The 144,179-nt window shown below is 39.6% G+C and overlaps 1 protein-coding gene and 1 long non-coding RNA gene across 3 annotated transcripts; one reads left to right on the forward strand and one right to left on the reverse strand.

Moving 5' to 3' along the window:
- The first annotated feature begins 27,702 nt into the window (after positions 1–27,702).
- LOC120534281 lies at positions 27,703–100,121 on the forward strand. The gene is made up of 3 exons (XR_005634716.1): positions 27,703–27,850; positions 97,292–97,354; positions 99,991–100,121. It is a non-coding gene; the product is annotated as an uncharacterized LOC120534281 (long non-coding RNA).
- A 28,269-nt stretch (positions 100,122–128,390) lies between these two features.
- On the reverse strand, positions 128,391–131,159 carry LOC120518588 (probable G-protein coupled receptor 148). Of its 2 annotated transcripts, none has more exons than XM_039741470.1 (2): positions 130,928–131,159; positions 128,391–129,694 (listed from the first exon to the last, which is right to left on the reverse strand). In XM_039741470.1, the coding sequence occupies exon 2, from the start codon at positions 129,643–129,645 to the stop codon at positions 128,581–128,583; it is 1,065 nt and encodes a 354-aa protein (XP_039597404.1). In that variant the 5' UTR covers positions 129,646–129,694; positions 130,928–131,159; the 3' UTR covers positions 128,391–128,580. The 2 variants fall into 2 exon arrangements, with proteins under 2 accessions (XP_039597404.1, XP_039597397.1); XM_039741463.1 differs by lacking the exon at positions 130,928–131,159 and adding an exon at positions 130,865–130,900.
- Between the last annotated feature and the right edge of the window lie 13,020 nt (positions 131,160–144,179).

Below are 144,179 nucleotides of genomic sequence, written 5' to 3' on the forward strand. Positions count from 1 at the left end.
GTCAGTTAACATGATCTATTTAGAAAACATGCTGACAGAAAACGGATATTCACATTAACGAACATTAGCGTATCTGGCGTAATAGTGTATCTTCTATTTTTAGTTTGGTCCAAGAAGTTTGACTAAGTATCAGACTTTATAACCACCTACGGCCTGTCAACCGCCGGCAAGAATGGCGACAACACTGTTGATAATCATCAATACCATATTGATAGCCATTTAAAATGTGCTTTATATATACATACAGAAACAGCTTCTCAAACTAAACGCTTTCAGCCGTATCTCTCTGTTGCTTTCTTTCGGCCTAGGTTCATGGTCACTGGTGATCCTCTGGTTTTGACCCTAACCTTGGGTCAGAGAGCTGGGAGAAATTGTGCCAGATGAGTTGCCTATGACCTTTGGCGAGCACAGTGGCATCACTAGCTTCAGCATGTATTATGGGCTAAGGCCTACCTCTCTGATAATTCTGTATTACTTTGGCATATGTGTTAGATGGAAAAGCTGGGTCCCCTACTTCACTCAGTCAAAGAGAGAGTTTTGGGTTCTCAAAGATCAGGGGGTGCTCTAAAGTCCCATAACCCCCTCTCTTAAATGATACCACTATGTGTTCAGTGTGAGGAGATCAGAGCAGCATGGAAGGAGTATCTGAGAAAGGACGTACAGGTCCAGCCACAGAAGAAAGCAATGGTACTTGCTAAGAGGGCTAAGTCCATTCCTCTGTCTCTTGCACATCCGGGTCTTTACAATATATTGCTCACTTGCTTTATCGCTACACTCATGGTTGTAATGGCCCAGGGGGGTGCAAGAGACGGAGGAATGGTGTAGCTCTAAAAAGTACCTTTGGCTTCTTTAGCAATACCTCCACCACGCCACTAGGTCTTCTAGGTTCCAACATGCTCCAAGCTTCTTTGTCCTCCTGCATACTTAGCACTGGCCATCTCTGCGCCTCACTCTGCTTACCTGAGATCAGAGGCAACTCAACAGCCACACTATCCCTTGATTCTGTGAAATGAAAGTCCAGCATCCATGTCTGACACATGGTGGTGACTATGTGCACAGGCCATCAGTCCCCAACAGCAGGACGACAATGTGGAATAAAGGAAATATTTAAATAGCCAGCTTCACGGGTATTCCCGCCCTCCTGTACAGATCCAGGGTCTATATATATATACTATGGCCGCGTAGTATCACCCGTGACGTAACTATATCGAAATCACATGAGTATTTGTGTTTGAACATGTTTGAACTAATATTTGTGTAAATTGCAAGCTGATAGAGCCAGTTGTTATTTAGATATTGGGAAGGTGATAGATATCTGTATGTATGCTTTTAGACATTGTGAGCCTGTGTCTTTCTCTGTGGTATGGGCTGGCATTAACTTCACTATATATATATATATATATGGGTCACTGGGGTCTGCTGGAGCCAATCCCAGCCAACACAAGGCACACGGCAGGAACCAATCCTGGACAGGGTTCCAACCCACCGCAGGACACACCCAAACACCAAGCACACACTAGGGCCAATTTAGAATCGCCAATCCACCTAACCTGCATGTCTTTGGACTGTGGGAAGAAACCGGAGCACCTGGAGGAAACCCACTCAGACATGGGGAGAACATGCAAACTCCACGCTAATAGGATATTTATAGTGATTGAGTGGAGCAGCTGTAAGTCACCACTGGAAACTGTAGGGGTAGCAACCCAGTCAACCCCATTTAATCCCAACAAAAATATTCTGTTTATGTCAAACAAAATAATTACACTTGGTGGCATAATCAAGTCCTAAAGTCCCTTGATTCAGCCCAAAAGAGTTAACATTAATTATCTGACCCCAAGAACAACTAAATCCTAGAAAATAATGGCCTTCATCTTTGAAAAAAAGTCATTAATGTTTCGTCACCCAAACAACTAGACCAGTTACACTCTGCCCATGACAGGAAGATAAAGGCAGACATTGGAAAACACTTCACCTTTCCATCATACATTGCCGTTACCTCTCTAAGGCCTGACCTAGTACTCTGGTCTGCTTCAGTACAAACAGTTTATGTCAGTCAGCTCAGTGTACACTAGGAAGAGTGAGTGGATGAGGTATTTGAGTATAAGAAGCTGCAGCTATGTGGAGCTTGCTACTGAAGCACAACATCAGGGGCTGAGGCACTAAAGTCTGCCCAATGAAAATGGGATGTATAGGTTTCGTGTCAACTTCTACCACCTGGCTGCTCAAATATCTGGAGATCTTGGGCCAGGCTTTAAAATAAACTATCAAATCTATATCAGAAGCAAAAGAACAGAGTGACCAGTGGCTTTTGTTGAAGAAGCATGACCTCAGTTGGGCTACAAAATAGTGATGCTAAAGATTTGGGTAGACACAGGAGGGAAGCAATTGAACTCTCAGAGATATAGTGGGCTAATTAACAAAACATAAAGGAAGGCAGATGCCCACTTGAAGACCCCTCTGTGTTAATCAGCCTTCACTATTAATTTTTTGTAAGTGCTCGCACAATGGATCTTATCCTGCACTTAGTGAACCATGCATGTTAATGTTATATGCAAACACAGATATGGTTTAAAATAATTAATTTAATACCTTCGTATTTTTAATTTTTTTCTTATGTAATGTAAAAAAATAAATCAGAAAGTGTTAAAAGGGCTGGGTTATAAAATTAAATTCTCACTTAATAGCTGAAATTCAGTGGTTATGTGGCGTTCCATAAAGGAAGTAGATTTTTATGATGGTATTTTAAATATCTGTCACAAGCTTTTGTCAACTGTTGGTGTTGTGTTTCAGCCAGGTTTCCCTCCCTGCTGAAGTTCGTTTTCCATCTTGATTTCCTCTTTTGTTTATGTAATTAATTAATTATTTGCATTATTCTGTGTTTCTTGTTGTGTTTATTATTTAATTTTTATGTATCTATGCTTGTTCTTTTATGTTCCCTGTGTCTCATTAGTGGTTCACCTAGGGATAGAGCCACCTGCCCTTCACTGTCAGGGAATTAAACTGAGAGTCCCTGGCAGTTCTTTAAATGTGTTGGCGTTGGTGAGCTTGTAGGGTAAACATTATGTGCTTTTTGTGAATTTCTTGATTTTTTACCCCTGTGCTGTGTCTTTTGACAATTCTTTGGACGCCATATTTTTACAGTATTTTCTTTTGGGATTGCCAATTTTAATTATATTGCCCTTTGTGCCTTTGTGCTATTTGGAGATTATTTTGTGCCTCAGTGCATTATTTGTTCATAATTGTGGTCATTGCTTGTTTGCTTAAGGTTGGACATGGAAGCTATGCTAATGGCTGTGTCATAAATGTTTCTAATAAAACTTCTTTTTCTTTTTTATCATACAACTTACTGGCATATGATGGTAACATTAGATGACAGTTATTGTCAGTCATTCTTGTGATAGTTATGATTTACAACTCAACAGTATTTAGATCTAATATAGTTCAGTATATCCCAGTTATGGATTTTATTTAAGTATTCACATTTCTTTCCACATCTTACAGACATAATGATTAACAAAGTATATCAAATCAAATAAATCAAAATAATGATATGTTGACTAAACACTCCAAATTTGATAAGTATAAGCAAAAGTCTATATGATGGAAGGACTGAGGGAGAGACAGAGTCCAGGATATTATCTCACAAGCCCATCAGGTAGCCTAAATACTTAGCCTCTGTTAACTCAAAATAACATTACTTAGGTATTATCTGGAGGTCAGCCTTACCTAATGTCTGGAGCACAGCTCAGATGTGCTGCAAGTGTTCTTTCCAGGTGCTGGAAATGTCATCGGGTAAGCAGCACTGTATGCATTGTGAGGGCATTGCACTCTCTCCACCAGATGTTGGAATGTCACCAGTGCTCTGTGCAACATAAATGGAAGGATAAAATACTCTATCATTGTGTCAACAGTGGTCAGATACTCTGTTTTACTGAGTTGCTCAAGGAGGTCATCCATTCTGCGGCATCGGATAAGTGTCAATTTGGGAGACTTGATTAAGTCGTCAGAAGTCATTGCAAAACCTGCAACTCCCATCTGGCTTTGGGAATAAAACAACGGGAATAGACCAGGGACTCTAACATTCCTCAGTCACACCAAGGTCTAGAATTCACCCAATCCCAAGTTCCACTTCTGCACATTTTCCTGGATGATCACCCCCAGTTCTGTCACAATGTCATGCACAATCAGAAAGGACCTACAGGGTTTCTCACTCATCACCTCCAGGACAGACAGGATAATCAGAATCAGAAAACTTTATTAATCCCAAATGATTAATTGGAGACAGAGTTAATGACTGGTTTGTGAGCAAAGTAACAACAGGGCTGACCAGACTGGGACTTGGGTCCTGATCCTTCCACAGTTTCAACAAATTAATGTAGGAACAATCAAATGAGTGCAGAAGGAGTCTCAGCCCATCATCTCAGAATTCCAGAGCTCAAAAAATGAGAACAACTCAGCTCAATTCAGCGAAGAAGAACAAATGGAATCTTGGAAAACACAAATAAACATAATTTTTAAAATACTGAAATAATGAGAGAGGTTTGTGAGTCACAGTGGAGAAGTCAGACACCCAAAGATATTACTGCAACACATGGTGAAAAGCCTGCTCACCAAAGTCACTTATGCTACCTATAGTGTGTTTCCCCCTTTAATGAGGTTTTGTCAATTAAAAACCCAGGAAATGTATATTGTCACACACATGCACATGTGAGACAACTTCAGGGCTCATCAAACTCCAACTCCAATGGAGCCCTGCGAGAGTTCGAGGAACTGCTGTAAACCATGGGGGCTTCCACCTAGCTCTTCGGGGGAGGTAATGCTAAAGGTACACTCTCTTCCCCAGTCCTTCTAGCATAGAGGCATTTCGGCTGGACAAGGGCCCCGGCCGTATGCCACAATAGATAGATAGATAGATAGATAGATAGATAGATAGATAGATAGATAGATAGATAGATAGATAGATAGATAGATAGATAGATAGATAGATAGATAGATAGAAAAGTTATATAATTAAGACAACTATTAAAAACTTTATATAGTGTATTTTACACAAGTCTCTGGCAAAAACCCCTAGAAAAAAAAAATTAAGACCCACATTATAATCAGTCCTTTTCCCACAGTTTTCCTTTCATTGTGAGAAATATCAATAATCACTTCCCTTGATTTCAAGAGTAATGTAGGGTCAAAAGAAAAGGTGAGACTGAATTCGTCATTTTGCCTCCAACACATCCATTGTCGTATGAGTGCAATGATATGTCCTACATTCCAAAGTTCTCTTTGACCTTCATTTTTTAATTGATACGTAAAGGACCAATTCTGTTAATGTTTATGATAGACATAAACAAAGAAGAGTGTACAAATGTATATTGCAGCATCTATTGACTTAAAGTTAAAGTACAATTTATATAAGTATAAAATTAGAACTTCCAGGTCTAAAAAGTAATCAATTTTATAGTATCTTTTCATACACAGTGAGAATTCAATATCCTACTGCTGTTTAATTTCCTGGCAAGATCTTCATATGGCAAAATGTAAGAGAAGAAGAGATTAAAAAGTAAGAGCAGTAAGAGATAGTCACAATATGAATGATTCCTAAATACATGTGATTGTGAACTTTCAATGCGGCAAATGCATAAATATTTGCATCAAAATTAACATTTAAGCATAGTTAAGCTACCGTCTCAAGAATGCACATTTACTATCAAGTAAAGAAATACCTAAGAAGCAATTTCTAAATCTGAATAACAATCAGCCATTATATTTACTAATAAACAAGAGAATGTCCAAACATTTCCAAATACTGTGCTGATTCCTGTCATTTAAAGTTCAGAATTTCTATTGGAAACTTCCAATGCTTTTAAAACTTCCTATAGGAAAATTTTACTGCTACAAGGTTTATTTTTGATGGCTGACTCTTAAATGAGACTTAAAAAAGATTTCTATTTATGTTTCACTAGCAAAATACCCGCACTTCGCAGCAGAGAAGTAGTGTGTTAAAGAAGTCATGAAAAAGAAAAGGAAACATTTTAAAAATAACATAACCTGATTGTCAATGTAATTGTTTTGTGACTGTTATGAGTGTTGCTGTCATCAAGGATTTGATTATCATTATTTCTTTCAATCAGGTTCGTATTTGGAAGACGTGTTGTTATGAAGTTACATTCCGTGTTTGTCAACCATTGTAAAGATAACAGGTTTCATTCATCGAAGTGTTCGCCACTTAAATAGCTACTCGTGAATGTAAGATGTTTAACAGGCATTCCTGGTATTACCTTGTGCTAAACGTACCATGGTGTGACGTAAGGGGAGCTGACTGAAAAAAGGCAAGGAGGTGCGTATTTTGAACAAAAAGGGAGAAGACATCGAAGGAGTGGAAAAGTGAAAAGGAAAAGTGTTTAAATAAAGAGCTAGGAAGGTGAATGGAAAAAAGCAGCCAGCGGTAAAGCAAGGAAGACTTCGTAATAAGGACAGTTCGGTGCATGTAGAAGGTGTAACAATAAGATTGTTAAGCCATATGCTAATGTTCTCACACGGAGGATTTAGAGATACGCACTGGGAGAAGTATAATGTGAACCTCTGTACAGTTTTGTTTATTTTCGGGATGTAATTTTCATCAAATTTACGTATCATCTGGTTCATTGGCGGACCGTGCACCTCACACCTAGGCCTTCAGTAGTGCTCCGTCTGAATCACCCCGCCCCTCAAAAACGAATTTATCGTTATAAAAACCATCTTAATATGCAGAAATACAATATAAAGAGCCGCTGCATCGCAGATGCCTTTACTGAATAGACAAACCAGGGGTGAACAAGTTCCTTTCTACTGCAGCCAAAGCCGCAACACACATAAAAAACATCAATAATAACTCATAAACTTGCAATATTATTTAGGAAAATCGCAACATTTTACTCACCAAAAATTCGGATTATTTGTAAACAAAATCCATCCTCCTCTCTTTCCTCAAAAACAGTTAAATTACTCTGTCGTACGGATTATCCGTGCGCTTCAGTTCCATCAAAAAGTCCCTTTCTATCGCCATCAAAACTAATGCTGAAAGTCAAACCTGCCCTGTCGTATTTCTGGCATAAGTTTTAATTTGCTTTAGGGCTGAAAATGTCCGCGCGACAGAAGCAGTGTACACGGGAATGGTCACTGCCAAATATACCAATGTGAACAGCTGCCCCATGCTCTCATTCAAATTTTTCTGATGAAAGAAGTCAAGGAGATCAGTGGGAGATTTTCCTTCAAAATCATCCATGGCATACATTACAGACAGCTCTGTTTTTAGCTGAGACAGATCAAAAACCGTTCCGTGGCTCTTGTGTTAAACTGGAGAAGGCTGCATGCCTGAAATGTTTCTTGTTTTCCCGAAACTTCTGGGGCTTGAGGAGCATGACAAACATCAGGTTTTCGTGGTCTTGAAATCTGGTCTGTGTCTGGCAAATAATTTTGTCCAGAATCCTGCCATGGAGTTGGACGTAGTGCACACGAGGATCTTGCGCTCGGAGCGCTTGCGGTGAGTTCAGTGGCCTTGTAGAGTTCCTCATATCGGCTTCTATTCAATCAATGGGTCTGAATACGGTGACGTTGCCGTACGCCTGCTAGAGGGCCCTACTGACACCAACTCAAAATCTGATTGGTTGAAGCAACAGGTTAATCGACATTTATTCTATGTTAGAGTGCCTGCACAACGGATTGTGAAGGCCTCTCTGCCAGGCAACAAATGATGGCTGAAATGTGATTGGCTAAATGGTTTAATATGAAAATAGGTGCATGGAAGCAGCACAACCATCGGAAAAGTTATGAAAGGATGCGGACAGACTATTTGGAATTATTTAATAAGTATTCATGGACAAAATATAATTAACATCAGTTTGTGATTCAGATATTTTTACTTATTAATATATGCTAAGCACAGTCCTTCACCTGCGAATATTTACCTTATATGGACAGTGCGCTGAATTACGTGGGAGGCGTGATGATGCGAGATGCAACTCCACCTCCCACGGCCATCGAGCTGCAGTCTATTACAGTATATGGACAAAAAAATAGGTTCCAGTTATGACCATTACACGTAGAATTTCGAAATGAAACCTGCCCAACTTTTGTAAGTAAGCTGTAAGGAATGAGCCTGCCAAATTTCAGCCTTCTATCTACACAGGGAGTTGGAGAATTAGTGATGAGTCAGTGAGTCAGTGAGCCAGTCAGTCAGTCAGTCAGTCAGTCAGTGAGGGCTTTGCCTTTTATTAGTATAGATTTAAGAATCAAATTTGTCACAAATGTTTCTCCTAAAATTCCTTAAGAGAAATAGCTTTAGACAAAAAATAGATGAGCTACAACTGAGGTAGGAGTCAAATTAAAAATTTGGTTTAAAAAGCATGTTATATTTTGGAAGATCTCTTTTTAGTCTTGTTTTAATCTCTTTCAAGACTTCAGGTTTTAGTTATTACTGGACTCATGCCTTGTAACATTTGAGATATAATTAATTATATTTCTTTTGTTTTTCCAATTGGAGCACAGGTAGTTGAAGTGACTTGCTCCTAGATACACAGTGGAGTCAGTAGCAGAACCTGAACCCAGAACCTCAGGGTTTGTAGTCCATCTTAACCACTACATTACACCATGCTGCCTGCCTTTTCTTCCAGAACGAGTATGATCTAATTAGTATGATCTAATTGGAACACAGCCATATAAATCAGAGCAACTAATAGTATTAATCAGAAGTAAGAACTCTAATTATGTAATCAGTGTTTTATTACCACAAGCAACCATCCATACATTTCACCACATATTACTGAGCCTACAATGCAAAATCGTTTAATTTGCAAAACAAATGTCAAGCCACTAGTTGGAAAAGCTGAGCCCATTGTATGACTTTGGTGAGATCTCAGCTGAAACCCAAGAGGGGACACTTGTGATAATACTGGCATTTTACTTTCAGGAGTAAAATATGAGAAGCATGAGGCCAAAGAAATTGTCTCCATTTTATTTCTTTCTCATCTCATTGTTGTCTAGGAGAAACCAAAAAGATATTAAGGAGATTGTTTTTTTGATTTTTCATTTCTATGAGATTATAATATTTAAGGTTTAACTTTAATGCTACTTTTAAATATTATCTGTCTTGATTTTTGACCTTTCTTTTTAGATCAAGACGCTTTGCTTTTGGAACCAGTCCTTGTATTTAGGTTACAAAATATAAAGTATTTTGGCCCAGTGTGCTAGAGCAATATTAACTATTTACATTTCAAAGTTTTTTGAGGCTGCAAAGGTGTAATCTTCTTGAAAACGAGTAGAAAGGTAAGAACCAAGAGCACATGTAATATCATTTGAAGCATGACATTTGAAAAGCAAATGTTCCTAATGCATACTAGGATTAAGACTTTAGATGTTGTGAGACTTGCCCGGACACCACCAATCGGAAACCACATCTTTATAAAAGTCACACGTTTATTTAACATAAATAAACACAATCCCAAAACACCACACAATGCACATAGCAATAATCACCTCAGTTCAGTCCTTTCTCAGTCCTTAGATGCCTTTACTCTCCTCCTGGGAGCTTCGTCCTGCTCCCACTCCCGACTCTGGCTCCCAGATTACTGGAAGGCGGCGCCTTTTATTCCTGCTCGGATGTGCTCCAGGTGTCTGATGATGTCCTTCTGGCAGCACTTCCTGGTGTGGCGGAAGTGCTGCCCTTTGCCCCGGAAGCACTCCGGGCGTCCCTGGCAGGTACCTCCGCCATCTTGTTGAGTGTGGCAGAAGTAAAGTTCTCCCGGGATCTAGGAGGCTTAAGGCACCCCCTGGCGGTGGCCACGGGTCCCAACAAGTTGGAATGTCTCTCCTCCTCTCCCGTGGTCCTCTCCTGCTCCAGGGCCATTGTGACCTCCTGACCCGGAAGCTTTTAATGTCTCTATCCGGTCCCTCCAGGCAACCCGGCCAGGTAAGAACCCCAGACATCTGTGACAATGTACTGTATATTTCACATAATTTTTCTACAATCTTCAAAATTGTGCTTTACTGTCCACACTGTTGAAGTGGCAATTCTTTGGGTAACATATTGCAGCAACTAGAGTTTACACTTTACACTGTAGTATGTGACACTTGTGTTAATAACCTTTTGCTATGTCTCAGTTGTTGAATATTTAAACACACTGGTAAGTTACGATAAAAACTGATGTTGTTCCTTCTAGTTTTGCATGTGGTACTAAAAGTCATTTAGGGCATGTAATGCAATATGTTTGCTTTCATGCTATAGTTCATGTTATAATTATTCAGATGTTGCATAACCAAAATTGTAGCAGCTGTATGTTTTTATAAGCCTAACAGCTGTTTTTTCAACAGTGTAGTGTATTTTAAAGACTACCTTCATAATGGATGTAGTAAGCATGAATTGCAAAAATACACACCTTAACAATTGCAGTAATGGAGAAATGAAAGCTGAGAAGGATTATGATTATATAATTATGACAGCTCAAACATGTATGATCTGGGTAGGGCATTAAACTGCATCCGGCAGTTGGGGGTTGGTGGCAGGATTGGCACTTTAGCCACCGTAACAAAAAACTTCACACAGCTTTTAAGATGACAGACAGGACTCCTTTCTGCTCTCTGTGGGAGTGTCATGCTGCAGTTGCCCATAGGAAAGCTGCTCGTATTATGAAGAGGATGGGAGGAAGCCCCGGAGAGCCTCATCCCCAGAAGAGTCAAAACCATCGGAGACCCAATGGGATCAGGCCCTTTGGGGATTAGAACTGGTGTACAGAAGCACTTGGGTCCCAATTTGAGGCGGCCCTTCTGGGTAGGCACATGGAATGTCTTGTCTCTCCAGCATGACAATCACCTTCCTCTGCTGTCGGAGGAACTTTGTAAACTCCACATTTCAGTGGTGGCACTCTCTGAGGTACGCGATCTCTGTGGGTGGGTACGACTTTTATTGGTCTGGTTGCTCAGATGACTGTCATACTCAGAAAGTAGCAGTTGCTATGGCAGGTCGGCTTCTTCTGATAGTGTCCAACATCACTCCTTTCAATGAGTGTATTATGAGACTCAGATTAATGCACTCTCTGGGTGTCTTGTCTGTTGTCTCAATGTATGATCCGACTGCTGTGAGTGATGTCTCAGTGAGGGAGACATTTTATTCGGAACTTCACTTGGTGGTTGATGAGTGCTCACCAGGTGAGACTCCTCTGGTCAAGGGTGACTTCAATGCGACCACTGGCACTGATAGGGCTGGGCTATGAGGATTGTGTTGGACCCCATGAGTCTGGCGACCGTGTTTAAAGTGGTGCCATGTTACTTGACTTTGCAAAATTTCAGGGGCTACAGATCACTGGATCCTGGTTCCAGCACCCTGAGACGCATGGTTGGACTTGGCTGTCCTCCTGGCATTGGAAGCAATCTTTGTTTCTTATATGGGAGACAGGGGTCATCCCAACTGACTGGATAATGGGACTTGTTGTCCCTATCTGGAAAGGGAAGTATGATCGCCTATATTGCTGCAATTATGCAGGGTAACACTGATCTCCATGGTTCTTGCTAGGGTCATCCTCAATAGGATCCATGATCACTTGCTCACCTATCTGTGACCGGAGCAGTCTGGTTTTACTCCTATGAAGTCTACCATTGACTGTATCTTGGTACTGAGGGTTTTTCATGGAGTGCAAATGTGAATATCGTCAGAGTTTCTTTGCAGCCTTTGTCGATTATTGTAAAGCATTTGTCTCAGTTGATCAAGCTGCCCTGTGGGACATCCTCAGACTTCGCAGGATCCTCTCAAAGTTGCTGAGAGAAGATGCAGAACCTCTATGTTTTTCCCAGTTGTTTATGGGGTATGTCAGGGGTGTGTTCTTGCTCCTACTCTGTTCAGTCCTTGCATGGACTGGCTGTTGGGCAAGGTCGTGGGGTTCAGTGGCTGTGGAGCATCTGTTGGTGAAAAAGAATTCACTGATTGTGACTTCACTGATCGTGCTGACAATGCTGTAATCTACGTGGAGTTAATGGAGGCTCTGATCGGGGCTCTCGAGAGACTGACTGAGAAGTCTGAGTGTCAGGACTTACCAAGATCCAGGCCTTTAAAGACTTCTTGGGCATCGCCTTCAGCAGTGTGTCTGGCTTTAGAGAGAGTGTCGACTTCGCCATTAGTTTTACTTACGTCGGCAGCAACTTTCATGTCTCTGGTGGGTCTTCCTATGAAGGCAATAGATGGACTGAGAGAACATGGGGGATCATGAGGTCACTGGAAAGGAGTAGGGGGGTGCTCCCGTTATCTTTAAAAAAGGATGAAGGTCCAAGTCTTTAAAGTCCTGGTATTTCCATTCTTGCTATATGGTTGTGAGACATGAACGTTATCCAGTAAGCTGATTTGAAGACTGGACTCCTTTGGTACTGTGTCTCTTTAGAGAATCGAATGAGCAGTTGCTCACAGAGTCCTGAATTAGGCACATTACCTGCATTGAGAGGGAGCGTCAGTTACAGCACTACAGCCATGTGGTGCAATTCCCCATGGGAGATCTGGCTCGCAGGATCCTCATTGTTAATGGCACAAGTGGCTGGACCAGGCCAAGGGGACGTCCATGTAACAGCTGACTGTGGCAGATAGATGGTCATTTCCAGTGGGTGGGAATGGACCGCGTGTCTGCCTGGGAAGTGCCAACTGGGACCCTGAGCTGTTCCATAGATTGGTGGGTGCGGCAACACGCTGTACCAGTTCATGCTCCCCAACCTCACCTGAACTTGAAACATACCGAAGCCACCCTTTTTTTACATAGCAGCTTTATATGATGTACACCATCTCAAAGCAGTTCATACTGTAAGTACTACACAAAGCAACCAGTTGAGTTGAAAGGTTAATTAACTTGCTCAGGGCTACACAGAGAGTCAGTTGTGTGGACTGAACAAACAGCATTATACTTGCCAACCCAGCCCTTAGCTGTTAGGCCACAATGCCTATTGAAAAGTGATCACACTGAGCGCTCAAGTAGGAAGTCGTTTTGTTTTATTTTGGCATCTCTTTGTTGCAAAGGTGTCTGCATACAGGATTTCTTCCTAAGTACTAGAACATTATAACTCACTCAAGTATACTTTTTGTAATCATGCATAGTTTGATTCTTCACAATAGGATTATGTAAGATCTTTTATAATCTCAAGCATTATTTTTCTCATGTTTTTCATAATATTGTACATTTGTAGTGTGCAGCACTACAACAATGACTATATTGGAATTACTGTATGTTTTTAATTAGTGATATAAAAAATATACAAATAGCATTTTTGCCCTTTGTCACTGACTTTACAATCAAAGGTGTATTGCATTTTTTTAAATCTTTATTTTTATGTTGTTAGTGGAGTGGTGGCTCTGAGGCTAGGGATCTGTGCCAGCAATCAGAAGGTTGCTGGTTTGAATTCTGTAAATGCCCTTGAGAAAGGCCCTTAACCTCCAGTTGCTTCATCCTGGGTATGATGTTAATCTGCATCCAGCCCTGCAAGCAGGTCCTCCAACTTTAAGGGAAAACTTGGGGGTTGGTGGCAGGATAGGCACTCCATCCGCTGTAAAAAAAACTCACACTGTTCTGTGTGGTGCTGAGATGTCATTCATTGCATGGCTGCACTTGGGTCACAATCTGGGTGGTTCATTGTGTGGTGGGTGCGGCAATGCCCTGTATCAGCTCATGCTCCTAACCTCTTTATGTTGTTGCTTTAAATAATGCCTCATCTATTTTCTGAACCTGCCTTTTCTAACTCACTGTTTTGTGAAGCTGACAGCATTGGTTGAAAGGGAGGAACCAGCAATGCACAGGATGTCAATCCATTAATATCAATTAAACTCACAGAAAGGTTTTAGAAGAACTTAGTGACACAGGATAAACATAATGAGAACATGCACATTCCATACATGAAAGCAAGTTCTCATAGCTACGTGGAAGCAAAGCACTACTCCACCATGCCACACTCAAACAAATTATTTGCTTTAGGTGCAATGATGCTCCAGCTAAAAAATTAGTTTTTTGTATTATTTAAGGCAAATTGTAATAAAGAAGCATAGCAAACCATTTTCAAACCACTTGGAGGGATCATGGAAGTCGGCAAACAGGGACCAACCCTGGAGTGCCAGCCCATTACAGGTTTTCACTAATGCACACAGTCATACTCACTCACACTTAGTAATACAGATATCAATTAAATAATATGTACTGTATGTCATCAGAATGTGAGAGAAAAAAATGCAGTATCGAAAGAAAAATTCTTGCAGATATGGATCAATGAGGTAGTATCATTAACTACACCACTGTGCTACTTTAATAAAGAAATATGACTTCAGAAATATGAGAAACATTATTTTAATTTTTATGAGTCTACTAAATAATTTAATTAGATTGAGCTGGTAGTAAATGACCTCAGTTGGCGATGAAGTTACCTGCAGTCTTAATAAACCAACACATGACATAAGTGTAATTTTTAAAGGAGTTTAATAACAGCTTGTACAAATAGTAGAACTCACAACTTTAGACCGATGGCAGACCTTTAAGGCTTCCTAAGCCTTCTAGGAAATCCTGCCATAGACCAAAGTACAAATAAATTATATCAAAGCTAAAGGATCACAAAAAACTTGGAGTCCTGCTTAAACCTTCAGTAGCTGGATGAAAGGCCTTTAACTTTAAAGTTTGTTTTTACAGTAATAAATGGATTAGCTAAACATTGTTCAATGTACTACGAGAAATGACAGCTTTTGCCAATTTCTATAAATGACAAGATAACTTTGATTTGTTGTCAGTATTGGTGGAACATTTCTAAAACCTATTAGCTTTGTTTTTAGCTTCACTTTGCATGCAGTCTTTACAGTCTCTAAACTAATGAACCCAATTAAGATGAGTTCATGTGAAATACACAATTTTTTTTTTGCTTGGTCTATGGCCTTTGATATAGTATTAATGACTGGACTGAGAATAGTTGTGAATAGATTGATGCCTTTGTATAAGTCTTAAATTGTTTATATATATATATATATATATATATATATATATATATATATATATATATATATATATATATATATATATATATATATACTGTATATACAGTGGTACCTCAGTATACGTCCTTAATCAATTTCAGATCCTTTGACTTATACCACACAGGACGTATACCAAATGAATTTTTTCCATAGGAAATAATGGGAAAATTATTAATTGGTTCCCATTAAAAAAAAATCCTATTTTTATTGGCATATTATAAAATATAAAATAAAAAATAAAATAATTTAAACACTGCTTAATACTAAAATACATAAATACAAAAGCAATTAGATGAAATAAATGAAAATTTAACCTCAATTTACTTTTTAATAACGTCTTTGTTTTTCACAATCGTAGATACCGTTGTTCTTGGCAGACGGTATGCAGCAGCCAAGTCCCAGATACGCATGCCACCTTCATACTTTTCAACAATCAATTCAAATTTACGCGAAAAAACACAAAATCACGTGAAAATTCACAGAGAGTTATAGCACCAGTTGTTCACTGAATGCTAGCAACTGGTGTACTGACGCTTGTGGGCAGTCGTGGCTTTGCCTCGAGAGAGGTAAACAAGGGTAGCACGCGGGTTGTTCACTGAATGCTAGCAACTGCCATACTGACACTCATGGGCAGTCGTGGCTTTGTCTCGAGAGAGTTAAACAAGGGTAGTTTAGTGTTCTCTAGATTGAAGTAGCAATACAATCAGAATAACGTTTCGAATGCTGTTTTTTTTAATCATGTTTATCCAGCTCTCCATACAGCGTGCCTTCTAAACCACACCCCTCCCTCTGGCAATCTTACGTCTCAAAAGACGCAGGCCATAGCAATCAACACCCGAACATAAAGCAATGGACAAAAGCATCATTGAACAATCATATACAACTAGTAGCACGCGGGTTGTTCACTGAATGCTAGCAACTGTCGTACTGTTGCTCGTAGGCAGTCGTGGCTTTGTCTCGAGAGAGAGGTAATCAAGGGTAACACACGAGTCGTATTCCAAACAAAGGTGGTATACCAGGCAAAATTTTTTCAAACAGGACGTATACCAAGTTGAGCTAATTCCAAAGCGGACATATACCAAGGTATCACTATATATATATGTAAAAGAGTGAGGAGGAGACAGCAAAAAGGTTTGGGGTTTGCTGGCCCCATATATTGTCGACAATCCACAATAAAAAACTGGTCAAATTTATAAACAAAAACTGTTCATAAGCGCGACACCGAATCATGGTGTCGGCGGCCATTTTATGGAGGAGGAGCCGGAAGTGGAGGAATGCTGGGAAGGAACCGTGAGGGAGGATGGGATCGATGACGTCAGGGAAAGATGGAGGAGGAAGGGCGGAAGTAAGCGTAGTGCGGGCAAACCCAGCTTATGGTGGTGGAGCGTCTTTTTTCCTGTAAGGAAGCATAGGGAGAAAGTTAGTACCCGCCATTCCCTGCCGGCGAATGTCTTCCCAGTGTGTCAAGATCCTTCCGCGGTCTCCCACTCGCTTAACGTGAAAATATATATATATATATATATATATATATATATACAGTATATATATATATATATACAGTGGAACCTCGGTTCACGACCATAATTCGTTCCAAACCTCTGGTCGTAAACCGATTTGGTTGTGAACCGAAGCAATTTCCCCCCATAGGATTGTATGTCTCTTCTCCAAGAGAGCATAGTAAGCCCCTTTTATCTCCCCTCTCTGAAGCAGCCCACCTCTGTGAGCCCCTCCCGCACACTCCCTGGCCTCTCTAGGTTGCCTGGTTAAGCATGCCGGGAGCGGAGCCCGTACCGGGTCTCGCCGAACCATGGGACACCCTCCCCGCCTGAAAACATGGCCCTGGTACGATCCCACCTGGGTATAATGCAGGTCCTGTCCCCTTCTCCTCTGGGACTTCTCCATCCTGCCGACTATGCCAGTGTCACAAAGCACACAATGAGACATATCAAGGTTTGGGGCAGCCACCCGTATAATGTGGTATCCTGGCTGCAAATCGTCTTTTTTAAATGGTAACACTGTTGTGCTCAAAACCGAGTCCAATACAGAACTGAGGGGAAAGGGAAAAGGGGCAGGCTTTTAAAGGAGAAGACAGGAAGTGAGGTCATAAGGATCAGGCACGTGGTCTTCAATCATTGGATCACACCTGGACGTGACATCAGAGGGGCCGGATCTGGTAAGGTCTACTTCCATTGGTTCAGTCCCAGAAGTGACGTCAAGAGAGCCAGGTGGAATCTCCTGGGGATGGTCTACAGGAAAGGGAGACAAAGAGTCAGTGTACTCTGCCACATCCCAGCATGCCTCAGAACTGCCTTCACTCAAGCCCTTTAGCTGCCTCCCATGCGCACGTGTGTAACAATATATATATGTCCTGATGACATCATTCCTGGTTCTTGCCTCATTGGCGTTACTTCCAGGTGCAAGCCTATGGATGAAGACCCTTCCGGTTCCTGCCCCTTTGATGTCACTTCTTATACCTTTAAAGTTGCCACCTTTCCTCTATCCCCTCAGTTCTTTTCTGGTCCCCAATCTTTACACATCAGCACAAATCTTTAAACCATTTTGCAGCCAGGGAATAATATACGGGTGGCTGCCCCAATCCTTTCTGTGGCTTTTTTTGATTTTTGTGACAAAATATATAATGTAATCTATACTAATAAAAAGCAAAGCCCCCACTGACTCACTCACTCACTCACTGACTGACTGACTCACCCATCACTAATTCTCCAACTTCCTGTGTAGGTAGAAGGCTGAAATTTGGCAGGCTCATTCCTTACAGCTTACTTACAAAAGTTGGGCAGGTTTCATTTCGAAATTCTACGTGAAACGGTCATAACTGGTACCTAATTTTTCGTCCATATACTGTAATAGACTGCAGCTCGATGGCCATGGGAGGCGGAGTCATCACGCCTCCCACATAATTGAGTGCGTGCCCATATAAGGTAAATATTCACGGGTGAAGGACTGTGCTTAGCATATTCATAAGTAAAAATATCTGAATCACAAACTGATGTTAATTATATTTTGTCCATGAATATTTATTAAATAATTCCAAATAGTCTGTCCGCTTCCTTTCATAGCTTTTCCTATGGTTGTGCTGCTTCCAGGCATGTATTTTCGTATTAAAGCATTTAATCAATCACATTTCAGCCATCATTTGTTGCCAGGCAGAGAGGACTTTACAATCCATTGTGCAGGCACTCTAACACAGAATAAATGTCGATTAACCTGTTGCTTCAACCAATCAGATTTTGAGTTGGTGTCAGTATGGCCCTCTAGCAGGCGTACGGCGACGTCTCCATGTTCAGACCCATTGATTGGATAGAAGCCGCAGGTTCAATTTTCAGCATTAGCTTCGATGGCGATAGAAAGGGACTTTTTGATGGAACTGAGGCACACGGATAATTCGTACGACAGAGTGATTGAACTGTTTTTGAGGAAATAGAGGAGGATGGATTTTGTTTACAAATAATCTGAATTTTTGGTGAATAAAATGTTGCGATTCTATCTGCAATGCAGCGGCTCTTTGTACTGTATTTCTGCATATTAAGATGGTTTTTATAACCATAAATTAGTTTTTGAGGGGCGGGTTGATTCAGACGGAGCAGTACTGGATGCCTAGGTGTGAAATGCACAGTCTGCCAATGGACCAGATAATACGTAAATTTAATGAACATTACAACCTGAAAATAAACAAAACTGTAGAGAGGCCCATGATTAAATGAACAGTAAAAAAGTAAGAGCTGGGTTTAACGGTGACTTATTGAGGCAGGCAGGCCAGAGCTCAATAGCACGGAGCTCGATGTAGTGCACGTTAAGTCTATCTAAAATGCGCGCCTAGATTCAAGATTTTCAAGTTTTATTTGGATATAAGTAGGTTCTATTTAGTCGACAGAAATATCTTTGGTAGGAATGTAAGTTGAATTTAGTCTTTACATTTCTATGGTGAAGAAAAATTTATGCAATGATGACTAAATTCAATTTACATTCCTACCAAAGATATTTCTGTCGACTAAATAAAAATTACTTATATTTAAAATTTAAATAGAACTTGAACAGATACGATAGTTCATAATGCCCACGCAACACTACGTGCACATAAGAGCGGAAGTCATCCGTTTTAACAAGCAGCGTATTGCACTGATACGAAATAGCCTGCCCATTGGGGGAACGGTGCAAGAGGCACTGGGGAGTGCACTGTAAATAATTGACTTGTAAATAAAGGGTGTGTGGTGAACGTAAGATGTCTGTCTGCCTGTGTCAGGGTTCAAGTTCACAATATACACATATATATATACACACACACTTATATACATATATATATATATATACATATATACAAATACATCCACATATATACATATATATATATATATATACATATCTACATATACACACACACATACTGTATATACACACAAATATATAAATATATATATACATACACATATATAAACATAAATATACATATACATTGTCACACACGTGCGCATGGGAGGCAGCTAAAGGGCTTGAGTGAAGGCAGTTCGGAGGCATGCCGGGGGGTGGCAGAGTGCACTGACTCTTTTCTCTCCTTGCCTGTAGACCATCCCCGGGGGATTTCACCTGGATCTCCTGACATCACTTCCGGGACTGAGCCAATGGAACTCGGCCACACCAGCTCCAGTCCCTCTGATGTCACCTCCGGCTCCGAGCCAATGGTGGAAGACCACGTGCCAGATCCATACGACCTCACTTCCTGTCTCCCCCTTTAAAACCTGCCCCTTTTCCTTTGTTTCCTCAGTCTTGTTTTGGACTCGGTTGTATGCACTTCAGTGCTCTGTATTTTTACAAGAAAAACGACTTTGCAGCCAGGATACCACAATATACGGGTGGCTGCCCCAACTCTTTATCTGTCCATGTCTCGTTCTTGTGACAGTGGCGTAGTCGGCAGGATGGAGAAGTCCCAGAGGAGAAGGGGACAGGACCTGCAATATACCCAGGTGGGAGCGTACGGGCCGAGTCTTCAGGCGGGAGGGTGCCCGTGGTCGGCGTGACCGGTGCGGGCTCCGCTCCCAGCACTCATAACTAGGCCATCTGAGAGGCCAGGGGTGTGCGGGTGGGGCTCACAGAATGGGCTGCCCTGGAGGGAGGCAAAGGGACTCAGTATGCTCTCTTGGGGAGAGTGCCTGCCTCCCTCGAAACCAAAGCCCCATTTACCACCTAGGGGTGCCCCAGACTGGCAGGTGAATAAAATAAAAATGGAGGTTGGACCCTGAGCGCCACCAACAACAAGCCTGGTCCTTATGGGCAATGGTAGGGCATTGGCTACGGCCATTTGAAAACACGCCCTACCAAATAATAGAGCAGGTAGCTTGCTATCTGCTCCTGGAAGCGCTTCCCCGTGGCTTCACCCAGCCGGTTTGGGGCGAGCAGTTTAAGAACATGTCTGAGCTCATAGAGCTTATGGAGACGCAGAGGCGGCCTCACACTCTGGGGAGCAGAACCGTCCTCATGTCAAACCAGCCGGGTGCGTTCCAAGACCTAGCCCCTCCCTGTACAATCCGGAGCTATCAGAGGCGTCCGCGGTGCGCGGGCGCAAACCGCTTGGGGCAAGGAGGAATGCAGGTGGAGGCGAGGAGGGTTGGTGTGCTCTGCTAATCCGTTGGCGGTCCCACATACTGGCGTGGTGATGCGCCAGCGGACACAAGACCACAGGTTTGTTCGACTCCGGCAGCAACATTTCCATTGTTGCCCGCCGCTTTGTGCAACCGCAACAGTGGCTAAAATTTAAGACCGGTATAACCTGTGTCCACGGAGACATCCGCTGGTACAGGTCCGCCGCATGTGTCATCAGTTACGGAGGGTCAGTTCGTAAACTCACCGTAGCGGTCCTACCTGATCCTCCACACCCGGTGATACTAGGGCGGACTGGTCTAAAATCAAAAGCGGTGAGACACATACCACTCCGGGGTTAATTTGGGCCTCGTTATGGGCGGAGATAACCCGTCTCAAGCTGCCTCCACGCCGTGTAATCAGCCGGCAGAGAGACGGCGTCGCCCTGACTGGCGTGGCAACTCCGGCCGTCGCGGGCTAACACGTCATCCACCAAGCGCCGGCGGAGCGGAAGAAACCACGCCCATTGAGGTCGACGCTGACCCTCTCTCCGTGTTGCGGTTCCAATTTAAAAAACGCCGGCTTCTTTTAGAAGGGAGCAATGGAATGATGACTCCCTGAAGTTTGTAAAAAATGCAGTGGTCCTTGTCAATGGCCAGCGCACTAATCAGTCGATGCCACAGGGCCCCTACTTTGTGCTAGATAATGACCTCCTTTACCGTGTAGCAATGCATGACGGGCAGGAGGCGAGGCTGCTGCTGGTGCAGCGTACCTTCCGGCGGCAGGTCTGCGAGCTAGCACACGCCCACCTCCTAGGTGGCCACCTGGGCACCGAAAAAACTCTGGAGCGGATCAAGCTCCGTTTCTACTGGCCAGGAATTAATGAGGAGGTTCCGCTTTGGCGCTTCCTGCCCGGAGTGTCAACTGCGACAAATTCCTAGGAGGGACCGTGCTCCTCTGTTCCTATTCCACTGATTGGCGTTCCCTTCCACAGAATCGGGTCGACCTGGTGGGACCCTGGAGCCCTCAGCCCGAGGACACAAGTACATTTTAGTCCTCGTGGATTACGCTACACGATACCCGAAGCTGTTCCGTTGCGCTCAGCTACCTCTAAAGCCATCGCACGGGAATTACTAGGGGTATTGGCGTGGGGATCCCCAAAGAAGTCTTGACAGACCAGGGGACCCCCTTCACCTCGGAAACGTTCAAGGAGACTGCCAGATTACTGAAAATAAAGCATTTAAAGACCTCGGTGTATCATCCTCAAACCGGCGGATTAGTAGAGAGGTTTAATCAAACTCTCAAGCAAATGCTGCGTAAGGTGGTCAGCGAGGATGGAAGGAACTGGGATCAGCTCCTCCCCTCGTCCTTTTGCCTATCGGAAGTCCCACAAGCCTCCACGGGGTTCTCCCCTTTGAACTACTGTACGGGCGACAACCTCGGGGCATATTAGATATTTTGAAAGAAGGCTGGGAAGAAGAGGCTCTTCCCTCCACAAACATACTGGAGTATATCGCGAGTTCTGCGATAGATTTGGAAAGATTCGCCTGTCCTTAAAAGTCACATGGAGGAGGCTCAAGCAGCACAGGCCGGTACTACAACCGCGCACGTCTCTTGGGAGTTCCGCCCGGAGATCGGGTCATGGTCCTAGTGCCTACCTCCCACTCTAAATTGCTTGCCCACTGGCAGGGCCCCTCTGAAGTTAAGGAGAGGAAGGGACTGGTCGACTATTTGGTGAGTCAACCCAATCGTCGGCCAAAGGAGCGGTTTATCATGTGAACCTGCTGAAACCGTGGAAGGACAGGGACCCGATCCCTCCTCCGGCCAGCCCGCTCACTCTTCGCTCACACACACGACCTTAACCGCACGGACTTAAGTCCCAGACAGCGGCAGGAGCTGGAAACAGTTATCCGGACCGTCGGGAGGTAGTCAGTGAGAACCCGGAAGGACCTCTCTGATTGAGCACAACATCGTGACAGAGCCTGGGGTTGTTGTCCGAGAACGCCCGTATCGTCTTCCCGAGGCAAAAAAGGCTGAAGTGGAGCTTGAGATCAAGCGCATGCTGGAGCTAGGTGTGATTGAGGAAAGTTATAGTCCCTGGTCCAGCCCCATTGTGCTCGTCGGTAAGCCTGGCGGAAGTTGGAGGTTCTGCAATGACTTCCGTCGGCTTAATCAAGTCTCCCAATTTGATGCTTATCCAATGCCGCGTGGGCGACCTCCTCGAGAGGCTTGGACAGGCTCAATACCTGACCACACTTGACATGACGAAAGGGTACTGGCAGGTTCCTTTAACGGACTCCGAAGGTAAAACCGCGTTTAGTACCCCTAGCGGACACTGGCAGTATCGTGTCCTTCCATTTGGGTTACACGGGCTCCAGCAACCTTTCAGCGTCTGGTGGACAAAGTGCTTCGCCTCATAACTCATACAGTGCTGCCTACCTGGATGGCGTGGTCATCTATTCCAGCACATGGAAGGAACACCTACAGCATGTCCAAGCGGTATTACGGACACTTGGTGAGGCGGGCTCGGATTAATCCCAGAAATGCTTCTTGGATTAAGCGAGGCCAAATATTTAGGCTACCTGGTGGGTGGGTACCGTAAGGCCACAGTGCTCCAAAATTGATGCCATTCTGAAATGGCCCGTCCATGAACCAAGCGGCAGGTCCAAGCCTTTCGGGTTAGCGGGTACTACCGCCGGTTTGTACCCGGTTTTGGAGAGAGCGGCGCCTTGACTGATTTAACAAAGAAGAGGGCCCGAACATTGTGGTATGGACTGAAAAACAGCGCTGCATTTGGTGACTTAAAGCAGGCCCTTACGTCCACACCTGTTTTGATGGCACCTAACTTTTCTTTGCCTTTCATCCTCCAGGCGGACGCCGGACACAGGCCTGGGCGCCGTGCTGAGCCAAAGCGTCGATGGTGTGGAGCACCCCATCATGTTCCTGAGCGGAAACTGTTGGACCGGGAGACCAGGTATGCTGCGGTGGAGAGGGAGGCTCTGGCGATTAAATGGGCGATTACTCAGCTGAGGTACTACCTGTTGGGCCGGGAATTCACCCTTGTCACGGACCATGCACCCCTACAGTGGATGGCCCTCCACAAGGAGTCGAATCCGCGGGTCACCCGGTGGTTTCTTGACCTGCAGCCGTACAAGTTTTCGCTCGTTCATCGTCGGGGCTCTCCACGCCAACGCTGATGCCCTTTCTCGGGTTCACGACCTCTCGGTTAGGGTCGCCCGACCCGTCGGGTCTGGGCTAAGGGGGCCTTGTCCCACACGCGCGCATGGGAGGCAGCTAAAGGGCCTGAGTGAAGGCAGTTCGAGGCATGCGGGGTGTGGCAGAGTGCACTGACTCTTTTCTCCTTGCCTGTAGACCATCCCCGGGGGATTTCACCTGGATCTCCTGACATCACTTCGGGACTGAGCCAATGGAACTCGGCCACACCAGCTCCAGTCCCTCTGATGTCACCTCCGGCTACTGAGCCAATGGTGGAAGACCACGTGCCAGATCCATCGACCTCACTTCCTGTCTCCCCTTTAAAACCTGCCCCTTTCCTTTGTTTCCTCAGTCTTGTTTTGGACTCGGTTGTATGCACTTCAGTGCTCTGTATTTTTACAAGAAAAACGACGTTGCAGCCAGGATACCACAATATACGGGTGGCTGCCCCAACTCTTTATCTGTACAACATACATATCTACATATATACATATACACACACACACACATATATATATATACACACTCTTTGGGGTGCGAGCAACTGTTGCTGGGGGTGCCAGAATCCATCAAGGAAGAAAAATGAAAAACATTATTTGTACAAAATCTTAATTTATTTATCCATTCCTAAATAATTAAATGGTCAGGCTATTTCGTATCAGTGCAATACGCTATTTGTTAAAACGGATGACTCCCGCTCTTACGTGCAAGTCTGCGTGGCTATTATGAACTATCGTATCTGTTCAAGTTGTATTTAAATTTTAAATTGAAGGAATTTTTATTTAGTCGACAGAAATATCTTTGGTAGGAATGTAAGTTAAATGTAGGCATCATTGAAAAGATATATTTTTTCGAATGTGATCGCGCAATTCTGATTGAGTTGACGCGCACCGACGCATCGAGGCCCGCGTGCTATTGTGGTTTTGCCTGCGTGCCTCAATGAGTCACCCTCCCCTCGCTCTTACTTTTTTACCGCTCATCTAATGAATACACTGAGTATGGCTTTACCAAAACAATCATTGATGGTGAATAAAGTATCCATTATTCATAAAGCTTCAATTGGTGATCTGTCTTTCTGCGTTAACCGCATATTTTTTCATACGTCTCAAACCAAGGGGATGCGAGGGTAAAATGAATCGGGAAGCGCGCATATATACTCAGTGCACCCCCTCTCAGGAATCGAACCTCGGGCGTCGGCACTAGAGGCAAAGCCTCTACTATTGCACTACGGCGTGTGGTTTGTCTATTTGAGAGTATGTAGATGGGGGTATATATATATACATATATATATATACCCGCGCTTCGCAGCGGAGAAGTAGTGTGTTAAAGAAGTTATAAAAAAGAAAAGGGAACATTTTAAAAATAACGTAACATGATTGTCAATATACAGTAATTGTTTTGTGAGTGTTATGAGTGTTGCTGTCATCAAGGATTTGATTATCATTATTTCTTTCAATCAGGTTCGTATTTGTAGGATGTGTTGTGTTCAAGTTACATTCCGTGTTTGTCAATCGTTGTAAAGATGACAGGTTTCATTCATCAATTCCTTTCTTACTGCATCAATAAATAGCTCATCTTCCTCTTTATCTGAGACGTGACACACTGCATGCACGGGTTTTTTTTTACACTGTCTTCCTTTAGCGGGACATTGACTTTTTCCACTGTGTGCTTTGTTTCTGCAGTAGCTGCACTTATGAATATGCTTGTATGTATCACACGCTTCATATTTTTTGCTGCCTTCTCAATTGTGTAATTCGGTTTTTGTTCAGCACTCTTTGGAACTGTTACTTTTGTCTGTGCACTGCGTCATTTCACGTGAGCCGCTCGGTGTACATGCATCGAAGGTTCCCAGCTGTGCTGGTGCTATCTCGTGCGATGTCCACGGCTGTATTTAATGTTAGCTAAGACCCGGCACTTAAAAGTTTCTCTCGCAGTTTCGTCGAGTTTGTGCCAAACACCACCCTGACCATCTCATCTTCCTCTGCATAAGGACAGTCCTTCACCCGTGAATATTTAGTTGCAGTGTTTCTATTGGATTGCCGCTGATGGACAGCCTTATATGGGCAGGCACTAAATTATGTGGGAGGCGTAACTTTGCCTCCCACGGGCATCGAGTAGAAGTCTATTATAGTATATGGACGAAAAAATAGGTTCCAGTTATAACCATTACGCGTAGAATTTCGAAATGAAACCTGCCCAACTTTTGTAAGTAAGCTGTAAGGAATGAGCCTGCCAAATTTCAGCCTTCTACCTACACAGTAAGTTGGAGAATTAATGATGAGTAAGTTAGTGAGTGAGTGAGTGAGTCAGTGAGTGAGTGAGTGAGTGAGTCAGTGAGGGCTTTGCTTTTTTTTTAGTATAGATATGTTTATATGTGTGTGTGTGTGTATATATATATATATATGACAGCAACACTCATAACAGTGACAAAACAATTACATTGACAATCATGTTACGTTATTTTCAAAATGTTTCCTTTTCGGGCGGCACGGTGGCGCAGTGGTAGCGCTGCTGCCTCGCAGTAAGGAGACCTGGGTTCGCTTCCCGGGTCCTCCCTGCGTGGAGTTTGCATGTTCTCCCCGTGTCTGCGTGGGTTTCCTCCGGGCGCTCCGGTTTTCTCCCACAATCCAAAGACATGCAGGTTAGGTGGATTGGCAATTCTAAATTGGCCTTGGTGTGTGGGTGTGTTTGTGTGTGTCCTGCGGTGGGTTGGCACCCTGCCCAGGATTGTTTCCTGCCTTGTGCCCTGTGTTGGCTGGGATTGGCTCCAGCAGACCCCCGTGACCCTATTCGGATTCAGCGGGTTAGATAATGGATGGATGGATGGATGTTTCCTTTTCTTTTTCATTACTTCTTTAACACACTACTTCTCCGCTGCAAAGCGCGGGTATTTTGCTAGTCTAAGATAATACCACTGCAAGTTTGCAGTGGCTGAAAAGAGGCTTAAATAGACCCAGGCGCAGAAAAGAGCCTGATTAAAAAAGATGAGTTTCACCCCTCTAGTGTCAAATACAAATATAATAATCAACAAAGTAATCAAAGACTGTGAAGGCATAATTAACCTAACACTGGATACTACCAACATACAATAGGATTAGCAATGATGGTATCATTATATAAAATAAAGGTAAAAAAGAAACATTCAATAACAAAAATACAATACAAATGAAACAAGAAAAAAACTTCAGGACAAGACCCATAGCAAAACATGACAATGGTCAACACAATCCGAAATGGCGCTCCTGGGTAACGCCTTTCTGCAGTTTTGTAAATAACTCATCCATGCTCTTATCTTAGTTTTCTCAGTGCATGCATTTAAAAATGCTATTTAAGGGAATGCAGGACATCCTGAAAAAATAACTATAATCCCAATTATAATTGAAAACTTTATAATTAAACATTTTAAACAAAGAGTGAATGTGATTTGACTCGCTTACTTAACATAATTGCCAATTTTTTGATTGTCTAATAGAAATGATAATTTTTCTTGTTATGTGATAAGCTAGAAGAGTATGTATAATGTGATCCTTGGAAATGAGTTAAGATCCGTGTTTGTATGCAGCAGAAAGACACCTGAGTCAGAATGCTCAGATCATATTTTCAAAAATGCAAAAAAAATGTTTTTCATATAACTTTCTGGGCAGCTAACCTCATCAGTAACATCAAAGGGAAACTAAAGGGAGCAAAGTGAAAAAAAAATAAATAATACAGATGAATAAAAGTTGGTAGCATATCTGATTTCAAAGGGAGGTGGTGTTTACTGAATAAAAGCTTATTTGAAGGGAACTGATCTACCTGTGGGCAGTGCCCTCCAGGTAGTTTAAAAGAGAGAAAATAAATATTATATTTTTGAGCTGTTTCACCTAATGGTAGAATATATAGAAAGAAAATGTTTTCAGTTGCAGTAGTGGCCTTTGAGGCACACACTATTTAGATGAATACTAATTGTGTTGGAGTCTTTCTCAGTTTTTTTTTTCTCACAAGGTTTCAGGAAATGGATCATAAACATGAACATGAGCAGGAGTGCAACAGGTACGTCAGTTAATTTGTGTTTTCTAAAGCAATTGAATATGTGCCGGTTTGTCATGGCTCCAGAGAGTGGTGATGTATTGCAAGTTAGTCAGACATGCAAGTAAGAATTTCACTGTGTTCTATACTACTACTACTACTACTATTCTTCTTTTTTACTGCTATTCTATACTACTACTACTATTGCTACTGCTACTATTAATAAGTTATCTTAGCAGTTCAAATTTTACATTTTGTATAAAAACAAGTACACTAACAATTACAGGCTCCAGTTGCAACTTTAACATGTGCCTCCACATAATGTGTGAGCTAATTGAATATGAATATTTTGACCCCATCATTTCTTCTGCCCTATTTTGGATTTTGCTTTGTATTTCATGTGATGTATTATGTTATCATTATAATGGTAACATCGTCACACTGCTGTTTTTCTGGTTTTGTTTCATTAAGGTTTGGCACTATTTTGTGTCGATCCTGACATGACCACATCTGTGCTGTTTTCAGTTATTCTCCCTGTAGTTAGTTACATTATTAGTTGACTTGTCATTGCACCTATTAGTACTATTAATAACAACAGTTGGCAACTTAGCATTAAGACCTTTGCACTGAACTTTTGACAATTATGATATCCCACTCATAAAATTCAGAAGTGTGGACCTGCATTTATAGAAATCAGGTCTGAATAACACAAAGTAGGCCACAGCAGCACTGGGTTCCAAAAATTCAAGAAGCAGGCTTTTCAGCTTCTTCATCAAAAAAGATCCAAGCTTATAAAGTAGAACATGGCTACACAGAACAAAATAATTTATTTTAATAATAAGAATAATAAAGATTATTTAACCAAATATTAAAAAGCAAATATCTAAAACACTCCCCCAAAGATGAAAGTAGAAAAAAGAAAAAATCTAAATTCAAAAACTGATTTTAGCAAAGTTGAGAAGTCCATTAACTAGGATATACAATGAGATATTTACAAACTTCAAAAGACAAAAGTAACTGAAGAAAGGGTGTTGAGGAACACATGTGGGAAAACTGATGTTTGAGCATTAATAATGAAGTCGTGATTGATGACCAGCTGTTCTTTAGGAACCAAGTTGCTATTGTCTCCCGGCCCTGCAGATTCACTTTATACAACATTGTCTGGGCTACTGTAACTTTCTGCTGGCAGGAGTACCGGCATGTGTCACCAAGCTGCTACAGATGATACAAAATGTAGTAGCAAATCTAGCGTTCCACCAGTGGAGGTGGGAACATGTCACTCCTCTTTTCAGATCATTACAGTGGCTTCCTGTAGTGGTTCAGTACATATTAACTTAAAATCCTTGATGCTTTCCTACAGAGTAGTCACTGGTCAACACCTATATATGTGGAGACACGTGTGTGGGCTTATGCTCTTTCTCAGCCATTCAGGTCTACTGTTGAACAGTATCTGGTGATGCCACCCCATGTGGTATCAAATCTCAGTCCAAACTTTTTTAATGTGTAGCTCCTGACTGGTGAAACAGGCTGCCCACCTACATTTCACATTCTGACTTCCTCAATATGTTTAAAATGCATCTGAAGACTCTCTTGTTCGGTGAATTTAGTGCACTTATATTATCTGCTAGAGTTTTTACCTAGAATTCGTAACCAGCTTTTATTTTGTTCTGAGCTCTACAATTGTGATGATCAATTTTATTCCCTCGTCCTGTAACACTTGTTTCCCAAATAGTCCTCCAGACTGATGATAACTTAATCATGTTGACCTCTTTTGTAAGTCGCTTTGGATAAAAGTGTATGCTAGGCAAATAAATGTAAATGAAAAGAGCTGAGAGCAGTCACTCAGCTGCAGCATCATGGACCCCACCCCTAAGGTTCAACATATAAAGCACAAGGATAATAATAAACAGAATTAGTATAAAATACAGAATAATTAATTCAAAAGAAAGTACTAATTAAAGAATAATACAGTGCCAAAAGAAACAAAAAACATATTCAATCACATAAAAGACAGACGAATTCACAAAAGACTTTAAAATAAATAAAAAGAAGAAGAACTAAAGTCAGAGAGGGACCCCATAACATACCTTTGTTGTAAAATTGGAGTTCCAATGCACATAATTCTACAATTCTCCAAAATGCCCATTAGGGGGAAATTTACCTTCAAGCTAACTGTAAGGGCCAACAGGAAATTTTATTTAATGAAAGTTTACTTTCATAAAAATGCTCTGAACCACATAGAAAGCACAAAGGATAAATTCATTGCCCAAAAAGGCAAAGGCAATCCAAGGTGAACAAAGTCCCAACACAGAATCCAAAAATGTAGTTAAAAATAAAGCATGAAACATAAAGCATAAAAAATCCAAAAATCACAATAGAAACACAAACAAACTTACTGACTCCCTTGGACATTTGAATGAACTACCAGGAAGTGTGGGAATCCATCACCTCTATAGAGCTAAGGGCAGTCTCTGGTGGTGATGGGCAGGTGGCCCTGCCTCTTGGAGAACCACCCAGAAGACAAAAGATGAATAACACAGGCACTGAATTCAAAGCAGATAATTAACAAAAGTACAATTAACATAAATAAATGACACCACAATGAACAAAAAGGACATTAAACAAGGCATTGAACCCCAAACAAGGCAAGTCCTGGCTGAAACAGAATTCCCTCATTGCTGACTTTAATTTTTGGTTAGTGAATCTGTTTTTGGCAATTCATTTCTAGTTTTTTACCCCAGCCTTTAATACCACTACCTGTTTAACATTTATAATTGTGTGTGCTCTTTTAATACTTCCATTCTCCAGTTTTTTTTTTATTCCATTCTGTCTTAGAATGATTGTTCTTTCTCTTTGAGAGCCCATAATACTGAATTAAAGAATTAAAGACTCCTCCTCATACCCAAAAATCCTAGATATGAAAATGTTCAGCAGTTCTTTTCCATCATTTCTGCATCCTCCCCAATGACATTGTTCTTGCTACCAAAGATAAAGTGACCTTAGGCTTGTGTAGTAAAATCTGTAAGTGTGGTCTGCATAGTAAACATCCCAGTTACCAGTTACTATGATTGACCACAGAGGACTTTCTTGGTTCTATGTTTTAACTTACATTTAGTTTACAATATTTTTAAACAAATTATGTTACAATGTTAGGTTATCATTTAGTTGCACAGGTTAGAATAAATGTAGTGATTAGATATAGTCTGAACTCATATTTTAAGTCAGAAAGCATCAACATTTTTGTAATAATTTTGTTTGGGTTGGCTGCACAGCTTTCCTGTGGATACATGCTGTGTCTGTAGCCAAAATGGTAAAATTTTGACCTTGATCAGTCAGATTCTTTTGTTGTTTATGAGAAGTAAACATGGCTGATTTGCTCACCATTTACACCAAAGAAGAGCTGCAAAGCAGTGATCCACATCTTAGGGACTGAAGGTGTACCCGGGGTGAAAACCATAGAAGGCTTTCTGCACAATTTGGAGAAAGTGTTTTACCACAGTGAAATATTTATGAATAGACTGAGGAGTTCAAAAATGGTTAGATACGTGTTGAGCACAAAAAAGATGTGAGACACACATCCACTTCCAATTCTGACAACAAACCTGTATTATGATTCTGATGTGCCGATGAAGATTTTGGCCACTGGTATACCTTTAGTCCTTATTAAACAGATCACTTCTCACTGCAGAGCTACCATGTTTATTCCTAGAAAATAACAAAAGAAACTAATTGATCAAGGTTGAAACTTTACCAGTGTGACCATGGACACACTATGTTTCCATATGTTCGTGGTGAAAGCTGTACAGCCAACCCAAATAAAATTATCACGAAAGTGTGGATAATTATTGACTTACCCTTGTAATAAATTAAAGGGATAGGTCTAAAAAAAATGCTGTGTTGTGTGTTGTTGGCATGGATTCTAAAATGTGTATCATTTTACCTTTGGCTTAACAGGGGAATTGCACAGCACACATGGAACTGAAGCATGAAATACATGAATTTATGCATAGAAATTGTTTCCTTTGATTTTATGAGTCCATCCTCAGTTCACACCTTGTGCATAAACTAAGCTGTCTCAGTCCAGGAATTCACTCTGTGATTAGCAGTGTTAAATGACACAACAAACACGGATTAAGATTTGGGTTACCACTTTAGTAACCCCATATAATTTGACAGTTTGAGTAGATTAAAGTTGTAGTTGCATCTTTACTGAGGTGAGTCCAAAAAGAACCAAAGTAGTTAATTGATTTGCTGGTTTTTGAAGAAAGATGGTAGGAAAGGGCAGATCCAGGAGAACAGACACCAGAGATGACATCAGTGATTGTAGGGTTGTCAATGCCTCGGTCTGGGAGAAATGAGAAAGGATTAGAGAACAGTGCCAGTACCTGGCTTGGCAAGTAATTATATTTACTAGAGCCCGTAAACTGTCTGCCATGTGCACGTGTGTGACACCAGCTGAATGTAAACTGGAGGCATTCACATTACAAAGAAGCTCTCTCATCTGGATGAACACTAAAGAGTAAACTCCTCCCATTCTGCAGATGAGACAGCTTCTAAGTTGCAATGACATGCTTATGTTGGTGTGACATTATTCCTCCTACAACAACTTGAGACTGGATTGTTACATTTGTTCCCCTCACAGAGCAAAATCCTGTCACATTACCATTTGTGTCAGTCCAGGAATTCGCTCTGTAATGGGCTAAACCTGCAGCTTAAGAAGCTGTCCCATTTGCAATGTGTGTAAGGCTCCTCTCCTTATTGCTCACCAAGATGAGACAGTGTCTATGCAAGACGATCCAGTTTGTGGCTGATAGGAAGTGTTTAGCAGTGACACACAGAATAACATTCATTTTTTTACAGTATAAATATGAGGAAGCTAAAATGAAATATAAAATATCACACAATAAAATGCAAAATCAGTAACAAATACACACATGCAATATACCTGATATGTATAAACTCATGCATAGGCTGATAATTAGACCATTGTTTCACAACAGGACATGTACTTTGAATATATAAGTAAGCAATGTTTCCTAAAGCAAAGAAACATAATTGGTCCAGAATGGGGGCTTCCTGAAAGGGTCACTATAGAGCAGAAAATCTCTGTATATAATGGCAATACCATTAACCACATGATGTTTAATGGACCGCAAGTGCTGCGACCAACATCTGGCCTTTCAAAAGACCAACGATCTGATCAGTATTAGAGCTGCTTGAGTTGATTGTGTGACAACGCATTCTTGGTATGCAGCAAAAAAAGCAACTACTAGTCATTAATAATAATAATAATAATAGTATATTTTACTAAATCACTTAATGAAAAGTCTGATGTCTGACCAATGACACATCACCATGGTTTCCATGCTAATTTTCATACTGCTGAGAGCACTGCATTTTTATTTATCAATTTGATTCTATATGAGAATATAGCAACTCAAAGGGAACTACTGTATAGTAAATGGGGGACAGGAAACAAAATCCCAGTATACACTGATGATGGAAAAAAAAGCTTTCTATGGTTCACCGTCCTTACCAAAAGTCAAATCTAACTAACCTACATCCATTAATCTCCTAGGGTAACATAATGGTGCGGTGGTAGTAGTCTATACCTCACAGTCATAAGACCAGTGTTTGTGGCTCGGGTCCTTCTTGTGTGGAGTTTGCATATTCTCTGTGTCTGTCTGGGTCTCCTCTGGTTTCACCCATCTGTCCAAAGACATGCAGGTTAATTAGCGATGCTAAATTGGCTTTGGTGGGTGTATGTGTGTGTTTGGCCTGTGATGGACTGGTGCCCAGTCCAGGGTTTGTTTGTGCCTTGTACCTTTAATTAGTTGTGATAGGCACCAGCTCCTTTGTTTCACAGGTCTGGATTAAGCAGGTTAGAAAATGACACGAGAAAGATCTCATCCCTGGACTCGGACATTGCTTTTTAGTTGAAGATAAATCAACTCCTTTAATTGTAAGCATAGCATGCTGAAGGTACTGGAATACAGAAAAGCCAATAAAGATTTTGACTAGTCCCAGTTCAGCCTTTACTCCCTCTATTGTGGTGCTTTGCATAAAAAATCCAGTTGGGAAATGTCAGAGTCAGTAATGAGGCAATAATTTGTTTTATAATCTTCTGAAAAGGCAAGCAGAAACAAGTACACCTTACTATAATGATGTGATGTTTTCATGTGTGTCACAAATATAACATAATCAAAGGTCATTGTAATAAAAATAAATATCTTTAAAATGCTTACTATGAAAAACACTTTCAATCATAATATACCTTAACTCATATGAACAAAATAAAGCAAAACATGCTGCAACATGGGCGGCACGGTAGCACAGTGGGTAGCGCTGCTGTCTCGCAGTTAGGAGACCCAGGTTCCTCTGGGTGCTCTGGTTTCCTCCCACAGTCCAAAGACATACAGGTTAGGTGCATTGGCGATCCTAGATTGTCCCTAGTGTGTGCTTGGTGCGTGTGCGTGCCCTGAGGTGGGCTGGCGCCCTGCCCGGGGTTTGTTTCCTGCCTTGCACCCTGTGTTGGCTGGGATTGGCTCCAGAAGACCCCTGTGAACCTGTAGTTAGGATATAGCGGGATGGATGGATGTTGTAACATGTTTGAATACTCTCTAAAACTACCTTTTACTTTGATTTTTTTATTGTTCCAGCTGCAAAGCACTTAATTGAGATTCACAGCTTAATCAGTTAAATTAAAGTTTAACATTAGTTAAGCCACAGTACCACAATGCAACAGGTTCACTCCTTAAACTGGTCATAGTCTCCTCCACTTAAAATAAAAGTTCCTCTACTTCTGACCCTACTTTAACAGCCCAGTAATAGGTTAACTGATGTGAGCCAATGGTGGGACTGACCTGATATAGGCATATTGCACGCCAATTAATTAATACAGTATGTAGTAAACATTTAACAGACCAACCATCCAGTATCCATTCAATTCTGTGGTCATGAGGGCTGTGGCCTATACCATCAGATTCTGCTACAGGTAGAAATTAAACATGAATGGGATAGCAATTCATCTCAAGATGTCATTCTCAATCAGATGGGCCTAATTTAGTGAATCCAATTATACTAACTTTTTTAATAAGGAAGGAAAAGGGAATAGTGAAAGCTAGGGGGGGCCACTGAGCCCTAAACCCCAAACACAATACACAAAACAAGTCCTGGATTCAACTAAAAGGGGAGATTTATTACAAAATACCTTTTATAATAATCACACAGGTTGTCTCTTTTTTTTCTCTTTGACCGCACTTCTACTCTTCCAAGGTGAGTGTTGCCTATCTCCACTCCCAGCTCCGACTCGCCTGGATAAGGCAGAGCAGGCTCTTTTATTGGAGTCCCAGGAGACTCCAGTAAATGTAGACATTGGAAGCAAGTCCCCAAATATAGGGCATGTAACTCCCTGTAGCATCCCCTTGTGGCACGTATAGACTCCAGCTTGGCTGCACTCCCTGACTACAATTCCTGGCATTCCCTGCAGGTGTCCTACTGGGTACTGCAGTCCATGGATGCTGCCATCTAGAGTGTGGGGGAGGACAATAAGCTGAATATACTGCCTTCACCTGTCCTTCCTTAATAATGGTGCTCTAGCCAGTTAAGGTTCCCAGGTTAAGTCTGGCTGAGACACCGGCCCTCACATGTCATCCCTCACACAATACACAGAGAACAACTTCATAAGTTGCTCAGAGGACATTACATGTAGATGGCTTAGCATGCATGGCAGCTTGTTACCTTTGTAGTGACGTATGAAAGGCTGTCTGCCTCTCTAAATCAGTGGAGAGCCAGTTTGTGTTTCTTTATTTCTTTATTTACATACAGGCTATTTAGATAGCGCCATTCAGTTCATATTTAGAAAATGTGTGGTGCTTAGTCATTTATAACTGATGATCTTTACTTAAAGAAAGAAAGAATACCAATATTTTTAAATATTCGCAAAAGCAAAACCTAAACCTTCAAAAGTTTTGACTTATCATAATAACAATGTAATCATTGCAATTCAAGTCAGCATAGGGTCACTCTATAACAAAACTGTAATTTCCTTCTATTTAACCATTTAACAGAAGTAAGGTGAATTCTGTTATACCAGTATTGTCATTATGATAAAACTGAATTTGTTTATTGGCTGATAAGGGATAAGCTAATGTTCTTAAACTTGCTGATCCATTACTGTGCTAAGTTGACTAGTAACTAAAATGATCATCTCCCCAGTATAGCCTTTTTTACCAGTAACAGTCAAAACTTCTGTTTGTCTGAAACAAACTGCCTTTATTTTACTTATTTTTTTAAATTAATTTTATTGTAATCATTCCATACAAATCGATCAATTTTTACAAAAAATAGGATTGGGAACAAGTCGACCCCTACCCCTGAGAAAGAGAGCAAGGCCAACGGAGTAAAACTTAAGGTTTGTAAACATACCTAAATTGATGAGTTTGACAGGCCAATAGAGATGAATAGAGAAGAAAAGGAAATGTGGAGATAATTGCTTCCTCGGTGCTTCAAGTGCGTATTCTAAAATATTATTGATTAGATCCTGCAATGTTTTGAAAAAAATCTGCACAGATCCTCTAACTGGGTATTTGATTTTTTCCAGTTTCAAATAGTATAACACATCGTTTTCCCACTGACTTAAAAGAGGAGAATTACGATTCTTCCAGTTTAGCAAAAAAAGTCTGTGTGCCAAAAGTGTAGCGAATGCAATCACAGTTTGTTTGTCCTTCTCCACTTTAAACCCATCTGGAAGAACACCAAACACAGCTGTTAATGGGTTAGAAGGGATTGTCACACCAATGCTGTCTGAAAGGCACTTAAAAATTTTGGTCCAAAATGATGTTAATTTGGTGCAGGCCCAAAACATGTGACCCAGTGAGGCTGGGACTTGATTGCAGCGTTCCCAGGTTGGATCTTGCCCTGGAAACATTTTGGAGAGTTTTAGGTGAGACAGATGTGCTCGATATATAATTTTCAGTTGAATAATTGTATGTTTTGCACATATGGAACTCAAGTGAATTCTCTGCATTGCTATTTTCCACTCCTTTTCTGATATATTGATTTTGAGGTCTTTTTCCCAGTGTCCTCTTGGATCTTTTAAAGGAAGGGACTGTAAAATAATTTTATATATTGCAGAGATGGTGTCTAAGTCCTTGAAATTGAGCAATATTTTTTCCAGCATGGATGAGGGTACAAGATGAGAAAAATCGGGCAGGTTCTGTTTAACAAAGTTCCTAATTTGTAGATAGTGAAAGAAATGTGTAGCTGGAAAGTTAAATTTGGAATGTAATTGTTCATAGGATGCAAAGATGTTGTGTATATAAAGATCTCTAAGCAAGTTAATCCCACATTTTTTCCAGATATTAAAAACTGTATATATTTGCGAGGGTTCTCTTGCAGAGGTGCCACAGATAAAAGCTTCTCCATCTTAAAATGCTTAAAATGGTTCCATATTCTGAGTGAGTGAAGCACAATTGGGTTATTAGTATATTGCCTATAATTTGCATTTATTGGGGCACAAAGCAGGGTATATAAAGAAGTACTGCAGGATTTTACTTCTATTGCGGACCAGGCCTGTGTATGTTCATCTATTTGTGTCCAGGTTTTTATAGTTTGTATGTTTGCTGCCCAGTAATAAAACTAAAGGTTGGGTAAAGCCATGCCACCTTCTGTCTTGGGTCTTTGTAGGGTCGCTCTTTGGATACGTGGATCTTTTGAGTTCCAAATAAATGAGGTTATTGTTGAATCTAATTGCTTAAAAAATTATTTATTGATGTATATAGGAATGTTGACTCAGCCTTTCTGTTGTGTGTCTGAGTGAGCCACACTAAGCATGGAGAACAGAAAGAAGAGCAGAGAATTGTCTGAGGACTTAGGAACAAAAATTGTGGAAAAATATCAACAATCTCAAGGCTACAAGTCCATTTCCAGAGATCTTCATGTTCCTTTGTCCACTGTGCACAACATAATCAAGAAGTTCACAACACATGGCACTGTAGCTAATCTCCCTGGGCATGGATGGAAGAGAAAAATTGATAAAAGACTGCAACGAAGGATAGTCTGAATGTTGGATAAACAACTCCAATCAACTTCAAAACATATTCAAGCTGTTCTGCAGACTCAGGGTGCAACAGTGTCAGTTTGAATTATCCGTCAACATCTGAACGAAATGAAACACTATGGCAGGAGAGCCAGGAGGACACTACTGCAGACACAGAAACATAAAAAAGCCAGGCTGGAGTTTGCCAAAATGTACTTGAGGAAGCCAAAATCCTTCTGGGCGAACGTCTTGTGGACAGATGAGACCAAGGTAGAGTTTTTTGGTAAAGCTCATCATTCTACTGTTTACAGAAAATGGAATGAGGCCTACGAAGAAAAGAACACAGTACCTCTACAGTCAAACATGGTGGAGGTTCTAAGATGTTTTTGGGATGTTTTGCTGCATCTGGCACTGGATGCCTTGACTGTGTGCAAGGCATCATGAAATCTGAAGACTACCAAAATATATTGGGACGCAATGTAGGGCCCAGTGTCAGAAAGCTGGGTCTGTGTCAGAGGTCATGGGTGTTCCAGCAGGACAATGACCCCAAACATACCTCTAAAAGCACCCAGAAATGAATAAAGACAAAGCGCTGGAGAATTCTGAAGTGGCCAGCAATGAGTCCAGATCTAAATCCGATTGAACACTTATGGAGAGATCTCAAAATTGCTGTTGGGAGAAGGCGCCCTTCAAATCTGAGAGACCTTGGGCAGTTTGCAAAAGAAGAGTGGTCAGAAATTCCAGTTGAGAGGTGTAACAAGCTTGTTGATGGTTATAGGAAGCGCTTGATTTCAGTTATTTTTTCCAAACAGCGTGCAACCAAATATTAAGTTGAGGGTGCCAATAATTTTGTCCAGCCCGGTTTTTGAGTTTTGTGTGAAATGATGTCAGATTTGGCTTTTTTCCCCTGTTTTTTTGTGTTGTTCCAATGCACATAAAGGAAATAAACATGTGTATACCAAAACATTTGCAATTGCAACAATTTTCTGGTAGAAATGGTGCATTTTCTGAGAAAATTCCAGGGGTGCCGATAATTTCGGCCATGACTGTATATACAGTACTATATCATCTGCATATAGAGAAAGTTCCAGTCCTTCTCTGATAATCCCCTTTATCTGATCAGCATTTCGACAGTGAACCGCCAGTGGTTCAATGGCAATTGCAAATAGCAGTGGTGACAAGGGGCATCCTTGTCTGGTACCACATTCTAGTTTAAAGTAGTCTGAACAAATGTTGTTAATACAAACTGAAGCTCCTGGATTGGTATACAGTAGTTTGATCCATGCACAAATGTTCGGGCCAAACCCAAATTTCTCTAATGTAGCGAAAAGGTATTTCCGTTCAATCATGTCAAATGCATTTTCTGCATCCAATGATAATAGTATTTCTGGGGTGATTGACTGTGTTGGTGAGTATATTACATTAAACAGGCATCGAAGATTGGAAGATAAGTGTCGACCCTTGATAAATCCAGTTTGATCTTGTGGTATTACCGAAGGCAGCACTTTCTCCATCCTAGCTATGATTTTTGAGAGTATCTTAACATCATTATTCAGAAGTGAAATTGGTCTGTATGATGCACATTGTAATAAGTCCTTATTTTGTTTAGGAAAGACAGTGATTAATGCTTGGCGAAAAGTTTGAGGTAGAATTTGATTGTCTCTAGCTTCTGTAAATGTTGCTAATAGGAGGGGAGCTAGCTGAGCGGAGAATTTCTTATAAAATTCTGCAGGGTAGCCATCAGGGCCTGCTGCTCTTCCGCATTGAAGGGACTTTAAAGCATCTAGTAATTCTGACAGTGCCAGAGGTTTATCCAGTTCCTCCACACTAAAAGTATCTATTTGTGGTATCTGTAATATATACAGAAATGTATTAGATTGTGTGTTGTCTTCTTTAAACTCAGTAGAATATAAGGATTTATAGTAGTCTGTAAATGTGTGCATTATATTTTTATGGTCGATGATTTTGTCTCAGTTCGTGTTGGTGATTACTGGGATTACGTTGTGAATTTCTTGCTTGTGGATTTGTTGAGCTAAAAGCTTATTAGCGTTCTCTCTGTGTTCATAGTAATGATGTCTGGATTTATAAATTAGTTGTTCGGTTTCTTTAGTTGTCAAGAGGTTGAGTTCTGAATGCAGAGCCTGCCTTTATTTTAAGTATCACCTTAAACATATAGATTTCATGCTAAGGTGCTTTACAAGCACAAGACCAAAGCAGCATTATTTATTTTGTTGATATGAAATATAGTCTTAATTTCCTCTTGGGCTCAGATAAAGTATTTTTTATCTCTTTATAGTTTTACAATCTGATCACAGGCAGGCTAAGTGAATGGCTCAGAGTCATATAGTGGGTCAATGGTGGATCTTGAACCAGCATCCTTGTTGTTTGTAGTCTATCATATACAGTGCATCCGGAAAGTATTTACAGTGCATCACTTTTTCCACATTTTGTTATGTTACAGCCTTATTCCAAAATGGATTAAATTAATTTTTTTCCCTCAAAATTCTACACACAACACCCCATAATGACAACGTGAAAAAAGTTTACTTGAGGTTTTTGCAAATTTATTAAAAATAAAAAAACTGAGAAATCACATGTACATAAGTATTCACCGCCTTTGCTCAATACTTTGTCGATGCACCTTTGGCAGCAATTACAGTCTCAAGTCTTTTTGAATATGATGCCACAAGCTTGGCACACCTATCCTTGGTCAGTTTCGTCTATTCCTCTTTGCAGCACCTCTCAAGCTCCATTAGGTTGGATGGGAAGCGTCGGTGCACAGCCATTTTAAGATCTCTCCAGAGATGTTCAATCGGATTCAAGTCTGGGCTCTGGCTGGGCCACTTAAGGACATTCACAGAGTTGTCCTGAAGCCACTCCTTTGATATCTTGGCTGTGTGCTTAGGGTCGTTGTCCTGCTGAAAGATGAACCGTTGCCCCAGTCTGAGGTCAAGAGTGCTCTGGAGCAGGTTTTCATCCAGGATGTCTCTGTACATTGCTGCAGTCATCTTTCCCTTTATCCTGACTAGTCTCCCAGTTCCTGCCGCTGAAAAACATCCCCACAGCATGATGCTGCCACCATCATGCTTCACTGTAGGGATGGTATTGGCCTGGTGATTAACGGTGCCTGGTTTCCACCAAATGTGACACCTGGCATTCACACCAAAGAGTTCAACCTTTGTCTCATCAGACCAGAGAATTTTGTTTCTCATGGTCTGAGAGTCCTTCAGGTTCCTTTTGGCAAACTCCAGGCGGGCTGCCATGTGCCTTTTAATAAGGAGTGGCTTCCATCTGGCTACTCTACCATACAGGCCTAATTCTGGACCTTCTGGAAGGTTCTCCTCTCTCCACAGAGGACCTCTGGAGCTCTGACAGAGTGACCATCAGGTTCTTGGTCACCTCCCTGACTATGGCCCTTCTCCCCGATCGCTCAGTTTAGATGGCCAGCCAGCTCTAGGAAGAGTCCTGTTGGTTTCGAACTTATTCCACTTATGGATGATGGAGGCCACTGTGCTCATTGGGACCTTCAAAGCAGCAGAAATTTTTCTGTAACCTTCCCCAGATTTGTGCCTCGAAACAATCCTGTCTTGGAGGTCTACAGACAATTCCTTTGACTTCATGCTTGGTTTGTGCTCTGACACGAACTGTCAACTGTGGGACCTTATATACACAGGTCTGTGCTTTTCCAAATCATGTCCAATCAACTGTATTTACCACAGGTGGACTCCAATTAAGCTGCAGAAACATCTCAAGGATGACCAGGGGAAACAGGATGCACCAGAGCTCAATTTTGAGCTTCATGGCAAAGGCTGTGAATACTTACAATATGTACATGTGCTTTTTTAATTTTTTTTATTTTTAATAAATTTGCAAAAATCTCAAGTAAACTTTTTTCATGTTGTCATTATGGGGTGTTGTGTGTAGAATTCTGAGGAAAAAATTAATTTAATTCATTTTGGAATAAGGCTGTAACATAACAAAATGTGGAAAAAATGATGCGCTGTGAATACTTTCCGGATGCACTGTAAGTCAGCTGGCCTTAAGTAAATAAAACGTAACATTGATATTAGTAACCCTTACAAATTTTGCATAATTAAATATTTGGTTATGAGGCTGTACAGGGACAGCTATTTCCGTGCTGTATACAGTCTGACTAAAACATTTCGTGGGCACTGCCTATGTAGAACCGACATGTTCTCCTCACATCTGTGGATTCTTTTTTGAGTACATCTCAGAGATGTACTTGATAACTCTAAATTGGTGCCATTATGAGAGTGGCTCTGCTTGTGAGTGTGTTTTGTTCATAGTTATTTCCTGAGAAGACCAAGTTGATCAGAAAACAGATGAGCAGATTGACAGATTTTAGCAATTTCTGTTTTCATTATTGTGATTCAGAGATGTAATACCCTCAGCTGGGATACTAACACCACTTCCATCACTAAGAAGGCTTAGTATTTTCTTTGCTAGCAAAATAAATTATGCACTTCCCAGCCCATTCTAATATAATTCTACCACGACATATTTCAAAGTGTGATCACATTTTCAATTGTTGTCTGGTTTGATTCAGCAATGGTCTACTCTCCAAAAATAAATGACAGCATGTTGTGTTATAACCTGTTATAATTGCACGACCTACAACTGTTTATAAATCATGTTATTTTACTTATGCTATTTTTGTTATTTGTATGTGATGTTTTTTCTGCTATAAAAATACTGTGCATTGCATAACATATGATTTGTGTAGTGGATGATGTACAGAAAATGTTATAATGACATATCTGGAATCATCCATCCATCAGTTTTCTGATCCCACTTATGTATTACTGGGTTACAAGCAATTGCAGCAGCCTTAGGCAAAAAAAGAAAAAAAACAAGAACCAAACCCAGCTGGAATACTTACCTGTTGCTGATCAAACTCACTCATTCACCCACACTCTCATACATTCCAGTATTTAAACTAACAAGCACCATCTCTGGGATGTGGAGGGAAACCACAAAACTTGGAAGATAACCCATAAACAAATTGTTTCTGGGTCATGGCTGTTTTTGGGTCTGTGATGACATGGACTGGCATCCTGTCCAGAGCTGGTTGCTGCTTTGCACTTGATGCTCTCAGGATAGGTTTTGGTTCTGCTTCTTCATAATCATGACCTATATATTTTTTTAAATCTTTCATACACTTGACTGAACAATATCGTTTACATTAATGTTCTTAAAAAGAGAAGGTGCATTATTCTTCTGTTCTTTCTGCCTTTGAAACATAGCTATTTTGTTGTTGAGTCAATGCTGTCTAATGTACACGTATACCTTACTGTGTCTTCATGTGCTTGTTGACTAAAACTGAGAGCCATTACAGATAACAAGTAATTAGCAGTAACTACAAATCTTATTCTATTACATTAATATATGATAAACTTATTTATTAGCAGTTACGTTTTTGTCTGTAGATTTTTAAAATGTATTTACTCAGAAACATCTTTAATAACATTTGTTTTCCTGTTAGTCAGGATTTTATCATAATTAACATTTTTCTGTTGTGTTGTAATATAGTCAATGATTCATATTTACATTTAAAAAGGAGCAGCTCAGCAACTTTAATATGTATTTTAATTAATAATTGTTAACAAAGACTGATGAAACTGTGACTCATATGCTTCACCTGCCTGCGGGTGTAACTTGTGCAATGGGGATGTGGTTATGGAATCAAGTGTATTTCCTTTTCACAAGCTATGTATACTCACCCTTGGGATGTTCTAGGCATCTCTGATAGGCTATCTTGACAATAATTTTCTTGGATTTCCTTATTCTGTCCTTTTCCTGGTAAACCTGTAAGTCGACCCACATCCTCGCTGCCTGCCATCCTTTCTTTGACAGGCTTCTCCTCTAATTAATATTTATTTTAAAATTGGTATATTATTCATATAAGCTTAGCATGACAACAAATATTTGTTATTCTAGAAAGTTGATTCTGTTCATCTGGACATAGATTTCTTCCGATACATTTCATCACTCATCCAAGTGACTTCCTCAGTCTCAGTTGACTGAAGGTTTCTCCAACCTTATAAACAGTACCTTGGCCTAATGACCGAACTAGCACCATTGACTAACAATGGGCCGTGTGATCAATGATATGCAAATTGTCCATTGATCAATGGCCATGAGTACCATTCCATGTCCAGATGAACATAATGTACTTTCTAGAATTTCCTTACCTGAATTATTGAGCATGCATCGAGACAAATATATGTTAGTTAAAAGAAAAAATAACTTAAGTGACAAAAAAAGAAAAAATGGAAATTCATAAGAAAATGTGAGTGGAAGACAAGCAAGCACACACAGAGATGATATAAATAACTCATTTCTAGTTTAGATGCACAATTAGCAAGAATACAGAAATGTGTATTATGAGCCTTGCATGCATTCTGTTATAGGTATTACCTTTAATATACTGTGTGGCACGCGACTGGGGCGACCGCCCTGATTGTGTTGGAGGCCATTTGTAGGGGTCTTGGAAGCCCAACCCTGTAGGGGCCCGTGGTCACCGCCATGGGGCGCCCCAATGCCTTGGGAGCCCTGGACCTCAGAACTTCCGCCACACCAGAAAGTGCTGGGGGGAAGAGAAGCAGGGACACCCAGAGTGCTTCCAGGGGTACAGCCGGCACTTCCGCCACACTGGGGTGTGTCGGCGGGAGATTGCCGGGAAGCACCTGGAGCACATCCGGATGTGGATTAAAGAGGCCGCCTCCCTTCATTCGAGGCTGGAGTCGGGGGGAAGTAGGACTAAGCAGGAGACAAGAGTGGAGGCGGTCTGAAGAAGTGGAAATGCAGAGTGTGTGAGAGGCCTGGACTTTGGGGACTTGTGGGGTTTTGTGTGCACTGTTGCCTTTGTATATATCGTAAATAAACGTGTGGTGGTGGATTTACAACATGTCTGCCTGTCTGTGTCCGGGGCTTAGTTCACAACTGTATTAACCATTTCATAATACTCTATTTAGTAAATGTAGACATATTTTGACATTATTTGAGATTCAAGTTATAAATAAGCTTCAAGGGCATGCACTTTTTCTTTTATGATTTTAACAATCTGATCACAGACATGAACGAATCTGAACTTGCATGTTTAGAAGGCACAGAACAACAATGTAGCCTGCATAGATCAGACAGTCAGGCTTTCTGATCAGAATACATTATCTAAATTTCCTAAGATATGCAATTCATTTTTCTCTTTTAATAACAAATATACCTATTAACAGCAATTTAAAGTTGAATTTCCATATTTTTTAAACCTAACTTATCTGTTTCAGAGTTGTACAGACCCAGTACTAGTTCTGGACAAAATTCTGTCCATTACATGACACCCTCATCACACACCCATACTCAATTATATGATGTTAATTTACTGTCATCAACCTGTATTATTTGGAAATTAATAGAAATTAAATTTGTGTTGTTTTATGCTGTCAGAGTCTTTTTGAAAAAAGATTTCAAATGTCAGGTTTCCAAAGTGGACGGCATGGTGGCGAAGTGGTAGCGCTGCTGCCTCGCAGTTAGGAGACCCGAGTTCGCTTCCCGGGTCCTACCTGCGTGGAGTTTGCATGTTCTCCCCATGTCTGTGTGGGTTTCCTCTGGTTTCCTCCCAAAGGCATGCAGGTTAGGTAGATTGGCGATTCTAAATTGGCCCGCTTGTGTGTGTCCTGCCCAGGCTTGGTTCCTGCCTTGTGCCCTTTGTTGGCTGGGATTGGCTCCAGCAGACCCCCATGACCCTGTGTTTGGATTCAGTGGGTTAGAAAATGGATGGATGTTTCCAAAGTTGTATGATATGAATTACTGAAATGCTTTTATCATATTTATTAACTGAGAATTTTGATTTATTATATTATGTTTTTTATCATTATTTCTATTACCTTATTGTGTCACCATTTTTTATATTCATTTTCTGTGTCTGATCACTATACTAGGTGTGTGATGCATTAAAAACTATGTAAAGTATAACATGTAGCATGTTTGCATACACTTTAATAACCCAGTTATTAACAGAAATCCAGTTTCTAAAATGCCATGTAAGCCCTGTGGTGGTCCAAGAAAATAACAGGCTCGAAAGAAAGACAATTTTTGGGGTGCCAACCTGACCATCCAAACAAAAACAAATGCACAATGGCATACAAGTAATAAAGTAGCTGGAATCAATCAGTCTGACTTTGGAAAGTCACAGAGCTCCTGAGCTCTGGTCGTTCTGGGTAGAAGTGACCCCTCCTTCTGGGTGGTCTAGTTCTTATACCCCAGGGACCAGAAGGGGTGGAGTCAGTTGCCTTCACTCGGTGGTTTCTCTGTACTGTGGAGGAAGAACAGGACAAGATAGTTAGTGGCAGCGCCCCCTCTTGGCCCAGGGTCATATCACATACCTGGGAAGAACATTGGTTAGAGAAACCATACTTTGCATAATAACAATGAAATGACCTTGTGACTGTCTGCCACAAAAAATAACAGCAAAATAGTCATTAAGGTTAAGTTTGATATTAAGTAGTTTTTGAAGACTGAGTATAAGTGTTGATTTATGTTTAGGTTTAAGCTACATAGTGCGCTTGATGTCTGTGTTTCTACCTTTAGTCAGTTTACTCATCATGCTTTCGGATTCCCACTGAAAACAATATTTTTCTGCCTCTATTATTATTCATTTAAGTCATTTTGGACATTCCACACTCAATAGCATATACTTAATCTTATTGTTTTATGTAATCTTTTGTACACTTTCACACATGTGTATAATATTCTAATTCAATATCCATCCATCCATCCATTTTCTAACCCGCTGAATCCGAACACAGGGTCACGGGGGTCTGCTGGAGCCAATCCCAGCCAACACAGGGCACAAGGCAGGAAACAAACCCCGGGCAGGGTGCCAGCCCACTGCAGTCCATAGCTTTGTTCTCTTATGTAACTAGGGACACCGCAGGACACACACAAACACCAAGCACACACGCGGGCCAATTTAGAATCACCAATCCACCTAACCTGCATGTCTTTGGATTGTGGGAGGAAACCCACGCAGACACGGGGAGAACATGCAAACTCCACGCAGGGAGGACCCGGGAAGCGAACCCGGGTCTCCTAACTACGAGGCAATATTCAATATTTTAAATTTTATATTTTAAAGAAGGATGTTGTCTAAGGAAAATGTATTACAGTCATCTCTGAAGTGTTAAACTTTACTGTTATTTTACTGATCCAGAAATTTAAATGGGGATTTAAAAGGTTTCTTCATTTTGAATAACTTGTTTGACTTGTTTCACTAATGTGTACCACTTAAAGAAACAGCCATTTTTCTTTCATGACATTCTCAGCAATAAAATGTAACATGATTCCTCTGTTTCTCACTTATCTCACCATCACTGAAGTTTATGCTAATAATGCACACATTTCTCTGTTCTCACAGCACATATCACTAGTAATTGTAAACTGAGTCAGCAAGTAGTGATATTCAGTTGATTTGCTCATTTTAATATGAAATTTACCAAACAGATTATTGCATATTTGATCATACCAGGCATGCAGCTTACTCCTAGGTGGATAGGTCATAGGATGCCTTAAAGCCCCTAGGACATGCATTCAAATCCTAGTATAGTCAATGTTTGTTTGGAGTCTGCACATTGTCCTTGTGTCTAAGTTGCTTTGGTCTGATTTTACATGTTAAAGATGTGCGGGTTAAGTTAATGATTTGGTTTGGTATGGAGTGGACCTTGGTATACTACGGTGTACTGTATATATCCAGTTCTGATAAGAAGGATTAAGGCTCTGTCATAAAATATTCTCAGAGGATCAGGAGTTAATCTAATTTATTTAACATGCAGTTTACCATGTTTGTGTTGTCTTTAACTACGTTTACATCAGAAGTTTGCATGTTCTTCCAGTGTCTGCGTGGATTTCCTCCGGGCGCTCCGGTTTCCTCCCACAGTCCAAAGACATGCATGTTAGTTGGATTGATGTCACTAAATTGACCGTAGAGTGTGTGCAATGTGTGTGTGCGTTCACCCTACGATGGACTGGTCCCATTCCTAATGGTTGTTCTTACCTTGCAACCTATGCTAGCTGGGATAAGCTCCAGCTCCCCCTGTGACCCGCTCAGGATTAAGCGATTTAGAAAGTGACATGATGCTTACATCATTGCAATGCCATCTTAGTGGGAGTTTCACCATTTTGTGTTGTTTTTCTATGGATGTTTCCATCCTGTTTATACAGTAGTTATAACAGCTGATTACAGGTCTTGTTTTTTTAATATGAAATTACTAAGCAGATTATTTCATATTTCATCATATCAGGTATGCAGTATATGCTGCCATGGCACAGTCATAATTGTGACAATGTTTAAAATGCTGGCTCACAGCAAACAACATCCAAGTTGTAGGTTACAGAGCAATTATTATGATGCGTACAGTGAAATTGTTACTTGCATGTGCAATTGAACATGCAACATGTCACCACTCTCTGGTGTCACAATTAGTGACATTATTAATAATTTACCTTACCTTAAAAGTTCTGTTTTTGTTATCTGAAATAGCTACCTTACCTTGAAACTTTGACTTCTTCACCTGAAAAGTCTCAGAACATATTTGTCATTAACAGAGAAACAACTAATAAATTCAAAGAATAGCATGTATACATTGCTACTCATTGCTTTGCACGTAGGTCTTGAAAGTCAACACACTACAGTAAAACAATTACAAATAATTAAATACAGTGGCTGAGCAAATTGTGTTGCTAGATTTGTTTTAAAAAATATACAGGTTTAAAATTAATAGCTTTCTCATAACAGTTAATGTGTTTGAAAGTTACAATTACAAGAAAAAAAAATTTGTAAATTTGAAGCTTCAACAGACATCCATCCGTCCATTATCCAACCCGCTATATCCTAACCATAGCGTCACGGGGGTCTGCTGGAGCCAATCCCAGCCAACATAGGGTGCAAGGCAGGAAACAAACCCTGGGCAGGGCGCCAGCCCACCGCAGGGCACACACACACACAAACTAGGGACAATTTAGAATGGCCAATTCACCTAACTTGCATGTCTTTGGACTGTGGGAGGAAACCGGAGCACCCGGAGGAAACTAACGCAGACATGGGCAGAAAATGCAAAGTCCACGCAAGGAGGACCCGGAAAGCAAATCCGGGTCTCCTAACTGTGAGGAGGCAGCACTACCCACTGCGCCACCATGCTGCCCTTCAAGAGACATGACTTTAGTAATGAGCCTTGAAGCACACTAATTTTATATGTCAATAAATTTACTTTTAATATTTTCTGAGACCAAACACAAAACTGAGATCTGTCATAAAGCCAGTACCAGGCATTCTCCTTAAAACTGATCACTGACAGTCTTCTTAACAGACACTGATGGTCAAATGTATCAAACACTTTAGGTAAATCAGAAAAAAACACTATTCTTTCTTACTCATATTGGGGTTTGCTTATGAGAAGTATTAGAAGGCCATGAATTATAGCCCTGCTCTAATGTAGACTGATTGGTCAGAATTCAAGGCTTAGGCACTCAACATCTGCCATTGTTTTTGGCAGCAAAGATAACATGATGTCTTCTCAAGTATGTCTGCATGAGAGTTGCATATTTGCACTTGGTTATGCTTGTGAATTCTTTGTTACAGATTTTATCAGTATTGTCAAGTTCATTAAGTTTTGCTTTCTGTTCCACAAATGCAGTAATATTTTTGCTATTATCTTTAGTAACAGGTAGGGTAAGGTAGGGTAACTAAAGCAATAAAATACAGAACAAGGTATAAGGGAAGTGTAGATGTATAATATACATGCACCCATTATTACTGTATATAACCACAGTATAAAACAATGTGCAGCTTCCTATTTTCATTATGACAATGAAGGAGCAATCTGCAAACCAAAATGCCAGTTTACAGTTTTAAATTCACACAGGCTTAAACAGGTTCTTTAAAGTATTCTACAAAGAGTCAGGGTTCTTGCCATTGTCAGAACAAGAATCACTAAAGTTGTAAATTACATCCCAACAAGGCACGAGTATTTGAGAGTAAATCTGGAGAAGAGTGAATCAAAATCCATCAAATTATTCACCAAAAAACAACTCAGGAGGACAAAAATCATAGTCTAAAGTTTGCACCAAAGGGCCAAAACATGGAAACTAGCCAAGGAAACACACACTAACATGAAGGATTCTGTTGGTTTTTATCCATAAATTCAGTTGACCAAAACATTTATGTGCATACCTTTATAGCATCACATAGAGGCTTTAAACAATAAGCACTTCCAGTCATCTGTTTCTAGAAACATTGCTGCAACAGTAGACAGGATGGCTATGCTCATGAACAATAAAAAGATATAAAATTAACTAAACAAACCCAATTAGGGTTTAAGTCTAAAAATAAATGTCAGATCTGAATTATTTTCACAAGAAAAAGAACCCAAAGGAGTAATTTACACTTGAAAACTAATAAAAATAAAGCCATAAGATGAAAAACGTGCGCACACATTATATGAACCAAAACCAAAATTAAAAACAAAGAAAATTTTGCATAATTTCAAACACTAGCTTGCTTTTGTTGTCTGTAACTCACACAACTAGTTGATGCTTCTTTCATCATCAATCCACACTTTTATACATGCTTCTGGAAGCATCCATCTTATTGTATATAGGCAAAGGGTGATGACAAGGCCTATCACATGATCTCCGCATCACATGTTCAGCAAATGCAACTATAAACCGCCACCATGCAAAGATGGATATAAAATGAGATTACCGACAGAGCCATAAACTTAAGAAATGCCTTCACAAATGGCAAATAAGCATACAGACATTATACTAAATTATGCCAAAAATACAAAAACAAGGATTTATCCACAAAATACAGAAATTTGCTGTCCCCAGTTATCAGAGTGTTGTGTTGCTTGAAACCAGAAAATATGCTTACTAGATTTAGGATGTATTTAAAGTATTCACTTAGGAACCTCTTAGGAATAATATAATTACTGGAGAATTCCATCGTTGGAAACATCTTCTTCCATTTTCTCTTGCTTTGACCTGAAGTGAAACTCTTCTTTTCCACTGTTTCAACATTAAAAAGATTGGTTGTCCCAAATGAACATCTAGTATCTGTCAAGATGCAGACCAGGTTCTGAGGCATCTGGAGTTGTCACTGTCACTTCCTAGGAGCTTGGTCTGTGTTCCTAGTTGGTTCACTTCGGATGGTGGAACAAAGTTGTGGCAGCACATTTAGAATCCACTTATTTCATTTTACAGGAAAATGGAAAATACAGCATCCAGAGTCACTTAATTAAATTGCTTTAAGTTGTTCATAATATGAATTAGAACATTAGAACAGTTTATATAAATACAGGCCATTCAGCTCAACAAAGCTCACCAGTCCTCTCTACTTAATTCTTTGTAAATGATATCAAGTCCTACTGTCTACCACAATAGAATTACGTGAGAGTTAAAGCTATTTCTGAATCTACTAGTTTTAGTTTTGATTCTGTGGTATCATCTGCCAGACAGTATAAATACAATTAATGTGGGAGAGGGTTGGAATTTTGTATCATAATGCCATTTTTTTATGCTAGCACTACATCCAGACCCCAGCAATTAATGATAAGTCAGGTTCCATGATTTTTTGAGCTGACGAGACAAGTCTATCTGAGGAGTTTCTGTCCTGTGTGATTTTTAAGCATACTATATGGAGATGTCAAATAAGGATATGTTGCATAGTATGGAGACAAAAATTCAATAATATTGCCTTCCATTCACTTGGCCTCGGATGTTCAATTTCTTTTAGAGTAACCACTGCACTATTGTTGCTTAGTTATGTTGTTGTGCAATTACTGTGCTGGCGAAATATACATTGTAATCTTAGTCCTGGTGCAAACTGTTATGCAGTGTCACAGGAGGCTAGGGGTCAGACCCAGCTGGGATGCTTGGAAGGACCGAGAGGTGGTCTATACGTCCTCCGCACCGCGAGGGAGCAACCGCCCAGGATGTTGAGGGGACCACGGGGAAGGAGCAAGGAGGCTCAAGCCCAATGGGGTCCATGGTCACTGCCAAGGGGCGTCTCGAGCGTCATGGAGCGCGGGAGATCGACACTTCCGCCTCACCATGGGAAGGTGGATGAAGGACTTTCCAGGGACGCCCGGAGTGCTTTTGGGTGCAAGGGCAGCACTTCCACCCCACCAGGAAGTGCTGCCGGAAGAGTGTCATCAGGCACCTGGAGCACATCCGGGTGGGAATAAAAGGGGCTGTCTCACTCCAATCAGAAAGCTAGAGTCGGGAGCAGGAGCAGGACAAAGCTTTCGTGAGGAGAGGAAAGGCGGCCCACGGACATTGAGAGAGAGAGGCCCGTGAAGAGGGTGATTGGTGCTGGGAGCAATGTGTGTTGTGCAAACTTTATTTCATTAATAAACATGTGTGCTGGTGCTGGTGTTAGTCTGATGGTGTTTGTACCTGGGCTCACAGCAGACTGAGGAGCTTCATCTCTAGGCTTTTCATGTATTTGGCTTCATTCGTTTTCCCCCTAATGTGATAAATGCCCTTGCCCCTCACAGTAAAAAGCATCTCCACTCACTTTGCCTAATGTGTTTATACAGTACAAGATGTCTTTCAAAATGAAGTACAGTAATCCCTCGCTATATCGCGCTTCGACTTTCGCGGCTTCACTCTATCGCGGATTTTAAATGTAAGCATATCTAAATATATAACGCACATTTTTCGCTACTTCGCGGGTTTCTGCTTGGACAATGGGTCTTTTTACTTCTGGTACATGCTTCCTCAGTTAGTTTGTCCAGTTGATTTCATACAAGGGATGCTATTGGCGGATGGCTGAGACGCATCCCAAACAGAGCACACAGTTAAGTTCCTGTGTACTGATTGGCTGAGCAACGGAGCGCCGAATTCAATTCTGCTGGTTTAACCAGGAAGTCTCGTCTCGCTCATTCAGCATTAACGTGTTTCACTGTGTGAAGAGTTAACTTTTATGCTCTTTTATGTTTATCTTTGTGCATAGTCAAGCCCTTCATTATGGCTCCAAAACTATCTGCTCCTGCTACTGCTTCAGACGCCGTGCCCAAGCGCCACCGGAAGATGCTAACGATTGCCGAATAGGTAATAGTTTTGGATATGTTGAAGGAAGGGAAACAGTGTGTTTACATACATAATTTCAACGAATCTTACCTAATATCTAAGAGAAAACAAAGGGTTTATGCTGTATAACTGTGCGGGAAATGTTTATAAGAGTGTGGGAGAGTTTATAAGGGCTTAAAATACATAAAAAATAATTTATAAACATATGGTTTTTACTTCGCGGATTTTCACCTTTCGCGGGGGATTCTGGAACATAACCCCTGCGATAGGTGAGGGATGACTGTATACAGTATATTTTTTTAAATCTAGGTGACACAAGTTTCTGGTTCTAGTTGCTTTTACCACAATGCCACACTGCTTGTATTTCTTTAAAGCAATAAAATCATCCCAAGATATTTCAGGAGTTTTCTGGAAAAAATTCTCATAGCATTAAGAATAAGATCGTTAATAATATATTCAATAACCTATAATGGGTCGTACAGTGTTTTTTACTTTGCTGCAGCATAAGATGTTTCAAATTCTAAATGTTTATATGGAGTTAGCGCACTATTCCCATGTCTGTGTGGGTTGTTCTGTGAGTACTATGGTTTTCCTCTACCATCCCAAAGATATGCATTGTGATATAAAACTGGACGTCAGTGATCCCAAACCCCAAAACAAACACACCTGCACAGTCCCGGGTTCAAATAAAGGGTGGTTTATTAACCAAACTCCTTAACAAGTTGTAAAAAACACCAAAGCACAAGTTTATCTCTCCACAATTCCTCTTTTCACCATAATTCTGTCACCACCTCGCTGCCCTCCCCCAGTCATATGTTGCCTTTCTTCCTCCCAGCTTCGACTCACCTTTTATTATAGACCCGGGAATATTTCTGGTGTCAGGGCAATTGCCCAATGGACGTATTTCTGGGTCACATGGCAGTCCATTATAATAGAGCACAGCAGGATGGGCTTTATAGGGATTCTAGGAAAAAGGAAAGATATGCAGAAGAAATCTTTCATTTTGTCATAGAAAATGGAGCCAAATTTTCAATTTGCTCCCTGAGAAGCTCCCTGCAGTGCCCTCTCGTGGTGCCCAGTGATCCCAGCAGGGCTGCTCTGCCGGACTACATCTCCCAGAATGGCCTGCTGGCTTCCCACTGGGTACTGATGAGTTCAACAAGAACATGGGAACACAGCTGGAAACTTTAGGAAGTTTTTCTTCACACAGATAACCATAGACACATGAAATAAGCTACTAAGTAGTGTGATAGACAGTGGAAATTTAGGGACTTTCAAAACTCAACTTGATGTTATTTTGGAAGAATTAAATGGATAGGACTGGCAAGCTTTGTTGGGCTGAATGGCCTGTTCTTGACTAGATTGTTCTAATGTTCTAAAGGAATACACTGTTAGCCCCCTGTACTGTAGATATGAGTGATGAGGACCACTTGGAAATTCCAAAACAAAACACTCCTTTACCAGAAGCGATGTTTAGTTTGATTTATTTACATGAATGTTTACATGTACTGTATTATGTATGACATAATAACATGCCTTAAAAGTATGACCTTTTTAACTGTATCTTCTGTGTAATTATGAGGGCTCACCAAAAAGGTTCTGCACGTAATTTTTCAGAAATGTTTTTATTTACATTATAGAAATTTCCATGTCATTAATTTACAGTCTCTGTTTCTCATTATACCTGTACGAGTGTTCAACAACCTATTGAATATCTAAAGGAAAATAATTCTCACTTGCAAAGTCAGTTAGTTGTCACTCCTTTCAACTCATCATCACACTGGTGGACCCTCTCAGTTGTAATGCTGCTTCCTCATTTGTTAATCTTCTGTTAGCCAGAATGGTGTTCCTAACTTCGAAAACGTTGGTACTAAAATACAGTGACCAGTCACTCATCAAACACATGTAAGCTTTGTTCCTTCACGGCCTAAAAAACTCTTTTGATTGTTAGTCAAAGGAAACTGAAATGCCTCTGCTAAGAAGACCAACACCCACATAGTGACACTGGCGCACTGTCAGTCATCATCAAAAACGTCAGCACATTGTGAGTCACCAACAAAACAAGTTTCTCCACTCTTCTATTGTTGGAAATGTGTGCATTCATATCAATTATAACTAATTACTGTAATGCTGTTACTGTTAGGCTCTTCAAATCGTTCTCTCTTTTTTCTGTGGAAATGCTTCAAAATGTGTTGGAATACACAAAGAACTAGAAACTATGATCCTCCATATTCTAAAGACTTGAAGGTTAGCTGGATTGGCAATGCTAAATTGGCCCTTGATGTGTGTGTTCTCCTTGTAATGGGCCTAATAGGATAGGCTCCAGCTTCCCCGCCAGCCTGCTCAGGATAAGTTGGTTTAAAAGTTGGATGAATGAATGGAATACCTGCATTTATTTCTATTAGCTTTGTTACTGTCTGTCTGGCACTTTCATGTTGTCCCTATATCTGCTTCTGGTTTTCTTATGGTTCACTGCTTTCTACTCACATTCCAAAAGCTTGCAAGTTGGGTTGATTAACTATCCTAAATTGGCCCTATGTATGTGAGTGTGCTCCTCCAGACCTATCTAGCGCTGGTCCTTTCCTTTTTTTTGATACTGTGGGTTTTGTCCTACTGTTGTCATATATTGGAATATGTTGGATATAAATAGGCAAAAGGTAGATAGCATTTCAATTATCTGCACCATATATCTGTTAAATATACAGTAACTCATTGTTAGTGCCAGACAGAAATAGAGGATTCTTGCTGTAAAGGGTGAGGACCCTTGCTGGTATCCCATCCAGGATGGTTACGGGACCCTTACCCAGATAGGAAAACAAAATAAAGGAGCTATGCTCCTTTTCTGAAATATGCTTGTCCCCAACACACTACATGGCAGCATCTCAGGACCTCACTAACCATGTGGATACCTGCAGGGCATGATGAGAGTTGTAGTGCCACGAATCAGCCCTTCTGGATCCCATGGGTGTCACCAGGGGGTGCTATGGTGATTCATGATCCTTCTTTTTTGGAACTAATGCTTGAGCAAGAAGTGCTTCCATCGGGTTATCCCTTGCACCAGGTCCGACTTAAATGGAAGCCCACCAGACTCCTTTTGTGAGTCTGAATCATCAGGAAGGAAGGCAAAACACTTACTGGAGGGAGATGGATGGAGAAGAGAAGAGAAGACAGGAGAAGAGAAGAGAAGAAAGGAAAAATATAATTATTTTATGCTACTGCTGGAGACACCTTTTTGAGGTATTTTTTATAATACAAATCTCTGTATTGAACCCATGACTCTATTTGTGTTGGATGTGTCCAGGGTTTGGAGCTCTGTGGCGCCCACTATACGTCACACTATAGAATGATACTCTTTCAAAATATTGGTAACATATTGTAGAAAAATAATTGTTCTTTAATACAATTACATTTTCTGAAGTTACTCTTGAAAGAATGAATGAATTACTTAGTAATCTCCTGACTGCTTTTTTGTACTTATTCAAATGTATACACAGAGTTACATATTTTAAATTGATATTAAAGTTAAAATAAAACTACTTGTAGTTTAAATAAATGTTGACATCAGAGTCTTTGTATGCAAATATGTGCTCAGATATAAATGATGTGTTGTAAAACTCTATGCAAATCAATGGCAACTGCTTTCTTTTTATGTCTATTCTAGTGAAAAGGCAAAGGTTCCTTTTACTTTCCAGGTGTCTTTGTCTCAGCAGTACTTTAATACATAACACAACTTATTTGATTAGTTTAAACTATCTGATATGTGAATGTATGTTATCTTATTTTTCATGAATCTTATGATGTTGACTTTGCTGTTGTGACATATTAAAACTGTCCGTAAATGTTAATGGAATAGCTTCAGACAACACCTGCTGTGTCCTGGTCCCATCCACAAATGCTGATTGCCCCAGGAAAAGGGGCCAACAATGAAACATTCCTGTGTTGTGCAGACCTGCTTCTTTTAATTAGAAATTAAAAATGCTTTTTTTTAAATTGTGGTTTATTAACGGTTTCTTACCAGATTTGTTACAGTTCATCACTTATGTCTTCTTCCATGTAGGTCTGTCTCAGATGATGCCAGTGTGTCATGGTCTATTTTCCACACCTGGTCAAGTCAAGTCCTACAGACACAGAAATAGCGTAATTGCATCCAGTAGCAGAGGTCTGCCAAATAAGCCACCTTTTCTTCCAGATAGAATAAAGAAGTGCATAATCTACACAAAACAGCAGAGATGCCACAAAACAAAATTTTGCAAAGGATTAATTTGTTCTTTTAGTTGCAAAACTTTTCAAGACAAAAGAAAACTTTGCGACTTAAGCAGGTACTTTGCAAAATGTTGTAAAAAGTGTAGCAGAAGTTAAGTGTTTTATGGAACATACATTAGTAGTGGTGCAATAATCTTCATGTAAATGGATTTAATTTAATTGTGATCTATCCATAATTTACATAATTCATCATCAGTGTTTTGAGGGGTTAGGTCCTGTACTGGCAGCACTAGATGAAATCCAATCACCAGCTCTGTACAGCTGAACTGAAATTCACTCAGTCATACGAATGTTTTAGTAATAAGCCAACATTTCCTTCAATACTCCCAGTTTTTACAGCAAGTGGGTGACTGCCCCACAGTATTTAGATCTTGGCTGTTTTGCCAATAGGATGACCTCCGTATGACATGTGCTCTTATGGTACTTCTCCAGGGAATTCAGGTTAATCTCAGTCATCTGACATGTTGTCCGGCTGATTAATAAATAGTCCCCATTGTGAGAAGCAGTGTTAGTGTGTGAGAGTGTGCCCTGAGTTGGGAATCGTCCACAAAACTGTGGAAGATACCTGATTGAGACCCCTTAGATTTTTGGTGACATTATATTTCAGAAAGTGAGTTCAGAATAGGCATGGATAGATGAACAGCTTGTCAATGTCAATATTATCCTCATTCTTGTGAAAAAGAACAACTATTTAGTACTTTCAGTTAAAGGAGGAAGTATTTGCAACATACGTTTTTTTCTGCCTTAAATTACACTCATTATAATATAAACTGAGGCAACGTAGTCATGGGATCTGTGAAGAACACTTCAAAACAATGAACTTAAAGGTTAATGCTTACCATGTAATTTCTTCACCAATTATTTGAATATATATTACATCACAGATCTTTAATTATAGCCTTTGTCTTTTTGTTTATTAGATGGTAGGTGAATGCTCTTGTGTGGAGTGAGGCGCCAAACTGAAATGTGTTATGTCCAGGGCAAGTGTTGTGTCTCTGGCATCTGCCGATTCAGCACATGCAAGCTTTTGACAATGGAAAAAAGAAATAAATGAAAGGGTGAGTCAGTGTTTTTTTTAGCATAGAGAGAGGGGCTACAGATACAACAGCACTGATTGGTATTGTCTATATAATTTTAAAAAGTATATACATGATAACTAGGTTTAAAATGCAAAGCTTGGTAGTTAGTACTTGTTGCGGGGATTCAGTATTCTTACAGCATACCAAATAAAATCTGTGCACTCCATCAAGAACATGATGCGAAATTAACATTTTTAAAGCTAAGGGTGACAGCAGAGTGACAAAGTGAATAGGACTGCCACCTCTATTATCCTAATTAGTAGCTGTCCATGTGGTGTTTCAATGTTCTCCCTGTGTTCATCTGTGTTTTCCTCCAGGTCCTCTGGATTTCTTCCCACATCCACAAAGATGTGCAGATCAAGTTAATTAATGATTCCCCTTTTTGTTGGATGGGTTGGGTGAATGTGTCCTGCAATAGTTTGGGGTCATGGGATGGACTGTTTCCTACTTTGTGCCCAGTACTGCTGAGACGTGCTCCTGCCTCCATGACCCTAAATTGGCTTAGGCAGGTTTGAGAAGGAGATGAGATTTAGATAAGTGAAACCATTGTTAATTTAATAACTAGGTTATGGTTGACAAGATGACATTCATTTACTGTGCTGAACCAATGTAAATGACATATAGTTGATGGTGTGGCCTCTAGGGGGTGTCACTTAGTCCCAAACCCCAGACACAATTGCACAAACAAGTCCCAGGTTCACAATTAATATTTTTATTTAACAAAGTACGTTTCCAGAGATTCTTTACCAATTTCTTGGCACAAACAAATCTTTTCCTTTGTTCTCTTTCGGTTCTTTACTCGTACACTTCTCCCAGACAAATGCTGCCCTTCACTGCACCCAACTCCAACTCACTGGGACAAGTGGAGGTCTCTCTCTTTTAGCTGCCAACCTGGGAGTACTTCTCATGGTTAATCTTGTGCTTCTGGAAAGCACTTTCAGATTAGGCAGAACCATCCTGGTCCCTCAGCGGTTAATTTCCAGTAGCTCCCCTTGATGGCTGCCACAGAACCAGACAGGGCAGTCATATGGAGCCACAACTGTCATACTGCCCTGCAAACATCCGTGCCAGGCCCCCCAGAAGCGATGATGTCACCCAGTATCAAGGAATGATCTGCCCACAGCAAGCAGTCTACCATTGTCCCATATTTCTGGCTTCCCAACTGGTATTGGGACTGACAACAACCTTGGTCAGGTTGTTTCAACAGCCAACACGTCTAACTGTGGCTGCTATGACACCAGCTCTGGTGCACATGCTACCGCAGCATCTCTCCATGTCTACCTCCTGGCATAGAAAGTGAAAATTTCATTGACCATCCGTTATTTTGGCTTCCAGGCGTGCAGGGCTTTCAAAGGTGCAGGGTCCACCCTGGCCGGGATACTGACTGGTCCACCACAAGGGGAATAGTATGGAAGAATGTTACCACTACATGAAAATAAGACTGAACCAACACATGCACTACCAATACAGAACATCTTTACTAGCTTATTATGGGTGTTCATTAGTGCACATTCATTTTTAGGTAGAGTCTAGAGATACAATTTCCAAGGTGTTTAATTATGGCTTTTGAGATTACTCACTGCTCTTACCTGTCAGAGATAACTCCAGTAAGAAATTAGAGAACTGGAATGAGATGTTTCTGCACACCAGATCAAAGAAGTATATTTACAAAATGTTAAACAAACTAGCAAAAGACCGTTTTATTTTAAATCTTGTTCAACAAATACAATTCATTTAAAAAAATTGCGGTGAGGGATGGGCCCGTCTAGACCTTAACGGTAAAGATACTTATAATGGAAGGAGTGCCATCAGGGAGTGGCTGATTAGTTATTTATCAGTAATGCACTAGAAGTACTTACTCCTTGGGTATAGGAAGAAATATACTTAGAAAGAATTCAGCCAGCCATGTTGGTAGCAGCAGGGAGGTTTATTATGCTGCAACATATTAAGATGGGCAGGCTCAGTGGGAGCTTCTTGCCCTATACGAATAAATAGGACTTAAGGCTGAGGGAACTATCCTTATGTGTCAAAACTTCTGTTGCCTGGCATTCCATCTCTTAATCACGTTCCCATAAAGCCTGCTTCTTCAACTCTGTCATTTCCAGGTATGTTGATCACTTCTTGTCCACTCTTTGACTACAACCAATGGTACCTGCTGTAAAAACATCATTTGTATACTTGTGAATACTTCCTGTCTTTGAAAGCGACTCTCAGTGTGCCTCCTACTCCTTTACTCCTCCTGCTCCTCATGTGTCTCAACCTCTCTTGCCCGGCACTTCCCCTTTCAATCATGCCACCAAAATCAAACTGATCATTAGGACCAAAGCCAGACTAACTAATCAGATTTCTCAGAGGGACCGAACACATGCAAACAAACTGCTACATTTTGTTAAATAGGGATTATTCTGTAAGAGTTAAATAAACAAAGCTTTGTTTACCTTCTGTTTGACATTATTCTGTGTCAGAGATGACTTCCAAGTGCACCCTGTCTCTCGTCAGTGTAGAATGAGTATGCTGCTAGTAATCAGCTTTATGAAAGTGGTGTTAATGAGAGGTACACCAGCAGGGAATAACTGACCTTATTACCAGATTGCTAAATACAATCAACTAGAACTTTTTTTAAACAAAGGGAAGCTTAAAATAGACAATGATTGTAAATAAGTCATTTTTAATGTAAAGTAATCTGAAAATATTTTCTTGTAGCAACAGCTCTTCAAAACAAAGACAAATTTCTAGACAACTGTGAAATGAAAACAAAAATCATGAAGAGACAGGCAGCTTTCTATAAATAAGTGTGCTCTAACTAACAGAAGGTGCAAACAGCTGCAGGACAAACAGATGGGACAGAGACATGAATGCCGAAAGAAGATTATGAATGTTCTCACTAATTACGCAGAAGCATTCTTTGCGGCAAGAACAAAATGTGTTGATTAAACAGATACAGACTACAGAGATCAAATGATGAAACACCAATCGAAGCGGTTAGCCTAAAGTGAGAGCACTTGCTCTGCGAACACATTGGTGAATTAGTTTTCATTTCATATAGTGTCCTTCATATGATTCAAAAGCATGAAAATAACGCACAGCTCAGTGCTATTTACCTATCAGTCTCTTCAGAAGCTTCTCATTTCAACTACAGGTATAGTACAGTGATGGGCTGAAGCCTGTCCTGTCCATGCATGATTAATAAGAATGGAGCAAACTTAGAAAAGCCTACACAAACAATAAAACAGTAAAATCAGCAGGTACAGAAGAGTCAGTTAAAAATGAAATTAAAGCTAATTTTAATGTAATAGAGAAATGGTGGTCTTTTAACTTGATTTGAATGTGACCTCAAAAGTTATTCAAAAAACATTTGGTTGGGGAATTCTAGAGAATGCTAAATGGCAATTCTCTGAGAGCAGCATATAATTATGTATTTGGAAACTGTGAAAGATGGCATCAGTGAGATGCCTAGCAGATTTGTAGGAGGTGGCTATTTGTAAATTGATTTAGGAAGAGAATAGTAGAGGTGAACCGCAAAAGTAAAATAACATTCTGCTACAGGGTGGAAAGAGGAAGGTTGTTAAAAATCAGAGTAGGGACAGGAGATGAAAACGTTAGGCAGAACACAAAGTAAAGGGTTATAAAGAGAATGGGAGCGTAAAGTTGATAGTAATCAAGCCAGATTTCAATAACTAGAATGTCAAATATCACAGTGCTCACAAATTGGTTTTAAAATGGTGCCCACCACCTTTGACAGAGACCTACACCTGGCTTAAATATCTGCACAATTTCTGGAGCTGTGCCCCCTTTGTAACTTTGTGGCAACAAATACTTAACATGGCAGCACCTGCTGAAAAACAAGGAGGCATCATAACAGTTTCCAAAAATACCAATTAAATAATATAGTGTGCCAAAAAACAAAATGAAAGTAAAAAACGAAAATGAAACTAAGCAAAAATTTTGAATACAAAACAAGTTTATTAAACAAAGGAAATTTTTCAAAAGTGCTGGCAGTTCTGTCAGAAATTGAACTGAAATGGCTTGATATATTGAACGGACTAGAAGATGAATCATAAGTCTGAATAGCAAAGCAAGAGCTGAAACCAGAAGTCCAAATAGCCATCGCCAAAGCACAGTTGTTCAAAAAACCTGAAGTCTAAATGGAAAAGCTAAAGTTTTCAGAATCAAAAATACCATTAATAAATTCACAAACAGTTTTCATGCTATCATGTTCATGATGCAATCCATGCAGGCCTTACAAAGCAAAGCCCCAAACAACAGGCTGTTGAGTCTAGACAACATTTTCACAAAATGATGGCTCTTAACTCCATTTTATATTTATAATGTGAAGGAAAACACACATAAGTGGGTATTCCTGACCTGGATGAGACAAAATTCCTTACTTGGATTGGAGGCCAGCCCATCAGAAGCACAAAAAGAAAGGCAAAATGCTCCTTGCCTTAGCCAAGAAGATGGCAGAAGAAGCCTGTTTGGAACTGGGTATGTTGGTGTCCCAGCAGGATTGGATTGAGGAACAATACCCTAACTGGGAGGCCAGTGTGACAGACAAATTGAAGGAGACAACTGATGAGGGCTACATGCTCCCTGATTACATTAGGTAGCAGCAACCCTGGGCTGTGCTGCCATTTTTTACAACCACAAAGCATGCTGGGAACTGTAGTTCCTTGGGGGAAGCCTTGTTGGGTTCCAGAGGTGCCACCAGAGGGTGCTGTGAGGATTTGTGATTTCTACTCTTGGGGACTTCTGCTCAACCTGGAAATGCTTCCATCAGACTGTGTCCTAGCACAGGAAATACTCCTAGGTCTAAGATAAAGGAAGCCATTCAGACTCATCCTGGCAAGTCAAATTTGGGAGAGAAGCTGGAGAGAAGTGAAACAAGGTTTTGTGGTTACACAAAATATAAGAAATCTTTTGGTTTTTTTTGTTGTGGTTGTGTTTGGAGTTTGGGATGCTGCAAAGAGCCGTAATTCTCCATCACCAAAAAAACCTCAAAACTACTTTAATAAGATAGGAGGCAATTTTACCTATGTAAAAATCCATTTTTAAATCTTAACAGTGACATCCATAATACAGAACAGCACAAAATAAGTATTTGGGAATTGAGAAGGCTAGCACCAGTATCTTTCTGGAAGACTGCTATTAGGTAAAACAAAGAATACAAATAATATGAAGCATTGGAATTAAAAGAACTTTAGCAAGGTTTTGAACACAGTACAAAATTCAAGAAGAAATCAGTGTGTTAGTGCCAGTAAAGTGGTTATTGAAACATTATATTCATCTCTACTGAATTAACAAGCTAATTAAAAGGTCATGGTCAGTAATGAGACGCACTTCGGAAGCCCCCTGGAAGTCGTAGCAAAGGAGAAAATTTAAACAAAACTTAGTGCCATTATGAACAATGCTGCACATCCCCTCTGTGACACACTAACACTGAGGGCTTTCAGCCAACAAATTCTTCAGCAGAAGTGTGTCAAGAAATGCTACTGGGGCTCCTTAATACCAATAGCAATACATCTGCATAATACCTCACTGGGACTGGCACTGCCAAATCAGATTTCTTTTCTTTCTTTTTTTCTTCCTTTTTAGTCATTCTGGTGTGTGTTCAGACCATAGTGTTTATATAAATATAAATAAATAACCATCACCACTAAACACTTAGACTTGCCAGAGCAGCATAACCACTGATCGTCTCAACCCCAATACTTCTGAATTGCAGTCCTCCAGACTTTTCTGTATGGTCTGAAAGCACCTGGACAAAGAATTGGCCAGTGCACTGGGAGCACCTCAGCTAACAGAGAAAGAAAGAGAGAGAAAGAGAGGGGGTCTTGACTGCTATAGCAACATTCACCCTGCTGTTACTCAATGGAGTTATGTCAGCAGAGCCTGATAAACTGTACTGTGAAAAAAAAATCCTTAATAGAAGCCAAGTATAATATTATTATTTGTGTCATGATTGTTATTTGGTTATTTTGCCACTGTTGTGCATTTGCCAGCATTGAACCTGGTCCAAGCATGGCACTAACACATGAGTACAACACAAGGTCATGCTGATGAGTCAGATATCACACTGACAACATAATGATATTGAGAAGAACCATGAACTTGGGCTGGCAGAAGACTCACTGAACAGAAGGTCAGGTTATTAAGACAACAGACATTTCCTCACTAAGCCTGCTAGCATAAAACTACAGGGAAAAAACAGACAGAAAAAATATAAATATGTATAAATATACAAAAGGACAGATATCTTGAAAAAGAAAAATTGCAAAAAAAGGTTTTTGCTTTTCATGTAGCTTGTCCGTCTGCAAGCCTATATAAAAATACATCTAACATAATGGGGAATATTAATTTTGTGCCTTGATGGTTCATAAGTTAGCTATTTCACAGATGAAATTAAAAAACATATGTTCTTAGATTTTTGCACAGTGTCCAACGCCCAAAAAATAATTAATCACAATTAAAAGGGACTTGGAGAGCATACAGACTTGGGAAGATTTATGGCAGGTGAAATTTAATGTAAGTAAAGGTAAAGTAGATAGGTAGATAGATAGATAGATAGATAGATAGATAGATAGATAGATAGATAGATAGATAGATAGTGTAAAGAAAAGAGACAACACAGCATAAAGAGTTGGGGTTTCCGGCCCCGTATACTGTAAACAAAACTTAAATTCTTCTTAATACAAAAGGTCAAGGGTATAAACAAAACTTTGCTTATGCGTGCGACGCCTTCACATGCGCCATTTTTATATAGGAGGAGCCGGAAGTGGAGGAATGCTGGGAAGGAGGCGTGAGGGATGACGGGATTCGTGACGTCAGGGAAGATGGCGGAGGAAGGGCGGAAGTGGACGTGGTGCGGTCAGGTTATGATGGCGGAGCGTCTTTTTTCCTGAAAGAGAGCAGAAAGGTTAGTACCCGCCATTCCCTACCGACAAACGTCCTTCGAAGCGATTTCGGGTCCGCCCGCGGCCTCCTACTCACACATGCGTGACAATAGATAGACAGATTCTTTATTCATCCCAAGGGGAAATTCACAGTATTACACATAGGAAGTAAAAATGTTAGGTTTGAATACACAATGGGAGGTCTGAAAATCGAGAGTACACCTTATGAGATGGATTTAGAAGTCACAGTGGACTCGTCACTATCAACTGCCAGACAATGTTCAGAAGCCATTAAGAAGGCTAACAGAATGTTAGGTTATAAAGCATGATGTGTGGAGTACAAGTCCAAGGAGGTCATGCTCAACCTTTATAATGCACTGGTGAGGCCTCATCTGGAATACTGTGTGCAGTTCTCAGTCTCCAGGCTACAAAAAGGACATATCAGCGCTAGGAAAACTCCAGAGAAGAGCAACTAGGATGTTTCTGGGACTACAGGGGATGAATTAGGAAGAAAAATTAAAAGAGCTGAGCTTTTCCAGTTTAAGCAAAAGAAGATTAAGAAGAGACATGAATGAAGTGTTTAAAATCATGAAGGGAATCAGTACAGTGGATCAAGACTGTTGTTTTAAAATGTGTTAATCAAGAACACAGGGACACAGTTGGAAATTTGTTAAGGGTAAATTTCACACAAACATTAGGACGTTTTTCTTTACACGGAGAACCGCAGAAACATGGAATAAGCCACCAAGTAGCATGGTAGACAGTAAGACTATAGGGACTTTTAAAACTAGACTTGATGTTATTATAAAAGAATGAAGTGGTTAAGTTTGGCAAGCTTTGTTGGGCTGAATGGCCTGTTCTCGTCTACATTGTTCTAATGTTCTAATTGCATCAGCAAATAAATAACAAGACTAAAAGTGATTTTGGCACTTGAATACTAAAATGATCCTTCCAAAAGCTGTGGAGTTTTTGACAAAATGCTCAAAAATTTTTGAGTTCCTGCCAAGTTTGTTTCTCACTGACAGGTTCAAACTGATTTATATACTGTATTTTTGCTGCTTACTGATAAAATATTTATTTTGGGTGAGTCACTTTTTGGAAGCAGCTGTGGCAAGTGGCCAAACACCTGTATGGTGTGTGATGCTGGCGTGATTGCAGTATTAAAGAAGGTGGCACATACAGCCAAGCATCTGAAATTTGACAAATTAAAAGAAAGACTTCATGAGAGATCAGCACTTAAAAACACCATATAGAAAAGAAGCAGCCAATTAGGGAAATAATTTCAGGTTTTTTGGTTTTGCTACTACTTTTATCTTAGTACTCTAATGGAAGATTAATAAATTCCTGGTACTGATTCTGCTAAATGTCCCTGGCTGTTCGGTTGCCTTCAACTTTTGGATTGTATTTTGGCTTAGATCTCTGGATGGTCTCATCTGTTATGGGAGATGGACGTCTAAAGCGGAATTCCATTTGCAGTGGTGTATTTTTTTCTCTTATTTTTTATCATCTCAAGGTAAACTGTATTTAATCAACCCAAGGGGGTTCTATTACAGTATATGCAAGCATATATAAACATGAGCGGCTCAGAAGAAATGTAAAAGAAACCTAAAGCTTCATCCAAGCATAAACAGACATCAAATGTGTCTAAGTTTGTGAAGAAACTTAAAGTACTTGGCACTCAGCTGGAAGACGTTAAGCAAATGTTAACAACTCGAATTGCAATAGCTGAACAACTGGCATTGGATGGAAGATGGATATAGAAGAAAAAATATTAGAATCGAAGGTCTCCCTGAGAATCATGAAAGTCCAAACCCAGTGAAATTCGTAGCTGAACTATTCTCTAAAATAATTGGAGAAGTCTTCAAATCAGACACTGAGACAGGAGGAGCTTACCACATACGGAGATCAAATACCTTTAAACCTAAAGGTCAAAAAGTCTTATCGTGCATTTCAAAAAATTACAGTCTAAATTACATGTAACGTTACTTCTCAGACAGAAACAAGAGATTATATTTGAAAATAATCACATTTGTATTTTCCCTGATTTCTCACCCTCAACAGAAGCTAAATGTGCCACATTTTACAACATTTAACAGCACTTACGGAAAGCCGAGATCGGATACAGCCTCTGGTATCCTGCCAAACTGAAAGTGGACATTCAAGGCAAGGCCTACATTTTTACCTCTACGGAGGAAGCAGAAAAAGAGCTAAGAAAACTGATCCAGCTTTACAAAGAAAACTAGGTGTGTGGGAATTCTTATACATAGAACAGTCTCATTTGTAGTATCGGATGTTGTATCTGATCCTGAAGGGAGAAATGTGATTGTCATGGGTAATTTATTTAACTGTAAAATGATTTTGACAAATATCTGTACACCCAATGTGGATGATAGGGACTTCATTCAAAATGTATTTGTATCCATTCCCAATGCGAACACTCATAAAATTAAAATGGCTGGGGGCTTTAATTGGGTTTTAAATCCAGACCTAGATAGGTCTCTTGTCACAGGGGCGATGACATCTAACACTGCAAAGACAATAACACAGTTTGTAACCGATCACAACTTCTCAGACCCCTGGAGATTTCTAAACCCAAACTCAAGAGCATATTCCTTCTGCTCACCAGTTCATCACTGCTAATCAAGAATCGATTATTTCTTTACAGATAACAATTTCGTGCCTACAATTAAATCTTGTAAGTACTACACTATTGTTATCTCCGTACACACCCCTTTGATCTTGGAGCTAAAATCATTATGCTCCACATACTCAACTCGCACATGGTGTCTTAACTCACTTTTAGTAGCAGACGAGAACTGTACAGAATTTATATCCAAACACATCGATTTTTTTTCAGCAACAAATACATCCTCAGTGGTTTCTGTAGGAATACTCTGGGAAACCCTGAAAGCTTTCTTAAGAGGACAGATTATCTCATATCTTTCCCACAGAAATAAATTGGAAACCAAGAAGGTATCAGAGCTAACCAACGAAATTACTAGATTAGATCAAGAACATGCCAGGTGTCCAAGTGAGGGTCTTCATAGGAAAATGCAGACTCTGCATTCAGAACTCAACCTCTTAACAACTAAAGAAACTGAACAACTCATTTTTAAAAGAAGACATCATTATTATGAACATGGAGAGAAAGCTAATAAGATATTAGCTCAACAATCCATAAGAAGAAAGTTCACAATGCAATCCCTGTCACCAACATCGATGGAGACAAAATCATTGACCATAAAAATATAATGCACACATTTAGAGACTACAACAAGTCCTTATATTCCACTGAGTTTAAAGAAGACAAAACAAAACCTAATGCTTTTCTGAATGCATTACAGATACCACAAATAGATACTGTCACTGCAGAGGAATTGGATAAAACTCTGGCACTATTGGACTTATTTTTACTAGTTTAAAGTTTTACTCTGCTGGCCTAGCTCTCTTACTCATGGGTGGGGGTTGATTTGTTTTGAACCTAGTTTTGTTAAACTTGACTTGTTTGTATGAAATGTTATTTGACTTTAATAAAATCAATGCAAAAAAAAAAGATCTCAGAATTTTTTGGTATTACTTCTGTACTTATCATTTACATATTTGGATTCCCTGAGGTATTTGTGTAATATTATCATACTTTTTGTGATGTCTCAGAAGTGCCATTTGGGCACCATCATCTGGTGTTTTCTTTTATTGTGGCAACCATATTGTTTATAGTCACTAGGCCTATGGCCAATCACATGACTCGGGATCATGTGACATATTGCATCATCACTCCCCTCCTACTGTCCAGGTGTGTGGATAATTTTCAAAAGCAAAATCTTCATGTGTATACCTTCAGCATATAGGGAGAGGATTTACAAGTAGACTTTTTAACTTTGATTTTTCATCTCTAAATCTTTGACCTACAGTTTACACTTTGACATTGAGCATTTTGATTTCTTCCCTTGCCTATTTAAACAAACAATCTGTGTTTTTAGCTTTAGCATTCTCCTGCTTACTACATTGCGTAATTTATTTTTTCTTATTTTTGGTATTTTAATTTTGTATTTCCTCTTCTCAGCTTCCTTCTTTATTTTCTTTTTTTTTCACTAATTCTTGTTTCTGAGTATTGGAAAATTAATCTAATTTGTTTCATTAACTAATTATTAATTATGTTTTTGAATTTTGCATATTTGTGTCATGAGTTTTAAATCATTTATTTAATTTGGTATTTAAATTAATTGATTTTGCTTAAAATTTTGCTCCCATTTAAGAACTACAGTCTTGGCACCCTTCTGTTTAGAACATACATAACACAAGCTAGATTACAACAGGAAACTGTATAATTAAAGACGTCGACTATCCTGTACAGTCACTTGTCACCCTCCCTCCTCTTTCTGATAAACTACACAAAACCATTTGCACTTGCATCACTTGATTCGGGGACAGTTTTTATGTTCAATTCGGTAGGCTACTCAAAAGGCATTCATACTGACAAATGCATGAGCTTACCTAATGAGTGTTTCTTGCACATATACAGTATCACATTTATTGCCAGTTGTTCATACTGTACTGCTTCCGCTATTCTGTGAGAGATATGTAAGATGGAATGTCACTGTGCTATGTACTGTATGTAATGATGACTAAAAACTTACTTTAAACTTACTATAAACTAGTGAAACATGTGTTCCTATGGTTCTAAAATAAAGGTGGTTCATATTGAGCAAACTGAACCCTTCCATTTTGGCAACATATTCTTTAGGTTTCACCACAAAAAAGATTAAGCTCAACAGTGATGACATTAGTGATGTAATTTTTCTACATAGTGCTAGCTGGTTGTTATACATTTTCCCCTTTTTCTTGTTCTTGCTTTCTGTATCCTGGATTTTGTTTTGCGTTCCTATGAACCTTTGTGTCTGCCTACTGCTCAATCCCTCTGTGTTAAGCACCTTTTGTGAATTGCTTAACACTCAGCAAATGTTGCTGCTCTTCTTTTTCCTTCTTCCTATTACAAAGTTCTTCATCACTTTCAATGATCAATAAATACACCACTTAGACTTGCTTATGATTTCTGAACCATGTCCACGTCCATGTCCTAGGGCAGGGGTGCCCAATGCGTCGATCGTGATCGACCGGTAGATCGCAAAGGTAGTGCAGGTAGATCGCGTTGCATTCAAAAACATTTTTTTTAAACGTTAGTCTATCATATATCCTCCCTATGGCATTTTCCACTTGATTGACATACAGGGCGGCCAGTCTGAGATCTCCTTTCTTCTAAGACACTGGTCATCCCGCACGCATGATCAAATGCACAAGCTACTGCAAAACTCCTGCTGTGATCGAGTTAGCCTTCCAATTTATATCGAATAAAGAAGGGATTTAAAAAAAAAATTGTTTGGGGAGGGTACGGGCTGGATGTGGAATTGGAAGAGGATTTTTTTCTCTCACAATGTCACAATCGAAGTGCGTTTGTCTGATCTGTCAATCTATCATTGCTATTCCAAAGAAGGAAAATGTGGAAAGGCACTTTCGAACTGTTCATAAAAACTACGAAACTGACGTCCTCCCAAAAAGCGATCTGAGAAAGAGAAAGGAGAGGGAACTAAAATCACAGTTAATCGGACAGCCGTCATTTTTCACTCGGCTAAATTCAAAAGCTCCTTGACTGCATTATTCGGCTCTACTTATTTATGCGAGTCAAACTTTTCCCACATGACGATTATTAAATCCAAATACTGTAGTGACTATAAATGTATTGAATTGTTATTGTGCCATAAAGGTTATTCAGTTATGCAAGGTATGGCAACATATATTTTATGTATAAAGTGTACTCAGTATTATATATACTCAGCAAAAAAAGAAACGTCCTCTGACTTTCAACTGTTTTTACTTTCAGTAAACTTAATGTGTAAATATTTGTATGAACAGTAAAAGAGTCAACACCATAAGACATAAACTAAAAATGTTTCACAATGTGTCCCTGAATGAAGGGAGGCTCAAAATCAAAAGTACCAGTCAGTATCTGGTGTGGCCACCAGCTGCTTGAAGTACTCCTCCTCATGGACTGGACCAGATTTGTCAGTTCTTGCTGTGAGATGTTACCCCACTCTTCCACCAAGGCACCTGCAAGTTCCTGGACATTTCTGGGGAATGGCCCTAGCCCTCACCCTGCGATCCAACAGGTCCCAGACGTGCTCAATGGGATTGAGATCCGGGCTCTTCCACTGCGAGGATGATCAGCTGTCCTTCCTGTCTCCCTGTAGCGCTGTCTTAGGCGTCTCACAGTGCGGACATGGCAATTTATTGCCCTAGCCACATCAGCAGTCCTCATGCCTCCCTGCAGCATGCCTAATGCACGTTCACGCAGATGAGCAGGGACCCTGGGCATCTTTCTTTGGGTGTTTTTCACAGTCAGTCGACAAGTCTCTTTAGTGTCCTGCGTTTTTAGAACTGTGACCTTAAATGCCTACTTTCTGTAAGCTGTTAAGGTCTTAACGACCATTCCACAGGTGCATGTTAATTAATTGATTATGGTTAATTGAACATGCATGGAAAACATTGTTTAAACCTTTACAATGAAGATCTGTAAAGTTATTTGGATTTTTAAAACATTATTGTTGAAATACACAGTCCTGAAAAAGGGACGTTTCTTTTTTTGCTGAGTATATATATATTGTGGACTAAGCCCCGGACATAGACAGGTAGACATGTTATTAATCACCACCACATGTTTATTTACAACTATTTACACAATAATAAAGTGTCACACAACCCCCAAGACTCCCCAAAGTCCAGGCCTCACGCTACCTCTTTGCTTTCTCAGGCCGCCTCCTTGCATCCTCCATGGACCTTGACCTTCCGTTCTCTCCCAACTCCTGCCATCATATGGAGGGAGGCGGCCCCCTTTATAGCCACCTGGATGTGCTCCAGGTGTCCTCCAGTAACCTTCCACCAACACGCCCCTGTGTGGCGGAAGCAAAGGCTGTGTTCCGGAAGCACTCCGGGTGTCCCCGATCCTCTTCCCCCCACTACTTCCGGGTGTGGCGGGAATACTGAGGTCCAGGGCTCTCTAGGCACTGGGGCGCCCCCTGGCTGTGACTACGGGCCCCTACAGGGTTGAGCTTCCAAGCTTTCTACCCGTGGTCCCCAAAGCAACCAGGGTACTCGCCCCCTCGTGGTCTGGAGGAGGCGTAAGCCCTTCTCCGGTTCTCCTGGGCGTCCCAGCTTGGTAGCAGCCCCAAACATTTGCCACAATATATATATATATAGCATTTTTAATGTAGGTAGATCATTTCAACCTTGTCATTTTAAAAGTAGCTCGCAAGCCAAAAAAGTGTGGACACCCCTGTCCTAGGGGATTATCAATAATTGGTCACCACACCTTTTTTACATTAAACTTTTCTGTCCACCAGTAAAATGGCCACGAGGTTATTGAAACTTTGTATTTTTAAAATTTTCAGTATCATAGCAGGTGTGGACTATGGCCGGCCAGTCATCCCGGCCAATACCCCCAGGCCGCCAGATGGAGCCCTCCCTGCAGCATGGAAGTGCTCCGAATGCCAGCAGGGAATCATGGACATTGGAGTTTTCCTTCACAGCCATGCCACCAGGGGACGCTGCAGGGAGGCCCAGGGACTGTTATGTGCCCTATAACCCGAAAGTACGTCTTAGTCACAGCAAGAGGGGAAATGACGTACTTCCGTGATAAAGAGGAGTTTTGATCTGACTCGGAAGTGCTAGGAAGTCACATGGACTGAGGGTCATGGACTATAAAGGACTGGGAGAGATCCCAGATGGACGAGCTGAGTCGGGAGGAAGGGTGGCAATGCGTCTGGGAGAGTGAAGGATTGTATGATTTATTATAGGTTTTTGTTTATGAGTATTGTGGAGTGGAGGGTGCTTTGTGCACTTTATTATTATAATAAAGTCAAGAATTTGACTTTTATCTGGTGTCTGGCGTCTGATCTGAGGGTTCAAGGGGACGACAGCACCCCCTATCTGTCACACAAGCTATATTCAAGATTACATCTTGCACATCTGTGTGTTTCAGCATCTTCTTTACTTTCTTTTCCAGTATTCGTCACTTATTTGCCTTATGTGATGTGCTTGATGCTCAGCTGATGGCACTGCTCTCATTCTTCTTCTTCTTACCTTTATAATGTTCTTCATTACAGAATGAGCTTCTGTAATTTGCTTGACACTCAGCAGATGTCACTACTCATTTTCTTTCTGTCATGTCTCTTTTTCAATTATAATAATAAACACACAACCATGTGTCACTTCACCAAGGCTGCACATACTGCAAATATTTGAATTTCCTGAATGTATGAAGTGATATCCTTTTGATTAAGACAAAGGTCATGGTTCTAGCCCCAATACTGTGCAAAATGGACAGGCTTTACCATTTATAAATATACACACACACACACACATATATATATATATATATAAAGGCATTTTGTTATATTTTTACATAACTTTATCTTCTTTTTTCCCATACAATATGATAAATTTGAACCATTACAGTCCCCTTCTTACATTTAACAATCAAAAAGGGCAGATTCTTGTTGGAGAGTACGAAATATGAATGAAGATTGCTATTGATGTTACCAGCAAATCTCAAGGAGAACCTAATTTGTTATATGCTACGACAGCCTTTCTGCCTACATTTCTTCAGATGTTTCCATTTAAAGAGTTTTTCAAATCACAAATACAAATATCAGGGTAGCCATAAAAGGCAATATTATTAATAATGGTTAAAAGCAAGCTAACTAGGCAAATAACAAATGAAAAATTTACAAGGAAAAATGAAGGAAAAAATATATAAATAATGCATATGTATACAAGCGCATGATGTGTGTCACTGCAAACTCACTTAGGATGTTACACGCAGACAGCAAGAGAAGAAAATTTGTGAAAGTCGCCCTATGTTCTCTAACCAGGCACTTCTGACAGTTTTATAATTAAGGGAGATCGCCATGAAGCATAATCATGTCCAACAATAAGAACTGTTTTTAATTTTTTTTCAAGAAAATAACATTCTATATGATCAAGTCTAACTTATGCAATGAAGAAGATAACATTACATACAATCAAATCAAACTTAACAAAACAGAACAGTCTAACAACAGCAAACATTTATCCTTTGTAGTGTACACCATAATTTGGTGGGATAATCCACATTCATTTAACATTGCGTAGCTCTATGAATGTTTCTTTCACTCTTAAGTAACAGAGGTAGGGTATGACTTTCTCTTTTACAATTGTTGTTTGACCCAAGTCGTGCCCAAAATCTTTTTTTTCATTCCAAAACCATAAAACAAAGCAAAACAAGTCAGAATACGGATCCCAGCAATCTGGAGCCAAACACAATAATATTACAAATAGATCTGGGGTAATGGGAGGCTAAGTTCAAACACTTTAAGCTGCAATAATGGTGTTTATTTATGTGCAGTGCCCACAATGCTAGTGTTAGTACACAATGACATCACTTCTGTCACAAACAAGTTAAAATTGGTGAAAACAATGAGGTAATCGATGTGAGGCAGGAGCTCGAAAAGACAATAAAGAGGGATATTGAGAAGTGGAGTTTTGCAGCTGCTAAGGAGAAGAAGGCTTGTGGATATTACAAAATGGGGAATAAAGCTTTAATAGGAAATGAATTTAAACCAAAACATATGTAGGTAGTTTGGATGTTTGGTCCAATGTTTTATAGGCATTAGAGTTTTGTTTAAGAAATGGAATTGGAAAGTGTTTGTTATAAAAAAAATAAAATTGTATTGTCGTGGAGTATATTTTGTAATGTGTAAATACTGTAAATACTTATTTTTAAAACAGAGCAAAAATGTAAACACAAATAAAATATTCTAAGTAAATCCAAACCAGTGTAGTCATTTTATGCTCCTTGTTAGAACCAAACATCTTTCTGTCTGTATAAAATATGACGCATGCACAGTATGTACAATTGTGTCCAATTTTTGCTGGTAATGTACAGGAGTGGTGCTGTTCTTTATTACTTTCATTAATTGTTTAATTATCTTCTAACTTTAAATTCTAAGTCCATCACACTATAAGTCTGAATTTCTGGGACAAAAAATGAAACGCATATTATTGCTCCTTATTGTATTAGCAACTAGCATTGTTACCCTGCACAAGATGGAGAGTATTTTTTAAACTAAACACCTATAAAGATAACTCAGGTGATGTTCCTGACAGTAGCTAATGACACTCAGAGTACACGGGTAGAAATCTCTAAAATTAAAACAGTCGTGAACGGTGCCAATATATTTATCTACCACAAATATGCTTATAGACAACAAGGACAACTGAGATGAAACATTAGTTAAACAGCAGGCATGGGCCAAAACCAGAAAAGCAACTGTCTTTTGTTAAGCCAAGAGGGACAAACAATACTCAAGCACAAAAATGGAAAAGTAAGGTTCAGTTAGCCAGGGAAGCACAAATTTGAGGGAGCAAAGTCATGCAACACGGGTTTAAATACTGTAGTGATGATGACATAATCATGCACAACTTCTCTGGAAATACCCTTACAACCCAGGCTCATGTCATGGAGTCTTCCATAACCAGAACGGAGTCTCAAAAATTAGTAAAAGCATGATGTTAAAAAAATTAACTTTGTTTCTAACTCCAACATAATGATACATTTAGATTCCTTAAAATTAAAAAAACTAAGCACAGATTCCATACATAGAAAATTTAATACCACTTGAAATAATTTTAAAATGACTGAATCACACAGTCATGATGAAAGGGCAACAATATATATTGTGGCAGATAGGTGGCGCTGTCGTCCCCTTGAAACCTCAGACAACATGTTGTGACACCAGATAAAAGTCCAAATGTTGACTTTATTATTACACATAAGTGCACAAAGCACCTCCACCTCCACTATTCTTAAATAAAACAATACCCAATAACAATAATCACAATTCTCAATAATAAATCCTCCACACCTCCCAGCACCTGTCACCCTTCCTCCCAACTCGGCTCACCGCTAGCATCTCCCACAGTCCTTTTTAAAGTCCTTGACCTGTAAGTGTTTCTGTCCCTCAGTCCATGTGACTTTGTAACATTTCCGGGTCAGGTGAAAACTCCTTTTTCTTCTGTCCCGTCGACTGGGAAGTACTTCCGGGCTATAAGGCAAATAGAAGTCCTTGAGCCTCCCTGCAGCGTCCTCTGTCAGGCCCCACGGTATCCAACAGGGCTGTGAATAAAGACTCCAATGTCCATGATGCCCTGCTGGAATTTGGGGCACCTCCAGGGAGGGCTCCATCTGGCGGCTTGTGGGTATTGGCTGGGAGAAGCTGACGGCCATATTCCACAATATATATCTATACTAATAAAAGGCAAAGCCCTCACTCACTCACTCACTCACTCATCACTAATTCTCCAACTTCCCGTGTAGGTAGAAGGCTGAAATTTGGCAGGCTCATTCCTTACAGCTTACTTACAAAAGTTGGGCAGGTTTCATTTCGAAATTCTACGCCTAATGGTCATAACTGGAAGGTATTTTTCTCCATTAACTGTAATGGAGTTGAGCTGGAAGGGCGGAGTTTCGTGTGACATCATCACGCCTCCCACGTAATCACGTGAACTGATTGTCAACGCAGTGCGTAGAAAACCAGGAAGACCTGCAAAAAGCGCTTAAGAAAACATGCATTATATAATTGAGAACGCAGCGAAAAACAATAAGAAGCGAGCGAGTGACATATACTACCATATTCATGAGTGTTGCTGCCTCGGAAAGAAAGCAAGGTGTAAACCTAAACTTTAAACTAAGTTCATAGACAGGCTACCGCTGGCGTTTCACATGCCCACAGGTAATGCGGGATACAAGTTTAATGAGAGGACGCAGGATATAAACGAGAGTTTTGATCACTTTATAACTAAGTTAAAATTGTAGGTGAAGGGGTGTGCTTATGCAAATTCCGAGACTGTGTTTGTGGGGATTGACAGTTAAGGCGGGTGGGGAGTCACGTCATCATCTCCCTCCCATTCATCTAATTTCGGTCTGAGCTGAGCTCAGCTAATGCCGTCTTCGAAGCAACTTTGTCAGACTGCCACCAAATACTCACAGAAAAATCCACAAGTTAATACACACGCTGTCTCTATAGAGTTTCTCCACACTGAATCCTCCAGACACTACTTACAAAAGGTCACATTGACAATCGTGTTACGTTATTTTTAAAATCTTTCCTTTTCTTAGCACAAGCACAGCTGAGAAGCTTCGATGCATGTGCTCCATAACGCGTTAAAAATAATGCATTTAATCACACTTTGCATTACAAGCAAAGGGAGCTTTTGTCAATGCATGATTTCCTGGTACTGTACACGATTACATTGATCAGCGCATCCCGATTCATTTTATCCTCGCACCACCTTAGTTTGAGAAGAAGTCTGAAAAATATGAGGTTAACACAGAAAAACATCACCAATTCAAGCTTTATGAATAATCGATTCGCCATCAATAATTGTTTTGGTAAAGCCATCCTCCTTCCATTTTATAATTTTTCCGCCAATAGCCATGATTAAATGAACGGTAAATAAAGTAAGAGCAAAGCGAGGGTGACTTATTTAGGCAGGCATATATATGACAGCAACACTCATGACAATGTCAATCATGTTACGTTATTATTAAAATGTTTCCTTTTCTTTTCATTACTTCTTTAACACACTACTTCTCCGCTAGAGGCGGGATTTTGCTATATATATAATATATGAATGACCTCCAAAGAGCGCTGAGACTTTTGATATCATGAACGTGTCTGCAAAACTGTGGTCTCCTGCCCAGCGAAAGTCGAGCAGCCGGCGCGCGCGCATAGCTGTGCCGGCCTTTGAGATGCTGACTGCGCTTCTGCCTTAAGTCAAAGTGAGCACTTTTAATTTTTTCATCCTCCCCCTGCGCTATAGCCCAGACAAGTGCAAACACGGGACCCCTTTTCTACACCACGGCAAAATAATATTAAGGCGATTCACACTTTCTTTTGCACGTATACGATTATGAGGTCCTCACCTCGGATTATGAAAACACGCACACGAGTGGAGGACTGACAGTGCCATCACAGCCGATTAATGGCGGGACGTCTCACCAGTCTACACAAGACCCAACGCGACTGTCCCTAAAAGGCGATCATAACGTCAGCGAACACATCTCTCTATACTATATAAAAGAAAAAGGCAACTTTCCTTTCTTTACACCTTTTTTCCTTTTATCCCAAACCAAAGCCTTTCTCTCTTAACACTGCAGAGGACACAAAACTAATTTTCTTTAAATGCCGGTAAGGCACATTACCACAGGCACAAATTTGAACGTTCACATAGAAAATGTAATTTCTATACCACAGCCGTCGTGTAGCGCCTTTCAAAAGGGATCAACTACCGAGAGATGATCCATATACATTTTAGCTGCTGTTAGTTACTTACCTGTTGTGTTACACAGTCTTTAAAATGTAGTTTACCTGAAACCACTCCAGTAGTGCTCAATGTACCTGTACTTCTTAAAACGTTAATGTTTTACTGTTTAATAACTTATAGACTATATTTTATTATTTTTCCCTTGCACTCAGTGACCAAAGCTATACACCTAGATAGGTATGTATATATATATATATATATATATATATATATATATATATATATATATATATATATATATGTGTGTATATGTAGATATGTATATAGATATGTAGATATGAAGATATGTATGTGTATATATATGTATGTATGTGTGTGTGTGTGTTTGTATGTGTGTGTGTGTATATATATATGACAGCAGCAATCCAAGCTGTGAGAAAACACTAAAAGGAGGCGTGTCAGACGTTGTGGTACATTTTCTGATGCAGCTAGACGAAAAAACTTTGTGACGCTGCCAAATACACAAAACAATTACTTTGACAATCATGTTACATTATTTTTAAAATGTTTCCTTTTTTTTCATAACTTCTTTAACACATGACATCGCTAAGCCAAGCTTGGTATTTTGCTATATATATATATCACAGCGAAACTCATAACAGTGACAAAATAATTACATTGACAATCATGTTACGTTATTTTCAAAATGTTTCCTTTTCTTTCTCTTTCCTTCTTTAACACACTACTTCTCCGCTGCCAAGCGGGTATATATATATATATATATATATATATATATATATATATATATATATATATAAATAGATAGATAGATAGAGATATATATATAGATAGATATGAAAACAACATATATATATAGATAGATATGAAAACAACATATATATATATAGATATATATATATATATATATAGATAGATAGATATGAGAACAACACTCATATCAATGACAAAACAATTACATTAACAATCAAGTTACGTTGTTTTTCAAATTTTTCCTTTTCTTTTCGTACCTTCTTTAACACACTACTTCTCTCTTGAAGCTGGTATTCTACTAGTACATATATATATATACATATATATATATATATATACATATATATATATATATACATATACATACATATATATATATATATATATACATATATATCTATACTAATAAAAGGCAAAGCCCTCACTCACTCACTCACTCACTCACTCACTCATCACTAATTCTCAAACTTCCCGTGTAGGTAGAAGGCTGAAATTTGGCAGGTTCATTCCTTACAGCTTCCTTACAAAAGTTGGGCAGGTTTTATATCGAAATTCTACGCGTAATGGTCATAACTGGAAGCTGTTTTCTCCATTTACTGTAATGGAGATGATCTTGAACGCCGTGGGGCGGAGTTTCGTGTGACATCATCACGCCTTCCGTAATCACGCAGTACATAGAAAACCAGGAAGACATGCATTATATAATTGAGAAGGCAGCGAAACAATAAGAAGCGGCGAGTGACATATACAACCATATTCATGAGTTCTGCTACTTGGAAACAAAGCCGATGTAAACCTACACTTTAAATTAAGTTCATAGACAGGCTGCGCTGGCGTTTGTAATTTAGTGCCTGCCCATATAAGGCCGTCCGTCAGCGGCAATCCAATAGCAAACTCCACTAAATATTCACGGGTTAAGGACTGTGCTTATGGAGAGGAAGATGAGATGGTCAGGGGGGTGTTTGACACAAACTCAGCGAAACTGCGAGAGAAAGTTTTAAGTGCCAGGACTAAGGTAACATTAAATACAGCCATGGACATAGCGAGATGGCACCAGCACAGCTGGGAACCTTCGATGCATGTACACGAGCGGCTCACGTGAACTGGCGCAGTGCACAGATAAAAGCAACAGTTCCAAAAGCTGAACAAAACCGAATTACACAATTGAAAAGGCAGCAAAAAATATGAAGCGTCTGATACAAGCATATTCATAAATCCAGCTACTGCGGAAAAAAAGCACACGGTGGAAAAAGTCAATGTCCGCTAAAGGAAGACAGTGTAAAAAACCGTGCATGCAGTGTGTCAGGTCTCAGATAAAGAAGAAGACGAGCTGTTTATTGATGCAGTAAGAAGCGAATCGATGAAAGAAACCTGTCATCTTTACAGCGATTGACAAACACGGAATGTAACTTGAACACAACACATCCTACAAATACGAACCTGATTGAAAGAAATAATGATAATCAAATCCTTGATGACAGCAACACTCAGTAACACTCACAAAACAAATACTGTATATTGACAGTCATGTTACGTTATTTTTAAAATGTTCCCTTTTCTTTTCTAGCTTTTTAACACACTACTTCTCCTGCGATACGTGGGTATATATATATGTATATATATATCCCGATCTACATACTCGAATAATGGATACTTTATTAGCCATCAATGATTGTTTTGGTAAAGCCATACTCAGTGTATTCATTAGATGAGCGGTAAAAAGTAAGAGCGAGGGAGGATGACTTATTGAGGCATGCAGGCTGTAGTTGCGTCAACTCTATCTGAATTGCGATCACATTTGAAAAAATATATCTTTTCAAGTTCTATTTAGTCCATATGTGTCAAACTCAAGGGCGCGGGCCACATCCGCCCGGCGTGTAATTATATCCGCCCGAGATCATTTTATATACTGTATTATTGTTATTAATGGCCGGGTATATGAAGCGCTGGTAACACAATAAACTACAGATCCCATAATGCATGCGCTTCAGCTGCCTTGCGAACACTTACCACGTTAATCAAGTCTAGCTTATGATGCTGCAAGTTATTGCGAAGCTAGCTCACACGATGCTGAAGAGAAAAGTTGATTCTGAAAATAGAGCCTTTAAAAACCGATGGGAGGCTGAGTATATGTTTACTGAACCCGTGTGTCTCATTTGTGGAGCTAATGTGGCTGTAATTACAGAATTTAATCTAAGACGGCACTATGAGACAAAACATCAGGGTAACCTGAATGCAATGCAGAAGATACAGAAAGCAGAAGAATTAAATAAGAATCTGACACTTCAGCGGACGTTTTACCCGTGCACAATCACAAAGTGATTTCAAGTGAAGCTGCTTTTATGGGAGACACAAATGCACCAGTGCACCTTGCCCCACTTTCCCTGTTGCCAAGTAATGTTAAACCAAGTTGTCACTACGGTGTTCCCAAATCGCACTTTGCTGATAAACTGGCGCACTGAGTTTGCACGGCGCTTTGGTGACTTTGAAGAACAAAAAAAGTCCGTCTACATGCGGCTCGAACCTTGTGCATGTTTGGTAGCACATATCTGTGTGAGAAGCTCTTCTCAGTGATAAAGACTAACAAAACAGCACACAGGAGTCGCCTCACTGATGAGCACCTGCAATCCATCCTGAGAATCTCCACAACACAGAACCTCACACCAAACAGAAACGAACCTGTTGCCAAAAAAAGATGCCAGGCGTCCAGCTCTAAAATGACATATGAGCAAAGACAACTGAATGATTTGATTTGTTATTGCTGAAAGGAACACATTTTATTTATATTTCCAGGTTTTGTTATGCAGCATGTTCATATTTGAATTTGTATAATTTTGACAGGATATATTTTTATGGAGAGCAAAATCTTTTGGGATATTTAAAATCTAAGTTTATTTTTATATAAAATTACATAAGAGTAAAGAAATTTGAATGTTTGTTCTTTTAACGTTTACTTTATTTCTAACTTGTATAATTTAGACAGGATATATTTTTATGGAGAGCAAAATATTATAAGTTGTTTAAGGTTTGAGTTGATTTATTCAGGAATAATATTCCTGTCTGTTTTTACCATTCCTACCAAAGATATTTCTGTCGACTAAATAAAAATTCCTTCTATTTAAAATTTAAAAAGAACTTGAACAAATACGATAGTTCATAATATCCACGCAGACTTGCACGTAAGAGCGGGAGTTATCCGTTTTAACAAGCAGCGTATTGCACTGATACGAAATAGCTGTGTGTGTATATATGTAGATATGTATGTATATGTATATATATATATATATATGTATTTGTGTGTATATATGTGTGTGTATGTATGTATGTGTGTATGCATATGTATGTGTATATATGTAGATATATATATGTGTATGTATATATGTGTATATGTATAGATATGTATATATATATGTTTATGTGTGTGTGTGTAAATAAATAAATATATATATGTATATATATATATATTATATATATGTATATATATATATATATTATATACTGCGGTGGGTTGGCACCCTGCCCAGGATTGGTTCCTGCCTTGTGCCCTGTGTTGGCTGGGATTGGCTCCAGCAGACCCCCGTGACCCTGTATTTGGATTCAGCGGGTTGGAAAATGGATGGATGGATATATTATATATATATATATTATATATATATATATATATATATATATGTATATATATATATATATATATATATATATGACAACAACACTCATCACTCACAACAGTGACAAAACAATTACATTGACAATCATGTTACGTTATTTTCAAAATGTTTCCTTTTCTTTTTCATTGCTTCTTTAACACACTACTTCTCCGCTGCGAAGCGCGGGTATTTTGCTAGTACAGTATATATTCATAGCATTTGTAGTCTGAGTCTTGATCTGATTGTATGGGTGATACATAATTTACTATCAAATAATGCAAAGAGTATGCGGCACATGTTTCGCCCTTATTTGGGCTCATCAGGATGCGTTACCTGGTAGGTAATAATGATCTGACTCATTCCATTTGTTAATTGCTGTTTTCTTGCCATTGTCACTGGAATTTACATCTTTCTACAGTGTAATATTGTCCAAGTAGTACTTCAGAGGGTCTTAGTAACACAGTCTGTTCCAACTTTGTGTTAACATAGACAGAGGGTTTTTAAGTAATCAACAGAAGTTGAGACACCTATACAAATTGTTTGGTTCAAATTGCAAGGCTTAGTTTACTTTAATTGCTGTAGAACATCTGTAGGTTGTAACCTGTTTGTTATTTCCTGAAGAAGACCCATTTGCAATATTCTGGAATTTCCTTTATTTCAGTTTTTGGTAACCTAAATTTAAACCGCTGGCAGTTTACTGCTTACCTTTTCACAAGTTATATATATACTAGGGGGTTCGCCCCAGCTTGCTTGGCGTCTCTGCCGCTTCGCGTTGTGAAGAGAGGGGCTGAACGCACCCCAAGGAGACGTGGTTGCTCCTCCGAAACCCCCTCTTAAACGGTGATACAATGAGAAACAAATGCAGTTTTTTTTACCTCCTATTTGCTCGATCAGCTGCTGGCTTACTGCTGCTGCCATGCTGCATGATCTGCATCTTGTGCGGCGCTTTGAATGTTTAAAAGCCTGTACAGCAGCTTTCCTACTTTTTGTCTTTTATTTGGCACAAAGTCTTGTCTTGCGGGATGTGAGTTCTTGATATTTTTTAGTTTTTAATTTAAAAACAGTATAAGAATCTGAAAATTTAAGAGCATCACATTAAAGTTTGCTAACTTCTGAAAAGAATGATACCAAACATTTAAAAGTAGGTTTTAAAATAAGCATGACAAAAAACGTGCCATAAAAAGTCACATATAATCGTTGCACTTTTAGGCTTAGGATTTTACATATATAGAGTAGATATATCTACAGTCAGAATATATATGAATAATAATAATAGTAACATCCACAGAAATAAAATAAAACTAAATAATTATGATAAACTAAACCACACTGTGATTATACTTGGTGTTTATTTTTGTTATTTATGTAATCCAGTGTCAGACAACTGGAGAGGATGGAGAGAACAGAAAGGCTGCATTGGATATCAGGAGGGGATGGAGGATGAAAGTATAGGGAGTACAGATGAATAAATCAAAGATAGAGTAGATGGAGCAGACAGAATAGTGGGTATAGCACCAAGTGAAGAGGAAGAGGAGAAGAAGATTTTTTATGATTTAGAATGCTTTCACAAGAATGCCTGTTGAGGATGTTGATCTATAGAGAAATTACATTTAAAAGGATCATTGTCAGGCCAGTAAATCTGGCTCTTTAATAGCTGATCATGGTTCAGAACCATAACGCATGTAAAAGGAGGCTAGAATCAGAACTCTTTTTTAGCGTGGTTCTGTAATGCTCCATGCCAAATAAAACCTGCATTGTTAAAGTGAGTAGAGGCACACCAAATCCAATGAAAAATAGAGCAGACTACTGGAAAATCAGTCAGTGATTTTGAAACTGGTTTGAACAAAAACCTGCAGCCACATGGGGTCTCTAGGATTGAGTCTGAGAACCACTGTCATAACACTGAGGACTTTCAGCCAATGAATTATTCAGTAGAAGTGTGTCAAGAAACGCTACTGGGGCTCCCTGTAACAACAGTAATACAACTGCATAATGCCTCATTGTGATTGGTCATTCCAGTGTGTGATCAGAAAAAAGTGTGTGTGTGTATATTTATTTATCTATATACCGTATGTATTTATTTAAAAAGCTTCTGTATAAAGCAAAATAAAGATCTATCTATCTATCTATCTATCTATCTATCTATCTATCTATCTATCTATCTATCTATCTATCTATCTATCTATCTATCCTAGTCTCATAATTCACGGTAATAGAAACCTTTAAAGTCGATTAATTAATTATGCTATCTGTTAACATCTCAGCCAACATTTCTGTCTTTCTGATGGTGAGTGATGCTGCTGGCCTACTTCTTTACAACTTGATATCAACAGCTTGAAAGCAATAAATATACTTAAATGCACTTCAATCTACTATTTTATACTAATTAAAAATGGGAATAAAATACCAAGTATTGGTTTTAGCTTTTTCTAATAGTTCAATTTGCGCCATAATATGGAATGAAGCTTTAGTTTTTGTTAGAATTTTGTTTAATATATAGAGTAACATTATAACACATATATATGTACAGTATGTTTTTGTAAAAGTAAACATTTAAAATGTTTAATATGTAACATGAAAATGTAAATGTTAAACCTGAATTTCTAAATTATTTTTTATTAGACTTGTTCTGAATGGGCCCCTTTCTGCTATGACTAGACCCTAATAAGAGTGTAAAAAACTGAAGACTGCGGCTTATCGGTGATGCGGAATATAATTCTGCTAGGGAGTGTGTGGTATTCTTGAACTGTATAATTGAAAGTTACTTTTTGTAGTTTTTAAAAACTAATGTTTACATCTGTCCAGCATACATATGCTTACACATGTGCCTGAAGTTCACTACGTTAAGTGCAATTTCAAAAAAGACAGAATCATTATGTTATACTGCACTAGCAATCTGAACGTCTTTACAAGTGAGTTGGTACATAAACACATTTTTCTTTTTGAGGCCTATCAGTCTGTTCTCAGTATGGTGTGACTTTGTTGGAGACCAAATGACAGAATGCAATCCAAGGCCTAAACTTCAGGTATAACAAAGCTGACAGCAATATTTAGTTTTCTGTTTGTATTTCAGCTTGCTTTCAACTCCTCCAGTTGCCTTTCTCTCAGTGTTTTTTATTGTCACCCGCACTCAGTGCGCCTTTGGGACTGAGTGGCCATTAACTTTCTTTGTGACGTTTACATGTTGTGTTTTGCTGCTAATAATAAGCCACAGTTCTCATCCTCAGATTCTTATACTTTTTTAGCTAAATGGAGCTCCATTTACAGTTGGATTGCTTTCTATCCCATGGGGCCAATGGGGGAACCCAAAGAGATTCCAAAGATGTGCAATAAAAGCCAGTCTGGTCGAGGTTCTCAGTGTCTCTGCTCTGCATAATGGTACGCCAGTGTGCCTGGAAAGGCTCTAGACACACATGTGTCACAGCTCACAACCTGTGGCATCACGCCAGGTCACCTATTTTGGGACTCAAAAGGAAAGAGCTACGTCTGCATGGCATTGTTAAGACAATGAACAGAAAGCGTTAACCATATAGTTCAGGGCAGAAAGCCAATTTTAATTTTAGACTTCAAGTCACAGCAGTGAAAATGAAAGATGGATGCTTGTGAAACATGATAGTGAGTAGCCTGCATAAACCAAAAGCGTTTTTGTAAAATTAGGGCCATTGCAACAGAAGGGGATGCGCCACAGTAGATTTAACCACAGATCTGTTTTTAACATGCTCTGTGTGAGAAATATACAATTAAATTATAGGGTGATCACAATAGGGCTGCACTCCACTGCAGATGCTTTTATTAGGATCTTATATTTGGCTGACATAGTCATGGTATATTCATAATGTTTACACCCAGTAGTAGCGACAAGTGGAGGAAATTAGTACACTAGATCTGAGCCCTGGGCTTGTGGGGGTCTAGAATGTTCTCTGCAGAAATTGATTGTTTTTGTAATGGCACCATCAGTAATGATATTGGCAAGAGCAGTAGTTACAACTGTGTGGAGTTACAGAAGGCTGGAGTGCATAGACTTAAAGCCAGTGTCTCACTGTCATTAAAGGACAAACGTGGCCTCCTACCTGAGCCAGATTTCAGTTTTTTTTTCCAGTTTTGTAAAGATAGCAGCCTGAAATCCAATGAGAAATAACTCGCTTACATTCATTGATGTTCCGAGAAAGACCTAAAAGTGTTTTAATCCTTTACAAATCAAACAGTACAGATGTGATTAAAGTGAACATAGCAGGCTTTATTTTAAGGCTATTTGCATACATTTCAGTGACACCATGAAGAAATAAGAACACTTTTTATACATAGTCCCCAGTATAAGGGTACCATAATGTTTGGCACATAGCAACATTAGGTATTTTTAAGCCATCATATTTAGTACTTTGTTGCATATCCCTCACATGCAATGACAGCTTGAAGTGTGTGATTTACAGACCTTAGCAGGTACTGAGTATCTTCTCTGGTGATGCTCTGCCAAGCCTCTAATGCAGCCATCTTCAGCTCCTGCTTGTATGTTAGGTTGATCGGTGACTATCAATTGGTTTAGTGTGAGCACAGGACTCTGTGTGAGTGAACCCCACATCAACCTTGTGTTCTGCCTTGCACCCTGAGATAAGCTGCCATTCAACACAACCTAGTAATGGAGTTAGCAGGCACAGAGAGTGGATAGCATGGCAGATAGATATAATAATAGTATTAATATGTCCTATTTCTGATAGGAGGGATTATCAGTAACCCATTTTAACACCAAGTCTTTTAGTATGGTGAGTCGTGGGGTACATTGATTTCACATAACACATAAACCTAGACGGATCTGTGACCAGTTATGAGAATTGGCTTCCTTTCACACAAAAAGTTTCAATATAAGATTTAAGAAAATTAAAGAGTCAGTCCAAGTACTAGTAAGTAGACTTCCTTTCTTCCCTAGGTCTCCTGTTTAAATCTCTTTTCCTTTGATGACTTGAGCTGTGGTGGTGAAGTCCTACCTTGCATAGCAATTGGAAGTATTCTGACTGCTCCAGGTCTTGACCAGCTTTTATTTATTGTCCTGGGAAAATGTGATTGGAATTGGTGTTGCACCTCTCGTGATCCCTACTGACTCGCATTTCTTTAAAGGCTTATGGTTCTTTCCTAGAAATGAATGTTTTGACGCATCAGGAATTCCTTGTCCTTTCCCCCTGGGTTTTTCCTGTGCGTCCACATTAGACATTCTAGGAGGCAGAGCAAATTATAACAATAAATAATATAGATATAATGGATAGGTATATATAGAAATAGTAGTAATAATTTACTGTATACTTTAGGCAGGTGGACTGATGTAGTAATAATTGTAATAATATATACAGTATATCATGGGTGTCCAAGTCCGATCGTGGAGTACTGCAGTAGGTCCAGTTTTTCCTTTCAGCCACTTTCTTAAATAGTGTCCAATTTCTGCTACTGATATCTTTTCTTTTAACTTCATTTCAATTGCCTTGTTAAAAACAGCCCTCTGGTTTGTTTCTTTTTTCCTTAAATGGCAGCCTATCAAAAATATGAAGTGAGACAACAGATAACCAGCTAAGTCAGGGCCTCAAACTCCAACCAATCCACTCCAATCACGTTCTTATTTAGAAGTTTATTCTAATTGTAAATTAAACCTGTTATTTAATCCTATGGCTTGTTGAGTACACTCTCTTTCTGCCAAAAAAAAATTTTTCAAAACCGTTGATTTTCTTTTTTAAGACAACAAAATGTTTTGCTGAACAGAGCAGATCAATGAGACCTTCACCTTTCTTTATTTTCCGATATTGTATGATGGACACGGGTTAGCTGGTCATCTGTTGGCTTGTTTTGCATCACATTATTGTATTGCTGCTAATTAAAGAAAAAAGAAATACTTAAGGTGTCTGAATCTTAAATATCAAGTCAAAATTAAGGGAAAAGTTAATTAGCAGAAGAGACTGGTCACTGATTAGGAAAATGGCAGAAAAGAGAACCTGCAATGACTGTGGCCCTCTAGTACTAGAGTTGAACAGTCCTGCTGTTTTTCATAATACAGACAGTAATAGATATAGACATATACAGTTGTAGTAATCTATATGTTGTGATACTTAGCCAGCCATGGGGAACTTAGAACATTATGTTCTTTATTTTGCGACAGGCACACACTTATATCCCATCAAAAAACAGCATTCTTTTCCAAGACTCATTTCTATCCCTTCAACAGGTAAAACATTCTTAAACACTCCCCCTAGTGTTCTGGCAGAAATTACAACTGAACGCAACACTATAGCTAGGTAAATAGGGCAGATAATTGTTACAATAAGAAGAGTGCAGTGGTGCAGCTCCGGAGATATGAATTCTAGCTGGTATAGTTTGCATATTCTTCTCATGGATATTTGATTTTTCTCCAAACATTTCAGTTTCTTCACACATCTCAAAAATGTTCTTATTAGGTCGATTGGCATCTCCTCATTGTTGGTAACTGTGTGTTAGTGTGTGCTGTGGTAGACTGGTGTGCCATCCATGGTTAGTTCTTGCTTTCTACCTAATGCTCCCGATATGGTTTTATTAAAGTATACAACTGAAGGATGAGATTCAGAAAATGTAAGAATGGGCAGACATTCCAAGGTGAATGACATCTCTCTATATATAAAAAAAATCCTGGAATGGAAAAGCAAGGCGACGATACGTGATCTTCTCGGATGTTCTCGAAAGAAATTTTAAAGACCCTCGAGACAAAAAAGACTGGCCACGGAGTGTCTCGCGGGACCGTAAACATGAGACTTGGTGCCAAGAGATTGTCCCAGGGCAGTCTCGCCGGGATGTGGAACATAAGATTCTTGCAAGACATGCCCTTCTTATCAAATAAGAACTTGGACAGCCAGCAAAACATTCAGTCATGTAAACTCACGTGGCACACACAGATCCTATGCTCTCAGCAAAGAAGTAAGAGCAGCGCGGAGAAAAGAGACCGAAGGCGCGATACATATGCAGAGAAAGGTACAGAATATGAAAACAGTAACAGTCGAAAGTATTGTAGCGTCCCAGCCAAGCTGAAGCCTTTTTTTTGTTTTAAGTGACTGTTAGGTACGATCAAGGGAGGGCAGAGTACAGCACGGAAGACTGATAGCGGGTATTGATTGATGCGGTAAGGGGGAGGCGAGACCCGTGGAAGGAGGAGTTGGAGAGGGTGCTAGAAGGCTGTGTTTGGGGTTACAGAGTCAGCGATTCTTAAAGTAGAACTTTTGTGACACTTTATTATGTCAGTCGCTACAGTATCAAAAAAAAGATAGTACAGATTGCATTGATGCAAACAAAAGTAAATTAGTTTAAGTCAGAGAATTTCAAAAACGGGGTTTAACTCACATGCATTTATTGGTTACTTTGCAAAAAAGTTATTAACTGCTGATGATGTAGATCGTTTTGTCTGTGCTGAAATTCCAAACAGAGAAACCTATCCTAAATTATGGTACAAAGTCATTAAACACATGTCTCACTGACTTCATTTCAAAGATTCAGCATATTGGGACACGAACGATTCCAAATATTGTTCTTACAGAAGTTCTAAAATAAAAGTGAAACTAATGAAATAGCAACGATTCAAAGAAAAAAAAATCTTACAAGTGTGTTTCCGGAAAACCAAACATGGGGGTTGGCGAGTGAAGCTACAGGGGGCAAAGCCCCCTAATTTTTAATAATAATAGATTGGGAACATGGTATTTTGGGAAGGTGACAGATTGATAATACTAACTAAATAGTAGACTATCTACTGTACAAAGCAATAAATGATCACTAATAAAAATAAAATAAATTAGTCAATGAATATAGTAGCTGTATAGTTGACTAATGATGTTTCAGTGTCAGATGATGGCCCTTTGTTAGTGTTAAACGAGACTTTGCTTTGTCTCACAATGGTATTTAAGACAATAGCACCCTCTTCTGGTCATTTTTTCACTGCTATGCATTAAATTGCAGCTGCATGTTAAATGGTGTCAGCTAAAAGATTACCCTAAATATCAAGACCTGGTTTATCCATTTAGGGTTATGGAAGTGATGAAGTCCATCCTAGAAGCACCCAACACAAAGCAGGAAACAGTCATGGAGATGATGGGCATGCCTGGGAATACTGTATTAGTAGTTGAATTTCTGTAAACACGTTACATTATTTAATTCTTCAATCAAAGTGGTGTGATATGCCATGGATATCTTTGCAGCTACATAGTGCATGCATGATCAGGTTCACTTTCAGGTTGTGCTCCAGTTACTATCACTAGAACATTAGACAAGAACAGGCCTTTCAGTCCAACAAAGCTCTCCAATTGTATTCACCTATTTTTTACAAAATAATATTGAGTTGATTCTGTCTGTTTAGGCTCCTGGAGTCCTGCTATTTATTCAAGGCATATATTCCTTATCTGGATGGGAGGCTAGAGTGATGCAAGGACAGGGGGAAGACAACCTATCAGGATTACATGCTACACGCTAGATGGCAGCAACCATCAGTTAGGATCCCCACGTGGACACCCTCCATGGGGTAGCCCTGTTGGGTTCCATGAGGCTTCCGTCTGAACCAGAAGTGCTTCCGATGGATTATGTTCTAGTGCCGGAAACACTTCTGGGTCCAGGATAAAAGAATCCTCTTGACTTCATCCAGGTGAGATGGGTCTGAAAAGAGTTGGAAAGAGTCAAGTAAAAACCTGTAGTAGGCATTGAAATAAACTTCACCATTAAAACCATTCATGCCAACTAATGGAATCTTTTCAGAATTTCAAGGTCTGCTTACACATTTTTTGAAATTAAAGCCTCAGAAAAAAACAAGTTGTGTATGTGCCTAGTTTGATAGTCTTAGCAATTATGACAAATGTTCATTGTGTGTGATTTCTGTGTCAGCCTACTGAAACAATAAACACATGAGGTAAGGTCACAGAACCCTCTTAGGGTTGGAGCTGTTGATTTATTAAGCATTTTTGACAAGTCACCTTAAATGAAGTGTATGTAGAGGACAGACATGCTAAACAATGATGGTATTTAAGCTTAGCCTACACTTGACTATCATTTGGCTGAGGTACTGAAAAGAGAGAGACTGCTTTTCTGGTTTTTCCTGTTGCACTTATAGCTAATTTACTGAAAATGCTATGCTGCCATACTTTTCCTGCAGACATATTCTAACGTAAAAAAACAAATTATTGTAATTGGTATATTTAGTGTGCTAACAGAAAAATTCCATAGTTGAATAATTACAGAACCCTCTAATAAGCACACAATTAAAGGACCAGCATCTGCTTCTGCGGAACATGAAGGGTTCTGTCTATTTACTCACCCAGTTTATTTGCCAGATATTTGGTGAAAAACAACCTTTCTTTTTTGTTCTCTACATAAAATTTAGTAGCATCGTTCTCAAACCCACTTAGTCCATGTTCAGGATTGTGGGTGGGTGAAGTCTCTCTGATAGCAGTGGGTGTAAGTCAGAAACCAAACCCGCATGGGGCACCAGTCCTTCACAGAGTCTCCTCACATGAGAGAAAACTACAATGAAGGGTCCGGAGCAAAGGGGGGGGTTAAGGTAAAAATTGTGCAGGTCGACAGCAAACAGGAGATTCATGTCAGTCAGTAAAGCAGCAGTGATAACCATTACACCTTCATGATGCCCAGTTAGCAAAACAATTTACATGAATTAATGGTATCATTCCTCGGATACTTTTACTTTTACAAGTCTTGTGAGAGGAGATAATCAACGCAGAAAACCAGGAGACATTATTATGATCTGTTATGGCCATAAAGTGTAGGACTGTATGCCAGAGAGAGTTAGTATCAGAACAAGCACATTTAGAAGATGAAATAGATGATTGTCATAAATACGGGGAAGACTGTTTCAAAAGGGCTGACAAAGCCAGGAGTACAAATCACAGAAATCATAGCAAAATGTTATTCATAGCAAGAGGTCCTTACTCTCTCTCACTCTCTTTCTCTCTCTCTCTCTCTTAATTTATTTGAGAGATAATTTATACATACAGTAATCCCTCCTTGATCGTGGGAGTTGTGTTCCAGTCACAGCGCGATAGGTAATAATCCGTGAAGTAGAAACCATATGTTTGTATGGTTATTTTTTTATATTTTAAGCCCTTATAAACTCTCCCACACTGTTTATAAATATTCCCTGCAGTTATACAGCATAATTCCTTTGTATTCTTTTAGATATTAGGTAAGATTCATTGAAATTATGTATATAAACACACTGTTTATATGCAGTAAAACCTAAATATTATTTTAAAGATATCGAGTGTCTCCGATATCACATATGTTACAGCCATTACGATAGATAGGCCACCAGCAATAAATATGTACAATGCAAGAAAAATAGTATACAGTAAATGTGTGTCAGTGACACTAAACGTACGTACATGTACTAAGTACTGTAAGTAGAAAATTAATTATGGTTACTCACCAACAATGACACGATGACTTGTCCGATAACGATGAGTTTAATTTTACTGCACAACAAAGGAGAGCGTTACAGTTCTTCCAAAGGAGTCTCTTCAGGCGATTGTGAAGCACTGCCGTTGTTCTTCTTCTGGCAGTCTTCAATCCAAATCCCTAAAGCAGATTCCATCCAGACTACTGCCTTATTACATTCACTTACAACTCGTTTTGCACCCTGGTTAAAAGGACACTGCGGCCTTAGATCTTGTATTCCTTTCCTACTTTTTAAATAAAAAGAATCGTAGCCTCATTGATGCCGTAATGGCGTCCTACAGCGGTGTAGCTTTTTTCCTTCCTTCAACAAATCCAAAACGTTTACCTTTTCTGCAGTCGTTAACATCTTCCGTTGGCGCTTGGGCACGGCCCCTGAAGCAGCAGCAGGAGCAGATCGTTTTGGAGCCATAATGAAGGGCTTGACTATGCACAAAGATGAGCACAAAAGTTAACTCTTTACACAGCGAAACACGTTGCTGCAGAATGAGCAAGACGAGACTTCCTGGTTAACACCGCATTCAGCACACAGGAACTTAACTGCGTGCTCTGATTGGTTAGCTTCTCAGTCATCCACCAATAGCGTCCCTTTTATGAAATCAACTGGGCAAACCAACTGAGGAAGCATGTACAGGAAGTAAAAAGACATATTATCCGCCTAACCCACGAAAAATTCACGTTATATATTTAGTTATGCTTACATATAAAATCCGCGATAGAGTGAAGCTGCGAAAGTCGAAGCGCGATATAGTGAGGGATTACTGTATATATGTTTCTTGTGCACTTCAAGTTAAGCCAAAGGGGGGCAAACCTCTGACTCTACAACCCCCAGATTTATATAAGGTTAAGTTAGCTTTAGGGTTAATATTGGAATAGTAGTTAATACTTGTGTTTTTCATGTCTTGTTTTGGATTTTCCTTTCTTTGTACCTATTTCCTTTTAGATTTTTGGGTTCATTTTTGGAAAACCTTTTCTGATTACTGCTGATTATGTTTAGGTCTTGTTTTGAAATTTCTGCTATTAAACTCCAATTACAAATAATAGTAATAATAATATAATATGTTTTACTTATGTAGTGCCATTAATCTGCATCCAGCCCTGCATGTAGGCCCTCCAACCTGCAGGGAAACACCTGGGGTTTGGTGGCCGAATTGGCACTCCAATAAAAACCTCACATTGGTTTCATTCCATCTGAACTAGTGTGGTGTCGAGGTGTCACCTGTTGCATGACTGCACTCAAGTCGTAATCTGGGATCTACACTCAAGGACACTTTACAATTCAACAAAACACATTAACAAGACAATAGAAATTACATACAAGAAAATGAATAATACTTATTGAAGAGATGTGTTTTTAACAGGAGTTTGAAATGAATAACAGATTTTTCCTCGCAAAGCCATCACATTGAAAGCTCTGCCACCCATAGTTACTAACCTGTATTTACGTACAGTGAATAAGTTAGTGTCCGATGATCTTAATGCACGGGCAGGAGTGTAAGGAAGCAGCAGCTCAGACAGATAATGAGGGGCTAAACCATGAAGGGCTTTAAAGGTGAGAAGAATAATTTTATATTTGATTCTTGAAGAAACTGGTAACCAATGAAAATCAGAGGACAGAACTGATGTGAGCAGATTTTTTAGTGTGTATAAGAAGACGAGCAGCAGAATTCTGAACATATTGTAATCTATTGATATACTTAGTTGGTAGGCAATAAAACAATGCATTGCAATAGTCCAGATGGGTAGCGATGAAAGCATGAATAAGTGTTTCAGTATCTTTCACACTGAGGAAAGAATACAGATGAGCAATGCTGCAACGATGAAAAAAGCTATGTGTACTATTGAGCTAATGTGTGATTGAAAAGTAAGAAGCTGATCAAAGATGACACCCAAATTATGGACTGATGCTGAGGGTTCTACCAGGATCCCATTGACATCAATTTTTAGCCCATGAAAGATAGAAAGGACAGATTTGGTATCAACCAATAGGATTTTTGTTTTATCAGGATTAAGTCATAAAAAATTAGCTGTCATCCAATGATTGATTTCCCAAATGCAATCATTTAATGCAACTGGTGAAAAACTGTTTTGCTATTTGAAATTTTTAAGTTCTTCTTTTTCCCCGTGATGTTAATTTTTTCTGAGCTGTCTTCACAGGCCTGTGCAGGCCATGAAGCCTGGTTCTTGGGTTTGAGACCAGATTGGTGTATGGTGGTGGGGCCTACCCTAAGTTTTCAGATTTGTGTGGGGAAACAGGTCTGACTGTTAGGTTCTGAGAGTTGGATAAATTCCAAAAGAGATTTGGTTTCCTGACAATTGCTAGCTCTTTTGACTATGAATCTGCCTTCCACTAAGTGTTCAACCCATGTTCTGGTTCCTTTGGTCTCTGAGAACCAGTCTTTCAATAGGTATTCACAAAAAAGGTGCTGGAAGCTGTAGTCACATTTGGCACCTTTTCCACTTGGCAACACCAGAAAGGATTTGAGCAACTTTTCATGAATGAAAACTTTTGACACAAACACTTCCTAGTCAGTTAGTGACTGCTTCACAAAGGTCACATACAAATATGTCTTGTCTTTACTCAAAGTCAAACTCAAAGCATGAAAATAACTAAATGGTAAGTAATCTCACAGATATTATACAGTGTTAAGTGACATCTGATTCTGTATTTCAATAAAGTATTTACAAAATTCTTTGCTCCATCACACTAACATGTCAACAACAGATAAGACATCTGTGCTGAAGCAAATCAATGAGTAATATTAGAAACCAATAACGACGCACTGCATGATGACATACAGTGAATACACTTGACTTGAGCATTCCTAGTTCTCATACTCTTTCTCTGTATGTTTAGCATTCGTTTGCTCAGAGGTTGATGCGCTTGCTGCTTCCTGAGCAGCTCTTCTTTTCTCCACCCTAGCAGCCCAATGCTTCTTTTCTTTCGTCTGCATCTTTTCGTGTTAAAACTGATTAATTCAGTGTTTGTGTTGCAATTACTTAGTACGTTTTCCTTAATTTTTCACTTAAGATGGCACTTAAGTCTTCAATCTACCTCAAGAATGATTTAAGATATAAAGAGATAGGGGAAGTGACGGCAAAGGTGGTAGGGATGAGAACGGCGCCGCATGGCCGCCCTGCTACCCGCAGCCGAGAGTTGATTCTACAATAAAATAAAATAAAAATAAAAAGAGGAATAACCTTGGAGGTCAATCATCACCCCGAAAAGCATGTAGTACACGTCACATAATATATCCATCCATTATCCAACCCGCTATATCCTAACTACAGGGTCACGGGGGTCTGCTGAAGCCAATCCCAGCCAACACAGGGCGCAAGGCAGGAAACAAGCCCCAGGCAGGGCGCCAGCCCACCGCAGCACATAATATATGTGTACCAAATTTCAGGTCAATAGGTCAACAGACAAATGGACAGCCATGGTAGCATATTATATATAAACATGAAGCACAGGTTTGTGTGTGGCTTATATAGATGTGAACTTCTTTTCAAGATCCTAACTCATCTAGGCTACCCTTACATAACATTTAAATGGAAATGTTGCACCATGGAAATAGAGAGAATTTTAAAATTATTGTATTGTAATTATTCTAGCTATATGATATAGGCATTTGATAATGTCAAAAATACTTCATATGAGGATACCATATACTGTATTTGTAATGTTTAGCAAAAGGATTTTTCACTCCATGTTCTGTTAAACTTTTATTAAACTTTGCTGTCTCTTAAATGGTGTCTGTCCTATGCTAATCTTTTGTCTGAGTTATCCCTGATAATGATAGTGTTACAGACATGTCACTGTTGGTTTATTTTAATCAATTTGTTTTTTTATTTATTTTCATCAGACCAGCACAGAATACTTCATTGGATCCTACCTGAACACACGCATCCTACCACCCAATTTCTCAGTAAGTCTGCCCACTATTTTAATTCAGTAATTTGTTTGGATAATCAGGTAATCAGAAATAATGCAAAAATGTTCAGTGGGATAGCGTGTTTGTGTTAGATATTTGAGAGAAACTGAAAAAACTTTTGGGGGCACAACCTGCCTTAACGATAGGAAATGTTATTTACAGAACAAAACTGGGCCAAGTTCAAACATGTGTGCACATTCAAGCATCATGGCTTTTACACAGACTTAGCTGGCTGAAAACTCTGATGATGATTTGACGATTGATGGATTTGGTGCACCTATTTATTTGGACAGAGACTCAGTCATTACTGGTATGTTATGTGATTGAGGTAATTACCTTACTTAAATAAGCACTGTTGTAAATGCTTAGAGATAAATTATGGAATAAGGATGTGGAACCTCTGTCTGGATCAATGCACCCTGTTTATTTTCCGGGAGTTTCCACAAACTTTCATTACTACCATGTACATTCTTTAGAGGGTAAATGACAGTATGTCCAAGGGGTACAGAGAGTGTATTTTCTGTATTTTTACACAGTGTTCAATAAACAAAACTGCATAATTTTTATCAGTGTTTTGCTTGGCCCATTCATCATAACAGAGTGCTTGATCAGTGTTATAATTACATTATGATTTTAATTTTTTCTGTGTTTTACACATTTTTCTGCACAGTTCCTTTAGTGGACATTTACGTTTTAAATGTCAGTGAGTCCAAAAAAGTATTTTTCTAATTTAAAAAAGTATTTTTCTAATTTAAAGTGTTTCTATTAATAGGAATTTTACCCTGTTTTGATTATTTTTTACCGTGATGCCACTTTGTTTTATGGATGTGGTTATTTTGAAGTCCCTCTGCTACAATGCGAATGGGAGTTGCTGTGGGCGTGTCCAACAGAAGACATGTTGGGTGATGTCATCGGTATGACAGATTATAAGCCAGCATCTCAGAGACTATTCTAGTCTGTTGATATCGTGGCTACTCCTTAAGATTGAATCGCTTGCTTATTTTGGCTAACAACGTTCAGTTCTGTTCTTCAAGTTTGATTTTTGAAGTCCCTTTTTGACTAGATGAAAGATTGAATTCAATTATTTGGTTTCAGATTTCCCTGTAGACAAAGAACAACTAAAGATGAAGCATGTCACAAAGTACAAATGGCATAGAAATAAACTTGTGGCCTCCATGCCCTTCCAGGAATTGAAGATCTGCCTCTATGTCTCATTCATTGGTCAGGAGTCTTGTCTTCAATTCAAAAACTCAATCTAGTGTGAATTGCATTTCCTGTTTACAATTTGCACTGATTTGTCTGGAAATACCTATTTAATAGTATTTTAGCAAAAAATGCGTGTGTTTTGCATGTAACGAGCAAACAACTGGATAACTGTCATATGAATTATACGACATGAGTAACATAATATTTCATTCCTCCCAATGGACATTTTCATATTTGCTATTGTACAGCATTTTTCATCAGCGTACTTGTATCATATCAAACTTTTTTTATTTTTGTGGTCCACAAAAACATAAAATTATTTTCTTGATTATCCCTACAAAACACACAAAAAAAATCATCTTTGGGTGGTGTATTCCTTTAACTAACCCGTAAAACACAGCTAATTGCATTGACCCTTCACAAATCTTGGCTCTACAAATAACTCTTTGCAGTCAGTATGAGTGCATACCTGCATTATCTAACTCCTAATGAGCACAGTAAAAAAGAAACAAAGCAAAAATGAACACACCCAAAAATGGCAAGAGCAACACACAAAGTGCACTGGCATGAATGGGAAAGGTGATTCCAAACTAGGTTTTCCTCCAAGTACTCTTGTGTTCTCCTACATCCCAAAGATAACAATGTGAAGTTAATTAGTTACTGTATATTAGCACAATTGAAGCGAGCCAGAACACGCAGGGGTGCAAGTGTACCATTGAATGGACTGACAACCATATTGGATCATGATGTCAGTATAATCTGCTGATAATAATGTAGGCAAGGTCTTCTTTAGGTCCCAATCTCCCTGAACTGGATGTGAGTTTAGGAAAGGGAGGGATGGATGGATGGATGGATGGAATGATGGATGGATGGAAAACTAACCTAATAGCAAACTCACACAAGCTAAACAAAAGCACAAAATTAAAATATTTGTTACTAAAGAATATGTTTGAGTACAATGAAGTTGTGTATGCAAACCTAGTTCATGACCATTCACACTACAGAGTGCACTTCATAAGTCAGACTTTTTAGTCAGCATCCACATTTGCACACATTCAGATATTATTCATCTACTTTAATGGCAGTGGAGGTCATATTTCTAGTTTCACACATCACTTTAGGTGCAGTGATTAAATCTTACACTGCAAAAAATGAAATCTAAGCAAGTGAAAAGTACTTATATCATGATGTTAAATCTTTTTTTTCTTATTGTAAGACTTGTCAAAAAACTTGTATTTACAATTATTTAGCATGTTTTGAGAAATCTTGTCAAGTAAATTTTGCTTACCCCATTGGCAGATTTTTTTGCTAAATAAAAGCAAAACAACTCTCATTTAAAGTTTTTTTTGTCTAGTTTTTGCATATGGATTTTTTGCAGTGTATCAGCAGCTCAGCCGTCTCACTCTCTGTCTTTTTTTTATTAGATTTTATCTGGACTGCCAGAAGGAGGTGGAGGGAGATGTGAAGCTAGCTGTGTACTGATAACTACTAAGTAGCACCACCCTGACCTGTTATAGTTGTGATTTCCTCTGTGAGTTTTCTGTATGAAGTGAATATGAAAAGTGTATATTCCTGTTGTATTTATTATACACTTACAGTATGTAAACTCTTTTGCATAAATGGAATGTTTGACACTTCTATGCAGATCAGCTCCAAATATTTACTCAAAGCTATGGCTGCTTCTTTATAGTTAAAGTTTCACGACACTTTTAGTGTTTACTTCTATACCATAAAGAACTAGATTTAAACTTTTTAAGTTTGAATAGCACAGTGGTGAGCACTACTGCCTCCCAGCTCCAGAGAGCTTGTTTAAGTCCTAGTCTCTGGCTGTGGGGAGTTGGCACGTTCTCTGTGTGTTTTCCCCACACATCCCAAAGTGTACATAAGTGTCAATTAAACTGGACTGGCATTGCATCCAGCGTTGGTTCCTGTTTTGTGCCCCTTGTTGCCAGCATAGATGCCTGTTCCCTGCAACGCTCAACTGGATAAGAAGATCAGAAAATGAATGGATGGAAATTTCAAATTGTAATGACAATAATTCTTAAAAATTGCTTGACTTCATATAGCCGTTCTCATTGCTCCTCTGACCATTTTTAGCAATATATTCTGGTAATGTGACCATGAATTGTCATCTCTTCATTCTCATCTTTCATTTGGAGTGCATGTAGCACTTTGCTTGGATCATCTCACCTCAGTGATTGCTGCCTCTGCTGGCATCAGTGGTCTCAAAAAATGAATACAAGTTATGGTTATAGCTAATCCACTATTGTTTTGGTTTTTTTACTAAAAATACCAATTAGGTAAATCAACTTTTCCATTTTTATTAAATAATTTCAATTCAGACACATGCAGTAATTGTTCATCTCAAGTATTCATATCATTCACTGTTGGGGCCCTAGCACAGTTGATTTTGGTAGGTGATGTGTTCACCAAACCATCTCCTGGAGTTGTGCACATCTTTCCAGTTATATAAATTTCACATTTTCTTTAAGGTAACTCAAAAGTAGAAGTGAAATATATATATATAGAAAAAACATCTTACATTTTCAACATCTTTGCTGATCTGTTTACCAAAAAAATAGTTTTTTTTTCATATGAACTAAGTATGTCCAATTCTTAAATGGTTGTTCTTCATCCTCACACATTTCTTCTCCTGTTAGTCGTGTCAATTCTGTTATTCACGTCACATGGTAGGTGATACCACTGACCTGGACCACTTAAATCTGTAGAAAGCTGTGAGTGACCTGGAGATCTCTCTATATCTAAAGCCATACAAATATGGTGACAGTGTTTTAGGGAGAACCATTAAGATGTTACAGATGGTTAAAGTCACCCACAGGCCTGTGCTCATGGCAATCAAGTCATGAAAATAGAGACACATTTCTACCAAAAGCACTAGAAGGGGACATGAAGACAGAAATAAAAGGATATAATGAATCAAAAAAGTTCCTTTGGCTCTAGAAGAAAAGCCTTTCCAAATTCCAGAGCTCCGTGTTTTAAAATACAGAAGGACGTAGCAACACAGGATCAAGACCAGACAGAGAAGTACACAAGTAACGGATGCAACATAGTACTGGGAGATGGAGTTGGAGCTGTGCACGGTGAGCACAAGGATCAGAGGTAAGGAACAAACCTCCATCAAGCAAGGATTCTTCTCCTGTGCCATCCAAAACATGAAGGTGGAGATGCTAGGAAAAATGCAGGAGAACATCCACATCAGTAGAATCACCTTTTTAGTTCGTGAGTTTGAACACAGAGCTAAGTAACGGAAGGGCAGCAGGACAGCCAGGGATGTGTCTAGGACCATTGCCTTGGTGCTGAGAACCCCAGCACTGTAAGAGAGCCCCAGGAAAAAGAGAATGAAGGCACAGAGTGTCTTAGACGTGGAGGCATAGCCCGCATTGACACACACGTTGAACATATACAAAGCCACATACATCATGTCACATAAAAGCACATTGGCAAGAAGCAGATAGCGGGTCTCTTGACGGAACTTGGGGTTTTTAAAAATGGACACCAAAATGGGTGGTATGACCAGCATAACAGCAACGAAGCACATAACCGGGCAGATCTGGAGTATCCTCATTTCCCAATGTGAGGGAAACTCCTGCAGGAATTCGTCCAGCTGCTTGGCGTGTAAATAAGATACATTGGAGAAGTTGGCTCCCTTTTCTATTCCAAAAGAGGAGTTAGTCCTTCTGCTCACCGTACATACAAAAGAACCGATCCTGGCAGGGGAGGGCATCTTAATCCATGTAGCTCCCTGTAGGTGTCCAGGAAAGTGCTCCTGTGGCTTTCTTTCTCTTTCGAAATCAGAGTTCAGTCCCCGAGAGTCATCGAACTCCAGATGGTGGCAGGGTTTGTACAAAACATCTCACCTGACTACAGCTCAGCCGCTAAACACCGGATTACTGAGTGTCCGGTGTATTGATTCAAAATGAATGCAGTTGCTAATGCTAGGAGCAGGCACATTAACTTGAGCACTGCAAACAGAGGCATTCCTTTTGTGTCAGTAGTTTACAGACAGCATCATGAGAGTAAGTCGTGCGGGTCAAACGGAAGGGAAAATGACACTATGCTGAGAAAGACATCAGTCTTGTACTCGCATGAATAAATGACCTTTTTATGGCAAAGCGTGCGTGCTCTCAGTTTGTCTATCGCGCCTGTCCTATCTGGGGCTATCGTTTGTGTTCCTCTTGGTGTTTACTCAATCTTGACAACGCATATGCCTGATTGTTGAGGATGTTAGGTAAGGCAGAGGCTTAGGGGTTCAAATGAGGGCTCCGTAAGCAGAGAGCTGAGATCAAGGAGTCTAAAAAATGGTGATGCAATAATAGTAACACTGGAATTTCTTCTGTGACGCCAGTGTGTGGTTGGCTGAAATTATAAACCACTCCAGGCAATAAGTATGCTTAATTAAAGAGATTTCCACAAAAAGAAATTTGGTTAAAAGTGTTATTATCATTGTTACTGTTAAGAGGAAGTAACCAAACTGAATTGGTGCATTTGGACTGACGAAGGAGGGAAACCCCAATAGATCACGTCATACCTAAAGCCCATGTCTTTTGATGTTAAAGATGTGACTTTTCCAGCAATTTTTGGTTGTACAAGCAGGTGAAACTAGTCACCTAATGTGAGATACCCAGCGAGTCACTACAACTGGTCTGCGACCCACTCCAATAAAAACAAACAAGCTTGATTTTGGCTTTAGTCGTAGGGGTGACACTATGTGCAATGAATGTTTATCTGAAAGTACAGTACACAGAATTTAGCAACGAGGAACAAGGAACACATATGTTTTGAACCTCACATATAGAAGAGAAGCTCATGTTGTAACGTCTTATGCTTAACATAGTAAAACAGAACAGAATGGAGAAAAGAAAACAATGGTGGAGGCTGCAGCTAAATTTACTGTACCTGTTAACCATTCGTACAGTGCTGTCTCCATCAGGTGGCAGGCTGTTCACTGTCACAAAAAGAGGCTGGGCTGGAAAGTCAGCACTCAGTCAGTAAATGAGATATGAGAAGTAAATTTGAGTCGTTTAGTTTGACATACCCCAGCAATTAGAAAAGCAGCTGCAGTCAACAAACTGACATATTCCACGACTAGCAGTCACGTCATATGACTATGACTTAAGATAGAAACTAGGCAGCCTGAGGAAAGGAAAGATGCAGTCCCAGGAGATAACAAAGTTAATGAAGCAAACAAAAATCATGACTGAAAGGTCACTTCAACAAAATCATGAAAATTCCAGAACCAGAAGTCAGATGTCAGAAATAATCAAAATGCCTCAAATTCCTTATACTTACCGCACTAACACAGCACACTGCTTGAACATTAGTAGCAGCACGTCGCCATGTTTAGTTTTTTAGTGCCAGTTTTCAAAATGGAAATGTGAGGAAGCAACCCTACTTTGTACGCAGAAATCAAGGCAGTGTTAGGCAGGCAAGCCTAGGTGTTTCATTTCATTATTATTTCATTCTCCCTATTTTTCTCCCTCTGCATTGGTTTCATGTAAAGTACTCCAGCAGTTTTAGTGTATTGATCTCTTGATTTAAGTTATTTGCATTGAGGGGCGGTGCAGTGGCACAGTGGGTAGCACTGCTGCCTTGCCGTTAGGAGACCCGGGTTCGCTTCCCTGCGTGGAGTATGCATGTTCTCTCTTTGTCTGTGTGGGTTTCCTCCAGGTACTCTGGTTTCCTCCCACGGTCCAAAGACATGCAGGTTAGGTGCATTGGCAATTCTAAATTGTCCCTAGTGTGTGTGTGCGTGTGCCCTATGGTGGGCTGGCGCCCTGCCCAGGGTTTGTTTCCTGCCTTGTGCCTGGTGTTCACTGGGATTGGTTCCAGCAGAACACCCCTGACCCTGTAATTAGGATATAGTGGGTTGGATAATGGATGGATGCATTGAGTGGCCTCTACCAGCACACCTTTTAGCATTTTCTTTTCTAGACCTGTTTCTTCTAATTCAGAGCTCATCACAACTGCACTCTGGGAAAGGGTTGATTCTCACCTTGTTACTGTTGATTTTTGTAATTTTGAATTGGATGAAGATGAAAAAAATATAAAATTTAAGTTTGTTGTTTTTATCTACATTGTCTACTTAGCACTCTTAAATATTCTTCTGTGAAGAGTATTACGTGTGAAATAATTTTAAATTGTATTTCCATTTATTTGGGTGGTGGCCGAAGGCGGGGACCTTGGCAGTCTGATCCTCAGCTACAGAAACTGGCTCTTGGGACATGGAATGTCACCTCTCTGAAGGGGAAGGAGCCTGAGCTAGTGCGCGAGGTCGAGAGGTTCCGACTAGATATAGTCGGACTCACCTCGACGCACAGCTTGGACTCTGGAACCAATCTCCTTGAGAGCGGCTGGACTCTCTACCACTCTGGAGTTGCCCCCGGTGAAAGGCGCCGAGCAGGTGTGGGCATACTTATTGCCCCCTGACTCGGAGCCTGTGCATTGGGGTTTACCCCGGTGGACGAGAGGGTGGCCTCCCTCTGCCTTCGGGTGGGGGGAAGGGTCCTGACTGTTGTTTGTGTGTATGCACCGAACAGCAGTTTGGAGTATCCACCCTTTTTGGAGTCTCTGGAGGGTGCTAGAGGGCATACCTTCTGGGGATTCCCTCGTTTTGCTGGGAGACTTCAATGCTCCGTGGGCAATGACAGTGAGACCTGGAAGGGCGTGATTGGGAGGAATGGCCCCGAGCTGAACCCGAGCGGTGTTTTGTTATTGGACTTCTGTGCTCGTCACGGATTGTCCATAACGAACACCATGTTCAAGCATAAGGGTGTTCATATGTGCACTTGGCACCAGGACACCCTAGGCCTCAGGTCGATGATCGACTTTGTGGTCGTGTCGCCGGACTTGCGCCATATGTCTTGGACACTCGGGTGAAGAGGGGGGCGGAGCTGTCAACTGATCACCACCTGGTGGTGAGTTGGCTTCGATGGTGGGGAAGATGCGGTCAGACCTGGTAGGCCCAAACGTGTTGTGAGGGTCTGCTGGGAACGGCTGGCAGAGTCCCCTGTCAGAAGTAGCTTCAACTCCCACCTCCGGCAGAACTTCAACCCGTCCCGAGGGAGGTGGGGACATTGAGTCGAATGGGCCATGTTCCGTGCCTCTATTGTTGAGGCGGCTGACCGAGCTGTGGCCGCAAGGTGGTGGTGCCTGTCGTGGCGGCAATCCCGAACCCGTTGGTGGACACCGCGGTGAGGGATGCCGTCAAGCTGAAGAAGGAGTCCTATAGGACTTTTTTGTCCTGTGGGTCTCTGGAGGCAGCTGATAGGTACCGGCAGGCCAAGCGAGCGGCCGGTTGTTGCTGAGGCAAAACTTCGGGCATGGGAGGAGTTTGAGAGGCCATGGAGAAGCGACTTTCGGACGGCCGAGGAGATTCTGGTCCACCGTCCGGCGTCTCAGGAGGGAAGCAGTGCAGTGTCAACACCGTATATGGTGGGGATGGTGCGCTGCTGACCTCGACTTCGGGGTTGTGGGTCGGTGGGAGGAGTACTTCAAGACCTCCTCAATCCCACTAACATGCCTTCCAATGAGGAAGCAGAGCCTGGGGACTCTGAGGTGGGCTCTCCCATCTCTGGGACTGAAGTCACCGAGGTGGTCAAAAACTCCTTGGTGGCAGGGCCCGGGGTGGATGAGATCGCCGGAGTTCCTTAAGGCTCTGGATGTTGTAGGACTGTCTTGGTTGACACGTCTCTGCAACATCGCATGGACATCGGGACAGTGCCTCTGGATTGGCAGACCGGGGTGGTGGTCCCCTCTTTAAAAAGGGGGACCGGAGGGTGTGTTCCAACTATAGAGGGATCACACTCCTCAGCCTCCCTGGAAAAGTCTATTCGGGGGTTCTGGAGAGGAGGGTCCGTCGGATAGTCGAACCTCGGATTCAGGAGGAACAGTGTGGTTTTCGTCCTGGTCGCGGAACAGTGGACCAGCTCTTCACCCTTAGCAGAGTCCTGGAGGGTGCATGGGAGTTTGCCCACCGGTCTACATGTGTTTTGTGGACTTGGAAAAGGCATTCGACCGTGTCCCTCGGGAATCCTGTGGGGGTGCTCGGGAGTATGGGGTACGGACCCCTGATAAGAGCTGTTCGGTCTCTGTACAACGGTGTCAGAGCTTGGTCCGCATTGCCGGCAGTAAGTCGAGCCCGTTTCCAGTGAGAGTTGGACTCCGCCAGGGCTGCCCTTTGTCACCATTCTGTTCATAACTTTTATGGACAGAATTTCTAGGCGCAGCCAGGGTGTTGAAGGGGTCCGGTTTGGTGGACTCAGGATTGGGTCACTGCTTTTTGCAGATGATGTTGTCCTGTTTGCTTCATCAGGCCGTGATCTTCAGCTCTCTGGATCGGTTCGCAGCTGAGTGTGAAGCGGCTGGGATGAGAATCAGCACCTCCAAATCCGAGAGCATGGTCCTCAGCCGGAAAAGGGTGGAGTGCCCTCTCAGGGTTGGGGGAGAGATCCTGCCCCAAGTGGAGGAGTTCAAGTATCTCGGGGTCTTGTTCACGAGTGAGGGAAGAATGGAGCGTGAGATCGACAGGCGGATCGGTGCGGCATCCGCAGTGATGCGGGCTCTGCATCGGTCTGTCGTGGTGAAAAAGGAGCTGAGCCGTAAGGCAAAGCTCTCAATTTACCAGTCGATCTACGCTCCTACCCTCACCTATGGTCATGAGCTATGGGTAGTGACCGAAAGAACCAGATCACGAATACAAGCAGCTGAAATGAGTTTCCTCCGCAGGGTGTCTGGGCTTTCCCTTAAAGATAGGGTGAGAAGCTCAGTCATCCGGGAGGGGCTCAGAGTAGAGCAGCTGCTCCTCCGCATCGAGAGGAGTCAGATGAGGTGGCTCGGGCATCTGATCAGGATGCCTCCTGGATGCCTCCCTGGTGAGATGTTCCGGGCACGTCCAACTGGGAGAAGGCCCCGGGGAAGACCCAGGACACGCTGGAGGGACTATGTCTCCCGGCTGGCCTGGGAAGCTTTGGGATTCTCCGGAAGAGCTGGAAGAAGTGGCCGGGGAGAGGGAAGTCTGGGCCTCTCTGCTTAAGCTGCTGCCCCCGCGACCCGGCCTCGGATAAGCGGAAGAGGATGGATGGATGGATTTCCATTTATATTTCTGTTTCTATTTTTGGAGGCTATATTGAATTCTTTCTTTTGCAGAGATGTGGAAGATGAGGCGATAGTAAACCGTGTGAAGGCTTCCTTGGGATTTCTAGCAGTGGATCACCATTGACTTCTTTGATTTTCCATACATGAGACAACATAAATGCTTGAAAGAACATTTGTAACATCTCCACATCTCCTCTGCTCATTGGTAGGGCACAATAACTTTTGAAAAATCAAAATAGGAAAATAATGTGCTTAAGGATTATGAGTTATGCGATAAACTGACTTTAGGCCACATGAAGGAAATCTGATTTCTGATAAGCAACATTAAAGTTTGAGTTTGCTCTCAGTTTCGCCACAGTTTGTATAACTCAGAGTAGCCATACATTCAATCCATAAGTCGCTTATAGGCACATAGGTAGAGTTTAAGAGGGGCTGGCCCCCCAACGGATGCATTAAGTTACTACAATAAATCTCCAATAATGGGTTGTTTAATTCCTCATTTTTTTGTTTCTCAAGACTACAGCTAATGTAAATATTTTAATAATCAATGAAAATAGTAATTAAATTTATTGTATCTGTAACCTAACCTTAAAATAGAGAAACATTTGTACTCTATTAATTATAGATTAGTTTACTATTTCAAACTTAGCTACAGAAAGTTCACTTCAACTTGTATATTTTGTACACAGTATCTCAGTATTTTCCTCTTTTACATGTCAGACTGCCACTCTTGTCAGCAAACATTATAGATAAAACATTAAAAATACTCCAACTTTCTAACAATTCATCCATTCTCTGAACCCACTCATCCAGCGCAGGAGTGCTTGTAAGCCATCCCAGCAAGCATCGGGAAGAAAATAGGAACAATCTCACTGTAGGGTAAACACACACACACGCATCAATGGCCAATTTAGCATCAACAACCCACACAACCTGCATGTCTTTCAAAACAGGTATGCCATGCATACATTTCATAACTTGTTTAAAAATAATTATTTTGCTATAAGTGGAGAAACAAACTAAAAAAATGAATAAAAAAAGTTTTCTGTCATGTCAACATTGTTAACACAACTTGTCTATTTTTTCATAATTTTAGTTATTGTTAGATTTACATCATACTCTAAATTTGTACTACCAACAATTTGTAATATGTGACTTGGGTTAGGATGTTAATATAGCAGTACAGTTACAACTCTACAATAATGCAGTTATGCTTTATGGTTCGCCTAGCACCACCCCAGGCCTAAATGTGCTGATCTGATGTGGAGCTCTTGGTTCCCAGTACCTGTTTTGTGCCGAATGGAACACCAGGGACCACTCGCACACACACAGACTCACTTACTTTAGACCTACCAATTAATCTAACACGAACATCTTTGGGATGTGAGATGAAAATCTCAAGAAGAACATACAATCCTCACACAGACAAAGGCCAATGAGTAATTCTGACTGAGGACTCAGGAGCTGTGGGACACTAACAACTTCATCCCCTTTCCAATTATAAAAAGAATTTGAATAGTTTTTTGAAGGTGTAATAATTGAGTAAAATAAGAAGCTGAATGATATCTAAGACGTTCACTTTCGTTGTTATTCAAAACAACTTATCGAACCGAGTAAACATTTTACGGTTTAAAACACCTCATGTGTATTTACAGCACTTACATCAATAGCTTTTTTCCAGGTCTATGTTGATATTGCAGCATCAGTTCAGCTTTTAGCTGATTACCTGGCCACAAACATCCTCTGACTTTTTGAAATCAATACTTGTGTTCATTGGAAGCAAAGCCATTCAGAGCTTTTTTTGGACCATTTGCCCTTTCAGTCATGAGGATTAAGTTGTTTCCACATTAAAGGTTCTCCTAGTCACCACCATCTGTTCATGTTGTTTCGCATCCTGGGCCCCTGACATCTCCTGTCTTCTCTGTTTCTAACCAATAGAGATAGTGTTTGAACGATTCCTTATCATCTTTAACATCATTGGCTGTGTGAACTATGCCATTGACCCTGATGGAAAGACAATCTAGAAAGTAATACTACAAAGAATAAGAACTTACCAGTCCATTAAGAAATTCAAAAAGTGGAAAACAGAAAAAGGCCAAGCTGACACGAGCCAAGATTTCTAGCCAGTATTCTCTTCTGTTATGATTTTCATGTTTTGGATGTGTAGTAATATCACTTTTATCTTGTGGTTTACAATCTTTTTTTGCAATCATTTGTTTTATTTAACAAACTCAAAAATAAGTCGATATTTCAAAATATGTAATAATCAACGTGTGAAATAGACTCACATAGCTTATTTAGTGCCAGACTGGACGTAACATGTAAACCTGGCGATAAAATTTCAAATCAGGTAATGACACTCCCGCAATACATCTACATTATGTTTCAATCTGTGCCTTCTGCCATCCGAGATAAAATTAGGCGACAAAGAACAAACATTAAACTTTATTTTGAAAATCGTTTTTCATTTGGGTTGGCCATTTTGGTTTCATTTTGGGTAGTGAGGGCAGTTGAACTGTTTTGGCAATGAAGCATCATTACTGCTGTTCAGATTCTTCTGGCTACAGGATACCACAACAAAACCCAAATGCAAAATGAGGCCTCCACCTCTAAAATGAAGCCTCAAGCTTTCCTGCTTGCAGAATCCTAAAGCAACATGCAAAAGTGAGCCCTTGCCTTCCAAATCTAGCTTCATGCTTCTCTGAGGCCTATTCTCCCAGATTTGCCTTTCCCTGAAACATCATGTGAATTTCTCCTTGGGATTAATAAAGTATCTATCTATCTATCTATCTATCTATCTATCTATCTATCTATCTATCTATCTATCTATCTATCTATCTATCAGACACAAAATGGGGAAGGTCCGGACTCAAAACAATCCTTAATAATCTTAAGGAGATATTCAAAAAGGCGGAAGGAAGAAATCAAACAAGCCTGTGGTCCAAAAATAACCCAACAATGAATTTGAAAAATGTGAAATTTTATTAACAACATATTGTAACCACAAGGGGACATGAGAGAGCCCTAAACCACAGAAACAGCAATACAGAATACAATATATGAATAAAATAAAGGACTTTTATTCCTTCTAAAGCACCTTTCCACAGACCACTTTCCAAATATCCATCACAAATACAATTACAATCACCATAAATCAATGAATCTTCCTCCTTCCGTCCTCCAGTTGAGTCTTGCCCATTACCACCCAACTCTGACTCATTTAAGTAAGGCAGCAGGCTTCCTTTTAAACCAGACCCAGGAACTGCTTCTGGTCTCCTGTGAAGGTCATTCAGAGCATTTCCAGGTTGTGTGGAAATCAGGGCAGGCCTCACTTTGCAGCTCTCACTATTGGTCCCTAAAGTCCCTGACAGGGCTGCATTTCTGCACTCTATCTCCCATGTCACCCTGCAGGTGTCGTGTTCGGTTTGAGATTGGAGGGATACTGCCACTTGGCATGTGAGGAAATGATCTGCTCCCAGTGAGTCTGTTCACTTGTTCCTTCTATTATGGCCTCCTGGCCAGGTATGAATCCTTCATTTATCTGCCCTTCCTCTGTGGCACTTACAATATATTTAGAAAGTTCAAAAAAGCAATGCAGAGCAAACAAAAACAGTCCAAAAACCAGCCATTAAAATCCACAAAACAGAAATCAAAATACTTACATGGAAGATGTTTACAATACAAATCTCAATGCTGTTCTGGAGAACCTATAGGTTGGCCCTTGCACTTGAGAGTTCCAAAGCATATAGTCCTGAAAATCCCCACCATTTGACCATCAAAACCCAGCCAGTAACAATGGCAAATAAGAATCTTCTGTTATAAAAATATTTATTCTTCACAAGAAAAATACTATGTAACACTGAGAAGCTGCAAAGAGCACAAAAGGCATTCGATGTGTGTTCAAACGGAGTCCCAAACAGAAATCCCTAGGAAAACATAGCAGTAAGTCACAAACAAAACAGAAACTGTGGGAGATCCTTCAGATTTATAGGGCAGAATTCTGGCAGTAACCATGTACACAGAGAAAAAAAGAAAAATAAAGAAGGATGCACATAATCTAACATTTACACAACCATAACACACTTGTTATACTTTTTAGGAATCTAAATTAAATGTATAATGTATACAGCAGAGATAAATTGGTAGATATTGACACAAAAGAAGGTACCCTATGTGAGAACACTGAATACCAAGAAAGAAAAAAACAAGGAGGTAAAAACAACCATAAAAAATGGCTTCTTTTTAAAAAATAAAGCACACAAGGAATGATGACCAAACTGCAAGCAGAAAGATGCAAAAATCAGTCAATGGAAAACCACATCGAGATGCTGCCTGTATGGACCCAGATGTTGATCTCCTGTCTACCAGTTAAGATGCTGTTCTACATTAGGTGGATAGAAAGTCACAGTGCTCAAAAGAAGAGTCTGAGGCTTGAAAGTCCTGCCATCTTCTTGTTCAGGCTACTGTAGATTTTAGTCAATTGACATGTCTGCATACTGGATGTACAGCAGCTGGAACAAGAGCAGATTTCCTCAGTCAGGAAGAACCCCATTAAACGTCTGAATTAATAATCACCTCACCCTTTTCAGGTAACTGTGCAAAACATGATTTACACCAAACTCAGCAAACACACACACAGTGAACCCATGTTGGCAGACCATAGGCAGTGTGGGCTTAGGAAAACCCAATTAAACACTGCATTGGTCCAATGTAGGGGCTTCTACAAGTGGGCCCTTAGCAAAGTTTCCCATAGTGGCCCAATATGGGTTAATGGCTTGCAGAACAAGCTCAGTAAGGCTCTCCTTGGCCCAGTGATGATGTGTTACACATTACTTTAACATGGCTTTCTCCTAACTTCACTTTAACTTAATCCTGATACTTTGTATGTTCAAATCATCATAATAACTATTCATGGTGGCTCTAAAATCTGTCCTGACCCCAACTCTCTCTTCTGTTTCTTTTTCCAGTTTCTTTGTGGTGGCCTGCACCTCCACTACCTACTCAAAGCATCATGATGCACCAACATTGATGGACTGAAAGCCAGAAGTCTACGTGACCATCATCTTCAAGTCCTTCCGTGTGAACCCTAAATCCAAAGAGGACTGTTTCATTTATGTTAGGTAGAATACCCAGAGGGGACTGGACGGTCTCATGGTCTGGAATCCCTGCAGATTTTATTTTTTTTTCTCCAGCCTCTGGAGTTTTTTTTTGTTTTTTCTGTCCACCCTGGCCATCGGACCTTACTCTTATTCTATGTTAATTAATGTCGACTTTTTTTTTTTTTTATTGTGTCTTCTATTTTTCTATTCTTCATTTTGTAAAGCACTTTGAACTACATTTTTTTTTGTATGAAAATGTGCTATATAAATACATGTTGTTGTTGTTGTTGTTGTTGTTGTTGCAGAGAACTGTCATTTTCAGTGGATTTTAGATTTTGATTGTCAAAGTATAAATAACAATTTGAACAACTTTAAAATGTATAATTTTTTATATTGGCTAAAAATTGCACAGTTTTTAATATATTATTGATAATGTTTTCTTGTTCAGGGTTTTAACTCTACTCTACAGTCTACCTTTCCAGTTTTGTCCTCTGCACATTTCCCCAACGTCTTCAGCCTTTTTTTTCATCTCCTGGTGACCATTGTATTCACCTTTCCCAATCATATCTCATGGCTACCACAATCTGTAATGTCATCCTGCATAAATATGGCGATGTGTGATGTGGAAGATTCTCCTCGGTGAATATTCTTTGCAATAAAAATACCTTCTTAGTGACAGTTAGCTTTTTTTCTAGTGTGAGAAATCCTCAATCCTCAACTTTCTTCTTCTTTGATTTGGAGTTTCCTCTTGATTTTTAGTTTTGTCATTTCCATTGTCCTGCATTTTTAGTTTTGACCTCAGAACGTTCCCCACCATCCTCCTTTCAATTCATCTCCTGGGGCCTCATGTATAAACGGTGCGTACGCACAGAAATGTTGCGTAAGAACTTTTCCACGTTCAAATCGTGATGTATAAAACCTACACTTGGCGTAAAGCCACTCACTTTTCCACGGTACCTCATACCTTGTCGTACGCAAGTTCTTCGCTCGGTTTTGCAGACTGGCGGCACCCAGCGTCAAAGCAGTGCTACTGTTCCTGTGTAGTTACTTCTTATTTTCCTGACGCAGCTTTATAAATACACTGAAACTAACCGCATATTGTTTATTAGTGTAATGCATCTGATTGTAATTAACTTGTAACAATATAATGGTCCAGAGATTAGCCATAGTATTCCAAATACCATAACTTCTTTAGCGTTGTTACTCTAACTGCACCTTCTTCTTCTTCTTCTTTCAGCCGCTCCCGTTAGGAGTTACCACAGCGGATCATCTTTTTCCATATTACTCTCAATGCACCACTCGGAGTATTTATATCACTGTATCTAAGTGTGAATCACAGCAGCAGCTGATTGGAAAGAGAATTATCGATATACGGCATTAAGGACACGCTGTCTCAGCCTCGGCAAAACGTTTTAAAGCCTTTCCTGTACAGACCTCGCGGTTCAGAAACAGTTTCATCCCAAGAACTTTAAACGCACTCAATTAATTGCTCCTTGTAGAACTGTATGTACTTATAAGTACAATCACCCCACTGTAAACTTGCACTACAGTTATAATATCGCACAACCTGAGCCACTTTATAAAGTGCGTATTTACATATGATGACGATATTATTTTTTAGATGAAGTGCAGCAAAATATGTTTATTATATTATACAGATAAAACTTTAACTTCATTCAAATCTATACTAATAAAAGGCAAAGCCCTCACTCACTCACTCACTCATTCACTCACTCACTGACTCATCACTAATTCTCCAACTTCCCGTGTGGGTGGAAGGCTGAAATTTGGCAGGTTCATTCCTTACAGCTTCCTTACAAAAGCTGGGCAGGTTTTATATCGAAATTCTACGCGTAATGGTCATAACTGGAAGCAGTTTTCTCCATTTACTGTAATGGAGATGAGCTTCAACGCCGTGGGGGCGGAGTTTCGTGTGACATCATCACGCCTCCCACGTAATCACGCAGTACATAGAAAACCAGGAAGACCTCAAAAAAGCGCTGAAGAAAACATGCATTATATAATTGAGAAGGCAGCGAAACAATAAGAAGCAAGCGAGTGACATATACAACCATATTCATGAGTTCTGCTACTTCGGAAACAAAGCACGATGTAAACCTACACTTTAAATTAAGTTCATAGACAGGCTGCCGCTGGCGTTTGTAATTTAGTGCCTGCCCATATAAGGCCGTCCGTCAGCGGCAATCCAATAGCAAACTGCCACTAAATATTCACGGGTGAAGGACTGTGCTTATGGAGAGGAAGATGAGATGGTCAGGGTGGTGTTTGACACAAACTCAGCGAAACTGCGAGAGAAAGTTTTAAGTGCCAGGACTAAGGTAACATTAAATACAGCCATGGACATAGCACGAGATGGCACCAGCACAGCTGGGAACCTTCGATGCATGTACACCGAGCGGCTCACGTGAACTGACGCAGTGCACAGATAAAAGCAACAGTTCCAAAGAGCTGAACAAAACCAATTACACAATTGAAAAGGCAGCAAAAATATGAAGCGCCTGATAAGCATATTCATAAATCCAGCTACTGCGGAAACAAAGCACACGGTGGAAAAAGTCAATGTCCCGCTAAAGGAAGACAGTGTAAAAAACCGTGCATGCAGTGTGTCAGGTCTCAGATAAAGAAGAAGACGAGCTGTTTATTGATGCAGTAAGAAACGAATCGATGAATGAAACCTGTCATCTTTACAACGATTGACAAACACGGAATGTAACTTGAACACAACACATCCTACAAATACGAACCTGATTGAAAGAAATAATGATAATCAAATCCTTGATGACAGCAACACTCAGTAACACTCACAAAACAAATACTGTATATTGACAGTCATGTTACGTTATTTTTAAAATGTTCCCTTTTCTTTTCTAGCTTTTTAACACACTACTTCTCGCTGCGATACGCTGGTATATATATATGTATATATATATCCCGATCTACATACTCGAATAATGGATACTTTATTCGCCATCAATGATTGTTTTGGTAAAGCCATACTCAGTGTATTCATTAGATGAACGGTAAAAAGTAAGAGCGAGGGAGGATGCAGGCTGTAGTAGCGTCAACTCTATCTGAATTGCGATCACATTTGAAAAAATATATCTTTTCAAGTTCTATTTAGTCCATATGTGTCAAACTCAAGGGCCACGGCCACATCCGCCCGGCGTGTAATTATATCCGCCCGAGATCATTTTATATACTGTATTATTGTTATTAATGGCCCGGTATATGAAGCGCTGGTAACACAATAAACTACAGATCCCATAATGCAGCGCTTCAGCTGCCTTGCCGAACACTTACCGTTAATCAAGTCTAGCTTATGATGCTGCAAGTTATTGCGAAGCTAGCTCACACGATGCTGAAGAGAAAAGTTGATTCTGAAAATAGAGCCTTTAAAACCGATGGGAGGCTGAGTATATGTTTACTGAACCCGTGTGTCTCATTTGTGGAGCTAATGTGGCTGTAATTACAGAATTTAATCTAAGACGGCACTATGAGACAAAACATCAGGGTAACCTGAATGCAATGCAGAAGATACAGAAAGCAGAAGAATTAAATAAGAATCTGACACTTCAGCGGACGTTTTACCGTGCACAATCACAAAGTGATTTCAAGTGAAGCTGCTTTTATGGGAGACACAAATGCACTTGCCCCACTTTCCCTGTTGCCAAGTAATGTTAAACCAAGTCGTCACTACGGTGTTCCCAAATACGCACTTTGCTGATAAACTGAGCGCACTGAGTTTGCACGGCGCTTTGGTGACTTTGAAGAACAAAAAGTCCGTCTACATGCGGCTCGAACCTTGTGCATGTTTGGTAGCACATATCTGTGTGAGAAGCTCTTCTCAGTGATAAAGACTAACAAAACAGCACACAGGAGTCGCCTCACTGATGAGCACCTGCAATCCATCCTGAGAATCTCCACAACACAGAACCTCACACCAAACAGAAACGAACCTGTGCCAAAAAGATGCCAGGCGTCCAGCTCTAAAATGACATATGAGCAAAGACAACTGAATGATTTGATTTGTTATTGCTGAAAGGAACACATTTTATTTATATTTCCAGGTTTTGTTATGCAGCATGTTCATATTTGAATTTGTATAATTTTGACAGGATATATTTTTATGGAGAGCAAAATCTTTTGGGATATTTAAAATCTAAGTTTATTTTTTATATAAAATTACATAAGAGTAAAGAAATTTGAATGTTTGTTCTTTTAATGTTTACTTTATTTCTAACTTGTATAATTTAGACAGGATATATTTTTATGGAGAGCAAAATATTATAAGTTGTTTAAGGTTTGAGTTGATTTATTCAGGAATAATATTCCTGTCTGTTTTTACCATTCCTACCAAAGATATTTCTGTCGACTAAATAAAAATTCCTTCTATTTAAAATTTAAATAGAACTTGAACAAATACGATAGTTCATAATATCCACGCAGACTTGCACGTAAGAGCGGAGTTATCCTTTTAACAAGCAGCGTATTGCACTGATACTGAAATAGCTGTGTGTGTATATATGTAGATATGTATGTATATGTATATATATGTTTATATATGTGTGTGTGTATATATATGTGTATATATGTATGTATATATGTGTATATGTATAGATATGTATATATATATGTTTATGTGTGTGTGTGTAAATATATATATATGACAACAACACTCATCACTCACAACAGTGACAAAACAATTACATTGACAATCATGTTACGTTATTTTCAAAATGTTTCCTTTTCTTTTTCATTGCTTCTTTAACACACTACTTCTCCGCTGCGAAGCGCGGGTATTTTGCTAGTAATCTATATTCTTCACTGGGACTGGCGTGAAGGATAGAATAATTAAACAAGTACTACGAAGATATTTCAATGTTCCTTAAACGTTTTGAAGAATTGGCGCTCTAAGCTTACAGATGGCTTAACGTCTATTACAGAGCTGATTGTGTGGCGATCAGTTACTTGGAGAAAGAAAAGCAAGGACTGTAGGGGCAGCCACACCAATATATATTGAATATAGAAAGAGAAAATAACGACACAGCTAAAAACGCAGTGGCCGTTTTAAGAAGCAAGTAGTGATTCACACACATAGAGCACATAGAAGATCACATACAAAACAAAGCATTTAACGTGCTACTTTAATTACGATGTGATTTGAGAAACTGGTTAATTAAATGATTTTAAAAGGAAGTTTATGATGTTCTACTTTTATGACAAAATAAACTACATGATTAAAGTGGAAATTTCGAGAATGAAGTTAACATTTCGTGCTTTTTCCCACTGCGTGCCCTTTTTTTTTCTCTGTACCCTAATATGACACTCAGACGGTGGGCTACAACTCGCCTTTTCACGGCGACTTTGATATCTGACAAGTTCTTTTTTATTTCCGGCACTGTGCGACTTTGTGAATGTGAGCTTTCAAATTTCTCCAACACGTTATGTCACTCAATCAACTTCATTTTGTTGATTATCCCACGGTTTATTTGAACAAATAGTATGTTTTTCCTTTGCCTCCACTTGGTATTCGCTGAAATTCTTATATATTCCCCCGTGCTTTTCCCATTGTCTTTTCCCAGAAGGCTGAGCTTAAGGGCGATTTATATTGATCTGCATATTCAAAGAGGTGTAATTCTGGGAGGAGTTGGGGTGGGACAGAAGGCGCGTGCACGAGCGTTAGTTTTCACGCTGACCGGGATTTATGTAGCAGAAGAACACAGAAGTTGGAGTACACACAGATTTATGCATGTGGATTTTTCTGTGCGTAAGCACATTTCGGCTTTTGTGCTTATGTCATGTTATAGTGCGAATTCTACGCACGGCGTTATGCATGAGGCCCCTGGTGATTTACTTCACAATAACATCTGGCACCCTCCACTATTTTTTTCAATAGTATTAAAGATTGAATGTTTATACACAGAAGGCCCAGACTTCAAAAAAGCTTTCCAAGTCAAGCAGCACCTTGTTTATTGGCTCAGCTCCGGCAGGCAGTACTTTATCGGCGGGTTTTTACTTTTCTGAAGGGTTGCTTGGTTTATTGTGTAGGCAGCAGCCTAAAAGCTTATCACTGCTCGGTCACCACTGGAAATGGAATTCTCCATATAAAATAAATAGTGTTAGAACTGTTTGACAATGCAGATTACGTTTCCATTTAGCCATCTGTGCCCTAGATTCTAGTTCTAAGAACAATAATTAGCTTTTCTGCCTTTTTTTTCTCCTGATTTGATTTGATTTAAGAAACATTCTGCATATGTTGTTTCAGCAGTAAACTGAGAGATAAGTATGCAAAAATCAGCCTAGCAACAAAGGCTTGGCTTCAGCCTCGGCTGAACAATGACTGAGTGCTGCCTCAAGTGTAGCCGCTTTTATCTGACAGATGCCGTCTTGCGCTCGACTTACACGTGTGTTCGATGAGGCCTGTAAATGAGAGGAGAGTACCGGTGCTGAGGACTACTGTTGGATTTTTCTCAGGCTCTTTCTCTGCTCAAACATATCACATTTTAAAGACTGAAAGAGGCTTAGGTCTCTCCAGGTAACTACCTTTCATAATGAATGTAATCTTTGGCAAGAAGATAGGAGTACTTGTTTGCCCATGACAATGACACAACAGAGAAATTTGTCACTGTGACATTATAACGCCTTTCTTGGCTTTGGACTGAAGAAGATCTTCATATATACAGTAAGTGTTAATATTGTCATCTGAAATGAGTGCTATGTAGTCCTGTGGCACACTGACTGGGCTAATTCCTCTTTCTATTGACATTCTGTTTCTTCTTATGCTTGCACTAGTGGTGAAGTTCCACTTTGGACATCTTCCTATCCTATAATCAGCATGCTCCAAAATTTCCAGAAATGATTCAATGTTTTCTCAAAGAACTGATCCAGTTCAACAATACAGAAGTGGCTCTTGATCGATCTTCTGCAAATATCTCCCCCCTCAATCCCAGCCTTACGATACTTGAAGACTGGACTTCTGTGCTGACTTATGGAAAGGGGAAGCTATATATCATTCCAGCTGCCTTTTTTCTACTAGCTTTGCTTCTGGCCAGTCCCATCATCCTGCTGGCTATCTTCTCCAACCACAGTTTGTATCAGGAAACAAGGTACAGACTACTCGCCAATACTTTGATCAGCGACTTGATTTACTCTGTGGTCAATCTAATCATCACAGCCACCAATATCGCCCCATTTCTGTTTCCAAAAATAATGTGTCAGATTCTGTTGGGCTTCCTGACCATGACATACTACAATGGTGTTTTGAACATAACAGCAATGGTGGTCGATCTCTATTTGGCAGTAAACTGGCCCCTGCATTATAATTCCCTTCTACCCCCGAGACGAGCCATTAAGATGATACTCTGTATATGGGGACTGTCAGCCTTGACCCCGATTGTGACCTACATAATTATGTCAGCCAAGGAGGATTTAATGTGTGCCGTACCAGTCTGCGTTATTGACATGATCTTCTTCCTCCACCAAACAGATCAAACTCTCGGACAGTTCAACTACTTTGGTTTGGTGATCATGTTTTGCTCTTGTTTTGTGGTTATTGTGAGCTGTTACTATACTTTGTATTGGAGAACTCGTCATTCAGGGATATGGAATGGAATATCCTCGAGGGGCAGGCAGACCTTCTTAATTCACTCACTCCTGTTTGTTTTTTATCTGTTCCCAGTTATAATTCTAATTACTGAAAAAATTCTTCTCGCCAAAAAAATAATGAATTTCTTCTCATTGATATATGTCACTATGACAATGTCTAATATTGTTATGATGTTACCAAAAGCCTTAACCCCATATTTGTATGGCTTGAGATACCGGGATTTGGCGGCCACTATTAAATGTCTGATTAAATGGAAAACTAAGATTAATCCAACAAGCTGAATATATTTCTATTGATATTGAACACGTTAAAAACATTACATGTTATGAACAGTATGTATGAATATGTGAAGCATATAGAGTATAAACAATGAATGTCTTTGAATTGTTCTGAGGTGAGCACTAAACAAGTTATAGTCGAAAACAAGCCACACTTGGCATACTTTACTCTGACTTTGTGAGAAGTTACAATCAGCTTGGATGGAGGTGACTTGAATCATAGACCAAGCAGCAATTTTTGAGGATTTGTCACAAATAAAATATATAACATCATTTAGAAAAATATAGTCACTGTCTGCTGCCTGATCCAATAGAGCAGCAGTTCTCAAACTGTGGAGCGATGAAACTGTACAAGGGGGGCATTGAATAAATGAACATCAAAATTAATTTTTTACATTTTTATTTCAAATTTTAAGTTTGCAAGCATATAATCACAACGAATGCATTATAACAAAAATTAAAATAAAACATGTCTAAGGCATAGATCTAATGACTAATATGTGCCTGCTTTAAAGTACACATCCTGTCCAGGATTGGTTTGATATTCGAGATAGACACTCTGAGCTCCTTTTCTATTTGAAGTTTGTTTCTACGATGAGCAGCACCGCTGCTGCTGCTTTTATAGTCGCGTATTTTCAATCCAGAAAGTTCGAGACGTTTCGGTATGAGTTGCGAACATTCGGGTGACAGTAGAGGAGGTGATAATGTGGCGTGACTGCACCACATTGGCAAAGTAGCCAATATTACCAAACTGAGTTGAATAATTTACTGTGTATGAATACAACTAACAGCGGTATAATATTTGTCAGATGAAAATATGTCCTCGTTTACGAGATTTTTAAAAATTAAAACATATTAATAATTAAAAAACAAATTCAATAAAAATAAATAATTTATTCTTTGTTTTTGGGATTGAAATTTCTACCAAAAACCACACAAGGCATTTTAACAGTTATTAAAGCACTTTAAAAAAAATAAATTGCAAATATTTCATTCAAGTTAGCCGAACACATGCAAAACTTATGGAAGTAAAAATGATAGGATGCTGCGACACCGCACGAGTATCATACCTTTGTTAATTGTATCATGGGTTATTCTCATCTATCTTATATTATGCAGGGGGCGCAGAATTATTCCAGGTAGAAAAGGGGGGGTGCGAAATACGATAGTTTTAGAACTGCTGCAATAGAGGAAGCATCACACATGGCAAATGACAAGCACGCTCATTGTAAAGGACACATGATGCTTCAGCAGGGCAGGAATCACTGTGTTTGCGTGACTTTTATTTTGATAAGTTATTGGGTGTCTTTGGTTTACATAATTAATTGTGCAGTTTTTGCTGGGAATAGGAAACAACAACATTTATTTATATAGCACATTTTCATACAAAAAAAATGTAGCTCAAAGTACTTTACAAAATGAAGAATAGAAAAATAAAAGACACAGTAAGAAAATAAAATAAGTCAACATTAATTAACATAGAATAAGTAAGGTCCGATGGCCAGGGTGGACAGAAAAAACAAAAAAAAACTCCAGACGGCTGGAGAAAAAAAAAAAGGATTCCAGACCATTAGACTGCCCAGTCCCTTCTGGGCAATCTACCTAACAGAAATGAAACAGTCCTGTTTGTAGTTAGGGTTCTCACAGAAGGAAAGGAAAATGGCGACATATGTGGTTAACAAACAAGTACCTAGCTGAAAAGTGAACAAGGTATTCATTTCTCTGTGTTATATGTAAAACAAAAGTTACCAATGTTTATGGTAAGTTATTTACATGCTTTTTATTTTTTGAAACGGTAATAAAAATTCATAAGCCATCAGTCTGAGAATTGACCCTCATTCAGCCAGGGTCACAACAGTAAGGCGAAGTACAAAATAAAAAGCATGTAAATAACTTAACATAAACATTTGTAACTTTTGTTTTACATATAACACTGAGAAATGAATACCTTGTTCACTTTCAGTGAAGTGCTTGTTTGTTAACCCCATATGTCGCCATTTTCCTTTCCTATTCCTGGCAAAAACTGCACAATTAATTATTTAAACCAAAGACACTCAATAACTTATCAAAATAAAAGTCACATAAATGCTGTGATTCAAGCCCTGCTGAAGCACCATGTGTCCTTTACACTCATTTATAGAAGCACAGAAGGCCACATCATTTATTTTTATGTAAAACTCATTAAAACATTTGCTAAGGCTTTCAACAGGTTTTGAGGAGTCCATACTTGTGGACTTACTTTAAATGGAGATGTTACCATTTTTCTTACATCCCTGTTCCTTTTACTCGTAATTATTACAATTTACTTATCTGTATGACGCGTTTATCAAAGGTGACTTGCAACGGTTGAGATACAATTGGTTATATTTCTTTTGTTTTTCCAATCGGAGTGTAGGCAAGTGACATGACTTGCTCATGGTCACACAGTCTTAGTAGTGGTATGTGAACCTTTAACCTCAGGGTTAACCACTACACCACACTTCTCTGCATTAGAACAGACGCTATAGTGGGACCCCTTGGTTGACCAGCTGGTTAGTGGTACCTTTCCTGGTTAGGAGGCTGTTATAATGGACAGACAGAAGGAGGCAGCTTCCCAGAGCCGTACTACTGGGGTCCTTGGGTGCCACTAAGGGGTGCTCTCTTCTCATAGGGCGGTCCCCTCCTGACCTTGAAGTCTTTCCTGGATGCAGTGTGATAGCACCAGAAGTACTTCCGAGTCTAACATAGAGGAATCTTATAAAGGAAGCAAAGAGTCGGAGTCAGACGAAACTCACCTGGAAATTCTAGTTTAGAAGTTGTTGATTGTGCAAATCTGTATAAGGTCAGTCAGTCAGTCATTGTTCAACCTGCTATATGCTAACACAGGGTCACGGGGTCTGCTGGAGCCAATCCCAGCCAGTATAGGGCGCAAGACAGGAACAAACCCAGGGCAGGGCGCACACACGGGACAATTTAGGATCACCAATGCACCTAACCTGCACCCGGAGGACACGCAATCTCCACATGCAAACTCCACGCAGGGAGGAGCCGGGAAGTGAACCCAGGTCTCCTTACTGCCACCGTGCTGCCCTCTGTTTAAGGTATTTCTGAAAATAAATTCCCTTTCTTGTACCTGGAACTGTGCCTGTGAAGTTGTGTAAAGAGTTTGGCGCTTTGTTAGGGGGTCAATAACATATACAGGTGGAATCCCATTGTAATGAAATTGATGGGACCATAAAAATATTTTATTATAATGGAAATTTCATTTTAATGAATATGGGGAAAATACACTTACTATTGTGACCAGGGTTGCTGGAGATTCACCATCTCTAATGGTAGTAGAGCGAGGACAGCTACGTAACTACTATGCTGCATCTGGTAAACAGTAAATCAAGGGCAAAGCAATTGGTTGTCCTCTGCAGGACGAGGCTTACAGCGTAATGTGCTTGTCGCACAGTGTTAAGAACATTTAACACCGGGCTTTGACCTGCTCTTCTTCACACTGTCTTGGACTGTCACAGCGGTGATTCCTAACCACTAGTGTTCTTCTAATCTGAATAGGGGGTAAAATAGGACAATTGCAGTGTCATGGCTCCTATCTTATGTGCTTGCTGAATAACAGTTCCTATTTTGAATGAAGTCTTGAGATTGTACCTGCCTTCTCTATACAGTAACAAAGTGCCTGTGCCTGTGAACCTGGACTCACCTTTCTGTCTCGCATGCAGCTAACTCTGTGACACAAGCCTGACAGTACCGGTATAAAAAAAATAGTACTTCTTAAAATGAAAATATATTTTATTTGAAAATGAGATGTTAGATGCATTAAGTACTTTAAAAAGTTAATTATACTGAAATTTACATTTCATTTAAACAAGATCCGTTAAACATGACGTTGTATGAATATTTGTCTGGGCCAACAAAAAGTATTGGTTATTCTGAAGATTTTGTTACGGTATTTGCTGTAACAGAATTTGACCTGTATCTTTTCATGGGCAGGTCAATAATGTGTATGTATATAATAGAATTACAGTATTTTAAAACATTTTAGCCTAATAAATAATAAACTAAATTCTTTAATATTATGCAAAAAAAAATATATGGGTGACTTAATTTCCTTACCTTAGCTGATGTCTACGATTCCTGTGTTTAAAATGTGTCAGTGTGTTGGTGTGCATCTGTGCCACCTGATGTGGGGCTAATTATGAAGAAGGTGAGATTTAACATAGCTGGATTCATTTATTTTGGAGTACATGAAAGTAATGACTTGTGTCTTAAGCCAAAGGAACAACTGGAGCTCTGCCAGCTGTCACACCAGATATTACTGGAAGAACATATTGAGAGGCAAAGCATCATCTTGATGTCCACCAAGCTCTAAGAGATCAGTTCAGTTCAGTTCAGTTTGTCTTTGTTAAATTATTTCTCCAACATACAAATCTAGTTTAACACTTTGCCTTACTTGAAGAAGATAATGAGTAATGCCATTATTTAATTATCAGGTCTTTATTCAATACAGGAGCAAAGAGATTACTTTTTTAGTGAAGAAAACATTACCACTTCTCAAAAAGAATATAAGGGTCACTAATTAAACAATTCTTCCATTTCTCTTATATGGAATCGTCATTAGTCTCGGCAAAAACAATCATACCGTTGGAAAAATGATACAGGAGTTGCATTAATCAGACAATAACTGAGGAGGCAAACACATCCTTCTGCTTGCTAAACTCATTATTAAAGTCAGAATAATAAAATGTCAACCATTATTAGCATAAGGCCCCTATGATCTGAAATTGAAGTATGATTAAGCTTTTAAAACAGCATGAAACAAATGGAGCAGTTATGCAGATGAGCAAAATTCAGATGAAACATTAATATGTTTATTTGCAAATATTTTATTAAAACACTGCAATAAATCATAATTAGTCCATCCTGTAATTTCATCCTATTGCCATTTTATTGCACTAGCTGTATAATGTTTTTGTGTTCAGCAGTGTTGGTTGGTGTGGACTTTTATTATGCTTAAATGAGATGAATGGTGTTGTTCTTGTACAACTATGGATGAACAGGACCAGCTAGAAGGTTAAGTGATTCACTAAGGAATAGCCTGTGGTTAATGGAGTTAACTTCCCCGCCTTCAAAAATAGGAACTCCATTACACCCTGTGGGATTTTCCATGTTCTCAACAGATTTTTGTGGGATTTTTCCCTCATTGTTCTCAGGATTTCCTCAATCATCTCAAATATGAGTATATTAGAGTGACTGGCACCTGAGACTTGGCCCCCCAGTGTGTGACTGAGAGTGAGTATGTATGCTCTGTAATGGACGGTTCTGACCTAAGTGTTGAGGCTTCTGAATACGACAAAGTGGAATTGATGAAGAGGATGGACATACCACTCAAAATGTATCAAACTCACAGAATTATATTTCAAATCATTTAAATTTTCCCAAATTAGTTGATTTGCAATAAAATGGGAAGAAAATTTAAACGGCAAATTAAATTGTTCAAATTATTCTTCTTAAAATAATCATCAACATAATTGCCGGGTTGGTTACTACTAAATATTTAATTGGAGGTATAATCTTTCAAAGTATGGAATTGGTACTCATATCTTTTTAAAATTTCACATCCTCTCCTTTTTCATAACCTATTCAGAATACGAGCTTCTGTCGACTATACGCCATATGCCACTTTACAGACATACAGTACAGTAAATCACTTGTCATGGTACGGCCTGGGTTTTGGTTTTGATTTCTTTTGTATTTTGTTGGCCTTCTTACTTTTAATTTAGATTCCTTTTGTTTTTTCTTTGTTAATTTGATATACTCTATAAATCCCAGACAGGAAATGATCTTTTCTCATGATCCTTGGGAACAGCCATTGTAGAGCAGCCTGGAGCAAATTTCAGGTTAAATCCAGAGAGAACATCTTTTTCTGGCCATACTAATTTCTAAGAAGATTTAGACTTGACAACATACAACTGACTTCTTCCCATAACAATCTCTTTGTGAGAACACAAAACATAAGGTTTTACATATTTTCGTGAAATATTATTTGTCATTCCATTTTGTTAAATTATTTACTGCTTCCATAACTTCTGTTAAGTTCTGACTTAAAGGTTAGTGTGCTTTAAGGGTGGTCCAATGATGTTCATAACAAATCAGCTGGCCCTACGCATTGCAATTAGACTTCACCACAGTGTCCAGGCACTTCAGAAGAAGCACTTGCTGCCATTTCTTGTTTGCAGTGGCACTGAATAGGATTTTTTTTTGTTTTTGTTATGCCATTTTGTCTCCTTATACAATTTCTGACTTTCAAGTTTAAAGATTTTGGCTTTGCTTAATTTAGTTTTTGTATTTTTGTACCTTATCTTTTGTAATTGTATATTATTGATACAGTGGCACAGATGTAGGACTGCTGCCTTGCACCAAGGTAAAAAAGGTTCACATCCCAGATCCTCCCTGCGTGGAGTTTGCATGTTCACTCCATGTCTGCAGGTTAGGTGAAGTGGTCATGCTAAATTGTTAGTGTGTGTTTAGTGTGTGGCTCCAAGATCCTCCACAACCCTAGTTTGGATTAAGTGGGTTAGAAAATGGCACTACATATTATTGATATTCTGACACTGCTTGAATTTTGGAATTTCTGTTACTTCTTGGATTTCTTATTGACTTAATAAACTAAATATTTAAAACTTTCACTATGGCCAAGGTTGTGAATTCTGCACCCAGTTGTTGCACATTCTCTCCATATCTTCAGAATAGGCCCCGGAACTCCATGTCTGTGAAATAAATTAATACGTATTGAGAATGTTGCGGCATGCTATGGTATGATTTTAAACCTTTAAAATGGCATCATAGACTCACTTATTACATATATGCTGAGTACGATGAAGTTCTTACTTGCATGTCTTAATCAACATTCAACATAGTGGTGGCTCTAAGACCATGTATCTGTGCCTGTATCGGGTATCCTGTTACAGCCAGTAGGGATCCTGCTCCATTGGGCCCTTGAGTAAGGCCTTTAACTTGAAAATTTTTCAATGGACACTGTACAATGGCCAACCCTGTGCTCTGACCTCCAAAGGTCATGCGAAAAGATAATTTCTCCTTCAGGATTAATTCAATGTATCAAACACGTTGCCACTGTCCATCACCATTATTTGTGAGTATAATAACCTTACCTAAAAACTTGTCTTCCCTACATGAAAAATCTCTGGTTATTTAATATCAGACTTGGATATATTTTGAATAAAACAAATCAATCTGTTTATCTATGTGGTATTGGACATATAAAAAAGGTAATATTCTGAGGACATGCACAGTAGCACACCTCACAGGAAATATGAGTGTGTTTACTCAGTAAATGTCTGTTGAATTATGTGATGCACTTATAGCTAAGAGAAATGGTAACAGCCTGGCATCACAGCTTCTTCATTTGCTCGTTGGATTAGGCTAATTGGAGTATGTCTGCTTTGAAATATGAATCATTTCTAAATGCTTTGCACATGAACTGACCATCCACCTGGTTTTAGAATATGCTTTTGCTCTTGACATATCACAGGATAACTTCTGTAAATTATTTAAACAATGACAACAGTGTGAATTGAGCCTCCCCTGTAGTTTTAAGAGGGCAGCACTACACCCACTGCACCATCATAGTGTTACATAACACATAAGATGCTTCAAAAGATATATAGATTCACAAAAGAAATTTAAATAAAATAGGCGACAAATTGGCGGGTACAAACCAATCCTAAAAATCACTTCCCCCAAGCATATCCTTTGATAGGCTGATCTGTTTATGGGTATACAGTCATGTCTGACTTGTAACAATCATATTCGTAACACGTATATTTACCTTTGAAGGGCATGCATCAGTAAATGTGTACACCGTGCACTCTTTTGTCCAATTATCCCCGAGATCTAGGAGATACTACTAATCTGACTCATCCTCCTTCTTCGAAAGAGCCCTCTTATACTATCACAGATTTCTCGATATCTTAGTCCATAAAGGTAAGGGAAGAAGGCCCTAGGCACCAGCACCAGAAGATTGATATTTATTATATTCATCCACACCCGAATGTCCAGTTCCACAGGGTAATGTTGGAATAAAAAGATCTCAATAGTGAAAACTAAACCAGGGCTAAAATAAAGAAGCAACATGATGGTGTGGGAGAGCAATGTCATTTTAGCTCTTGAATATCGGTTTTGCCAAACTCCTGACATCTTGGTAATAAGGTAGAGCCGAATGTAGCAATAAAAAATCAGCAAAGAGCACAGCATGACCCCTAAAGAGAAATAGACGTGGATGGCAATGACCATTTCTTTTCCCAGGGTTCTGCTGTCTAAGGTTAGCAGCATAAGGCACACTTCCTGTTTCTCCCATTCAATACTGTCCAGCATTTCCAGTGCAATCATAATGGTGACTGGGTAAACAGCAGCTAAAATCCAAATCCCAACCACAATTTTTTTAGCCCTGGAGGAGGGCAGCAGGTTCATATAGTGCAGCGGCCAGCGGACAGCGAGATAGGTGTCCAGCACCATTAATGTAATGGTCAAGATGCCTGTACAGTAGGTTGTTACCTCTACAATAAACAGAGCTTCACAAAGCAACTTCTGCAAATGTAAGCCTGCCATGTTACTGGCTGAAAGCACTAAGTTGAAGATAAGGAACACAATGTCCGCAAAGAGGGCATTCGCCAGGAGAAGATAGCGAGTTTCCTGACGGAGTTTTCTGCTTGAGAGAATGCAAATAAAAATAAGTGGATCAGCCAGCAAAGTAACAAAGATGAAAATGGAAGCAGGGATCATAAAAAGTTCTAAGCGCCAGTAACGTATCATTGGGAGCCACAGCTCTGCGTCTTCAAAGTTCACATCTTTTCTCGATATTCTTAAACCGTCTTCTAAGGATTTGTTGGGTGTAGTGTCACAGGTAATCACAAACGGAGTCCACTGCAGATTGGACATGTTCCATGAAAGGGACGGCATACCTGAAGTTGACGAGTCTTGAAGAAGATCTCAGTGTTCTGTCTTCTCCCTAAAAGCAAGCGAAAATGTGGATCATTCAACTGCTTCTTGTAAGTGGCAACTTACAAGTGGAAAAAATGGTGGCAATGCATTTGCTTGTATGATTTGATAATAACAACCATTACTGCTTATGTTTTATGTGCTTAAACCTCCAAAACTGATTGCTATCTGCTATGGGTAGCAACAGCCATTGCTGTATTATCGTATATATCCGACGCCCACCGTAGCATACAGTGGTTTAAGAATAGGAAAGGAAAACGGTGAGAAAAGAAGAAAGAAATACTTCTTGAAAGACGCAGTTGTGAATAGGTGTTTTGCTGGAGACAATTTGTGTCAAGAAATAACCCACTGATAGGAACAGGCAGTTGCCGGATCCCGGAATAGAGATGATGTTGTACAAAAACCCGTCGACAGAGAAGATGCTGTTGTTCATTTTATAACAAAGGCTTAGGAAACAACCGTTGCAGTATAATGAAAATAGCAAGCAGCGAAACCAACGCCAATGGTCGAGAGAGTACCTTCCTGTAGCAGGCTACGGAAAAGACTCCCAGGCGCACACATGGCTGAAGGGAAAGGTCACGTAGTCAGGCTAAATATAGGGCCGTGACGCGACACCAATGGGGTCATGAGAGAGGAGCGGGGAATGCGGTAGTCCGAATAGGAATCGAGAAAAGCGGCGTGGGGGTGTATGGGAGGCTGCAGGCAGCGTGGGAAAGGGTTTGGAAGAGGACGAATAGGAATCGAGAAATGCCGTGTGGGCTGCGTGTGGGGGGACCGGTTTTGAAGAGGAAGCAGGATGAACCAGAAGAGAAATATATATAAGAGATAGATTTGCGATTTCCTTCTGCTTCTTACTCTTATTTAATATGATGGACATCCAGAGTGGGTTACACCTGTAAAGAAGCAATTCTTCTAAAAAGCCGAAAGAGAAACAATTTTAATTTTTGCTTTTATCTACCATAACCAGATCTAGGAGAAACGCTCCCAAATTCATTATTTTGATTTTAAGTTTATAGTATTAATCATAACATCAGGAAAGTTGTATTCTTTTTACAACATGGGCCCTGGTTGTCCCATGGCAATTAGAAAAAAACAGCCCTCCAATGGGAAAGAACTAAAGAGTCAGGAAGTCAGGAAGGCGACCTGTTGAAGACAACTCCTTGTTGTTTATGACACAAACCAAAGGTTCTTTGTTCATCCCATCAGGCACTTTTTCCCCAAGCTGCAGTTAATGGTTCACCACCTTCCTCACAACTCGACCAATTCTCCAGCACAGAAGTTATGGTCTTTCCAGTCTGTTCTGGCTATAGAAGCAGGCTTTCTGAAGATCTCCCACTGAAATAAAAAGAATGTAAAACATCAGTAAGAAATGTGTTTTCCAAAAATATGAGTTTACAAAATTGTTTTCTGCTTAAAAATATTTTTCTTTGGACTTATACAGCATTTTTAGAAGTTTAAAGCATCACAGACACCCAAGTTTATATTATTTGGCAGTTCCTAGTTTTTGCACTACTGGTTATATTTTTTAACATTGTGTTTTTGATTTGTCCAGCCATTATGTAGAACTGTTGCTTCAATGCCTTGAGCGGTTGCTGGCTGCATGGTTTATATCAGGGGCAGACAAATTCGGTCCTAAAGGGCCGCAGTGGTTACAGGATTTTGTTCCAACCCAGTTGCTTAATTAGGAACCAATCCTTACCTTATTTAATGTTATGGCTTGTTAGTCTGCAATGTTAGGTTCTTATATCGTAGACTTTTTTCCTTTCCAAGGTTATCATCCTAATGATTTGAAGACAAAAACAGATCATTTTCAATCTGTCATATATTTCTATTAAGTGCTTTTATTAAACCAAATAGTGCATGATGAACACACAAAGGTGTAAATGGAAACAAGTTACCGTATATACTCATGTATAAGTCGGGTATCAAACCCAAAACATTGATCATAAAATCAGACCCCGGCTTATATACCCGTTCAAAAATGCGACACTTAATTTTTTTTTTTTACATCTTTTTGCCTCCACTAATCTCACATCAGTTTCTCAAACTCATCAAATTTTGTTGCAGCAGCGCAGTTACCAATTTGTTTTGCCACTTCAATGACTTTTAATTTAAAACCAGCTTCATACTTTATTCTGATCGAACAATTCCATCATAGATAAGAGATGCTCTTCCGATAAAGGTGTATGAGGGTGTGAGATACAAAAAACACAAATCAGTGCAAACGTCGCTTCTGAATAGTTCGGGTATTACTGTGTGGTCACGTAGGCACAATACATAGGAAAAAAAAGGCAGTGTGCTCCGTGGTTGCTTTCTCAGGTGGGCGTTAGCATAATATAATCTCTTGGATCAATAGTGCGAGCTTTCTGCATACGACTTATATGACTGACATTATAAAATACCAGAAATTATGCGCTAAAATCAAGCCCCGACTTATCCGCGGGAAAACTTAAATACGAGTATATACAGTAGATGGAGAACTGCTGGCTCTTTTGTCATTTGCTTCTTATTGGAGCCTTTAAGAACAGTGAATGCAGCTGTTTAAGACTGAAATAAGCAATTAAGGGTGAGGAACATTAACAAGCAAGACCACTAAAATGAGAAATCAAAATGTCACTTAAGCAATAACTGGCTTCTCATTAAGAAACTGCGTTGGAACAGCCACTGTGGCCCTCTAGGACTGACACTGCCTACCCCTGGTCTATATAAATTGGCACTTAATTGGGTACTTAATGTAATATTGTGGGAAAACAAAGAGACTTCACATGCAGTTTTTGGTGTGGTTTAAGACAAAAGAATTTAGTAATCTTTCATCTGACTTCGTGTTTAATTTGCGTTTTTTTGTTTTGACAGTAGTTTAACAGTCTTCTTTGATTTTGACCTCTGCAATGTCTCTGAAAATCTTAGGTTCATAACATCCATTTGTTTTTCACGATTATTTATGTGCAAACCCCATTAACAGTCCTTCAAAATCAGGGAAATGTTCAGGGACATCACCTAATTCTATGAAATACATTAAAGTCAAATGGGAAGGAGGAAATGAATTAGTTTTGAGTGGACTATCATGGTGCAGAGTGTCTCTGAAGGCTGGGGAAGCATCTGTCAACTATGCTGGACCAAAATAGAAATTTGCCAGGCTAAAACTGTGCAAAATTTTAAAAAACTGCTAAAAAAAAAAACATTTTAATACGGCTTTTTTTGTAGCTACATTTCAGTTGTATTCCTAATAGACTGCAGGGGACCTTACTTTGTTTTGTTGTTACATATTCTTTAATATTATTGCCTAATCTTAATTGTTTTTCTTTTCTTGTAACTTTCTCTTTGTCATCTTGTAAAGCACTTTTGCCTACATTGTTGTATGAACATGAGCTGTATAAATAAATGTAGTTATTGACAGATGATTGTGACCAAAAATGAGGAATGAGCTGTGAGGCAACAATGCTAACTAGTGGGCTTTAAAATTGGTAATCTCTGTGTATTAGAAGAGTATTATAAGCCCATGAGAAAAGCAGACACTATATTTTACTAAGCATTAAGATTTAAGAGTTAGGATTAAAAAGACTTATTCCTACGTATTATTTATTATTCTGTATGAGCTAGAAACCACCAATAGTTTATTAAGCCATTGGTTAGACGTGCAGGAGAGCTGGAGAAAGATGGGCCCCTCGCTTAGAGATAGAATAAGAACTCTTTGGTTGTCAGTTATAGTAGCAAGCAAGAATAGTCCTTATCAAACAGATAAGATAGACAGAGTGGGGTTTGACACCCTTAACTAAGAGTTATTGGTGGAATCAATTAGAGGAAGAACTAGAGCAATGGAATGCTAGGAGAAAGATGAGGATGAATAATGACTTGTGTGATAAGAATTGTAATAAATGAAGAAGTTGCTTATAGTTGTTTGCTCATTATTCCATCTTAAATGAGTCTGTATGCACACCATACAATAAAGCTGAATTCTGCGGTCTGTTCTGAAGTTTCCGAGTTGCCTTATTTGGGGCTGAGGATGCCCGTGCTGCTAATCTGCCACAACATGCCATCATGCTTCAACCAACAAAAGACACAAGCAGAATGAAAACCACAAATAAAATACAACAAATGGCCACAAACAATCAATAAGTAAATAAAATATCAATCGCGCTGCTGGGAGAGTTCCACGTCAGAGCACACACTGGCGGTGCCAGAAGTGGTAGCATGACACTGAGCTTATTCCATTATTTGAAAGTATGGGTCTGGGCTATCATATCTTTTTTGTTTCCTTTACATCTGTGTAGATACTTCACACTTTATTCTTCTAAGATGAAGAAAGAAACACCTTGAAAGTAGCAATACCTCTTTCTATTATATATAAAAAAAAATCCTGTGACAAGTTAAGACTTTTTTGAAGAGATTTTTTCAAGTCACGCCCTCCTCTCAACCATATTCAAACATGCCCACGGTCCTCTTACCTCTCATTCGTGTAAATGCTTTCAGACACACTTCCTGCTCTCTCAGTTCTTACAAATTATTACATTTTCCTCACTTTAAGTTCCCAATTAACGAAGACTTATTATGTCCAAATCTTATTGAAGAAGTTTATCCTGAAGGGTTATCAACAATAAAAATGATTATACAGGCATTCCTAGCACATAGAAACGAGGAAGTCAAATGGATTTACTCCAAAAATGTTGATCGGTTACAAGCCAAATTGGTTAAATGCGTATCAATAGACTGAAACAGTTGAAGATGAAAGCATCAGCTTACAATATCACAAAGAATATCTACAACTGTCAGCACTGTCCGGTCTTCCACCGCACGAATTACTGAAGAAAGAAGAATGTACCCAAGAAAGGCAATGTAGTAAATCATCTGCAGATAACAATAGAATTCAAAAAAGTAATTTTATTTTATTTTATTTAATAGAGAACAAAATGAAATTCAATTACAAACACAGAATCAAAATTCAAGGTGATATTGCCAAAAATGTAAATAAAAAATAGTTTCTACTGAAGTTTTACAGTAAAAGTGTAAGTTTAAAAAGTATTTGAGTGTTAATTTCAAAGCCAAACAGAACAAAATTGCATTACGCAACAAATACCTCTACCGCAACATGAATCAATTTACTTTCAAATTATTATGTTTACTAATTTTTAATATGGTTAATATCTCGCTGTAATACATCCATATCCCCACACACGAGTGTCAGAACCGCAAAGAGGCTAGCACATAGCGTAGGCCTGGGGGTTGGCAAGCAAAGCAAGCAAGGGGCAAAGCCCCCTAGTCTGTTATTATATTAACAGCATCATATTCTTACTTGAGGAAGGAGAATGTGAGGGCTCTTTTAAGGCTTGTTTTGAGATGTAGTTGGGCACATGGCTAAGTATGCATGCAAATTAGCCATGTGGTGCTGTGTTGCCAGGACACAGGGAACAACAACCTTATATATCCAGTGGCAGTACTCATTATGGTCAGTCAATGTAGGTGAATTTAAAATGAAAATAAGTTGTTTTCTATTTATTAATTTATGTTTTATGAATGTGGAATGAAAATGTGGCTGGAGTACTAATAAGGTTGTGACATCATGCATGCCTGAAGCAAACCCCGGGCAGGGCACCAACCCACCGTAGGTGCTAATGAATCTTTTATTTAAACTGGGACTAGTGTTAGTGAGGTTGTGTCTTGGGATTGGGGCACTGCAATGCCCCCTACTACTGACATGATCTTAGATTTGGCATGTGTGAAAGTTCTGTGCAAGGCAGCTACAAGTCACGGTGGCCTTGCAATGTATAATGGAGCAATGGAAAAAAAAAAAAAAGTTAGCATAGCACGAATTTCCAAGAAAATATTCTGCAAATAAAGTCACCAGCAAACATAGGATATCGTCAGCGAACAATGCTTTGGTGAATTTCATTAATCAACATTACTCACGCCATTTTGCATTTGCTGAATCGTCCATCTTTGCAGACTAAAGTGGATACTTTCAGAACATATATGGAGTCAGAGGATTTTTTATTGTCTGAAAGTTATTACACAATAGGAAAGTGGCAGAAGAAATAAAATATCCTAACCAATTAAATACAACAAGTCTGGTGTGATGCTTCTTTTTCAGCAAAATCCATCACTTAAACACTGTCACTGTTTGCGGTTTGATTTCATGAAAAGCAAAGGCCACAAAGGCACATTCAGGACAAAAAATGGTGAGTTAAGAACTCCAGAGGCCTCATGTATAACGCCGTATGTAAAATTCACACTATAACATAGTGTGCGGACAAAAGCGGAAATATGCTTCCGCATAAAAAAATACAGATGCATAAATCTGTGCAAACGCCAACTTCCATGTTCTTCCGCTCCATAAATCCTGGCCAGCGTGAAAAGTAACGCACGTGCAAGTGTCTGCTGTCCCGCCCCAACTCCTCCCAGAATTACGCCTCTTTGAATATGGAAATCAACATAAATCGCCCTTAAGCTCAGCGTTCTGTGAAAAGACAATGGCAAAAGCACGAGGGAAAATAGAAGAATTTCAGCAAATACCAAGTGGAGGCAAAGAAAAATGTATTATTTGTTGGTTTGAACAGTGGTCTAAACAACAAAAGGAAGTTGATCAAGTGACATAGCGTGTCAGAGAAACTCGAAAGCTCAAGTTCACAAAGTCGCACAGTGCCCAAAACAAAAAAGAAGTTGTCAGATATCAAAGTCGCTGTGAAAAGGCGAGTCGTAGCCCACCATCCGAGTGTCATATGAAAGCTTATTAGGGTACAGAGAAAAAAAAAAGGCACACAGCGGGGAAAAAAGCACGAAATGTCAACTTTAATCTTGAAATTTCCACTTTAATCACAGTTTATTTTGTCATTAAAGTAGAACATCATAAACTTCATCTTAAAATCATTTAATTTACTAGTTTCTTAAATCCCATCGTAACTAAAGTAGCACGTTAAATGCTTTGTATTTGATCTTCTATGTGCTTTGTGTGTGTGAATCACTACGTGCTTCTTAAATGGCCTTTCTCTTCCTCCAACACGACACAGAATCCATTACATTCATAATATTACAGCTCTCTGAATAATTAAAATACTGAGATGTATACATGATATTTTCATGATGATAGGAGTTAAAGCATGTTATTAAACATGGGAACACGGTGGTGCAGTGATTGTTCATGTCTCACGCAAGATGCTTGCTGCGCCATACGTGACCTTCAATGAAATACTTTATTGCAGCGGTACTGTCTCTTTCAAACGTACTAACCTCCAATTCCTGTCCTTACTTTTCTTTCTCCAGATACACAATTGCCACACATTCAGCTCTGTAATAGACGTTAAGCCATCAGTAAGCTTAGAACGCCGATTCTTCAAAACTTTTAAGGAACACTGAAATATCTTTGTAGTACGTGTTTAATTATTTTATCCACCTATCCTTCCAGTGTCGCACCAGCCCCAGCAAGAATACAGAGCGAGGCAGGAACAATCTGTGAACGGAGCGCCAGCTCCACGCTAGCGCTGTGGCACCGTGTCCTCACATGTTTAATTATTAACAATATAGATTATTTAAATTAAGTTAAAGTTTTATCTGTATAATAAACATATTTTGCTGCATTTCATCTTAAAAATGATATTGTCATCATATGCAAGTACACACTTTTTAAAGTGGCTCAGTTTGTTCAATATTATAACTGTATCACAAGTTTACAGTGAGGTAATTGTACTTATAAGTACAAACAGTTCTACAAGGAGCACTTGATGGACTGATTTAGTGCATTTAGAGTCCTTGGGATGAAACTGTTTCTGAACCACGAGATCCATACAGGAAAGGCTCTGAAGCGTTTGTCATGTGAGAGCAGTTCAAATAGACAGCATGGCTGAGGCAGCGTGTGCTTGATGCTGTATACCGATAATTCTCTTTCCGATCTGCTGCTGTAGAGCTGTGATTCCACACTCAGATACAGTGATATAAATACTCCGAGTGGTGCAGTGAGAGTATTATGGAAAAAGATGATCCGCTGTGGAAACCCCTAACAGGAGCAGCTGAAAGAAGACGAAGAAGGTGCACTGAGAGTAACAACTCTAAAGCAGCTATGGTATTTAGAATAGTTTGACCATTCTGTGGACCATAATATTGTTACTGGTTAATTACAATCAGATGCATTAAACTAATAAACAATATGCAGTTAATTTCAGTGTATTTGATAAAGCCGCATCAGGAATGTGGATCTAAAAAAGAAAGGGTAACCACATAGGAACAGTAGCACTGCTTTGACGCTGGGTGCTGCCAGTCTGCAAAACCGAGCGGAGAACTTGTGTATGCCAGGGTATGAGGTACTGTGGAAATGCGCGTGGCTTTATGCCAAGGTTAGGTATACATCACGATTTGAACGTGGAAACGTTCTTATGCAACATTTTGTGTGTACGCACCATTTATACATGAGGCCCCAGGTGTCTTAGGCCTTGTATGTTTCTCACTGCAGGAGGAAATGGCAGAGTGCACACGAACACACATCCAAGGAGTGCAGCCAGAACCCGCGAGAGTATGGTGACATGCAAGGAGGTGACAAGATAGCCAAATGCTCTGCTTTCTCAGGAACATAAAGGCAAGAAATTGGGGAAAAAAAAAAACCCAAACAAGTTATGTCTTTTCTGTGAAGCCAAAACTACAAAACAAAGCATCATAAAAGGCACCATAGCCACAAGATAGGCAAGCACATACAAAGCAAAAACATTTAATCCGCAAGTAAGAGTTTCACTGTGCACATGACAAGACTGGCACTGAAGCTACTAGCGCATATCTTGATTCCTGAGATATTTAGCTCTGTCTAGTGATCAACATGTATGGAGGTACAAAGTTCATCATTTTTATAATTAGCCTTAGCTGTAAAAAGCATCTGTGAAGTGCTTGCAGGTACAGTTAGTGATCTCAGTCTGTGCCCCCTTCTTCCAATGTGTGAAGCAAGAAAAACTACAAAAAGCCATTTTTTAATTCAGCGGATGCTGTCTGCATTAGCCAAAAATTTAAAGTAATACTACTAATAATAATTCTTTATGTTATAGAGCATTCTTCTCACTACCCCAAAGTGCTTTATTGAATGTGGAGTTACTTCAACCACCACTAATGTGTAGCATCCACCCGGATGATGCAATGGCAGCCATTTTTACACCAGTATGCTTACCACACATTACCTGTTAGGTGGTGAAGTGGTGAGATAGACACGGGAGATGATTAGATGTCCAGAATGACTACGCCATGGTGGACAAGCTGCAATGGCCTCAAAGGGATTGTCCAAGACCTTTAGAAAACAGCATTAGTAGCATGTTCATAAGGAAGTATTACAAAGTGGTAGCTCATCAATAAGCGGGTAATTACGCAAGAAACTAGGGACATGCCTCTCCTCACAGACCTCTAAATCGAATGGAAGCACAATCACTTCTAACACAATCAAGCTATCATTTTATATCTGGGGAGACGCAATAAATGTACTTGGGGAGGAACTTCAGATCCATAAGCAGTCATGTGACCACTTCATAAAAGTGATATGTTCTTCTTCTTTTGGCTGCTCCCATTAGGGGTCGCCACAGCAGATCATCTTCTTCCATATCTTTCTGTCCTCTATATCTTGTTCTGTCACACCCATCACCTGCATGTCCTCTCTCACCACATTCATAAACCTTCTCTTAGCCTTCCTCTTTTTCTCTTCCCAGGCAGCATACTTCTCCCAATATACTCAGCATCTCTCCTCTGCACATGTCCAAACCAGCGCAATCTCACCTCTCTGACTTTGTCTTCCAACCGTCCAATTTGAGCTGACCCTCTAATGTATTCATTTCTAATCCTGTCCATCCTCGTCATCATGTTAGCATCTTTAACTCTGCCACCTCCAGCTCTGTCTCCTGCATTCTGGTCAGTGCCACTGTCTCCGAAAAGTGATATCTGCTGATGATAAAATAAACTTACCATGTGACCAACTAAAACACACAGTACAGTGAGACTGATGAGACATCAAATGCTGTTTATGGTAAAGTATTCAAAATGGACAATGTTGGAACAAAAGCTAAAAAACTATGTGAGAATGCTAGAGTTTAACGATAAGCTTCTGAACGGGCCTTTTTATTCTGACTGTGCAAGTATGCCATACCATACCGGTGTACACTGGTTAGGTTTGGGTGAAGTACTCACATGGCATTTCAAGAAAAACTTGATGGCGGGGGCTCCCTGACTAAAGCAGATCCTATACTCAGCGTATCAAAAGCATGAATACAAGATAATAAAGTTGCACACAGGTTAGTAGCTTGTGGTGTGTAAATCTGGAGTACTGCTTCCACTGATGTCAAAGAACGGTCCTTTATTTTTCATTTTCCAGATAACGTTTCACATGATAATTAGAGGTAACTCTTAATGTTGTAAAACTTGGAAAGTCACCATAGTTATCAAGACCTATTTTTATTATCCCACAGCCACAATATAAGAGGTTCTCCTTTAGGAGGGCCATGTAAACTACTCCCCTATAGACCATACCCCACAACCAACACCCTCACCTGCCGTCTCGAACTTATTGATACGACCAGACCAGTCTTTTTATGACCAAAAGACAGACCGTGTATCAGTGAGAAATGTACTGCCGGGATATGTACAAAATCAAGTTAGACATTGGCAAATTATTCAATACATGTAAGAATCGCCAATACTCTGGCCAGAGTTGTGCATAAATGAGCAAAAATAAGACATTTTTAAACTAAAAGAAAAGAAAGCAAACCGATTCTAGCTGATGCAAAGTGCAACACTTAGAATGTTTCCTCCCTCTTATGAATCTTTCAGCTGAAAAAGTGAACACGCACTACAAGTATCGATTTGTTTCATTAAGACGTTCTTCTAGGGGCCGCATTTGAAACCTATGTAAGATTCAGCTTTGTTATCTTTTTGAATATCCACTTCTTTTTAAATTCCTCTAACTGGAAGTGTACTGTAAAGAACATGATTTCTTGAAACAATCAGTGAGTCATCTGTTGTGTTGGAGGAGCATCGTAAATTAGAGTCCCAAAGGCTTCACTTAATCTGTTCTTTATCATAACAACTGCCCTGTAATATGGAACAAAAAAAATTAGCTAAATAATCTTAGCAAACTGAGTTGGTCAAATATTTGATTAATTAAATTTCAACGTGTATTTAAACATGCACCTGTTGGATGAACTCTGTTCTTTTTGCACGCGACAGTGAGCATCCTCCTATTTGTTCCTACACAGAGCTCAGCTAGCTTGATGAATTCTGCTACTCATCTTGATGAAGATTTAATAAATGCTTAGTCAGCCTCCAAACTTGACTGTCATTATTTTTTATTTATGGCCATCTCCAATTGTGCCATCTCTTTTCTTCAGCTAATTGAATGTTATGATGTTAATTAAAAAGCATTAAGTGTAAAGCCAAAACTAGCCTCTGCTGGTTTTCAGACTAAGTATACGTTTATAGGGTCATTACTGGAGTTTGTACATGTCACCACACTACAGTGACATGATTGGTGAGTATAAACTACCTTACATTATTAAGTGACGTTACAATCAGCATACCGTATGGCACCAAGGCATTTAGTCATTGGCCTAGGATGCAGAATATGGAGGGGGGGCCCAGCCACATAACTTAGCTACCAAACAGTCGGTTGGTGCACTAATGAGCCTGGCATAAGGTGCAAAATAACTAAGCATTGGCACCGACTGTGTATATATCAGCTCATCACCCAGGCACTTTGATCCCAAACTATAGACTTTCTTGAAATTTCCAACTACAGATAAAATCCAAAACACTTTATGGTAGGCCTGTTCTATAACAAATTCATTCATTCATAAAACAAGATGCACTTGACAAAATATAATATTGTTGATCGATATGTAAAAGGATTTATACTTGGGAAACATAGATGGCACTATATTTTGATACTCATCAGGGCAAACATGGTAAAATATCGTAAAAATTGATATGCAATGTGTTTATTAAACAAGTATCCGTTGTTTTATAGTAAAGAAAAGTATTTTCTTAACCCGTATTATTGATTCAGACTTAATAATAATCAATACTTGAATGGAGATTCCTAGTTTGCATCATCTCAGTACTGTAACCCTACTGACTTCCACTTGAAATCTGCCTTTTCTCCCCAAAAACTAGGAAACCAGTTTAGGGCAGGAAGACTCTTAATTCAGGAATATTCAGAAAGAACAAAATATGGACTTGCGATGCGAGCTGAGCCTGACTGCCTGTGTCTTGTCATGCAGACTAGTTGAGCAAGTGAGTTTTAACCCTAAATATGGGTGCCATACTAGGGCTCTGTCTATCCAAACAGAAAGCAATAAAGGCTAATCTCGATTTCACCTAAACAGAAAGCAAAGTGGTTGGTTGATAGTTGCTTTGGGTAACAAAACTTATAAATACTATGGGGGCAAGCCCCCCGGCACCTTTGGTGCCCAACCCCCAATTGCGGCCAGTCTGCTGCTCACATTTTGAAGAGGGGGGCTGAACGCATTCCAAAGAGATGTGGCCGCTTCCCCGAATCCCCGTCTATAATGGGAAACGAACTTTTTTTTTTTTTTTACCTTCTCCTTGCTCAATCAGCTGCTGCTGCCATGCCATGTGATCTGCATCTCGCACGGCCCTTCAAACATTTAAAAGCCTGTGCAGCAGCTGTCCTACTCTTTGAATTTTATTTCCGGCCCAGGGTGTGGTTACAAAAAAGTGATATAAAAACATCACATAAAATCGTTGCGCTTTTAGGCTTAGGATTTTATATATATAAAACCTCGGTTCACAAACGTCTCGGAATATGTACAAATCGGGTTACAACCAAAAAGTTTGCCAAACTTTTGCATCTGTTCACGACCACACACTCGGTATACAAACAATCCAGTTTCCCTTTCAGTTTGTGCACGCCGATGATTTCCATATGTGTTCAGTCTCTCCCTGTATTGTACATTGTACTCGGTGCATCACGCAGAGGGACTCTCCCTCAAAACTGTAACCTCCTCTCAACCCAGCTTCCTCCTGTGGTATAGCAGGTCCACAGCTCCCGTCAAAAAGGCCAGTTTTAATAAATAACTAAATAAATAAAGCCAGTGCAGGAGAAAGAGAGCGCAGGCTTGCATGCAGCTGAGAGAGAGAGAGAAAGAGAGAGAGAGAGAGAGAGGGAGCCTGCGCGAGCAGCTGAGCAGGGAGCCTGGGTGTTTGTCTCAGTGTTATTCAATGTTTTTACATTAGTTTACTATTACACTATGCATTCTATGGTATAATGAACTATTTTTGTGCTTAAAAATCTTTATAGAAAATATATTTACATACAGTTTGTACGGTCTGGAACGGATTCATTGTATTTACATACAATCCTATAGGGGAAAGTACTTCGGGTCACAACCAAATTGGGTTACGACCAGAGTTTTGGAACGAATTATAGTCGTGAACCAAGGTTCCATATATACGAGGGGGGACTCAAAAATAACTGGAATTTTGTTGTTGTTAGGTTGGTACTTGCAGTACGTGGTTGGGCCGCTAGGGCGATCTAGTTACACTCCTCACAAGTCAGTCTGCCAAGTGCATTCAGTCTGGAAGGTTGTGCTTGTGTTCAGTGAATTTTTTTGTAAAAGTAGTTTTGTGCAAGAGTCGTTTTTTTTACGATGGCCGATTATCATGAGCAACGCGCGGCAGTGAAATTTTGTTTTCTTCTTGAAAATAGTGTTGCAGTAACTATTTTTATTGAAACGGTATGACAACCCTGAACCACCCACCCTACTCACCGGATTTAGCTCCGAGTGATTTCTTTTTGTTCCCTCGGATGAAAAAGACTTGAAAGGAAGGCGTTTTTGACGTCGAAGAGGTAAAACAAGAAACGACCAGAGCATTAATGGGCATTACTTCAGACGAATTTAAAAAATGTTTCAAACAATGTAACAAACGGTTAGATAAGTGTATTTCCGTCAATGGAGAGTACTTTGAAGGAGACTAATTGTAGTTTGTACAGAAAATTAAATTAAACACGTTTTAAAAATATTTCCGGTTATTTTTGGGTCCCCCCTCCTGTATATACTGTAGATAGATAGATAGAAGATTAATAGATTTGTTTATAATCCAGTATAAGAGACATTCCCCATTCATTCAGTCATTTCCAAACTAGTTTCTCCTCACACCCAGATCCTTGTTTTTAAATCAATATACCATTAAATTGATTTAAAAACACAAACATTACTAGTGTTTCTAATGGCTGTTACTACTTGAAAATGACAAATTTTAGTGTTATTATTAATTTCAACAGCAATTCCCTCTGTGTCCTATTGGTGAACTCCCCTTACCTTACGGTTAATTAGTAGTTTTAAATTTTAATTGCTTATTAGAGAAATTATAATTAAATTAGCATATCTGAAACTTGTTATTCTTTTATCTTGGGTTGCAAGGTACTACCATTCCTAAAGTTCAGTTCTGGGTTCCAAAATGCAACCGCTTTCTCAAGATACATGTCAGTCTATTAATATTATTTTTGTGCAGAATGAAGGTTATTTCGT

Source organism: Polypterus senegalus, chromosome 1 (assembly GCF_016835505.1).
Source record: "Polypterus senegalus isolate Bchr_013 chromosome 1, ASM1683550v1, whole genome shotgun sequence".
Lineage (NCBI taxonomy): Eukaryota > Metazoa > Chordata > Cladistia > Polypteriformes > Polypteridae > Polypterus > Polypterus senegalus.

Coding starts and splice junctions, on each gene's coding strand:
- LOC120518588 (XM_039741470.1), bottom strand. CDS start 129,645: ATGCCGTCCCTTTCATGGAACATGTCCAATCTGCAGTGGACTCCGTTT.